General features: G+C 36.5%; 1 long non-coding RNA gene across 1 annotated transcript; it reads left to right on the top strand.

Annotated features, from left to right (window-relative positions):
• Positions 1–50,837: 50,837 nt before the first annotated feature.
• LOC143665404 (uncharacterized) lies at positions 50,838–114,629 on the top strand. The gene is made up of 3 exons (XR_013166938.1): positions 50,838–50,898; positions 112,269–112,398; positions 114,538–114,629. It is a non-coding gene; the product is annotated as an uncharacterized LOC143665404 (long non-coding RNA).
• The last annotated feature ends 29,550 nt before the right edge of the window (positions 114,630–144,179 follow it).

The following is a 144,179-nucleotide window of genomic DNA, read 5'->3' as shown; positions in this document are numbered from 1 at the left end:
TTGTCATGGGCTACCATACAATCCGCTCAGATTTTTCTTTCTGGGTGCCCCAGAATATAGGAGGCTAGAAGGAATAAATATTTTATCATTACAATCAACTTTTTTTTTCTTTATTGTGTAGAATAACATATATACAAAAAAAGAAACAATAAATTTCAAAGCACAGCACCACAATTAGTTGTAGAAGAGATTTCAGAGTTTGGCATGGGCTACAATTCCACAACTTTAGGTTTTTACTTCTAGCTACACTAAGATACTGGAGACTAAAAGAGATATAAACTTAATGATTCAGCCATCATATTCATTTGTTAAGTCCTATTTTCTCTGTATGACTCCACCATCACCTTTCATCTTCTTATCCTTCCCTTTAGGGATATTGGGCTGTGACTATTCTAACTTTTCATGTTGTAATGGCTGTCAATAATATGAGGTAGGGAGATGGAACTCTCTGGTGTTCCAGAGAAGTTAGGCCCTCTAGGTTTCAGGACTTATCTGGTCCAGGGACCCATCTGGATGTTGTAGTTTCTGGAAAGTTTCTCTGGTGCATGGAAACTTTGTAGAATCTTATATATTGCCCTGGGTGTTCTTTAGAATTGGCTGGAATGGTTTTGGTTGACATTTGGCAAGCTCTGATAGGTATCAATGTCTAACTGAGGCTTGCATAAGAGCAACCTCCAGAGTAGCCTCTCAAACTCCATTTGAACCCTCTCTGCCACTGATACTTTATTAGTTACACTTCTTTTCCCTCTTTTGGTCAGGGTAGAATTGTTGAGCCCATGGTGCTAGGGCCACATTCATCTTTGGGAGTCATCTCCCATGCTGCCAGGGAGACTTTCACCCCTGGATGTCATGTCCCATATACGGGGAAGGATAATTCTTTCACTACCAGAGTTGAGCTTAGAGAGAGTGAGACCACACCTGAGCAACAAAAGAGGTCCTCCAGAAGTAACTCTTAGGCATAACTATAGGTAGGCTAAGCTTCTCTGCTACCTACATAAGTTTCCAAAGAGTAAGCCTCAAGATCAAGGATGTGGCCTATTGATTTGGAAGTCCCTAAAATTTCACACAGTATCAGGGAATTCCCTGATGGTAAGCTTTAATAGTTCCATATTTTTTTTCTCCTGTCCCTCAAGGGACTTTGCCAGCACTTTTTGATTATCTGCTTAATATATTCTAGGATGTATCCAGACACTACATTAAACTATACAGGATTAAAGGCCTTCTTTCTTATTCTGGACTCCCTGTGTTTCAATTGTTCAAATGAGCTGTAGAGATAGGTTGAGTTAGATTATGTGCTACATAAAATTTAGGTTCCAGACAAAATAAACCTTTCTTCCTTTGGTCTCAAAAAGTGGGTGTGGTTTTAAAATATAGACAGCGTATTCCTTACCCCTGTGTTCTGAGTTACTTTAACCCCCACCCGATCAGCTTCGTTCTTGTCTCTAAATACCATTATATATATATGTATATATATAAAGCAGCCTCTCAAAATTCAGAATTAATTACCCCTTTGGACTAAATGTGTCCGCTATAAGAGCTTACAATATAGGCCCCTGTTTTCTTATAATCATTTTCTATAAGAAACCATACAATAATTTTTCTTTCATTTCTGGCTTATTTCGTCTCACCAAATGTTCCACATGTTAATTCACGTTGTTATATGCCTCACAACTTCCTTCCTTTTTGTAGCAGCACAATATTCCACCAGTGTTCATCAATCTACTTCTCAGTCAGTGCATCCATCAGCTGCCTGCATTCATTAGGCATCACATATAATCCCCAAAGTCCACAGTCCATCAACACTCTCAATTTTAGATAATTTCATTGCCACCAAGAGAAAGATACCTCATAAACACACCCTCACCAAATAGGAAATCTAAACCTCCTCTTAAATCTTTACCCCCCCCCCCATTATTTACCTCTGATGTTGCTGTGGCAGTGCTGATGTTTTCCTTTTAAACAGCCCATAGCATGCAACAGCAGTTTTCCCCCTGTACACTGGACATAAACACTCTTTGTACAGGAATCATACCTTTGAAGTAGTTCTTGCGAGAACTAACTTATATTTCTAGTATTAATCAGTGGGACATATAGGTCTACACAACCCCTTTCAATCGTATTCACCTCCAGTATGGTAATTTACTTATAGACCCATTAGAGAACCACCTTCACTCCTATCTATTCCCTTACATTGGAGTTCAACCTCATTAGCTAACTGTTCACCCATCTCTAGCTTCTATGTGTCACTAAGTCCCCTGTATTCTGTATTATAGGCCTCTGATTATAACTTTATGCTGGTCATAAAAGTGGAATCATACAGTATCTATCCTTTTGTGCCTGGCTTATTTCACTCAGCATTATGTCCTCAAGGCTCATCCATCTGGTCATGTGCTTCAGGATGTCATTTCATCTTAATGTCGCATAATATTCCATCATATATATGTACCACATTTTGTTAATCCACTTGTCTGTTGATGAGCATTTTGTTTGTTTCAATCCTTTGGTGATTGTGAATAATGCTGCTATGAATGTCAGTGTGCAAATGTCTGTTTGTGTCACTCCTTTCGGCTCTTCTGGGTATATACCAAGTAGTGCTATTGGTGGGTCATAGGACAATGCAATATTTAGTTTCCTAAGAAAACACCAAACTGTCTTCCATAGTGGCTGTACCATTATATATTCCCACCAGCAGTGCATAAGTGTCCCATTTTTTCCACATAGTCTCTAAAATTTATAGCTTCCTGTTTGCTTAATAGCAGCCATTCATATAGGTGTGAGGTGTTGTCTCGTTGTAGTCTTGATCTGCATTTCCCTTATAGCCAATGAAAATAAATATCTCTTCATGTGCTTTTAAGCCATCTTATTTGCTTTTCAGAAAAATGTCTATTCAGATCTTTAGCCCATTTTATAATTGGGCTGTTTGTTCTTTTGTTCTTGAGTTGTATGATTTCTTTATGTATACAGAATATCAAACCTTTATATAATATGTGATTTCCAAATATTTATCCCTTTGAGCTGGTTGCCTTTTCACCTTTTTTACACCTTTTGAGGTGCAGAAGCATTTGATTTTGAGGAGTCCCCATTTATCTATTTTTTTCTTTTGTTGCTTGTGCTTTGTGTGTAAAGTTTAGGAAGCTACCTCTTATTACTAGATCATGAAGATCTTTCCCTACACTTTCTTCTAGAAGCTTTATGGTTCTAGTTCTTATATTTAGGTGTTTAATCAACTTTGAGTTACTTTTTGTATAGTATAGGGTATAAAGAAGGGGTCCCCATTCATTCCTTTGACTACTGATATCCAGTTCTCCCATGCCCATTCATTGAAAAGACTATTTTGTCCCAGTTCAGTGGATTCGGGACACTTGTCAAAAATCAGTTGACCATAGATTTGTTGGTCTATTTCTGAACTCTTGACTCAGTTCCATTGGTCAATACTTCAATCTCTGTGCCAGTAGTATGCTATTTTGACCACTGTGGCTTTATACTAGGTTTTAAAGTCAGGGAGTATTGATCCTCTCACTTTGATCTTCATTTCTAGGATGCTTTTAGCTATTTGGGATCTATTTGCCATCCAGATGAATATGGTAACTAGCTTTTTCAAGTCTTCAAAGTACATTGTCAAAATTTTTATTCATACTGCATTGAATCTGTAGAGGAATTTGGGTAGAATTGACATCTGAACTATATTTAGCCTTCCTTTCCATGAGCAGGTATCTTTTTAGACCTTCTTTGATTTCTTAGCAATGTTATGTAGTTTTCTGTGTACAAGTCCTTTACATCCCTAGTTAAGTTAATTCCTAGAATTTGATTCTTTCAGTTGCTATTTTAGAATGGATTTTTTTCCCTTAACTGAGTCCTCAGTTAGGTCATTGCTTGTGTATTGAAACATTATTGATTTTTGCACATTCATTTTATATCCCTCCACCTTGCTGAATTTATTTATGAGCTCAAGTAACTTTGCAGTAAATTTCTCAGGATTTTCCAAGTGTAGTATCATGTCATCTCCAAATAATGAAAGTATTGCTTCTTATTTTTCAATTTGGAAGCCTTTTATTTATTTGTCCACCTGATTGCTCTATCTAGAACTTCTAGCCCAATGTTGAATAATAGTGGTGACAGTGGACATCCTTGCTTCATTCCTGATCTTAGGGGGAATGCTTTCAGTCTCTCTCCATTGAGTATGATGTTGGCTATTGGGTTTTCATATTGAGGAAGTTGCCTTTGATTCTAATCATCTGAAGTGTTTTATCAGAAAAGGATGATGAATTTTGTTGAATGCTTTTTCAGCATCAATCGAGATGATCATCTGATTTTTCCCTTTTGATTTGTAAATGTGCTGTATTACATTAATTGATTTTCTTGTGTTGAACCATCCTTGCATTCCTGGTATAAACTCCACTTCATCGTGGAGTGTGATTCTTTTAATGTATGGCTGGATTCAATTTGCTAATATTTTTTTGAGAATATTTGTTTCTATGTTCATTACGGAGTTTGGCCTGTAGTTTCCCTTTCTTATAGCATCATTACCCAGTTTTTGTATTAAAGTTATATTAGCTTTATAAAATGAATTAGGTAGTGTTCCTGTGAAGCCATCTTGCCCTGGGCTTTTCTTTGTAGGAAGATTTTTGATGACTGATTATTCGTTGAGATCATCTATTTTTTTCCTGAGTCAGTGTAGCTTGTTTGTGTGTTTTCAGGAATTTATCCATTTCATCTAAGTTGTCTAATTTGTTGGCATATAGCTGTTCATCGTATCCTCTTATGATTTCTTTTATTTGTTCAGGTCCTGTGGTAATACTGCTTCTCATTTCTGATTTTGTTTATTTGCATCCTCTCTTTTTCTCTGTCAGTCTTGCTAGTGACACATTAATGTTATTCATTTTCTCAAAGAAACAACTTTTGGTTTTATTGTTTCTTTCTATGGTTCTTTTGTTCTCCCACTCATTTAACTCTGCTTTAAGCTTTGTTATTTCTCTTCTATTTGCTTTGAGGTTAGTTTGCTGTTCTTTTTCAAGTTCCTTCAGATGATTTTTGCTTTATTTATTTTTTTTAAATATAAACATTTAGGGCAATAAATTTTCCACTAGCCACAGCCTTGCCACATTCCATGAGTTTTGGTATGTTGTATTATTATTTTTATTTGTCTCCAGATAGCTACTGATTTCTCTAGCAACTTCGTTTTTGACCCACTGTTGTTTAAGAGTGTGTTATTTAACCTCTCTATATATTTGTGAATGTGCTCAGTCTTTGGTGGTTATTGAGATCCAGCTTCATCGCATTGTGATAACAGAAAATGCTTTGAAGAATTTCACTGTTTTTAAATTTTTTTAAAAACTTTTTTTATTAGTTATAAAAAAATTAACAAGCAAAACATTTAGATATCATTCCATTCTACATATACAATCAGTAATTCTTAATATCATCACATAGTTGCATATTCATCATTTCTTAGTACATTTGCATCGATTTAGAAAAGGAAATAAAAGGACAACAGAAAAAGAAATAAAATGATAATAGAGAAAAAAAAGACTATACATACCATACCCCTTACCCCTCGCTTTCATTTACCACTATTTCAAACTGAATTTATTTCAACATTTGTTCCCCTTATTATTCATTTTTATTCCATATGTTCTACTCTTCTGTTGATATAGTAGCTAAAAGGAGCATCAGACATAAGGTTTTCACATTCACAGAGTCTCATTGTGAAAGCTCTATCATTGTTCAATCATCATCAAGAAACATGGCTCCTGGAACACAACACTACATTTTCAGGCAATTCCCTCCAGCCTCTCCAATACATCTTGAACAACAAGGTGATATCTACTTAGTGCATAAGAATAACCTCCAGGATAACCTCTCGACTCTGTTTGGAATCTCTCAGCCATTGACACTTTGTCTTATTTTACTCTTCCCCCTTTTGGTCGAGAAGGTTCTCTCAGTCTCTTGATGTTAATTCTCAGCTCATTCTAGGGTTTTTCTCAGTCCTTTGATGCTGAATCCCAGCTCATTCCAGTATCTCTGTCCCACGTTGCCAGGAAGGTCCACACCCCTGGGAGTTATGTCCCATGCAGAAAGGGGGAGGGTGGTGAGACTGCTCGTCACATTGGCGGGACAGAGAGGCCACATCTGAGCAACAAAAGAGGCTCTCTTGGGGGTGACTCTTAGGCCTAAATTTTAAGTAGACTTGACCTATCCTTTGTGGGGTTAAGTTTCATGTGAACAAACCCCAAAACTGGGGGCTCAGCCTATAGCTTTGGTTGTCCACACTGCTTGTGAGAATATCAAGAATTCAACTTGGGAAAGTTGAATTTCTCCCCACTCTCACCATTCCCCGAAGGGGGCTTGCAAATACTTTTCCAGTCACTGATCAAATCATTCTGGGATTCATCGGGGGATCACTCTGGACAAACCAACAAAATCTCATGTGCTACCTGAGATTCCAAGTACTTATGACATTCAATCAAACTACCTACATGAGTTATATTAGGAAATGCTCTAGTCAAAATCTAAATTTTGTAACAAATAAACATTTTTTGCTTTAGTGTGACACATAAGGTGACATTTTAAAGTATTAATTATTATCTATTTTCACCACCCTGCAATAATGACATTCCTTTGTTCTTCCTCATGCAAAAACATTTTTAAAATTTGTACATTGTACATTTCACTATTATTATGCACTCTAGGCATTCCTAGATTATACCATCTCGATCTTTAACATCTATCTTCCTTTCTGATTTCATTTATGTCCCCAGCCCTCCTCCCTCTGTCATTCTCACATGCAGCTTCATTCAGTGTTTTAACATAATTACATTACAGTTAGGTAGTATTGTGCTGTCTATTTCTGAGTTTTTGTATCCAGTCCTGTTGCGCAGTCTGTATCCCTTCAGCTCCAATTACCCACTATCTTACCCTATTTCTATCTCCTGATGGTCTCTGTTACCAATGACATATTCCAAGTTTATTCACTAATGTCGGTTCATATCAGTGAGACCATACAGTATTTGTCCTTTAGTTTTTGGCTAATCTCACTCAGCATAATGTTCTCAAGTTCCATCCATGTTGTTACATACTTCATAAGTTTATTCTGTCTTAGAGCTGCATAATATTCCATCGTATGCATATACCACAGTTTGTTTAGCCATTTGTCTGTTGATGGACATTTTGGCTGTTTCCAACTCCTTGCAATTGTAAATAATGCTGCTATAAACATTGGTGCGCAAGTGTCCGTTTATGTCTTTGCCCTTAAGTCCTCTGAATAGATACCTAGCAATGGTATTGCTGGGTCATATGGCAATTCTACATTCAGCTTTTTGAGGAACTGCCAAACTGCCTTCCACAGTGGTTGCACCATTTGACATTTCCACCAACAGTGAATAAGTGTGCCTCTTTCTCCACATCCTCTCCAGCACTTGTCATTTTCTGTTTTGTTGATAATGGCCATTCTGGTGGGTGTGAGATGATATCTCATTGTGGTTTTGATTTGCATTTCTCTAATGGCCAGGGACATTGAGCATCTCTTCATGTGCCTTTTGGCCATTTGCATTTCCTCTTCTGAGAAGTGTCTGCTCAAGTTTTTTTTCCCATTTTGTAATTGGATTGGCTGTCTTTTTGTTGTTGAGTTGAACAGTCTCTTTATAAATTCTGGATACTAGACCTTTATCTGATATGTCATTTCCAAACATTGTCTCCCATTGTGTAGGCTGTCTTTTTACTTTCTTGATGAAGTTCTTTGATGCACAAAAGTGTTTAATTTTGAGGAGCTCCCATTTATTTATTTCTTTCTTCAGTGCTCTTGCTTTAGGTGTAAGGTCCACAAAACTGCCTCCAATTATAAGATTCATAAGGAATCTCCCTACATTTTCCTCTAACTATTTTATGGTCTTAGACCTAATGTTTACATCTTTGATCCATTTTGAGTTAACTTTTGTATAGGGTGTGAGATACGGGTCCTCTTTCATTCTTTTGCATGTAGATATCCAGTACTCTAGGCATCATTTATTGAAGAGACTGTTCTGTCCCAAATGAGTTGGCTTGACTGCCTTATCAAAGATCAAATGTCCATAGATGAGAGGGTCTATATTCAATTCCATTAGTCAATATATCTATATTCAATTCCATTGGTCAATATATCTATCTTTATGCCAGTACCATGCTGTTTTGACCACTGTGGCTTCATAATATGCCTTAAAGTCTGGCAGTGTGAGACCTCCAGCTTCGTTTTCTTTTTTCCTCAAGATACTTTTAGCAATTCGGGGCACCCTGCCCTTCCAGATAAATTTGCTTATTGGTTTTTCTGTTTCTGAAAAGTAAGTTGTTGGGATTTTGATTGGTATTGCATTGAATCTGTAAATCAATTTAGGTAGAATTGACATCTTAACAATATTTAGTCTTCCAATCCATGAACATGGTGTGCCCTTCCATCTATTTAGGTCTTCTGTGATTTCTTTTAACAGTTTCTTGCAGTTTTCTTTGTATAGGTCTTTTGTCTCTTTAGTTAAATTTATTCCTAAGTATTTTATTCTTTTAGTTGCAATTGTAAATGGAATTTGTTTCTTGATTTCCCCCTCAGCTTGTTCATTACTAGTTATAGAAACACTACAGATTTTTGAATGTTGATCTTCTAACCTGCCACTTTGCTGTACTCGTTTATTAGCTCTAGTAGTTTTGCTGTGGGTTTTTCAGGGTTTTCGACATATAGTATCATATCATCTGCAAACAGTGATAGTTTTACTTCTTCCTTTCCAATTTTAATGCCTTGTATTTCTTTTACTTGCCCAATTGCTCTGGCTAGAACTTCCAACATGATGTTGAATAACAGTGGTGATAGTGGACATCCTTGTCTTGTTCCTGATCTTATGGGGAAAGTTTCCAATTTTTCCCCATTGAGGATGATATTAGCTGTGGGTTTTTCATATATTCCCTTTATCATTTTAAGAAAGTTCCCTTGTATTCCTATCCTTTGAAGTGTTTTCAACAGGAAAGGATGTTGAATCTTGTCAAACGCCTTCTCTGCATTAATTGAGATGATCATGTGATTTTTCTGCTTTGATTTGTTGATATGGTGTATTACATTAATTGTTTTTCTTATGTTGAACCATCGTTGCATACCTGGGATGAATCCTACTTGGTCATGGTATATAATTCTTTTAATGTGTCGCTGGATTCGATTTGCTAGAATTTTGTTGAGGATTTTTGCATCTATATTCATTAGAGAGATTGGTCTGTAGTTTTCTTTTTTTGTAATATCTTTGCCTGGTTTTGGTATGAGGGTGATGTTGGCTTCATAGAATGAATTAGGTAGCTTTCCCTCCACTTCAATTTTTTTGAAGATTTTGAGCAGGGTTGGTACTAATTCTTTCTGGAATGTTTGGTAGAATTCACATGTGAAATCATCTGGTCCTGGACTTTTCTTTTTGGGAAGCTTTTGAATGACTGATTCAATTTCTTTACTTGTGATTGGTTTGTTGAGGTCATCTATTTCTTCTTGAGTCAAAGTTGGTTGTTCATGCCTTTCTAGGAACTTGTCCATTTCATCTACATTGTTGTATTTATTAGCATAAAGTTGTTCATAGTATCCTGTTATTACCTCCTTTATTTCTGTGAGGTCAATGGTTATGTCTCCTCTTCCATTTCTGATCTTATTTATTTGCATCCTCTCTTTTCTTCTTTTTGTCAATCTTGCTAAGGGCCCATCAATCTTATTGATTTTCTCATAGAACCAACTTCTGGTCTTACTGATTTTCTCTATTGTTTTCATGTTCTCAATTTCATTTATTTCTGCTCTAATCTTTGTTATTTCTTTCCTTTTGCTTGCTTTGGATTAGCTTGCTGTTCTTTCTCCAGTTCCTTCAAGTGGACAGTTAATTCCCAAATTTTTGCCCTTTCTTCTTGTTTGATATAGGCATTTAGGGCAATAAATTTCCCTCTGAGCGCTGCCTTTGCTGCATCCCATAAGTTTTGATATGTTGTGTTTTCATTTTCATTCATCTCAAGATATTTACTGATTTCTCTTGTAATTTCTTCCTTGACCCACTGGTTGTTTAAGAGTATGTTGTTGAGCCTCCATGTATTTGTGAATTTTCTGGCACTCTGCCTATGATTGATTTCCAACTTCATTCCTTTATGATCTGAGAAAGTGTTGTGTATGATTTCAATCTTTTTTAATTTGTTGAAACTTGCTTTGTAACCCAGCATATGGTCTATCTTTGAGAATGATCCATGAGCATTTGAGAAAAAGGTGTATCCTGCTGTTGTGGGGTGTAATGTCCTATAAATGTCTGTTAAGTCTAGCTCATTTATTGTAATATTCAAATTCTCTGTTTCTGTATTGATCCTCTGTCTAGATGTTCTGTCCAATGATGAGAGTGGGCAATTGAAGTCTGCAATTATTATGGTAGATGTGTCTATTTCCCTTTTCAGTATTTGCAGTGTTTGCCTCATGTATTTTGGGGCATTCTGGTTCGGTGCATAAATATTTATGATTGTTATGTCTTCTTGTTTAATTGTCCCTTTTATTAGTAGACAGTATCCTTCTTTGTCTCTTTTAACTGTTTTACATTTGAAGTTTAATTTGTTGGATATTAGTATAGCTACGCCTGCTCTTTTCTGGTTGTTATTTGCATGAAATATCTTTTCCCAACCTTTCACTTTCAACCTATGTTTATCTTTGGGTCTAAGATGTGTTTCCTGTAGACAGCATATAGAAGGATCCTGTTTTTTAATCCATTCTGCCAGTCTATGTCTTTTGATTGGTGAGTTCAGTCCATTAGCATTTAGTGTTATTACTGTTTGGGTAATACTTTCCTCTACCATTTTGCCTTTTGTATTTTATATATCATATCTAACTTTCCTTCTTTCTACACTCTTCTCCACACCTCTCACTTCTGTCTTTTCATATCTATCTCTAGTGCTCCCTTTAGTATTTCTTACAGAGCTGGTCTCTTGGTCACAAATTCTCTCAGTGACTTTTTGTCTGAAAATGTTTTAATTTCTCCCTCATTTTTGAAGGACAATTTTGCTGGATATAGAATTCTTGGTTGGCAGTTTTTCTCTTTAATAATTTAAATATATCATCCCACTGTCTTCTTGCCTCCATTGTTTCTGCTGAGAAATCTACACATAGTCTTATTGGGTTTCCCTTGTATATGATGGATTGTTTTTCTCTTGCTGCTTTCAAGATCCTCTCTTTCTCTTTGACCTCTGACATTCTGACTAGTAAGTGTCCCAGAGAACGTCTATTTGGATCTATTCCCTTTGGAGTGCGCTGCACTTCTTGAATCTGTAATTTTAGGTCTTTCATAAGAGTTGGGAAATTTTCAGTGATAATTTCTTCCATTTGTTTTTCTCCTCCTTTTCCCTTCTCTTCTCCTTCCAGGACACCCACTACATGTGTATTTGTGCACTTCATATTATCATTCAATTCCCTGAGCCCCAGCTCATATTTTTCCATTCTTTTCCCTATAGTTTCTGTTTCTTTTTGGATTTCAGATGTTCCATCCTCCAATTCACTAATCCTAACCTCTGTCTCTTGAAATCTAGCATTGTAGGTTTCCATTGTTTTTTTCATCTCTTCTACTGTATCTTTCATTCCCATAAGTTCTGTGATTTGTTTTTTCAGACTTTCCATTTATTCTTTTTGTTCATTCCCTGCCTTCTTCATGTCCTCCCTCAATTCATTGATTTGGTTTTTGATGAGGTTTTCCATTTCTGTTTGTATGTTCAGAATTAGTTGTTTCAGCTCCTGTATCTCATTTGAACTATTGATTTGTTCCTTTGACTGGGTCATATCTTCAATTTTCCTGGTGTGATTTGTTATTTTTGCTGGTGTCCAGACATTTAATTACCTTAATTAGTTTATTCTGGAGATTGCTTTCACTTATCTTACATAGGGTTTTCTTGCTAGATGAGTTTGTTGTCTATCTGTTCTTTGACCTTCAGTTCAGCTTTTTCTGGGCCTCTAGCTTAAGTTTTGTTTAACAGAGGGTAATTTTTCAGTTCTTGTTTTCTTGTTTCTTGTCCTGCTTGTAAGATGCCTTTTCCCTCCCCACCCTTAGGAGGGTCTACATAGGTATTACAGACTCCAGCCGGGTTTTCCCGGACTAAACTGACTTCTTATCGGGGAGAAGGAGTCACCTGCATCAGTTTTCCCTGAGGGTGAGACCCAGCAGGTTGAAAGACTTTCCTGTGAAGTCTCTGTGCTCTGTTTTTCTTATCCTGCCCAGTATGTGGTGCTTGTCTGTCTGTGGGTCCCACCAGTAAAAGATGTTGTGGCTCCTTCAACTTTGGAATACTCTCCCTGCTGGGGGCTTGGTGGAGACAGAGGAGAGGTTGTAGGCTGGTTTTAATGGCTTATAATTGCCAAGCTCTGGGGTCTGAATTCCTTGAGAGAGGGATTCCATCTGAGTTGCGTTTCACCCCTCCCCTGGGGAAGGCTCAGGTGGGAGACAGCCCTGAAAGCAGTCCGTTTCTGCATATGCCTGGGGCAGTTGTAGCCCGAGTAGTCCTGCCACTGAATCCAGAGGCAGCCAAGCCTCCATAAAAACAGCCACAAAAGCCTCTGTTTCGTCCCCTTTCCTCTTGTTTGGTTTGCCCAATAAGCGACCTCCACCTTGACCAGTTTCACCTGAGCTGGGGGCCTATTTTTAGTAGTCAGAATTTGTTTATTAATGCCACAATTGGTGTTTGGTTGGACTCAGTCCCTGCTACTGTTAGAGTCTCTTTCCTTTCCCTCCAGGAAGCCACCTGTGGGGGAGGGGCGCCAGGTGCTGGCCACTGCAGCTTGGGGAACTCACGGTTCCGGAGACTTGCAGCTGGTCCGGCTGGTCCAGGTGGTCCAAACTGGGGTACGCTGTGTGTCCAGTCACTATCGTGGCTCCAGGAGCTGTTCTGTACTGTTTCTGGTTATTTAGTAGTTGTTCTGGAGGATGAAATAAAACATGCACATTGCTAAGTTGCCATCTTGGCTTTTCCTGTTTTTAAATTTTTAAAGACCTATTTCATGCTCAGCATATGATCTATTCCAGATAATGTTCCAGAACTAGAGAAGAATGTATATCCTGGTGTTTTGGGGTGCAATGACATATATATATCTGTTGGTCTAATTCATTTATCAAGTTGTTTAACTCATCTATTTCCTTGTTGATCTTTTGTCTAGTTGTTCTGTCTGTGGAGGAGAGTGGTATATTGAAGTCTCCTACTATTATTGTTAAAATATCTATCACTCTCTTCAGTTTGGCAATGTTGATCTCATGTACTTTGGAGCTCTTTGATTTGGAGCATAAACATATATGATCATTATTACTTCTTGGTGAATTGTCCCTTTAATTAATATATAATTTCCTTCTTTGTCTCTTATGATGTATTTACATTTAAAGTCTATTTTGTCTGATATTAGCATAGCTATTCCTGCTTTATTTTGGTTAGAACTTGCAAGGAAAATCTTTTTGTATCTTTGTGTCTAAGATCAGGCTCTTGTAAGCAGTATATAGCTAGATTGTGTTTATTAATCTATTCTGCCAATCTGTGTCTTTTAATTGATAAGTTTAGTCCATTAACATTCAGAGTTATTACTGAAAAGGTGTTTCTTTAATCTACCATCTTATCTTTTGGATTTTGTTTATCAGATCTATATATTCTTTTCCCTCTTTCTTTTTTTTATCCTTTAAGTTACCCTAACTGGTACTCATCAATTCTGTGCCCTCTTCCAGACCTCCCTCCCTTGTCCTTTTTTTTTTTTCAGGTGGCAGAACTCCTTTTGGTATTTTTGTAGGACTGGTCTCTTGTTGACAAATTCTTTCAGGATTTGTCTGTGAAAACTTTAATTTGTCCCTCAGTTTTGAAGGACAATTTAGCTGGGTACATATTTCTTGGCTGACTGGAAGACTCTGTCTTTCAGGATCTTAAATATACTATACCACTGCATTCTTGCATCTATGGTGCCAGTTGAGTAGTCTGAACTCAGTCTTATTTGGTTGCTCTTGTGTGTAGTCAATTGTTTTTCTCTTGCTGCTTTCAGAATTTTTGCTTCTCTTCGACATTTGACAAACTGATTAGCATGTGTCTTGGGGAAAACCTATTTGTATTTATTTTATTTGGAGGTCATTGAGCTTCTTTGACTTGTATATTTATTTATGTCCTTTGTAAGGGTTGGGAAGTTTTCCCCCATTATATCCTCAACTAATACTCCTAGCCCTTTACTTCTGTCTTCTCCTTCTGAGACACCAGTGATTCTTATATTTGTGTGCTTTGTTTAGTTCCTCATTTCCCTGATATCCAGTTCAAATTTCTTCATCCTTTTTGTTATCTGCTGTTTTGAATGTTCAAAATCAGTTGTCCTGTCCTCTAGTTCACTTATTCTTTCTTCTGTCTCTTCAAATCTGCTGTTGTGTGTCTCTAGTATGTTTCTCCATTGGTCTACAGAATCTTTAACCTCTGTGATATCTGCTATTTTTCTATTTATCCTTTCAAATTCCTTTTACAGTCTTCTAGTATCTCCTTGATCTCCTTTATGTCTTTACCCATCCCATTTATTTTATTTAGTAGAGTTATATGAACATCTTCGATTAGTAGTCCCAACATCTGTGTCTCCTCTGGTGTTTTAATTTGGTCATCAGTCTGGTCTGTATCTGTCTGCATTGTGATATGCTTGGTGATCTGTTATTTTTGCCACCTGTAAATATCTTGATTTATTTACTGTGAAAGTTGATTTCCTCCAGTAGTCTAAAGCCTTGTTTGCCAGATGGGTGTGTAGCAAGATGCAGGGCATGGGGCAGGGCACAACAGTGTTGTGATGCATCTCAGTGCAGGTATTATCACAGGTTGGGGATGCTAGGCTGGTGCCTGTGATCCTGGGCGCCCCACGGTGGTGAGAATGTGGCTGTGAGGGTGCATGGGTTTGGGGGGTGTGGCCCTGGTGTGCAATGGTCTAGGGCTTTAGGCCCTTTGTGTGCATGTGTAGTACTATGGCAGGGGGTTGGCACTACACCTGCATGGGCTGGGGGTGGATGTGACCCTGCTGTGCAGGTTACTGCTTTCCCAGACCTGGGGAGCATGACTGGGGGCCATGTGCATGCATGTGTCTAGGAGTGCTGTAAAGTGATGTACTTTTACGCAGAGCTCAGGGGGTTGGGTGGGGCAAGGCTGTGCGACTGTATGGGCTGGAGGCAGGTGTAGCCTGGGTATGGTGGTAAGAGCAGCCCTTATGCACTTGCGACACCTGCAGGGAGCCAGGAGGGGTTCGTAGTGCTCGGAAGAGTGGATTAGACTGCACTTGGGGTAAGAGTGTGGAACAAGTATGTGCATGAGGGATGAGTGGGGCAGGTGTGCTTGGAGCGTGGGGGTGAGGGCGGATGATGGGGTTCAGGTGCATGGGGTGTGGGGTGAGTTGCGGGTCATGGGATTGCACTGGTGAAGGTCCCAGTTTAAGGAACAGGGCTTGGCTTACTTCCTAGTCCCTGTCTCCCAGTCTGTGTACTCCTGAGTGCTCCAGGCTTCATGTTAGGCTCCAGTTCTCTGCTTCTCAATTCCTCAACCCCTGCAACCAGGGCCACCCTATGTAGTGCAGAAGACTCTCCCACATCAGTTACACTCTGGAGTCACTGTCACCCTATGTTCCTTCTTTAACTTTTCCTTGAAGCAGGGCTGAACTCAATCTATCTTATTCCACCATCTTCCTGGAAATTTCTGCTCATGCATTTTGTGTGTTTTTTTTTTTTTTTTTTTGTCATGAGCAGGCTCTGGAAATCGAAAGCCCATCTTCCAGCATGGCAGGTGAGAATTCTGCCACTGAACCACCATTGCCCGCCCCCTGCTTATGTATTTTTAAGTTAACAGTTAAAAGTTGTAATATGTTTAGTAGCTGCTACAAGTATAATTCAAAGAATATAATAGTAAAACATGTGTGAGTTTAAAAAATTTATTTTCAAATCTTAGAGTGGGAAATTCAGCTCCTTCAAGTTAAGGAAAATTCCTGTCATTTAACCTAATAGGTAATGTTGATCTTCGTTGTGCAATTCATATTTACGTCCCATCCCAAAAAGCCTGATCTCATTTTCATTGTAAATAAATATGTTAACACACGCACATGAACAATTAATTCAAATGGATAATGAATTTAAAGGTAAAATTCAAAGCTATAGAACTTTTGGATGAAAATGTAGATATGTATCTTTGGGACCTACTGCTAGGCAAAGAGTTTTTAGAGTGAAACAAATGCAGAATCCATAAAGAAAATAAATTGGACTTCACTAAAATTAAAAACTTTAGCACTGTGAATGACTCTGTCAAGAAGATAAAGAGACAAATTATAGGCCAGGAAAGAAATATCTGCAAACCATGTAGCTGGCATAGCTTTGTATATCTAGAAATTATAAACAACATTCAAAATTCAACAGTAAAAACACAATCTATAAAATTTGCAAAAATATGAACAGATATTTCTCCAAAGAAGTAATATGGATGTTCAAAATCACTATCCATTAGAAAAATGTAAATTAAAACAATGAAATAATGCCACTGTTCATCCCAGAGAAGTGAAAACTCACATTCACACAAAAATCTGCACATGAATGTTTCTAGTGGATTTATTCACAATAGTCCCAAACTGGAAACAATGCAGATGTCCCTCAATGAATGAATGGATAAACCAGTTTCATCTAGATCCTGAAATACTATAAAATATAACATGAAATGAATGAACCGTTGGTACATGCACCTGGATATACTTGAAGGGCATGTGCTTAGTGAAAACAGTCAATCTCAAAAGTTTACATATTGTTCGATTTCATTTACACCACCTTCTCAAAATGGCAAGACGATTGAGATGGAGAACAGATTACGGTTGCTAAGGGATGGGCACTGGGAGTGAGGTTGGAAGTGAGAGTAAAACAAAGAGACAGCACAAGGGAATTCTTTAAACCCCAAAAAAATCTTGAGTGTATCATTACATGAATCTGTACATAGATAAATTTGCATAGGACTAAATATACAAACTCATACAATATTTGCAGGTTTTAAGAAACCTGCAAATATTGTATGAATTTATATTTTCTAGATGGTCTGGTTAACAGCAATGTACTGATGCCAGTTTCCTAGTTTCATTCTATACCTATATAAGGGCCTTTGAAGGAAGCTGGGTGAAGGGTCCATAATACTCTTTGCACTATTTTTGCAACATCGAGGGAGCTATAATTACCATGAAATTAAAATTAGGTAAAAATACCAGTCTCTTCCCAAGAAACCAGACTCATTCCCTTTGGTGAAAGAAAAGTATAATAAAAGGTGGAACATGAAAAGCCCACAAAATAAATGGACCATGAGAGTGTAGCAGGCAAAAATACAACTAGGTGGGTGAATCTAATGCAAGAGGTAGTATTTGAGTTCAATATATGACACTTGAGAGAACATTTCCTTTCTGTCATTCGGTTCTACAAGAGTATTCTAGTGTTTCAGAGACTCCCTAATCTGTATCAAGCCCTTATGAAATATTTTGAGCCACTGATTTTTATTATACACAATAGCAAAGCAAATAATGGCTAAGTGTCTGAAGCCTTCGAGGGACTATCAACCCCCAAAACAAATCTGGAATGAAGTGAGAGTTTTTTTATTTTTATTTTTTCATAAAGTTGGAAAACTTAGCTGTGTAATGCAGTTTTGAATATTTGTAACAAATATCTTTGCACATTCCTGACTAAGCCAATCAACAACAGCAAAATGTGGGTCATAGGAGAAGCTCATAATTCTAATCTTCAGTTGATACCTAAAGTGATATCATTTCAGTCCTTGAATCAACACAAGAAACAAAATTGTTGTTGTTATTCACTTCTAAATTCCCCTAAACCCAATCCTTTCCTACATGAACTCACTAACCTGTGCCCTTTGTTCCTTCCTTAAATAGAATTTCACCTGAGCTTTGGCACACTATACATATTTCCTTTAATTTTCTTATCATCCTTTCATGTTTTTGTTTTGTTTTATTAATTTTTTTGTCATCCTTGGTGCTAAAAGAAATGTCTTGCAGTTATGCATCAAGGGAAATTAACATAAAACAAAACAGAAACAGAAAACAAAGCTGAAGGGTAAGAGAAAAGGTAGAGTTTGATTGAATTCATGGGATCTTTAGATACTTTATGGGTAGCATAATGCTCATGGCCCCATAGGACTTAAGTTGTGGATCTATTCCACTAAAATGTTTAAAATAAAAGCAAAAAAAAAAAAGCCAACAGTCTTAGTAACTTTACAAAGTTGCACAACCATCATCACAGCAGGTTGTAACAAGGATTTGCATGCATTTTCAAAAACACTTGACCATTACTAATACCAGTGAAATTAAATTGATATCTTGAGCCCATGGGTTTGATTTGGTCATCCCTATATCCATGATCAAGCAAGTGAATACCAAAATTACATGAATCATATTTATTAACTTGTGGAAAGACTCAGGCACAATAATCCATGCAAAAGTAAGTTCAAAATATTAACAAGTAACGCTATTCAATGTTTTCAAGCAAGGGCTCACTGCCTGATAGGCCAGAAGTCAATGCCACCATTGTCATTTTGAGAAAAAAAAAAGAGTTTTAATGCAAGGTTGACCACCGTAGAAATAGGAGCCACTGCTCAAATCTGTCTCCCTATGTCTAAAGAGTTTAAGGTTTTATGGGATTCAAATAAAAGGAGGTGGAGATAGTTATATTATTTAATGTTTCCTTAAAATTGATAGGGAGTATATGAGTGCTGTCTGGGAAGCCCTTGAAAACTGATAAATCTTCCTGGGGTAAGAACAAATAGGCTGTAAATTAGGGCTGTGAGGAAAGGTAAGCATTTGATTAAAGCACTTTGTAAATCAAAGGAATGTAAATAAGCTAAACAAATGGATATAAACTGTAAAGAAGTGCAAGCATTTGAATATTGCAATGTTATAAATCACTCAATTAATATAAGATAACCCCAGTAAGGAATAGGAATAAGCTAAAATAACAATTACAATTACAAGTAAAACAAATGTAGTCAGCTGTTACAAAGATATGAGCAAATATAAGATAACTGCATTCTAAACTTGGTTAATTATTAAGATTTGAGGGAAAAATATAAGATTTGTAAGAGATAGCCACTTTTCAAGCTGGAATCCAGAAGTGCACCTCTCCTTATTCAATGAGAACCATCTTAACACACATACCATTCATAATAGAAATAAAAATACATTCTGAGGTCAAGGTAGATATAAGATTTGTGAATGCAAGTAGATCAGGTTGAAGAAACATATATGGATCTACTAAGGTAAATGGAGTTAATGTTATTTTTTGCATATCCTACTTATTTAATAGATTTCATCTTAAGAAATTCTTAATAAAATTGTTACTGGCAGAGGCCATGGATTCTTTTACCTGACACTCTCAATAACCAAATCCTGAGCCACCAGGGTTTCAAAAAGAGAAAACGTTTATTACTAGGTGCATAATAGGAGAGGAAATGGCTTAGCAACCCAAAATCTGTCTCCCCTAACAGCAGTAATTCTGATAGTTTTATTAGAGAGAAAGATGGGCAAGGTTTAAGATAATGAGCAGAATGGCTCCAGATGATGTTATTAGAGATGATCTAGTTATTGAGCCTGCACAGATTGATTACAAGCTTAGTCACAGTATGTAAGAAAATGGCGGAATGAAGTATAAGTGACTTGTAGATTAAAGTCTAAGCTACTACTCATGTCAGATGAGACCATTTTGGTTAGACCCAAGATAAATTTGGTCTTGGGGTGGGTTAGCTCTGGGTTGACCCAAGACTCTCCATTAAAAACATTAAAGACTGTCTTCAGTGATTACTAGACTCTAAAGTTGAAAGCTAAATAACTGGGTACAAATGAAAGTTAGTTACAAGGTTTTTAGAATCACAGGGCAGAAGATAAGGGCTGTACAATCTTTTCAGAGATCAAAGCAGCTGGATTACAATTTAGAGGTTTCAGGTATTTCCTTCTATCTACTGCAATATATCAGAAAGCAAAAAGGAATATCTATATAATGATTCAGCAATCAAAATCATCCCTTAAATTCTGACTTCTTGGTTACAAAATGAGTGGGGTGACATTTATTTTTACTTCTAAATTTTTCTATTTCTCTTTATTTTCCTATCTCTTGTTAATCATTGTCTAGTTTATTAAAATTCTGATAGTCCCAGCTCAGTGCTTAGCATGGTGCTGCAAATAGCATATCACAATATATTCTTGTTAACTGACATAACTAGATTAAAACAGCAGCTCCATATGTAAAAGCAGCTTATACAAAGAACCATTAAGTGAAAAGTAGAAGTTGTGAAAGTGTTTTTGGAAAGAGTAAGAACATGAAAAATTATGTGAGTAAATTAGGGTGTGTGTTTAAGTTGATGAAGTCCTTGAAACTCAGGCTTAGGGGGTGGGCATTACTTCTTGAATCATTCAGATGAAAGCCCAATGATGTTTCAAGTGATCAAGTGAGAACATGTTTCTTTTTCATTGAGCGTCCTGCAACTCTTCATACAAATGTGTGTGATTCACATGGCACACCTACCACCTGATCTGCAGTCAAGGGAAAATTGTTTCACCTTTCTGTCCACTTTCACTTTTCCTGCTGAGAGGAAGCCAACTGATGAAGTACGGGAATGAGATCCTGGTATCAGAAATCCTCCAACTGGAAAGGCAAGTGCAGGGTCAAGCCTGAAGTGTCCATAAGGAGCTTGACACTGTGTCTCAGGCTCTTTAATCATGTGTAGGTTCAGAAATATTGGGAGGTCCTTGATTGGAGCCTGAATGGGAGTCCTACTCAGGAACCACAGAAAATACTGAAGAAACATAGCTTTGCAGGCCAGGTCTCCAGATCGTGTAGAATTGTAGGCTTCTTCTCTTGTTAAAAAGTCAGTTTCCCATTATCCAAAATACAGAGCGCCTCAGAAATATTAGAAGTGATCGCTCATGGGTTTGTGCTTTCCACTGCCCACAACTTTCCCTCAGTCTCCAGTCTCTTTCCCAGCCCTTCATTTCCCAGACTCCTTTTCTTGCAGGCTTGCTGTTCCACCACCAGTCTGGTCAGTGTCAATGCACATATTGGTAACACCTACCATAGCCCAGGCCCAAACTTCACTTATCTATTTAAGTTTAAGGGACCTTGTCTCTATTCCACAGCTGTCTCCCATTGCTACTTTCTGAATTTTGTCATCATCTAGAACTTCCCCACATTTGAAATTGTGATTTGGAAATAAGGTGGGCTTTTTATTTATGGAAAATAATACTTACTTGTTAAGAAAATTTTTTTAAAATCAGCCATAATATTGTATCTAAAATCACTTCAGAGTTAATTGGTGTGTCCATCTTCTTTATTAGAGAATCTAGTGATGAAAGTTGGTTTTCTTCTTGTTGGGTCCCACTTCTCCCTTGTGAGGATTTGCCTTTGTCCTGGCTCTACTAAGTCAGTTTCAACCCTCTATCCAGTTTTCACCTTCCAAAATATTTGACACCTCGTTTTCTGCTCTGACTCATTCTCTTTGAACATGCAGGACCATACCTTTTAATGCCTTTTAGTGGAAGTTCCGGAGGGAGGAGAGAGAAACAATAGCACTCAGTCTGCCAAATTTAATATGCTTAACTTCCTTCCTACAGCCAGCCCTTTTGCTCCACAGCCATTCCTATTCAGCTTTGCAGGCTACCCTACCTAAACACCCTCTCCTTCTCGTCTCATGAACTCTCTTCCCCCTATCCCACATGCTAATCTCCAGCTATTAATGCATTCTATGCATCTACATAGGAGATAAAGAACTTCAAGGTCATGTGAAGTCTGTCACTGCTTCTCATGGTCTCAGCCACATCACTAAAACCATTCAGCAAAGGCCTGGGTCACTTTCCTCTTGTAATCCTCACAGAAGCAAAGCTAAACCTTCCGTACACTCTAAAAGTCATTTAAGCGCAGGTCTGGAGGTATATTGCCTGGGTTTGTATCCTAGTTCTAGAACTTGCTAGCCAAGGGACCTTGAGCATGTTATTTAACCTTTCTGTGTTTAAAATTCCTCAACTATGAAATAGAGACGATAATAATAGTTATTAATAGTACGGTTATGGAAATCATTATACTAGTCATAGAGTTATTGTAAGAGTAAATGTATTAATGCATATAAAGATTTTTGAGGGAGTTCCTGGTACATAAATAGCATGTCACATTTCCTTCAATAATTGAACTAGGCGGGCCACGGTGGCTCAGCGGCAAGAACGCTTGCCTACCATGCCAGAGGACCCGGGTTCAATTCCGGGTGCCTGCCCATGTAAAAAAAAAAACTAAGGTCGCAAAAAAAAAAAAAAATTGAACTAGCTCTCTTTTACCCTTAGAAATTTAAAGTCACGGGCTACTAAGTATCTTATTTTATAACATACTCTTCACAAATGCTTAAATCTGCATACATATTTCTTTTCTTCTCTGTTTCAGAGGGAAAAGTATGTTTGGCCTCTGCAAAATAGAGTACATGCAAAGCAGAGTCTGTACAAGGAAACTGGAAGTATCTAAACCATCCTAGAATCCCAAGAAGGTTTTTAGGAAGGAGTGACACATGTAGGGATTTTAAGGATGAATAGAGCCAGATAAAGAGGTTGGAGTTGGTGCTTAAGGCAAGAAGAATTTCATGCACAAGCACGTAGGGATGTAGACAGCATGGCATTTTGGAAATGTAGTTGTTTTGAGTGGAGCAAAGAATTCATGTGTGAATATGGAGTATTTGGTGATGGTAGTGGGTTCTCTTCTAATATTGCACTTCTGAGGATTTTATGAGCTAAATTATTTTATTGTTTATTCACTTCTCAAGTTTATGTCTTTTTTGCCTCATTGTGTATCTCATATGGTTTGGCGCCCTTTCTTTTACTTCTTTTGATTCTGTACAGCATATAACACAGTTCCAAGTGTGTTGTAATTCCTCAGTAACCCATTATTATTTGAAATTATTCATTTGAAATTCAAAATGGTTTTTCATTGTTTACAGTCAGTCTAGTATTCCATAATAATGTCCCTAGTATTCAAGAAAGGTCTCATTTAAATAATATTCTTTTAAATTAACAATAGACATGTAAACATGAGAGACATTAACATGAACTGGAGCTTCATGCAGTATGAACACAGTTAATAGAAACAAGGCAAAGTAAGGATGTGGTGGACATGATTTTATTGCTCTAATGCTAAAGTGATAGGCCAAGCTAAAATGGTAACCAAAGTAATGCATTCTCTAAGCACAAAAATCCTTTATTACAATGCAATACAATAAAAATTCTTTATTACAAACCACTTGTGGTGGTTTGGAGCTGTATGGATCCCTGAAGAAACTGTTCTTAGGCTTACTCCATTCCTATGGGTGTGAACCATTGTAAGTAGGACATTTTGCTGAACTTACTTCAGTTAAGGTGTAAGGTGTAAGACCACCTCAGTCAGGTTAGGTCTTAATCCTAGTACTGGAGTCCTTTATAAGCAAAATAAAATTCAAACAAACAAAACAACAACACAAGCCACAGAGGTAGCAGCCAGAAGCTGAAATTCAACAGAACCCAGAAAGAAGGGAAAGACCACGAGACATGGTCATGTGTCTTGTCATGTGCTCTAGTTTCCTAGCTGCTGGATTGCAAACCAGAAACAGAAGGGCTTTTAAAAGGGGAAATTTAATAAGTTGCTTGTTTACAGTGCTAAGGCCAAGAAAATGTCCCAGTTAAAACAAGTCTATAGAAATATCCTGTTGCTTCCTGTTGAAACGGAGCTCGAAGGATATTAAGGAATGATGAGAAAGGAAGAAAGAGAGAAAGAAAGACACAGATGGGCTCAGGGGGTCTGAAGCTTGAGTTTACTTCAGACAGATTTCAGACAATTTTATTCTTAACCAGATCCTAGTTATATACCACAGGATGTCAATAGATATGAAGGCATTTCCTGAGGGAGCAAAGTTCTTATCTTACAGTGTTTTTCATGCTTAACATAACCATTTGGGGTGAACATTCTCTTCCTCCCAGACTGCTCTACATAACAATCTCCACAGTTTACTGCCACCATCCTGAGGCTAGCTGCTTGCAACAAATTCTGTAGGTCTTGCTTTAAACCTTTGGCTCCTACAATATCCCATCAAAGGCATCCAGGGAAAGATACCTTGATTCAAGAAGGCTTATGAAGTTCAGGGTTTCTCTCTCAAGTGGAAGGGCACATAGAGAACACAGAGTTTCTCTCTCATCTAGAAAGGCACATGGTGAACACAGTCAGGGTTTCTCTCTCATCTGGAAGGGCACATGGTGAACACGGTGTCATCTGCTAACTTTCTCTCCTGGCTTCCTGTTTCATGAAGCTCCCCAGGAGGCATTTACCTTCTTCATCTCCAAAGGTCACTGGCTGGTGGACTCTCTCTGCTTCTTGTGGCTGTGTTGTTCTGTTCTGCTCTCTCTGAATCTCCTCTTCTCCAGAATGTTTCCTCTTTTATAGGACTTCAGAAACTAATCAAGACCCATCCGAATGGGTGGAGACACATCTCTACCTAATCCAGTTTAATAACCACTCTTGATTAAATCACATCTCCAGGGAGATGATTTAATTACAGTTTCAAACATACAATACTGAGTAGGGATTAGAAGAAATGGCTGCCTTTACAAAATGGGATTAGAATTAAAACATGATTTTTCTAGGGTACATACGTCAGTTCAAACTAGCACATCGTGTGACAAGTTGAGGACCAAAGATTACTGGCTGCCAGCCCCTGAATGCCACAGTCTTTGGTTAGAAAGCATTCCCTTAATGATTTGGACTTTCTCTTAGCCTCAAAACTGAGTAAATAAATCCCTATTGCATAAACTAAACAATTGCATGGTATTTGATTGAGCAACCCAGGAAAGTAAAATACCACGCTTACAAAATGTTGATGCATTTTTTTCGGAGGAAGTGCGTGGACTGGGAATCAACCCCAGGTCTCCTGCATGGCAGGTGAGAATTCTACCACTTAACTGCCCTTGCACCCCTCTGACACATTTTTAAAAAGTAGTGTTAACCAATGGTAATGTTTGCATTAAACTGAGTGCATGCACAGTTGTAATTGCAAAAATAAAAAAATCCCTTAGAATTTCTTCCTCTTTGCAAGAGCTACTCTGTGTGCAATTGCAAAACAGGAACTTCCACCTTCGTGTCCCTCTTTTCCTCTCCATCTTGGTGGCATTGTTCTTTCTACTTTAAGCCTGTACTGCTTTTCTACCTCATGACTCTCATTCTGTTATTAAAAGGTTGAAATGATCTATCTTTCTTCAGTTATCCAGAGTCCTCTTTCTCAAAATCACCTTCCTCTTGAAACAGCTCATACTATGAGCCACGTACATGTGCATATTGTGAAAGGATATGAGTCACCATATTCCTTCAGGTAGGGTTTATATATTAATTTATTTTTCTCTAGTGATGAAATGGAAGATCTGTAGTTCTATTTAAGGAATGTAGATTTTCTGACAACATGCAAAGGGATTTGTGATTTGTGGCATTCATGGAAGTTCTGAAACCATTTTGAAGCATGTACATAACCCAGGCAGAAATGATCTCTGTTAAGATAGATTTCTGTAAGTAGACTCCTTGCCTGCTTTTTTCCCCTCTGAACACCTAAATCTTCAGCATAACTGACAGTGATAGTGTCCTTTCACTTCAGATACTTAAGAGAAGTTGTTTACCTTAGCCTTTACACAAATGGAAAAATAACTATTTCTCCAATATATTTGAATCCCTCTTAGAAATACCTTGAAAAAGATGCATGGAATTCTGACCAGTCTATGAAGTCCTCTTTGGTGTCACCTACTATATTTTACCTATGGCTGCAATTACTTTCTTCCTTGTGCCAAGTTTGTTTTTAAGCAAAGTCACGTATTATTCTCAGTATCTGCTAAAGTGTTTGCCAAGTTTTACTTTAAATATAATCTTTATCAATTGATATGTAGGTAAGTCCTTCTTTGACTCAACATTCATCTGAAAATATCCTACCTAACTTCACAATGGCAGCCATAGTGGCTCTAATATACAGTCTGACTACTCTGTGCTTGCAGCTTTATGAGCTCTTCAGGCCCACTTGTGTTCCATGCTGTGACAATGGAAGGAGTATCTATAACTCCTTTTAGTAGCAAAAATCTCTTCTTCTTGTTTGGGAACTGCATAGAAAACATGGGTTTCCCATTGGATGAAGCAAGGACATCTCTAATCTTGCTTATGCAAATTTTCTTTGCCTGTTTTTTTAATGTTACTCTCTTTCTCTCTTTCCTCTACTCAGAGATTATGTCTTGGTCCTAAAATTCATTCTTTCCCTCTATAGGTAACTTCTAAGCAAGATTTACCTATACTCTGTGTCTCCTATCATAAAAGAATAAAATAGAAAACTTCCCTATATTCATGTCTTCCTCCAGTTACCTGCACATTCCTTTCTGTTTACCCCTTTAAAAAAACTTCTTATAGTTCTTGTGCATAATTATTGTTTCTCCTTATGGTCCATTTCAGAACCTTACCACAGCCTGGCTTCCATCTCCACAACTCCATGGTTTTAGTTTCCTGGGATGATCAAGCAAATGCTATGCAAGAATTCAACTTAAACAATGGGAATTGATTTGCTCAGTTTTTTAAAAAAAATTTTTATTCTGAAAAATAACATGTATGTTAAAGCAAGCAATAAATTTCAAAGCACACCACAACAATTAGTTATAGAACAGATTTTCAGAGTTCACTATGGATTACAGTTCTTCAATTTTGGCTTTTCCTTCTGGCTGATCCAAGATGATGGAGACTAAAAGAAATAGCAACATAATGATTCAGTATTCCTACTTGTTTGTTAAATCCTATCTTCTCTGTTATAAACCCACCTACTTCTTTGTTCTTTCTTCCAATCTTTAGGGTTATTTGGCCTATGCCCATTCTAACTTTTTCATATTGTAAAGGGATGTCAGTAATATGGGGTAGGGGAATGGAACAAGATGATGTTCTGGAGAGGCTGGCCCCTCTGGGTTTCAGGACTTACCTGGTCTAGGAATCCATCAAGAGGTGGAGGTTTTGGGAAAGTAATCATAGTGCATGGAACCTTTGTAGAATTTCAGAAAAAGGCCTAGTTGCTTTGTAGGGTTAGTAGGAATGGTTTTGATTGGGGTTTGGCAAACTATGATAAATAGCACCCTCTAGCTGAAGCTTACATAACACTAGCCTCCACAGTAGCCTTTCAACTCTATTTGAACTCTCTTGGCCACTGATACCTTATTACAGTTCTTTTCCCACTTTTGGTAAGCAAGGAATTGTTGATCCCGGGGTGCCCGGGCCAGGCTCATCCCTGGGTTGCTCACAGTTTTGAGGTTAAGAAAAAGTCCAAATCACGGCATCCTCAAGTTAATGTTTTCTTGCTCTCTGGCATTCTGGAGCAGGCTGCCACTGATCTTTGGTCTTTAGCTTGTTACATGTCAAGACATGTGGTCGTGTCTTCTGGTCTTTCCTGTTTCTTCTGGGTTCTGTTGAATGTTGAATTTCAGCTTCTGGCTGCCCCCTCTGTGACTTCTTTTGCATGTGTGTGTCATTCTGTTTATAAAGTACTTCAATAATAGGGTTAAGACCTACTGATTGAAGTGGACCACACCTTAACTGATCATCCAAACACCCTACCTACAATGGGCTTACACAAACAGGAATGGAGAAGGTTTAAAAACATGTTTATCTGGGATAAATACAGCTACAAATCACATCAAAACTGCTTTTGCCATGATATTAAAGAAAAATTTGATATTAAATCCAAATGACACTTTTTAGTATTGACCTTTGTCACATTTGATCTTGTTAACTATGTCAACCTCTTGAAAGGATTTTTTCTCTTGCCTTTGTAGATACCACCCTCTGCTGGTTTCCAGCTACCACCCTGGCTTCTCCTTGTTGTGAAGTCTTCCAATTTCCATTAAATTTTAGTGCTTCTGAGGGTTTCATAAGTAGGTCCTCTTCTCTCCTCTCTCTACATTCTTGTATTTAGCAATATTACCCACTCCAATGACAAGTTCCACTGTATAGGATATAGGGGAAGTTGAATTTTCCCCCTTTCTCACCATTCCCCAAAGGGGACTTTGTAAATACTTTTTTATTCACTGTTCAAACCACTCTGGGATTTATCAGGGCATCACCCTGGGCAAACCCACAAAATCTCATGTCCTACTCAAGGTTCCATGTACTTATGGTGTTCAATTAAGCTGCTACATAAGTTATATTAGAAAATGCAGTAGTCAAAATATAAATTTTGTACCCAATAAGCATTTTTTGCTTTAGTCTCACACAGAAGTTGAAATTTTAAAATATCAATTACCATCTATTTTCAGCACCATGCAGTAATGACATTCCTTTGTTCTTCCTCATGCAAAAACGTTTTTCAAGTTTGTACATTTAGTCACTATCATTATACACTCTAGGCATTCCTAGATTATACCATCTCAGTCTTTATCGTCTATCTTTCTTTCTGATTTCATTTGTGCCCCCAGCTCTCCTCCCTCTATCATTCTCACATGCAGCTTCATTCAGTGTTTTAACATAATTGTATTACAGTTAGGTAGTATTGTGCTGTCCATTTCTGAGTTTTTATATTCAGTCCTGTTGCACAATCTGCATTCCTTCAGCTCTAATTACCCAATATCTTACCCTATTTCTACCTCCTGATAGTCTCTGTTACCAATGAAATTCTCCAAGTTTATTCACTAATGTCAGTTCATATCAGTGAGACCATACAGTATTTGTCCTTTAGTTTTTGACTAATCTCACTCATAATGTCCTTAAGGTCCATCCATGTTGTTCCATATTTCATATCTTTATTCTGTCTTACAGCTGCATAATGTGCCATTGTATGTATATACCACAGTTTGTTTAGCCACTTGTCTGTTGATGGACATTTGGGCTGTTTCCATCTCCTTGCAATTGTAAATAATGCTGCTATAAACATTGGTGTGCAAATGTCCATTTGTGTCTTTGCCCTTATGTCCTCTGAGTAGATACCTAGCAATGGTATTGCTGGGTCATAAGGCAATTCTATATTCAGCTTTTTGAGGAACCACCAAACTGCCTTTCACAGTGGTTGCACCATTTGACATTCCCACCAACAGTGAATAAGTGTGCCTCTTTTTCCACATCCTCTCCAGCACTTGTCATTTTCTGTTTTGTTGATAATGGCCATTCTGGTGGGTGTGAGATGATATCTCATTGTGGTTTTGATTTGCATTTCTCTAATAGCCAGGGAAGTTGAGCATCTCTTCATGTACCTTTTGACCATTTGTATTTCCTCTTCTGAGAAGTGTCTGTTCAAGTCTTTTTCCCATTTTGTAATTGGGTTGGCTGTCTTTTTGTTGTCGAGTTGAACAATCTCTTTATAAATTCTGGATACTAGACCTTTATCTGTTATGTCATTTCCAAATATTGTCTCCCATTGTGTAGGCCCATCTTACTTCTATTTTTATCTCTGATTAACTTTCAATTCTATGCTCCAAATATATAAAGTATCCTTCAGTTCTTTGAACATACCATATGTCACTTTGCTTTTGTGCATGCCTTTTCCAGGAATATTATTGCTTATCTCTTCCCTTTTTTGTCTGGATAAACTCTTATTCATGCTTCTTATCTTTTATTTTTTCCTCAGGGTTTTCTACATATAGGATTATGTCATCTGCAAATAGGGAAAATTTTACTTCTTTTTCAATTTGGATGACTTTTATTTTTTTCTTGCCTAATTGCTCCGGCTAGAACTTCGAATACAATGTTGAATAACAGTGGTGACAGTGGGCGTACTTGTCTTGCTCCCGATCTTAGAGGAAAAGCTTTCAGTCTTTCACCATTGAGTAGAATGTTGGTTGTGGGTTTTTCATAGATGCCCTTTATCATTTTGAGCTTGTTTCCTTCTAGTCCTAATTTTCTGAGTGTTTTATTAAAAAAGGGTGCTGGATTTTATCCAATGCCTTTTCTTTGTCAATTGAGATAATCATGTGGTTTTCTTCCTTCATTTTTATTATTGTGATATATCACATTAATTGATTTTCTTATGTTGAACTACCCTTACATACTTAGGGTAAACCCATTTGATCATATCTATAATTTTTTTTCATCACGTAGTTGTATATTCATCACCATGATCATTTCTTATCTTAATTAAGCATCACTACCTGCAGGAAGCCTTTTCTGAATCACAACTTTGTGTTAAATCCCTCTCCTTCATGTTACTTTTCATCCTATCATAGCACTTGTCACTTTATTTCTTGTTTATCTGTCCTTATTGCCTACCAAAATGTAAATCCTATGTAGGAAAGACCATGTCTTTCCTGTTCTCCATTATATTGGTTCAACATTATATCAAATACCTAGAAGAATGCTTGCCACATAGTACGTGTTCAAGAAATATTTGCTATATTAATGGATAATGAATGAAAATGCCTTCCTATCCTACTAAGATTTTTGAGAGTAGAGAGCATTCCCAGACTGTTTGAATTCCAAACAATATCTGTAGATGTTTACTAAATGTTTGTTTTTAATCAAGATATTTAATCCCCCCAGGTTCATTCATTTTGGTCACCCATTTTTTCCTCCCCTCTTCATTCAAATATGTAGTATCTTTATTCATTAAGCTATGCCTTCAAATGCAATAATTGTCCACAATTATAGTCATGAATTGAGTAGAGATCATTAGAGTAATTCATAGGAAGGAGTTCACAGAAGAAAAATGTCCTTATTTTAGCAAAAAGAACATTTCTAGGAAACTCTTTTCTTCAGTTTTTTAGCTGTGACAACCCCATTTTTTATTGTTAGATTTTTGTGGCTTTGTTTTTCAGTGCTATGATACATGTAAGTGAACAGTATGAGCTAGAAGCACAACGGAAAGGTGCACAAACCCACGAGCTCTCACTGCCCTGCAGAGACTTATGCTCAGGCCAGATTTGCCTGATCATGAAAGACAGATCATCACACCATGACCTCTTCCTCTTGAGCATTTTATCTTTACCTTCATGACAACGTAGTATAATGTACATTTATACATTTCTTGTGTCTACTGTAAGACTCAGAAATTCTTGAGAGAAGCTCCGTTTTATCCAGTTTTGTATCCTAGCGCCTGGCAAAACAGAAAACAAGTACTTCATATTCAGTTAATATTTCTCAAAAAGAGGAGTGAAAATAACATATGCATTTCTTATGTTGCAAAATATCACTTCCAAATTTTGCCTTAATCTAACATTTTTTTTCCTCTATGGAAGAAAAATATCCCAAATAGCATTACCTGTCATTCCTCTGGTTCAGTGGTTTCAACTTTTTTCTTTTTTTGCCTTAATTGTGTGTTTTAGTTTAGGACATTGCATATGTCTTTGATATTCTGATGCTATGCAGCCTCAACCTAAGAAAAGGTGTGTGTGCCATTTTGAAACTGTTGTGTACCCCAGAAAAGCCATGTTCTTGAATCCTCATTCAATATTTTTGAGTATGGTCTTTTGATTAAGCAGTTTCCATGAAGATGTGACCCACCCAATTATGGATGGGACCTTTTGCTTAGGTGGTTTACATGGAGACAAGCCTCTCTCTATTCAAGGTGGGGTTGTTTACTGGAGCACTTTAACAGGGAACCATTTTGGAAAAAGCTTCAGAGCTGACACAGCCAGAGACTCTTGGAGATGCAAGAAGGAAATACCCCTGCAGAAGCCATTTGAAGACGCCAGGAGAGAAAGCTAAGTCGCCATGTGTCTTCCTAGCTGGCGGAGAAACTCTGAACCCCATTGGCCTTTCTTAAGTCAAGGTGTCATTCCCTGGATGCCTTAGTGTGGACACTTTTTATAGCCTTGGAACTGTAAACTTTGCAACTTAATAAATTCCCCTTTTGAAAGCCATTCCTTTTCTGGTACGTTGGATTCCAGCAGCTTTAATAAACTGAAACAGCATGTAAAAATACATGTAATGTTTTCTTTTTTTTATTATCACATCCTAGATTTATTCAACTGATCTGCAAGCAAAAGGAAAGAACTATTACATAAACACTTTGATTCCATGTATGTATTTTAAATAGAGGAGGAATTCAAACAAGAATACAGGATAAAATACTCCAAAGTTCCAAAAAGCAGTTATGTTAATGAGCTCCATTTTTACAGACAAATAAGGCAACATCCCTGCACATTAGCTCTGCTGGTTTGAATTGATATATGTACCCTAGAAAAGCCATGTTTTAATCCTAATCCCATTTTGTAAAGGCAACCATTTCTTCTAACCCCTATTCAGTACTCTATGTTTGAAACTGTAACTAAATCATTTCCCTGGAGATGTGACTTAGGGAGTCACATCTTGATGTGATCTTAATGTGATCTTGAGTGATCAAGAATTGTTGTTAAAATGGATGAGATGGAGACATGTCTCCACCCATTCAGGCAGGTCTTGATTAGTTTACTGGAATCCTATAAAGGAGGAAACATTTTGGAGAAGCGGAGATTCAGAGAGAGCAGAGCAGACAACACAGCCACGAGAAGCAGAGTCCACCAGCCTCCCGGGGAGCTTCATGAAACAGGAAGCCAGGAGAGAAAGCTAGAAAATGATGCCATGTTCACCACATGCCCTTCCAGATGAGAAAGACACCCTGAATTTCATTGGCCTTCTTGAAGCAAGGTAACTTTCCCTGGATGCCTTTGATTGGACATTTCTGTAGACTTATTTTAATTGGGACATTTTCTCAGCCTTAGAACTGTAAACTAGCAATTTACTAAATTCCCCTTTTTAAAAGCCCTTCTGTTTCTGGTATATTGCATTCCAGCAGCTATCAAACTAGAACATGAGCTTTCTGATAATTTTTATACATTTTACTATGGTCCCTTCTTCCTCCTTCTTCAAGTACATCATTGACAGAGTGAAGTGTACAAATCTCAAGTACACAAAGCAATGAAATTTGACATGGTGGTAAATCCTTGTAAGTACCTTTTACCAGTACCTAGAAAGACTCCTTATTCCCCTTTCTGTCAATACCCCCACCAGAGGTAAACACTATTCTAACTTCTAACACCATTGATTAGTTTTGCCTATTCTTGAACTTCATATAAATAGAATCATACAATGTATATTCTTCTTTCCCTCATCTTTTTTTTTTTTTTCTGGCATGGGCAGGCTCTGGTAATCGAACCTGGGTCTCTGGCATGACAGGAGAGAATACTGCCACAGAGTCACCATTGTACTGCCCTTCCCTCATCTTTTATGTTTGTGATATTCATCCATGCTACACATGGATCACTAGTTTATTCAATTATATTGCTCTGTAGTATTTCATAGTATGAATATATCACAAGTTATTTATCCATTCACTTTTTATATGTACAATGAGATTTTATCAGATTTTGGCTATTATATGTAATGGTTTTATGAACATTCTTTGTTTTTTGGTTGAGATATGCACTCATTTTCCTACATATATATCTAGGAATGGAATTGCTGGGCCAGGGCTGATTTAATGAGTCTGAGACCTATGCCAAGTGGCACAGAGCACCCCCAGTACTCAAAAGAGCCTGAAGCTTGGATGTTAATGCTTTACAGTTGCCACCTTGAAATTCCAATTAATTTTATCTTTGAGTTTGTATTTATTAAGTCTGATAGGACAACAGAGCATGTGCTGGGGTCTTGGAGCCTTGGCTCACACCTGATGCTCTCTTCCACCTTTTCTGTCTCCCAGCATGGGTTCTTAGCTGCCTCCCCCAAACCCCCCACCAGAGCAGTGCTCCAGACCCAGCCTCCTCACGTCCTATCCTGCCCCTTCTAGCAACTGCTGCTGCTCTCCTCCTTCTCCTGAGAAGTCCTGGGCAGGAGACTAGGAAGGATGGGGCCAAGGCCGCATGAGTGTGCCATATGGAGTATCTGGGTAGGGCATGGTGGTGGATCACTGGACCACTGGGTCACTGGATCCAGGGCTGTTACATTTGAGAGGCAACTATGAGGATAAACCTCCTCATGCATGATTCAGGAACCTAATTGGTCCTGGAAGAAAGGTTAAAATACCTTTCAGGGCCAACCAACTAGCTAAGGGTTGGGGTGGCATCCCTTGAGAGGGGTAGACATCTGGCTCAGTTTCCCCACCTGACTGTGGCGCAGTGCTTTAGTCCTAGGCAGGTAAGAGGGGCAATCCAGCAGACAGGGGCTCTGTGCCTGCTGAGTCTTGGGTTGAGGCCCCAGGCACTGATTAGAGTTTGCCTCCTCCTAGAGAGGAAGCACAACATTAAATAGCAAGTAACACAAACCAAAACCTTGATAAGAAGGGGGACAGAAAGATAGAGCTGGAGACCATGGAAGGAATGAAACAGTTTTATGTTTTAGTACTTTTTATTGCAAATTTCCTTGCGTTTTTCAACTAGGACCTCTGAATTTTTATTTTACACTGTGCCGGGCAAATACATAGCCAAGCCTGTGTTGGATAGTAGAGTAGGTGTTTATGCTTTGTAGATACTACCAGTGTGTCATTTTTCTCTTTCATCAGTGTGCTAGTTAGAGATTGTTGTGTACTGCAAAAAGCCATACTCTTTCAATCCTAATCCACGCTTGTGGGAGCACACCTATTGTTCAGATGGGATATTTTTTATTAAACTGTTTGCATGGAGATGTGACCCACCCAATTTTGGGTGAGACCTTTTGATTAAGTGGTTTTCATGGAGATTAGGCTCATTCAAGATGGGTCTTAATCCATTTACTAGAGTCCTTTTAAGCAGGAACCATTTTGGAAAAAGCTCAGAGTTGATACAGAGACATTTGGAAATACAGAAAGAAAACATCCCTGGGGAAGCTATTTAAAAGCAGAAGTCAAAGGACCAGCAGATGCCATTTACTTGCCTTCCCAGATTGGTCTTTCTTGAGTAAAGGTATCTTTCTCTGGATGTCTTATTTTGGAAATTTTTATGACCTCAGTACTGTAAACATGAAACAATCAATTTCCTTTATAAAAGCCAACCTATTTCTGATGTACTGCATTTCTGGCAGCATTACAAACCGAAAACAATCAGTGATATACGAGTTCTGGTTGCTCCAAATTTTTGCCAATACTGGGTTTTTCAGTGTTTATAATTTTAGCCATTATAGTAGGTTTGTAGTGGCATTCCATTCTAGTTTTAATTAGCATTTCCCTGATGATTAATGATATTAAACATCTTTTCATGTATTTATTATATTTATTAGTCATTTGAACTTCATCTTTGGGAAGTGCCCATTGAAATCCTTTGCCCATTTAATTGGACTGTTTGTTTTTACCTATTGATTTTATAACATTCTTTATATATTCTGGATATGAGTAATTTGTCAGAAATATACATTGGGAGTATCTTCTACCATTTTGTCATTTTCATTTTCACTGTCTCAGTGGTGTCTTGACGAACAGAACTTGTTAATTTTAATGAGATCTGATTTATCTATTCTGTTTTCTTTATTCTTAGCGCATTTTGTATCTTGTTTAAAAAATCTTTGTGCTCTCAAGGTCTATTATTGGTCATAAATTAATTTTCATGTATTGTATGAAATAAAGACTAGGTTATTTTTTTTCTATATGCTATCCAGTTGGTCCAGCACCATAATTGAAAAGACTCTATTTTCCCCCACTGAAGTGCAGTGGCACCTTTGTCAAAATCATATAAGTACATATGTGTGGCTATGCTTTTGGAGCCTCTATTGCCTTTGAGTTATATATTTGTTCCTGCATCATCATGGCTTAATTGTTGTCAATTTATAGTAAAACTGGACATCTGTTACAGTAAGTTCATGAGTTTATTCTTATTCTTGAAGATAAATTTGGATTCTAGGACCTTTGTTCTTTCATATAAAATTTAGAATCAGTTTGTCAATTTCCACCAAAAATCCCACCAGGATTTTTATGGAGATTGCATTGCATTTGTAGATTATTTGGGGGGGGCAGAATCGACAACTTAAAAATATTAAATCATCTAATTCATGATCATGGTATAGTTCTCTATATATCTGGGTCTTCTTTAATTTTTCTCAGCAATGTTATGTAATTTTAATATCAGAATTCTCGGGCACCTTCAAATTTCTTCTTATTTAAAAAATTGGTATATAAATATAAATTTTAAATTTCTTCTTCCTAAATAAAATTTACTTGTGACTCATTGAGCTTGGAAGTATGTTACTATGCTAATAGTGATTGGAGAATTCAGTTTCTAAAAGCATTATAAGCTACATTTGCTGTTATAAATTGAGATTTGAGGCTGTAAGTATCTATATTTAAGGCCAATTAATCATGTTGAGTTATTATTACTATTATTATTATTTAATGCAATTTTATCGAGCTATGTTCACATACCATATAACAGAATCAATGGATCACTGTATCATGATACAATTATGCATTCATCACCATAATCAATTTTAGAGCATCTTAATTACTCCAAAAAATAAAAATAAAAGTAAAAAGGATTTTTTAAAGGCGTTCCCTTAAAAAGGCATTCCACACCCCTTCTCATGCTATTATTTATTTATTTATTTATTGTCATTATTTTCTTACTCTACTACCCATTCACTGGATAAAGGGAGTGTCAGTCACAAGGTTTTCACAATCACATGATGACACCATAGAAGCTATATAGTTGTATAATCATCTTCAAGAATCCAGGCCTCTGGATTAAAGATCAACAGTTTCAGGCATTTCCTTCTAGCTAGTCTAATACACTGGAAACTAAAACAGAATATCTATGTAATGCATAAGAATAACCTCCAGAATGACCTCTCAACTGTACTTGAAATCTCTAAGACACTGAAATCTTATTTTGTTTTATTTCTTTCTCCCATTTTGGTCAAGAAGACTTTCTCCATCCCATAATGCCAGGGCCAGGTTCATCCCTGGGAGACATGTCCCATGTTGCCAGGGAGATTTAAATCCTTGGGAGTCATGTCTTATGTCGGGAGAAGGGAAGAGAGTTTACTTGCAGACTTGGCTTAGAGAGAGAAGCCACATCTGAGCAACAAAAGAGGTTTCTGGGGGAGACTCTTAGGCATAATTATTAGTAGGCTTAGCTTTTCTATTGCAGGAATAAGTTTCATAAGGGCAAGCCCCAAGATCAAGGACTTGGCTTATTAAATTGGTATTTGCTAATGTTTATGAGAATATCAGGAATTCCTCAGATGGGGAAGTTTAATATTTCTACATTTTTCCCTAGTCCCTCAAGAGAACTTTGAAATACTTTTTTATTTTCTTCCCAAATTCCTCTGAGATGTATCAGGGTATTACATGAACCTGTACAAAATAGAAAGATCTCATTCCCTATTCAAGGTACCATGTAATTATGTTGTTTGGATAAACTGACCATAAAGGTTAAATTAATGGTATGCTCCAGAAAATATAAATTTTGTGTCAAATAAACATCTCTTCCTTTTGTTTCACACAGAAGTTGAAGTTTTAAAACATTCACTATCATTCTTGACTCTGTATTCTGGTTTACCTTAGTCCTAACCAGATCAGCTTTATTCATATCTCTAATTGAAGTTTGATCTCTTTCTCTGCTTCTTTAACAGTTGCTGTATGGGGTAATGCTAACTCCAAAACTGCAGAACTCTAACTCTAAGTCTCACTTGTTACACACATACCCAATGTTCTAGGCAATGATAAGCTTATACACAAAGAGCTTCACATCTCAGAATTTAGAAATAGGAGTTAAACCTCAGGAATAGCTATGACTGTTGTAAGAGTTTATAATCCAGGGATTTTTATAGTGAGACATATTGAACCTTCTGTACTCCTTAATTGTCAGTTGAATAATCTCTGCCTATGTTCTATCCCCTGAAAATCTATTTTCTTGAATTCAATTCTCAAAGTTTACACATTATAGTTAGTTCATATTAATGAGGACTTACAACATTTGCATTTTTGTTTCTGGCTTCTTTCAACTTAATGTCCTTAAGGTTCATTTACCTAGTTGCATGCCTCACAACTTCATTCCTTTTTACAGCCACTCAATATTCCATTGTATGCATACACCACAGTTTACCCCTCCATTCATCAGTTGATAATACACTTAGGCCACCTCCATCCATTGCAAGTCATATATTGCCACCATAAACACCAGTGTGCAAACGTCCATTTGTGTCCCTACTGTCAGTTATTCCAAAAATATATCTAATAATGGGGTTTCAGAATCATATGACAACCTTATATTTAGACTCCTGTGGAGCCATAATATTGCCCTCCAAAGGAGCTGCACCATTCTACTTCCTACCAATAGTGAATAGGTACATTTTTCACTCCATGTTTTCTCCACACTTTTGTATCTTTCTTTTTTTTAAAAAAACAGCTTTTATCCACACGCTGTACAATCCATCCTAAGTAAGCAATCAGTGGCTCCCAGTGTAATCACATGGTTATGCATTCACCACCATAATCTATATGAGGACATTTCCTTTTTTTTTTCACAAAGAGAAAAAGATGAAAAAAAGTATAAAAAAGTAAAAAAGGAGAAACAATCTTCACCAAAAATCCTATACCCTCCCTTATAGTCCCCTCTTATTGATATTTAGCTTTGGTATATTGCCTTTGTTAAAATTAATGGTAACATATAATTTTGCCATTAATTATTTACAACAGTTTGCATCAATTGTATTTTTTTCCAAATATCATCCCATTTCAACACCTTGTAATGCTGACATTCATTTATTTTCCCTCATGTAAAAACTTTATTATATTTGTACATTTAATCACCATCATTTCTTTCCCTATCTGCCTGTAGTGCTACCTTTATTATTTCTTGTAGAGCAGGCCTTTTCTTTACAAACACTCTCAGTGCCCATTTGTCTGAAAATATTTTAAACTCTCCTCCATTATTGAAGAACAATTTTGCTGGATATAGATTCTTGGTTGGTAGTTTTTCTCTTTCAGTATCTTAAATATGCCATACCACTGCCTTCTTGCCTCCATGGTTTCTGTTCAGAAATCCACACACAGTTTTTTCAAGCTACTCTTGTGTGTGATGGGTCACTTTTTTCCTGCTACTTTCAGAATTCTCTCTTTGTCTTTGACATTTAACAATCTGATTAGTAAGTATCTTGGAGTAGGTCTATTCCAATTTATTCTGTTTGGGGTACCCCATGCTTCTTGGATCTATAATTTTATATCTTTCATAAGAGTTATGAAATTTTCAGCTATGATTTCCTCCATTATTCTTTTTGCCCATTTTCTGTTCTCTTCTTCTTCTGGGACACCCATAACATGTATATTCATGTGCTTCATATTGTTATTCAATTACCTGAGACCCTGCTTACATTTTTCCATTCTTTTCCCTATCTGTTCTTTTGTGTGTAGGATTTCAGATGTCCTGTCCTCTAGTTAACCAATCCTTTTTTCTACCTCTTCAATTCTGCTATTGCAAGGTTCCATTATTTTTTCTTCATCTCTTCTGTTATGCCTTTCATTCCAATAAGTCCTGTCATTTTTTTAAGCTTTCAAGTTCTTCTTTAGGATTGCCCTATATCCTCTTTATATCCTTCATCTCTTTTGTCATATCTTCCCTCAGCTAATTAATTTGAAGTTTGATTTGATTAAGAAGATTTGTTTGAACATCTTTGATTGTTTTAACTCCTGTATCTCATTTGAAGTGTTATTTTGTTCCTTTGACTGGGCCATATGTTTGTTCTTCCTTTTTTGCTGATGTCATGGCATCTGATTTCCTTGATTAGTTTATTCTGGAGGTTGTTTTCTTTCTTTTATCTAGGGTTTCTTGTTGGTGGGCTTTGTTCTCCATCTATTCTTTAACATTCAGTTCAACTTATTCTAGACCTCTAGCATAACTTCTGTTTAACTTATAATTTTTCAGCTCTTGTTTTTCTGGTTCTTTCTCTGACTATATGTAACCTTTTTTTGAGGAGCATTTCTCCATATATGATTGATTCCAATCAGACTGTCCCAGACAAGACAAACCCAAATCTCAGGAAGAGAGTGTAATCTGTGTCAAATTTCCCTGAGGATGAGACTGAGCAGCTTGCTAGTCTTTCCTGAGAAGCTTCATGACTCTGTGCTTTTCCTATCCTGCCCAGCAGGTGGCACTTGTCAGCCTGCAGTTCCCCACCAGCACAAAGTGGTGCCTTTAATTCTCAGCACATCCTGCCCCTGCCAGGGAGTGGTTGAGACAGAGGCTGAGGTAGAATGTGGACTTAAGCTTTTTCTGTTTTCCATCCCCAGGGGTCGGAATTCTCTGAATGAGTACCACTTGTGCTGGGTCCTGCTTCACCTCATTTTCTGAGGAAGATACATCCTTTAGGAAATTATCTCCTTCATCTGACTAGTTACTTTGTCTCTCAGACATACCTTAACTCTGCCTTTGCCTGGGGTAGTGTTGACAATTGAAAATGTCTGAAACTTTTTTTAACAGGCTGCTTAAAAAGTTAATTAACAAAAATTTTTTTCAGAGCCAGTCTACAGCCCCTAAATTTTGTCAGTCAAGAACCAGAGTTCGTACCCAGCTCTATATGCCCCTCTTCTTGGGGCATAGCCCTTTTCCAGTACTCTGAGCTCAGCTGACTCCAAAAGCTTCTACTTTTTCTTTTCTCTTTTCTTTCACCCCACCTCCTCGGTACTGGGAGAGACCTCAGCATTCCTTTAATGCTTGCTCTGGGTTTATCTGCACTCTGAGCTTGTTTACAACAGTCTAAGTTTGTTAATTAAATCCGCAATTGGAGGTTGCTTGAGCTCTCCTTGCCTTGCTCCAAGGAAACACTGTCTCTTTCTCCCATGGGAAAGCATCTCCAAGCACCTGTCATGACAGTGGCAGAGGGGTGCTGGTCTCCACAGTTTGTGAGATTTCACTTAACAATTCTGCACTGCGATCTTTGCCCTTCCACCCATCCCAGATCGATGTGCAACATGTCTGTGAAGTCCAATGGTGAGGGATTTTTCTTTTGAGGCATGTTTTTGATAACTGATTCAATCTCTTTACTTGTGGTATATCTGCTGAAATCTTCAATTTCTCCTAGAGTCATTGTATATTCCTTGGAATTTGTCCATTTCATCTAAGTTGTGTAGTTTATTGGTATAGTATTGTTGACAGTATCCTCTTCTGATCCTTTTTATTTCTATGGGCTCTGTAGTAATATCCCCCATCTAATTTCTGATCTTATTTATTTGTATCTACTCTGTTTTTATCTTCACCAGTCTAGCTAAGGGTTGATCAATTATGTTGAAGTTCTCAAAGAATCAACTTACGGTTTTGTTAATTTTCCTTTTTTAATCTCAGATTCTTTGATTTCTGTTCTAATCTTTGTTATATCTTTTATTCTGCTTGCTTTGGGCTTAGTTTGCTATTCTTTTACTATTTCCTTCACCTGTACAGTTAGGTCTTTCATTTTGCCATTTTCTTCTTTATTAATGTAGGCATTTAGGGTTATAAATTTCCTTCTAGCACTGCCTTCACTGCATACCATAAATTTTGTTAAGTTGTGTTGTGTTTTCATTCATCTCAAGATATTTACTGATTTATCTTGAAATTTCTTCTTTGACCAACTGATTAAGGAATATGTTGTTAAGCTTCCATACATTTTTTTTTCCAGTTTTCTGCCTGGTGCTGGTTTCTGGCTTCATTCTGTTGTGGTCAGAGAAAATGTTTTGTATAATTTCAACCTATTTAAGTTTATTGAGACTTCTTTTGTGACCCAACATATAGTCTCTCCTGGAGAATGATCCAAAAGCACTTGAGAAGAATACATATATATCCTGATGTTTGGAAGGTGCAATATTTTTTATATGTCTGATAGTCCAGTTCATTTATCATATTATTCAAGTTCTATTTCCTTATTGATCTTGTCTATATGTTTCATTTATTGATAAGTGTGATGTATTGAAATATTTAACTGTTATTGTAGAGATGTCTATTTCTCCCTTCAGTTTTGCCAGTGTTTGCTTCATGTATTTTGGGGCCCCATGGTTAGTGTATTAATATTGATAATTGTTATTTCTCCTTGGCAGATTGCCCCCCTTTCATCAATGTATATATATATAGTGTCCTTCTTTGCTTTTTATAACAATTTTTTGCAAAGTCTATTTTATCTGATATTTTGTATAGCTAAATGAGCACTTTTGTGGTTACTCTTTGCATGGAATATCTTTTTCCATCCTTTCACTTTCAACCACTTTGTGTCTTTGGGCCTAAGATGACTCTCCACTAGATAACATATAGATAGATCATACTTTTTAATCCATTCTACCAAATGTCTTTTGATTGAGGAGTTTAATTTATTAACATTCAGTGTTATTTCTGTAAAGACATCACTTATTTCAATGATTTTATCCTTTGAATTTTATGTTATCTTATTTTGTCTCTTTTTTTTTTTTACCTTTTTAGTTATCTCTACTGGTAATCCTCATGTCTACACTCTATTTCAAAATTCTCTCTCCTGATGTTTCCTTTCATCCTGAGGAATTCCCTTTAGTATTTCTTGTAGGGTAGATCTGTTGATAAACTCTCTCAATTTCTGTTTATGAATATTTTAAGCTCTAGCTCATTTTTGAAGTACATTTTTGCAAGATAAAGAATTCTTGGCTGACAATTTTTCTGTTTTAGTTCCTTTAATATATCATACCACTAACTTCTTGCTTCATGGTTTGTGATGATAAATCAGCACTTATTCTTATTGCAGTCCCGTTGTATGTGATGAATCACTTTTGTAGATTTCAGGATTCTCTCTTTATCTTTGGCATTTGACATTGTGACTAGTATAAGTCTTGAAGTAGGTCTATTAGGATTTGTTCTGTAAGTTTAACTTTTTAGACATACATATTTATGTCTTTCATAAGAGTTGAGAAATTTGGGGCCCTTTTTTCCTTAAATATTCTTTCTGCCCCTTTCCCTTCTCTTCTCCTATTGAGACATCCATAATTCATAATTTTGTGCACTTCATGCTAGCATTTAAATCCCTGACATCTGCTCAATTTTTCCATTCTTTTCTCTGTCTGTAAGATTTCAATTGTCTTATCTTCTAGTTTGCTAATTCTTTCTTCTGCTTTTTCAAATCTGCTATTATATGCCTCTCATGTACTTTATTCTCTACTATTCTGCCTTTATCCCTCCTGTTATGTTTATTTCATACTTTTAAATTCTTCTTTATACTCATACGTTGTCATAATATACTTTATCTCTATGCATATTTTCCTTCATCTTCTTGAAATGATTTGGATTTATTCGAACATATTTGATGACTTGTTCTGAATTATGTGTATCCTCTGAAATTTTAATTTGTTATTTTGACTGGGACCTATCTTCGTATTTCTTAGTATGGGTTGTAGCTTTTTTACTGATGTCTAAGCATCTGATTTCTTGATGAGTTTACTCTGAAAGTCACTTTCTCTCTCTTGTCTAGGGTTTTACTGTTGATTGGCTGTATGTTTAGGGTCTTCTTTGCAGTTGGTTCAACTTACTCTAGACCTTTAGAATTACTTGTGTTTAATTTATCAGATTTTTTCAGCTCTTCATCTGAATTTTTCTTTTTTTTCTAAGTCCGTGGTCCGGAAATTGAACCTGGGTCTCCTGCATGGAAGGTGAGCATTCTATCACTGAACCACCCGTGCACCCTGAATTTTTATTGTACTATTTGGGTAATTGTTTCACCTCCAGGAGAATAATTTCTTACCTTTTTACCTCCTCCAGTTATCCATCCAAGAATCTTTACTTATTCTGCCTTTTCTTTCTTTATAGTTTAGGTGTTTTTTGTTTGTTTGTTTGTTTGTTTTTTATTCCTTTCATTGTCTCTAGGTGCTTTTTTCTTGAGGCAAATTCTGGATGGAGAATCACTACATTGAGAAGTTCATAATTCATTATTTCCCTGAATACTGAAACAAGGCCAGGGACCTAAAGAACACTGGGGAGAGGGTCAGGAAAGATGCCAAGAAATTTTTTAGACAGCTCTCTACAAATATACTTTCCTGGCCTGCTCAGTAGATGGTGCCCTTAAGAAAACTGTTCCCCATAGCTCTTTGGGGATACCATATCTTTAAACCTTCTCTGGCTTATCCACCTCTTGGAGGTAGAGTTGAAACAATGGCCACAGCTGTCCCTGTCTTGGGTAGGTTTAAACAGTAGTTCAGAGCTGTGGTTCTACAGTCAAAATCTGCTAATCAAAAAACATAAGTGCTTGGCTGTGCCCCAAGCCCATTCTTGGGGTAGAGGACTTCCATGTCCCCTCTCTTCATGGTTGCTAGTCAGAGTCTGGAACCTGTGGCAGCCTACCTTGAGAGTGGAGGATGGGTGCTGACAGCCACTGCAGAGTATGCTACTCACAGTTCCTTACTGCAGTTTCTCAGCCCCATTGCTCCACTCTTCCCTAGATGCTGTGCAGTGCTCCCCTGATCTCTGGAGCCTAGAAGAGTTGTTTCAGAGTTACTGTCTGTCCACTACTTGTTTTTGGAGGACAAGTGAGTTCTGGATCTCTCATAGGATTACCTTTCCAGCACAATTTGCTGATTTATTTTTCACATTGAATTTCTTTGGCCCTTCTGTTGGAAGTCAATTAACCCTATATTTCTGTATTCTGTGTTCTATTCCATCAATCTATCTGTCTATTCATATTCCAAAATCACACTGTTTGATGATTGATGCTTCATCATAAGCTTTGATATTAGGTACTATGAATCCTCAGAATTTGCTATTCTATCTCAAGACTGATTTGATTATTCTAGGTATTTTGCATTTCCATATAAATATTAGAAACAGCTCTTCAACTTCCACAAAAACCTGTCAGGATTTTAATTGGGGTTGTTTTCAGTTGATAGGTCGGTTTTCGAAGAATTAGCATTTTAACCAAGTTTGGTCTTTCCCATGAACATGATATATCTTTCCATTTATTTAGGACCTCTTTAACTTATCTCTTCATGTTTTGTAGTTTTCAATGTAGTAGAGTTGCATATTTTTGTTAAAATTATTCCTAAATATTTTAAGTTTCTATGTTTTTGTAAATGGTACTTTTAAAATCCTATTTTTCATTTAAAAATCTATATGAAAGGTTTCTTTTTCTCTAGTTTCTTTTAAAAATTTCCCTTCATCTTTAGTTTTACATAGTTTGACTGTGATGTTCATGTGTGTGGTTTTCTACAAATTTATTCTAGTTGGGATTTGCTGAACTTCTCAGATTTGTAAGTTGATATTTTTCACCATATTTGAGAACTTTAGGACTATTATTTCCACAATTATTATTAGCCTTATTCTCTATTTCCTCTTTTCATGTAGTTCGAATTTCACATCTATATAAAATTGCTTGATGTTGCCTTATAGGTCACTGTGACTCCATTTTTTTTTCAATTTTTCTCTTTATTCTTTGGTATAGTAATTGCTATTGACTTGTTTTGCATTCACTGATTCTACCATAATATCCAATCTGATTTGAAGCCCATCCAGTGACTTTTTCATTTTCAGATAGTGTGTCTTTCACTTTTAGAATTTCTATTTGATTTTTAAATTTCTATTTATCTACTGAGAGTCCACATTTGTTCATTCATTTTGTTCACATATTCCCATAAATTATTGAACATATTTATAATAGGTGCTGAAATTTCTGTATGCTAATTTGAATATCTCAACTGCACTTTCCTAGTGCTTTTAATCTTCACTATAGGACCCATTTTCCTGGTACTTTGTATATATATATAGTAATTTTTCATTGTATGATAGATGTATTAGTTAAGTTGCTGGAATGCAATATGCCAGAAATGGAACAGCTTTTAGAAAAGAGATTTAATAAGTTACAAGTTTACAGTTCTAATGCCAAGAAAATGTCCAAGCTAAGACATCAAGAGGTTACCTTCACTCAAGAAAGGCTGATGCCATCTGGAACACCTCTATCAGCTGGTAAGGCACATGGCTGGAATTTGCTGGTCCCTTACTCCCGGGCTCCATTGCTTTCAGCCTGTTTCCTGTAGAGGCCCCTCACTTGGCATTTGTGGGCCCTCACTTAAGCTCTTCTGGGACACAATTCTGGTCTGGCTTGCTTAGCATCTCCTGGGAAGGCACATGGCAATGTCTGCTCGGCCCTGCATTTCCAAACATCTGGGTCTCATGTTGGCTCTGTCAACTCTGAAGCAGCTGTCTCCAAGAATTGCAGCATCTGTATCATTTCTGAGGTTTATCTAAAATGTTTCCCCTTTTAAAGACTCTAGTAAACTAACCAAGGCCCACCTTGAAAGGGTGGGGTCACATCTCCATCTTATCAAAAGATCACACCCACAAATGGTGTGTCACATTTCCATGAACAATCTAATCAAAAGTTTCCATCCTACAATGTTGAATCAGGATTAAAAGAAATGCCTGTCCCCACAAGATTGGATCAAGATTAAAACACGGCTTTTCTGGGATACATAATCAATTCAAACTAACACAATAGATGTTATGAGTATACATGATAGGTAATTTGGATTATTTTCTTCTTCAAACTTTTGATTTTTGATCTGACAGGTGTTTAAATGATTTGCAAGTCATCTTATACCTATCAGGCTTGGTTTTTGTTATACAGTACTTTCTCATATAGCATAACTTTTCTGTGGTCTTAACAGAATGCTCAGCATACTCAGTGAGGGCTATCCACTTGGGTTGTATTGAAATATCCAACTTTTCCTAGCATTCTATGACCATTGATATTCCCATTCAGCCCTCTGCCATCATCAACCAATTTAGCTAGGCCTTATGGAGCCTTACGTAAATGCACAGTGAGGGAACACTCACAAATACTTCCAGGACTACCTCTTTGGACCTCCCTCTTTTGAGATACCCTGCTGTCTCAGCATGCCAGAATTTCAACTTTTGCTACCTCAGCTCAGTGATACCACCACTCTCCAATGGGCCTCAACCAAACTCTGGCCTGGAAAGTGCACTTTGGCAGAAAACAAGAGCAAATGTGGAGCTCTTCATGTGTGTTTCTCTTCAGTCAAAGGTCACAGCCTTGCACTATTTGAAACAGTAGCCTATACATTTTACCCAGATTTAGAATTATTTATCATGGGAGGGCTAGCTCCAAAACTAATTACTCTATTAAAGGTAGAAACAGTGACTTCATTGAGAACTTTCCCACTTAAAGATCACCTCATACCATAATAGATGATGTATGTTCTTGCTATACCTGACAGCTCACCATCACACCTGGGAAGTTGAGTAATGTGTCTGACTTACTTGGCAGCTCTCTCTCTCTCACACACACACAAAATTCCCAAACTTTATATATTAATTTATGTGATAACCACATGCAAAAAGAATGATTGCAAGTGATATAATACCATCCCCAACCTGTTTTCAGTTTTAAATAACTAAGCTAGTCCTTGAAATGGAAAATGGTGACAAAGGAACAATCATAACTAGATTTAGATCACCTTTAAAAATTCAACCATAACGATCCAACATTATTAGCATCTGTTCTAAATTTTAAATCAATTTTTCTTAATTCATTAATCATAAATATTTAATTTATGAAAGAGAAGAATAATGAAGGTTGTGTAAAACTTGGTGTAAAGCACATGAGTTCAAATTGTAACCCTTTATTATCTTGCTCTGTGACCATGGGAAAGTTACTTGACCCCAATGAGTCATACTTTCTTCATTTCTAAAATGGGCTAATAAATCTAAAAATTATGTTTTAAGGTTAATTAACATAAGTAAAGAAGTGCAAAGTAGGTACTCAACAAATAAACCTTAAATATTACAGAAAAAAGAGCTATAACCTTTGAATATTTTCAAGATTTTAAAACAAAATAAAACACTAATCATGATATCTGTTCATTTTGGTTCCCCAAAGAAGCAAATGAATTAACTAAGAAAAGTGAAATTGAAGACTCACATCTAAGAAGAGATGCCTCAGTTTTTCTTCTCACAGAGTGAGTTTAACAATGGTGAGTTAAGGAATACATAGAAATGTCTATAGACCTCTCAACAGGTTCATATTGCCTTGTTGAGATGTAATTGTTTCTTTTTTCAGGGTTCATCAGAATTCAAATGTTTCTAACATCTAACTTATGACATAGCATTGTGTCATGTGCCATGACCAGTTTGTTCTTTAGGAGTTACAGCTCCATTCCCTTAGAATCCCTCTCTTTTGAAGGTTTCCATAGAGAGGGATTCTAAGGGAAGACACACTTTAGGGTTTCACAAACAGTGTTACATATCACATGGGGAATACTTCATTCATCTATTTTATCTTGTTTGACTATCAGGGTTCCACATATGATTTTAGCTTGTCATAGATTGGCTTCTTTCTAAATTAAGCCCATTACAACACTAAGTAAATGTAGTAAGGATAGGGAGGATTGTTAACATTACCACTGTAAGGGAATGATTAAAATAAACTGTAGACCTACAGCAGGAAGATGACAATTGATTGTGCCATTTGCTCCCCATTAAGTTACTTCTAGCATCCTCCTTTTTTTTAAACACTGATGGAAGGTCTACAAATATCCTATCAATGCTCTTTTTTTTTCTATCAATGCTGTTTTAAAATTACAGACAGACAAGACTTTGACACTTAAGTTGACCATGAAATTTGCCTGGCTAATGAAACGATTTCTGAGGTTTTTGTAACCTACAACATCTGACATAGGTGAAAAACCAAACAAAATATATCCAAATAACTGAAATACAAATGTTTTAAAAATATCTCTAATTGAAACACCCTGCCAACCAATCCTTTATCTATTTCCAACCTCAGTAACTTTGTCTTCCACTTCCATAGTTTTGTTGTTTGTGAACAGTAGTACTCTCTTACTGATATTAATACCAGGTTCTTCTTCTACCCCTATCAATTATTTTGGTCTAATATTTCTCCCATTCCCATTTCTGCTTTCACTCATCCTGAAAGACACAGAAGTCATTTCAATGTTGCCTCTTCTCATATTCCACTGGAGCATGTGCAGATTGGTACAAACTCTCTGAAGAACAATCATGCCATAGCCATAAAAATCAAAATATGTATACATATGACCAAACATAAGGTATTTACCCTAGTATTACCTGCCTTAGAGAAAGCCCAACACATGGGGTCAACAAGATCTGCCCAAAAAGGTACACTTGTAGTTTTGCTTATAATAGCAAAAATTGGAATGCCTTGGGCTTGAGGGATACCAGTAGAGGTGGTGAGAAATGGATGAATTCAAAATTAATGAGATAATGGTGGAAGATACAGTGCAGAGTCCTGAATATCTCAAGCATTTTTGGCTTGAGAACCTTAGGTTAATGGAATTGCCATTTGCTGAGAAGGGGAAGTATATAGAAAAAGCTGATTTGGTGGGAGGAAGAAATTAAGAGGTAATTTTTAAACAGGTTGAATTGGGATGCCTATATAAGATGTCAAGTAGATAATTGGATATATGAATCTGGAGCTCAAAAGAGAAAACTAAGCTAAAGACATAAATTGTGATAAGTGACAAATGATATTTACAGACATGAGATTGATGAGTTCATCTAGGGAATAAACATAGAGAGGAATCCCAGAATTTAGAGGACAGGATGGACTAGTAAAATCAAGCTAAAAAGGAGAAGGAGCATCCAGATGAGTGGAAAACCCAAGAGAAGGTATTATCTGGGAAACCAGGTAAAGAATTGATGTACAAGGAAGGAGTGATCAACTGTGTTAAATCCTGAAAATGTTAAATGCTGTTAAGTGCTTTGCTAATTTTTGAAGACAGATTTTTTGTTTTAGGTCAAAAAGTTTTTTTTCTAATTCTAGAATATATAAAGAGTCTGCAGAATCTAAAGCATTAAAGCCAGAATAGATCTTAGCAACTTCTCTATATACAAAACCCAGTATCTTGTCAGAATTTTAACAGTGCATTTGAAAACTTCATCCCTTTTTATGAAGAAAGAATCAATGTTCTTTTCAGAGGTGTCATTGAATTGCAGACTCAGTATGGTAACTGTAGGCTTAAGTTTCTAGTTTGGTTGTTCAGAATGGTTATGCAAATGAAATTCATATAGCTTGAAGCTCATCTGATATGAATAAATATACTTCTTACTCATAGGTAGTCAGGCCTGGTTTCAGTATCAGTAGTTACAAAGGTATTTTTGAAAGCTTTCCAATTATTTTGAATTTCATATATATTTGCCCATGTCAATAAGCAGTTAGTTTGGAATGTGTGCTTTCTTTAATGATTTTGAGCCTATACCAACTACTTATTTTTTTATTGCTGCTGGACAAAATCACACAGTCATGTAACTTAATGACCCTATAAATTCATGGTCTCCAACTACAGCTGGATTCAGCATGCTGCCTCAGAATCCTTTATCTCCCAAAGTTATTGTTTCCATTTTCTGTGGTCTCCTTTTGATTCAGTTCTCTTCACACCTCCCCCTTCCACCAGATTTAAACACTTACTTCCATCCATATCATTCTTTCTTCCTTTTTTATGTTTCAGTGGAAACCCTATCACCCTTCCTTGTATGATGCATACTACACTACATTCTAGATGTCCCTTTATTTAGAAACCTCAGTCTACTGATTGTTGCCTTTCTCTCTTGCATCTTCAACCTCTTCTTCCTCACTGGTTTGTTCACATCAACATTTAAACATGTTAAAGTCTTTATCATTTTAAAGCAAAGCCTAAAAACAAACAAATTTCTCCCTTGACCCTACATTTTCCCTCGCTACATCCCCATCATTCTCTCTTCTTCACAAAGTTCTATCAACAATCATTTTGCAAACTACCTCTCCTTCAAGTCACTCTTCCCTTTACCAATTTACCTTCTGTTCCTGCCACTAGTGAAATTGAGCATGCCAAAGAGATTTACAACTTCTTTGTTACTAATTTTGATGAACATTTTTCAGATCTTATCTTATTGATCTTTTAGGAAATCTGGACCCATTAGTCTACTTTTGTTCTCCTTTTCAGACTTTTGGGAAGACAGCATTTCTCAGCTGGTTCTGGTGCTTTAGAAGTTCAGAGGAGGAGGTAAGGGTATTAGTCCGGGTTCTCTAGGGAGACAGAATTGACAAGGGAGATATCCATATTCATATACACACACAGACATACCTGTTTTTACATATGCATACATATATATAAAGTGAATATTATGAGGTTTGTTATAGAGATTGTCTCATGTGGCTGTGGAGATGAGTAAGTCTGAATTCCACAGGGCAGGTCACGAGCTAGGAACTCCAACAAAGTCTTTCAGTGAATTCCCCAGAAGAGAGCTGGTGGAAGTAGAGATGGAACTTCTCTCTTCTGAGTGCTGCAATTATCATGTCTCCTTTTAAGGCCTCTGTTCTAGTTTGCTAGCTGCTGAAATGCAATATACCAGAAATGGAATGGCTTTTTAAAAAGGGGAATTTAATAAGTTGCAAGTTAACAGTTTTTAGGCCGTGGAAATGTCCCAATTAAAGGAAGTCTATAGAAATGTCCAATCTAAGGCAACCAGGGGAAAATGCCTTGATTCAAGAAGGTTGATGAAGTTCAGAGTTTCTCTCTCAAGTGGAAAGGCACATGGTGAACATGGTAGCATCTGCTGGCTTTCTCTCTAGGCCTCTTGTTTCATGAAGCTCCCTGGGAGGCATTTTCCTTCTTCATCTCCAAAAGTCACTGGCTGGAGGACTGTCTGTTTCATGGTTCTGCAGTATTCTGTCATCCTTCTCTGCTCTTTCCAAGCCTTCAAGGGTAGCTGGCTGGTGGACTCTGTGTTTTTCCCAGCCTTGTGGCTCTGCTCAGCTCTGAGTGGCTTCCTCGTCATTCTCAAAAGGCATTCTGTCCAAAAAATGTTTCCTCTTTTATAGGATTCCAGGAACTAATCAAGATCCACTTAGAATGGGTGGAGGCACACCTCCACCTAATCAAGTTTAATACCTACACTTGATTGAGTCACATCTCTCTGGATATAATCTAATTAAAGTTTCCAACGTACAGTACTGAATAGAGATTAGAAGAAAGTTGCTCACATAAGGTTGGTTAGTATTAAAACATGGCTTTTCTAGGGTACACAAACCTTTTCCAACCAGCACAGCCTCCAACTGATTGGATGATACTTCTCTCATTGTTGAAGGCAATCTCCTCAGCTGATGTGACTGACCATAGATACAATTAACTTACTGATTATTTAAATCCACAATATATCCTCACAGTAACAATCAGGCCAGTGCTTACTTGACCAAACAACTTGACACCAGACCTGGCAAAGTTGACACATGAACTTAAATAACCATCATAGACCCTAATCTTTGAGGAGAGATTTCAACATAGCTAGCACTGAAGTCTGACCAACATGATAAAGCTGAATCTGTGAAAACTTGAACCAACAGCTAGAAAAATTGCCAACTAGAATCAACAGTTACTACTAAATAAACTTCTGCTGTCAAGGAGAAAAAGTGTTGCTGGAATGATGCTTACAGATTCAGTCTTCTAGTCTCCCTGCAGTGTTCCTACTGACAGAGCCTAATTAAAGAACTAGCCAACAAAAGAGAAATGTGACTTGCAGAATCCCCACTCCAGTATTGCAAACCAGAGTACAGATGGGTATATGTGAAGGCAAAAGATAACAGCTTAAAGACCTGGACATTTTAGAGCAACTGTTACTTAGCAACCCTCATCCATTTTATGCCAAAATAAGTGACTTTATTTGAGGTCATTAAAATTCACATTAGGGGCCTAGCTCTTTTTAGAGTGTGGATTTCTTATTTTCATCTTCAGTGTATTGCTGCATCAGTTTTTTCTCTGTATACACTAGGATGAGATTGATGGACCAGTGCAGAATGTTATGGTAAAGCACATATAGTAGTTGAAATAATAACCCCAGTTCCTATCACCATCCCACAACCCAATCCTATTCTTCACACCTGTGCATTGTTTGCAGTCTCCCTAGGGCAGTTTGGTTTTCATCTCTCCTCATATTAGGAACGCCCACCCCATTTGCTTTGTGTCTTCAAACACACTCTGCCATGTTGGTGCTCTACACTTACTGTTCTAAATTCTATTATGAATCTGTTTTACCCAGTGCATTTTCATGCTCATTTCAGCAGGGTTCAAGAGGAAGGGTCAATAAATACACATGCTCCATTTATCAGGGAGAATTGGAATCCAAGCCAATGTGTTTTCAAGGACACAATACACTAAACTGTTTCACAAAAGTATGTGCTGATGGATACTGATTTTATCTTTTGTTGTTTAAACTTGGTCTATTAGGAAAATTTTGAAGAAGTGCCATTTAAATCCTGAAAACCATTATCATATGATACTATACATTATGATAATATGGCAGGAAGGACTTGAAAATGCACAATAACAATCATTTTTGGGTTTTGCTGTTTAAAAAGATGCATGAGTGAATAGCTCTTTATGTATCAATTATCATTTTGCTGTATTTTTATTTGGAGGTTATATAAATGTTAATATCTACTAATCTTTTACTGGATTTCAGTGTAATTTTGGAAAATGGGTCAGAGAGAAAAGAACCTGTCAAGTGACTCACATTCAATAGCTCACATTTCTTTCAATTCCCTATAGGAATGTAAAATGGAGCCAAAACTGAGTTAGGTTGCTTAGCAGAATAGAGTATAAAATGTATTCTTATACTTGATTAGGGCAAAGAATTCATTTGGAATTTTTTTGTGAATACCAGCCAAATACAACTTATTAGGACTTATTGAAACTACTGGCTGATCTTTCTGTTATTTAGGCCTTTTCAAAGAGCTATTGGGGAGTCAAAATAAATCTGCAAGAGGAATATCGAAATGGAAGAAGCTTCAATAGATAACTTTTACTCTGGGCTAGGAAATGCAACCCACACATCTATAGTCTCAGAAGTTTCAACTCATTGTCCATGATAACAGGAAAGTTCTAGCAACCGTTTTTCCTTTCCCTCTGCCTTTATCAACTTAATTTAGAGCATTAAGTAAAACCTTACCCCACTCCCCCTCCCAAAACATAAAATCTTTAAGAAATTGGGCAATCCAATTTGCCATATGAGAAGATTTCTGTCTGGCTCCAACTTTTCCCCAGTTAGATAGAAGTAAAATTTAAATTAAGAGATAAAGACTATGATAAACAATACTTAACATAATAGAATTTGAAACCAAGAACTATTTCTGCTAAGCAAATAAGTATATTTATTATGAGTTCTACTAGAGTAATTAATGTTACTAAATTCATTTACTATTCTGCCATTACTGTGTGTCCTTAGGCACACATCTCTCTGCCTCAAAATTATTATCCTTAAAGAGGAGATGGTAATAATAAATCAAAAGACTGTTGTGATTAATTGCGTGAGTTAATAAAAGTGAACACTTAAACCATCTTACTTTGTCTAGAAGGAGAAAATGAACTGCAAAGAGAACATTGTAGAAAACTGAAGCCTCTGTTAAGATGAGTCTGTTGAATTATTTGAGAAGTCCAAAATTCAATATATAAATTTTGTACAAATAAATTGAGGATGTGAATTATACTAATTCCATTCTGAATATTAATAGTCTTTCAGGTTCTCTTTCTAAAAGTGCACAGAAATTGAAATCCAATCTTTACTGGAGTTGACAGTGCTTTACTTAAAGATTTTTAGAATATAAAACACTTGAGTTTGGGGACTGGGTCTTAATTATTTGTTAAGTATTAACTATTTTATTGTAATGACTTTCTAGATATAAGAAAATCCAAATGATACAAATCCAGAGGAGGTCAAATCAGTGTGACCTGGCAAGATCAGAGAGGATGAGGAATGAGGCTTGAGACATACACGAATGATGGATATGATAATTATCCCATTCTAAGAGTGTGAAAGAAGCTTAGTCTGACAAAATATGGAATTAAATGTATGCTTCCTTAGTGATACTTACAAGCCATTATGTTCTCATACAGAATGAAATCGTTTTGGTGATACAAATTATGCCCTCCATGTTATAGCAAAGCATTTTTAAAAAATTTTTAAATTATTTTATTTAATAAACAATTTATCATGGTTTTTTTCTCTTAACACTCTGCTAGGTGCTGAGAGGGTTAAGAAAACAATATCCTTTAACACATCCATATTTCAACAAGGACATGTAAACTAAAATTCATCAAATGCAATAGCAAACTTACTATTTAGATCAGAAACATCACAACTTATACCTCCATTTGAGGTTCTAAGATTCCACTTCAAAGTATGCAGGCTTTAAATACATAAAACAAAACTTGAATTAAATAGAAAAATAGCAAATTTGCTAACACAGAGAGCTTAACATGCTCAGTAATTGCCGGAACAAGAACAACAACGAATGATCTAAAAATGGAACATTGGAAGCAATTAATAAAATTGACAAACCCCTGACAAGTCTACTCAATGAGGAAAGGAAAAAAATACAAATTATTAACATAAAGAATGAAAAGTTATCACTACAGATGCCACAGATATTAGATGGGTTACAATATAATAATATGAATGCTTGAACTGATAAATCCAATCACTTAGGTGAAATGGGCAAATTCCTTGAACAACTCAATACAATAATATTGATATATGAAGAAATAGAACATAAATAACTTAAAAGTAGAAGAATGGAAAATGATATACTGTGCTAATGTTAATTTTTATAAAGGTATTATAAAAGTAAGCTAATGACCAATACTCATCATAAATAAACATTTAAATTTTATTTTAAAATTTTTTTGTAAATCCAATTCAACAATATGTTAAAAGGATAATATATCATGACCAAATGAGCATTAACCCAGGAATGTTTGGCTAGTTTAACATTTGAAATCAATGTAATCTGCAGTATTAACAAATCAAAATAGAAAAAAATCAATAATCAAGGAAAGGTATTTGCTAAAGTTCAACATCTTTTCATGACATAAATTCTCAGATAACAATAACTAGAAAGAAATTGTCTCAATCTGATCAAGAATATCTAGTAAAAAAAGCTAACATCATACTCATCAGTGAAAAATTCAATGCTTTTTATATAAGGTCAGGAATAAGACTGAGATTTCTTCTCACACCACTTCTATTCAAGATTTATTGGAGATTCTAGATAGTGCAACAAAGCAAAGAAAATTTTAAAAATGCATCCATATTGTAACAGAAGAATTAAATCTGTTTTATTTACAAAAAAAAATCACCTATATAGAAAATTCTACAGAATCTGCAAATAAGCTAATAAAGCAAATGAATTTAGGAATGATTATATATTATTATGTAAAGATAAATTGTACTTTTATAGACTAGTTACAAGCATAAAATTAAAACAAAACCATTTATAGCAGTATTGAAAATTTAACCACTTAGAGACATACTTGATAAAAAATGTGCAAGACTTCTACAAGGGAAACTACAATACATTGCTGAGATTCATTGTAAAAGACCTAACTGCTGTAAGAGCTATATTATTTTCATTGATTGCAAGATTCAGTATTGTTTAGATGTGAATTCCCCTTAAATAGGTCACATTTTGCAGACATTCTTAAATAAGTTCCCAGAAGGAATTTTTCAGACTTTGAATAGATTGTTCCAAAATATTTATGGACATACAGAGGACCTAGGGTAGACATACAACTGTGAAAAAAAATTAGAAGACTTACTTTATCTGATTTCCAGACTTATTATGAAGCTACAGTAATCATGACAGTGTGATATTGTTATAAAGATGTACAGAGAGATTAATTAAACACAAAAGGAAGTCCAAAAATAGTAGCACATATATGTGCTCAATTTAATTTTGACAAAGTGATTCAAAAGGGAAAGAATAATATTTTAAACAAAAGGAGGAAAGTTGAATATCCACATATTAAAAATTGAACCCTTACCTCACATATCTCCAAAAAATTATCTTGAAGAGGAACATATGCCTAAAATTAGGAATTAAACATAGACTGTGATAAATTTAGGTGGTAATTTTAATCTCTAGGCAACCACCAAATAAAGTAAACTAAAAATATACAGAGTAAAAGGAAATTAAAATGGTTCTGTAGAAAATATCTATTTAACCCAAAAGAAGGCAGTCATAGAGGAATCGAGGAATGAAAGGGTGTGGCATGTAGATAACAGCATTACTTAGCAGTAATTATATTAAATATAAATGGTGTGGGGCAGGCCATGGTGGCTCAGTGGCAGAGTTCTTGCCTGTCATGCCAGAGACCTGAGTTTGATTCCCGGTGCCTGCCCATGCCAATATATATATGTATATGTATGTGAGATTTTCCAATTAAACTGAAAATAGGCAGTTCAACAATAATACTTGGAGACTTCAACACCCTGCTTTCATTAATGGATAGAACAACAGGATGGAAAACCAGCAATGGAATAGAAGACTTGAATAATAACATACTGCTACTAAAAAAAAGTATAGTGGTGACTTGTGGTGGGTGGAAATTGGTAGTGGGCATCTAGGAACTTCCTAGAGTGACAGAAATATTCTGAATTCTGACTGGCATGATGGTGACAAGGGGTTAATATTTGTCAAAACTCATTGAACTGCACACGTTCAGTCTGTTTCATTGCATGTAAAATTCACCTTAATTAAAAAAATATTTTAAACCAGTATACGTGCATTATTTGCCAAACATGGTTAATTAAACTTATTTTATTCTTTATTAGCATTACTCAAAATCCTCAAAATTCGCAATATTCTCATTCAAAACAATGAAAATTTTTTTATATATTTGACTAAGTGACATTTTGAAGGACTTGCATCTTACTCCCTAATTATATACCAAAATATTCCAGGACAGTTTTCCTTTGAAAATTTCTAAAGCTATTTACATAAATGTATATGCATGTGGGGGGGGTAAATATATAATAAATACACATATATAGTACAAACTCTAAAATATCACTAACTCTAAGCCCTGGGAGTTATGTGAAATGGAGTTGAATCTGGCATTTTAAATCTTTGTCAAACACTTTGTTCATAAAGTAAATTAACCATGTAATTTTTCACCCTTAATATTTATATTTAGCTATGTGGGTAGCCTAATCACAATAGATAAAAACAGCATATAAAGATATAGATTTTTCTCACAAGGTTCTTACACTTCCATTTAGCACAAACTTATTTAAACAATACTAGAGAAATTCTTAAAAGATTTAAAAGAATAAGCTTGATCATGGCATGTAATTCTTCTAATGGGCTGCTGGATTTGATTCACAAGAATTTAGTTGAGGATTTTTGCATCTGTAGTCATTAGAGAGATTGGTCTGTAGTTTTCTCTTCTTGTAATACCTTTGTCTCGCTTTGGTATGAGGGTGATGTTGGCTTCATAGAATGAATTAGGTAGCTTTCCCTCCTCTTCAATTTTTTTAAGAGTTTGAGCAGCGTTGGTACTAATTATTTCTTGAATGTTTCGTAGAATTCACATGTGAAGCCATCTGGTCCTGGACTTTTCTTTTTGGGGAGCTTCTTAATGACTGATTCAATTTCTTTACTTGTGATTGGTTTGCTGAGGTCATCTATTTCTTCTAGAGTCAATGTTGGTTGTTCATGCCTTTCTAGGAAGTCCATTTCATCTACATTGTTGAGTTTATTAGCATAAAGTTGTCCATAGTATCCTCTCATTGCTACCTTTATTTCTGCGGGGTCAATGGTTATGTCTCCTCTTCCATTTCTGATTTTATTTATTTGCATCCTCTCTCTTCTTCTCTTTGTCAATCTCACTAAGGGTTCATCAATTTTATTGATTTTCTCATAGAACCAGCTTCTGGTTTTGTTGATTTTCTTGATTGTTTTCATGTTCTCAATTTCATTTATTTTTGTTCCAATCTTCATTATTTCTTTCCAAGTAGGATTCATCCCAGATATGCAAGGATGGTTCAACATAAGAAAATCAATTAATGTAATACACCATATCAACAAATCAAAGCAGAAAAACACATGATCATCTTGATTGATGCAGAAAAGGCAGTTGACAAAATTCAGCATCCTTTCCTTTGAAAACACTTCAAGGAATAGGAACAGAAGGGAACTTCCTCAACATGATATGGGAACATATGAAAAACACACCCTGACATCATCCTCAATGGGGAAAAACTGAAAACTTTTCCCCTAAGATCAGGAACAAGACAAGGATGTCCACTATCACCACTGTTATTCAACAATGTGTTGGAAGTTCTAGTCAGAGCAATTAGACAAGAAAAAGAAATACAAGGCATTAGAATTGGAAGGAAAGAAGTAAAACTCTCACTGTTTGCAGATGATATGATACTATATGTCAAACCCCCCCAAAAAATCCACAGCAAAACTATCAGAACTAATAAATGAGTACAGCAAAGTGGCAGGTTATAAGATCAACATTCAAAAATTTGTAGTGTTTCTATATACTAGTAATGAAAAATCTGAGGTGGAAATCAAGAAAAAAATTCCATTTACAATTGCAACCAAGAGTAAAATATTTAGGAGTAAAATTAACTAAAGATACAAAAGACCTATACAAAGAAAACTGTAAGAAATTGTTAAAAGAAATCACAGAAGACCTAAATAAATGAAAGGACATATCACGCTCATGGATTGGAAGACTAAATATAGTTAAGATATCAATTCTACCTAAATTTATTTACAGATTTAATGCAATGCCAATTAAAATCCCAAAAACTTACCTTTCAGAAATAGAAAAACAAAAGAATAAACCATTTTCCTTCCATAAGAGATACAGTAAGACAGAAAGGGAGAAAGATACAATTAGAAAGAAGCTTTCTCTCACGGAAACATTTTACATGACTAGCCATAACATCTATTAGCACATTCTGGATTTCAGAATTACATCTTCCATTATTGTACATAAATTCTACCTAGATTTTTATTTTAAACTAAGTCTAGATATGGAAATAGCTCTCTACATAATAAGATATTATTATTGACTGTGACCTATTTCAAAACATCAGTGATATCTTAGACTTCTTCCTTTAACATTTAAAATTCTTGAGTATTAGTTTTGGATTTGTGGCATATATTGATGATCAAAAACAAAACAAAACAGAAAGCCCAAACTAAAGTTAAAAAATAAACAATTAGCAACAACATAGAACAATTATATCCCTGCTGAATCTTGAGACCAAGAAATGGATTTCCAATTCCAAGATAGCAATTAGCATTGGGTTCAGCTCTATTTCTTCTTGTTCTAATGTTACAGGACAGGGTGAATATAGGGAGAGAAGCTCTCTTTATGCACAGTAAATCTATCACTTAAGCAATCATTAGACATCCATTACCAAAAAATGTTCAACTCTGATTTCTGTGCTCATGGATTGTTAGGTGATATTTAGAAATTAGGTGTTCAAAATGAAAACCAATATGATACCCAGAACAGGTCTAAATCTCTTAAAAATCAGACATTAAATGTCTACAGTAGCATTTTCTTCTTCACATGCAGCAACAGTTTTGGATTCCAGTTTGTTTTTTATGACACTTATTGGGTCATGGCCTGTGTCTCAAAATGAACTTCAAATGAGATAAAAGTTGGACTGTGATGAGTTTACAGCAATGTCAGACTGACAGGATATAACATTTATTTTTGTTCCCCAGCTGCTATACAAATACCATACAATGGGTTGGCTCAACAACAGGAATTTATTGGCTCATGGTTTAAGAGGCTAGAAGACTTGCTTCCTCTTGGAGTGAAGGGCCCCCAGGAATGCTGGCTCACAATCTGTGGAGTTCCTTGGCTTTTCCATTGCACGACAAACATCTCCTTTCTTTTCCAGGCTCAGTTGACTTCCAGCTTCTGGCTGCTCCCTGTGGATTCTCTCTGTGGCCTTCTCTAAGAGGCCTTCAGTAGTAGAATTAAGACCATTCCTGATTCAGTTGGGCTGTACCTTAACTGAAGTAAATGCATCAAAAGGTCCTATTTACAATAGGTCCACACCCACAGGAATGGATTAAAATTAAGAGCATGCTTTTCTGGAGTACATAACTTCAAGCCATCCCAGCATTTGAACTCTAAATTTTCTTCAGAACAAAGTTTCTTGTGGAAGTATCCTATCCTCTTGCCAATATAATTCCTATTCTTCTTATAGGACACAATTCCTCTGATCTTGTTTTAGGAACTTAGCTTGGTAGTGCCAAAGAATACATATTATCACCATACAAAAACACATGCCATAACCCAAACTGTGTTGCTCCAGAAATTCACTGTCAAGGAATTATGCTGGCATAAATCCTACTGTGATGCATGGGATAGCATAGCATATGAAGAAAAGCTTGGCAAATCTTTTCAATTGTTGACATTAGGGAATTGTACACTAATTCATGTGGAATTAAAGATTTAAGAATGAATTCATTAAACTACTGCTTTCAAAAATTATCTGATTGGGAAATTTAACCTGACATGTAAATTCTAAGAATATAGAAATTAGAGTAAAATTCAGATCCATGGACATTCAGATCAATGACCTGTGATCAATACTAACCTCAGGGCATAAATGTCACTTCTCATTCTTTTGAAGGTATGGTTCTGCCATTTGTTAATTTAGCAAAACATTTTCATCAATATGCATTTCCTGTCAGCAGCATTTCTTGGATAAATTTTTTTCCCTAAATTCATTATTTGAGACAAATAGTACTTCCATCCATCTAAATTTATCTCACTTAAGTTTCAAATAATGGGATTTTTTTTGAATGATCTAAAAAAGATTCAGATCAGTTTATCTGTCTTATTAATTAATGTGTCAAAGCTTCCAAAAATGATATGCTTCTCAAGCTATGATTACTGCATTTGTCTGTTTACCATAAAAATTTAACAGGAATTACGAATAAGCATCCTGGTGGATTATGTTGTCACCAGACATATTCTTCCTTGCCTCCAGTGTGTAAAGGCAGCCCTACTTCAGGATTAATTACTCCTGCCAGCACAGGGGCCCTTTTGATTGCCAGCATTCTTGGCTGGGAGCATAACGTGCCAAATAATATCAGATAAAAGTGTTTTTTGCACTATACTTTCAAGTAATGATTGCTTAAATTTATATACCTATATACATACATACATATATATATATACACGCACACACATTTTCAAAGCAGAATTGGAAGTTCTGCCACCTTCTCCGTTTTCTAATAGTTTGCAATAGGTTGATATTATTTATCCTTCAATTTTTATGTTGAAGTATTATTATTTCTCCCTTAAATTTGTGATAGAATTTGTCAGTACAACCACCTGGGCCTGGAGGTTACTTCTGGGTAAGATCATTTCTTTTGAATTTGACTTCTTAACAGTGATAGGACTAACTGTATTTCCTGTTTCATATTGTATCAGTTTTGGTAGTTGGGTTTCTCAAGGAATTTGATCATTTCATTTAGGTTTCAAATGTATTGGCAAAAAGTTGTTTATAATACTCCTCATTACCCTTGTAATGTTTGTAAAATCTGTAGTGAGATCCCTTCATTAAATCCTGATATTTCTAACTTATGTTTTTTTCTTTGCATTTGTAAAGGTTCAATCACAAAGAAAAAAAAATATGAAGATTATAGATTAAGTCATTTATTTCCTAACATGCTTGTAAGAGAGCTAGGGAATAAAAGTTCAAAAGGGGTGTTGGTGAGTCAGGAAAAAAACTCAATAAGCAACACTTCTGAAGCACTGTCATGACTGCACAATTTGTATTTGGCAAGGGAATTTTGGAAGCCAGGCACTTGGAGCTGAAAGATCTGAAGATCTGACACCTTCAGAGAGTTATAGCAGCTGCTTCACTTCTGCTTTCCAAATTTTGGCAAAATTATCTTTTTGCCTAATTATCTCAAAAAAGATTAAGGAAAATGTAGTTCCCACTTAGATTTAACACTATTAATGATGATATTGCCAATGGTATAGGAATACCAGTAGTCTATGGCATGTAGTGACATATATTTGCTTGTAATCAAATGACTGTAGATTGCAACTTTGGTGATCAAGTTGCTGTTACCATGGAATACTTTAGTGGACATAAGAATCATAATGGGGTATGTAGATTGATTTTAAATATACTTAAGAGCTTAGAGACAGAAAAGAATGGTCTCAGGACTTTATATTTCCCAGATCCTATTCCTGCTATGTCCTCTGTACATCCATTCATAGAACTTCATGGGGAGTTCTCTGTTATCTGAGAGAAGAACTTCAGATATATATATATATATGTACACACACAGATGGTTTTGCATGATGGGCTGGCATCTCCCCAAATTGGGTGGCTATGGCATATTGACTCTTTGACAGATGGCTCTGGTTGAAGGGAAATCATCCCAGTGGTCAATATATCTGATTGTTAATTTTATATGAAAAAAGAGATGACCAAAGTTATGCCTCTATACTGATTCATGAGCAATTTCTAATGGTTGGTCTGGAAGTTCAGAGATTTGGAAGGGACATGATTGGATAAATCATAAAGAGGAAACCTGAAGAAATGTTATGTGGAAAAACCTTTTCAAATGAGCACAGCATATGAAGATTTTTGTCCTCTGTTAATGCTCACCAAAGAGTAATCAAAGAAAAGGTGTACTTAATAATGAAGTGGAAAAAATAATTTATTCTGTGGATATCAAATCAACCCATTTCCTCAGCTACTCCTAACCTTTATTAATGGAATTATGACTAAATTGGCCATATAGCCAGGGTTAGGAGTCATATGAGTGGACTCATCAAGTGATTTTCTACTCACTGAGCTGATTTGGCTATAGTGACTGTTGAATGTCTAACCTGCCAACAGCAGAGACCAACAATGAATCTTCAATGAATCCTGGAAGGACCTGTCAGCCGTCAGTGGTAGGTTGATTACATTGTGTCATTTCCATCATAAGTGGGCAGCATTTTGTTTTCACTGGAAAAAATATTTACTCTGGACATGATTGGCCTTCCCTGATCACATTGCTTCTGCCAAAACCACTACCCATGATTTTGCAGAATGTCTTTTTCACTGTCATGCTATTCCACACAGAATTGCTTTTAACCATGGAACTCACATTTGAGGAAATGAAATATGGCAGTAGGCTCATGCTCACAGTATTTCCTTGTCACTCTAAAGCAGAAGACCTGAGAGAAGAGTGGAGTGATATTTTAAAAACTCAATTATGGTGCCAGTATGGAGGAATCACTCTGAGGGTCTATACTAGAGTGTTTCCACAATAAACACAATATTGGTTCCACTCCACTAGAGATGACTGTGTTCGCCATGTGCCTTCTCACTTGAGAGAGAAACCCTGAACTCCATCAGCCTTCTTGAACCAAGATATCTTTTCCTGGATGCCTTTGATTGGACATTTCTATAGACTTGTTTTAATTGGGACATTTTCTCAACCTTAGAACTGTAAACTAGCAACTCATTAAATTCCCCTATTTTAAAAGCCATTCCGTTTCTGGTATATTGAATTCCAGCAGCTAGCAAACTAGAACAGATTTTGGTACCAGAAAGTGGGATGCTGCTGCTGCTGCGGTTAGCAAATACTAACCATGTTGGAATGGCTTTTTAAATGGATAAAGGGAAGATTCTGGAGGAGTTGTGAGAAGCTTGATAGAGAAGGCCTAGAATGTTTTGAAAAGACTGTTGGTAGAAATATAGACTGTGATGAGGCCTTTGACAGAAATGAGGCATGTGTTATTGCAAACTGGAAGGAAGGCGATCCTTGTTTTAAAATGGCAGATAATCTGGCAAAATTGACTAGTGGCTTTGGCTGGAAAGCAGAATTTAAAAGCCATGAACTTGGATATTTAGCAGAGGAGATCTCCAAATTAAATGTCGAAAGTACAGCCTGGTTTCTCCGTGCAGCTTATAGTGAAATGCGACAGGAGAGAGATAAGCTGAAAACTGAACTCTTGAGTAAAAAGAAACCAGAAATTGAGGTCCTGGGAAATTCTGGGCCTACAGGAAAGGAGACCCCAGAGAATAGTACCCCACATGAGGTCTTGGCCAAATGTGGAACCAGTCAGCCATTTCAGAGAAAGCCAGGATCAGACATGGAGTTATCCAGGAAAGATTTGTGGAAACTCCTAATGTGTGATGGGCATGATCCAACACTACTGCATAGAAAGCCAATGAGAGTGCTGTGGGACCTGTATGAACAGAGCCAGCTGCCAGTCTGGACTGAGGGCACGTTTTCATGTTACATCATTTTAGTTTGTTTTATTCCCCTATTTTAAAAGCCATTCTGTTTATGGTATATTGCATTCCAGCAGCTAGCAAACTAGAACACAGGATATCATAAAGGAGTGTATGACTCATCTAGAAGACAGAAAACACTACCCAAAGGTAAATAAAGTGGCACACATGGGATTTTGAATATTCGGTTGGAAAGGGTTAAAATATTTTCAGCTATATGAGGAGTAGTGTTTGGTGGAAGCATTATTTTGATACTATCTTTATTTAGAAATTAAACAGGATTTAATATGTGTTTATAGGTGCCAAATTGACAAGAAATGGACTGAGATGGTTTTCTACTGTTTCAATGTGTCCATGCTGTGACTATATTTCTCAGAATCTCCTTCACTAATGTTTTAGTTTGCAAGCTTATGGAATTCTATATACCAGAAATGGAATAGCTTTTTAAAAGAGGAATTTATTAAGTTGCAAGTTTACAATGTTCTAAGTTTGTGAAAATGTCCAAACCAAAGCAAGGCTATAAAAATATCCAATCTAAGGCACCCAGGGAAAGATAACCTTGGTTCAAGAAGGCCAGTGATGTTCAGGGCTTCTCTCTCCACTGGAAAGACAAATGGTGAACACAGCAACTTCTGCTAACTTTCTTTCCAGGCTTCTTGCTTCGTGAAGCTCCCCAGGGGCATTTTACTTCTTCATCTCCGAAGGTTTCTGGCAGTAAGTGCTCTAAAGGTTTTTTTCCAAATTCTTCCCTCTTAGAGGGCTCCTGTAATCAGCCCCACCTTGAATGGCATCTCCACAGAAACCATCTTATCAAAAGTTACTATCCACAATTCTATGGGCCATATCTCCATGAGAACAATAGCTCGCACCCAGCAATATTGAATTGAGGATTAAAGGACATGGCTTTTCTAGGGTACACAAGAGACTCAAACTGGCACACCTGATTTGATAGAGAGAAGTGAAGCGGAAGCCATTGCCCTCTGGAGATCCTTATATCTAGCTAGAGTTGGTAAGAAACTGATGCAAAAAAATGGCTTATCTTTATCCACCTGCTCCTTATTGAGCTATCCTTATTGACATATAGCACTGTCGACCAAAGGTGAACCAGGTTCAACACCACCAGATACTAAGGCAGCGTATTTCCATGGTTGTCTCAGCTCTCCATCATGGTCCAGTCTGGTATAACTATGTGTTTGGCTTCCAAGATATACAGACAAGCTCTATTTTTTCCCTCATGCCAGTGCTGCAGACTAATCTCTGATCCTCTAGCATCCCCTTTTGGACCATTAATTTTCTAGCTTTTTCTACTGACATGTTAACATTTATTTCAATAACAAATTGCTTATATCATAATGCTTATAGTGATATAGCATCCCTCATTCAGCCCTGCCTGATTATCTACTTTGAGTATAATGATAAATTCACTGTAACTGTTTTGTGCTTACTGTTTTCATGTTACATCATTTTAGTTTGTTTTATTTTCACCATCTACATGTTTATGTTTACAGTGCATCACTTGTAAGCATCATGAAGTTGTATTCTACTTTTTACTCATAATCTCTGCCTTCTAAATGGAGGATGTAGACCATCTTATTTATATAATTATTGATAGAGTTTGATTTGTGTACTATTTAGCTATTGCTTTATTGTTTTATATTTGCTTTAAGTATTTCATTCCTTTACTTTCACGTTTCCTTTTAAATTAATCAAATATTTTATAGTATCTTAATTTTTTTATTCCTTTGCTTGAACAGTCCAAGGAGACCAGATGATATCATCTTCTAGTTTAGTAGAATCAATATCATGTTTATCAGTAGAAACATTATTTCCTTTAGAACTAAGACTCTAAGTTGATTATAAAGCTGTGGTGACAGGAAACTACTCTGAGGTATAGCTTTTTTCTTTAGAGGTTGTTAAAGGAATTATAATATGCATCTTTAATGTATCACAGTTTACTAAACTTAATATTGTACCACTCCATATAAAGTTGAGAGCCTTGCAGTATTATAGTTCCACATACCTAGCCTTTCTTTGTACCATATTATGATATATATTACATATACATACCTGTATATGGATGTATATACATTATATATACATTTCCTGACTGCTGAGACAAATACCATATAATGGAATTTATTGCTAATGGCATCAAAAGCTAGAAAGCTTCCTTCCTCCAGGGGTTGGTATTTTCTGTCTGGCCAGCAATCTTTGGGGTACCTTGACTTTCCTGACACATGACAATACACTTGGCAGTGTCTTCTCCTTTCTCTTCCCAGTTCCTTTGCCTTCCAGCTTCTGGTTACTCCCAATCTGATTTTCATTCTACTTGTAAAGGACCACAGGAATCTGAATTAAAGCCCAACCTGATTTAGTTGGGCTACAACTTAACTGAAGAAACATTTTGAAGATGCCTTATTTTCATGTATCCATACCCACCAGGGTGCAGACAAAGGCAAAGAACATGTCCAAACTAAGGTACACATTCAATTCACCAAAATATCTTCTTTACTATGTTATAATTTTTTTTAATTTATAAAATCATAATATCTTTTAAATAGTAAGAGAAGAAAATACAGTATTTTATATTCATTTACATATTAAATATTTTGGTGCTTTTCATATCTTTCAAGTTTCAAACGATTTCCCTAAGTCTTAAAAAGTACCTTTAGCCATCTGTATAATGCACATCTTGTTGGTAACAGATTTTCTCAGTGTTCGTTTATCTGAAAATGTCCTTTTCTCATTTTTGAAGGATATTTTCACTGGTTATAAAACTGATGGTTCACTTCTTTGCCTCGTAACATTTTAAAGATATCATTTCATTGTTTTCTGGCTTTTGTTAATTGTGGTAAGACGCTATCTGTCATTTATATCAGTCTTCCCCTATATATAATGTGCTGGTTTGAACCTGCTATGTACCCCAGAAAAGCCAAGTTCTTTAATCTTAATTCAATATTGCTGGTAAGATCTTTTTTATTGTTTACATGGAGATATGACCCACCCAACTGGGATGGTAAACTTTGATTAGATGGTTTCCCTGGAGAAATGTCTCCACCCATTCAAGATGGGGTTGTTTACTAGATCTCTTTAAGAAGGAACAATTTTGTAAAAAGCTTTAGAGACAGCAGAGCCAACAGAGAAGAGAATGCCCACACAGCTAGTGTTCTTTCAAGATGCAGAAGGAGAAGACCCTTGGGGAATCCTTATGAAATGGGAGGCCAGGAGAGAAACCTAGCAGAGGTTGACATGTGCCTCTCCAGCTGACAGAGGTGTTCTGGACCCATTGGACTTGCTTGAATCAAGGTATCTTTTCCTGGATGCCTTAGTTTGGGCATTTTCATGGCCTTAGAAATGTGAACTTGCAACTTAATAAATTCCCTTTTTAAAAACTGCTTTATTTCTGATATATTGCATTCCAGCAGCTTACAAAATAAATCTATAATGCATTGTTGCTTTCAAGATTTTCTCTTTATTGTTATTTTAAATAGTTCAATTATGATGTATGTAGGCAAGTGTATTATTTTGTTAAAGTTGCAAGAATGCAATATGCCAGTTTTGGAATGGCTTTTAAAATGGGAATTTATTAAGTTGTGAATTTAGAGTTCTGAGGAAGTGAGTGTCCAAATTAAGGCACCAACAAGAAAGGCTGAGGAGTCAGGAACACCTCCATCAGCTTGGTTGTTGCGTGGCTTGCATCTGCTGGTCCCTTGTTCCTGAGGTCCATTGTCTTCAGCCTCTGCTCCTGTGGGGGTTCTGCACTTTGCTTCTCTGGGTCTGGCTTTCATTTTTGGCTTTCCTTGGTTCTCCCCAGGTTCTGGCTTGCTAAGCATCTCATGGGAAGGCACATGGTGATATCTACTGGGCTCTGCATTTCCAAAAGTTTGGGTTTCATGTTGGCTTGTTGGCTGTCTAAGCATCTCCAAGCATCAGTGTCTCTGTCAGCTCTGAAGCAACTGTTCTCTAAGCATCTGCATCTGAGGTTTCTCCAAAATGTTTCACCTTTTAAAGGGCTCTAGTAAACTAATCAATAAGGGGTGGAGTCACATCTCCATCTAATCAAAAGATCACACCCACAATTGGTCTTCATGAAAGAGATCTAATCAAAAGGTCCACCAACAACTGGGTGAGTCACATCTCCATGGAAACAACCCAATCAAATATTCCTACCCTGAATAATAGGTTTGGCCCCACAATATTAGATCAGGATCAAAATATGGCTTTTCGGGTACATAAACGTTTCAAACTGGCACATTCTACTGTTTGGATCCAAAAAAGATAAGTTCTTTCCATATACAAAATACATTCACTCCATCACAATATCACAAAAGCCTTAAACCATTTCAGTAACAATGCAAAAACCACACAAATTCCAAAACAGTACAAAATCTCATTAAGGTCAGTTATGGCATGGTCTGTTCTAAGGCAAAATTCTCTTCCTGAGGCCCTGAACCTCAGAACAAATTATTTGCTGCCTACATACAAAAGAGGGACAGTCATAGGATAAATAATCCCATTGCCATAGGAAGAAATTTGAAGGAACACAGGGGTCACTGGAACCAAACAGTTCTGAAAACTTTCAGGGCAACCCCTAGATTTCAGTCTGACACTCATTTAATTTCAGAGCTTTAGAAAATGGCAGTCACACCTTTTCAAGGGCCCTGTTCTCTTCAAATACTGGGATAAGCAGTGCAACCTTGGGGGACATTGGGAAGCCCACCTTTATCTCGGCTTCACTCTCTCCAAGCACCAGGGCAGCACCAGGCTCTCTGCCATTTCTGGAGCACATGTTCAACCCCCTCAGCACAATGGAATGTCAGCAAGGCTCTCCCCAACCCTCAAGGAATGTGCTCCACCCTTTCCAAGGCCTGAGACACAAAGCTCTTCTTGTACATTGAGGTGGAAGCCCTGCCCTTTGCCTTCAGGACAGACTTACACTCTCAAGTGCATGGGTAGATTCATTCTCCTGGCTTGAAGCTTCTTGGCTTTGGACCTTAGCTTCCATGGTTCTGTTTTTGAAGTAATTTTTCCTTCATTCTCTCCTTTTTCTATCCCAATTAGTCCAGACTGGCAGTGGTTCCATTTTTAAAGATCCTACAACAATCTTGTTGGTTTCCTAAACAGAATACTGAAATCATAACCATCAGATAATAGGACTTTCAACAAATCCTTCCTGGATAATTCCATCTCCAATCCTGGCTTTTTCTTAAGTGGCTGATTGGTTCCATGTTTGGTTATATCCTCATGTGGGGCACCATTCTCTGTGGTGTCCCCTTCTGGAAGCCAGAATTGTTCAGACCATCAGTTTCTGGTTTCCTTGTACCCCAGAGTTCAGTTCTTAGCTTATCTCTTTCCTGTTACATTTCACTATAAGCTGCAAGGAGAAGCCAGGGCTGCATTTTCCATGTTTAGTTTGGAAATCTCTTCAGCTAAGTACCATGACTCACCACATTAAAATTCTAACTTCCATGCAAAATTAGGACACAATTTGTTAAATTCTCTGCCACTTTAGAACAAGGATTACCTTCCTCCAAGTTTGCAATAACATATGCATCATTTCTGTCTTAAATCTCATTAGAAGTATCCTTAGAGTCCACATTTCTGCCAACAGTCTCTTGAAAGCATTTTAGGCTTTCTCTATCAAATTTCTCACAACTTTTCAGAATCTTATTCCCATCTGTTTAAAGAGCTTTTCCAACATGTTTGGTATTTGCAAACCACAGTACCTCACTCTCAGTACCAAGCTGTATTAGGGATATCAGGGAAACAGAATCAATAGTAGATATCTGTAAAGAAGAGATTTATAAAAATGGCTCATGCAACCATGGGGTGGAAGAGCCCAAAATCTGTAGTGGAGGCCATGAGCTGGCAGCTTCAATGAAGGTCCTCAACAAATTCCTCAGGAGAGGCTGGCTGAAGTGGGGAGAGAAAGATTTTCTCCTCTGAACTCTCCTTAAAAGCCTTCAAATGTTAGATTAAGTATCACTCATTGCAGAAGACACTCCCCTTAGCTAACTGCAGATGTAATCAGCCATGGATACAACCAATGTGCTCACAATTTAAGTCCACAAAATGTCCTCACAGCAACAGATAGGCCAGTGCTTGATTCATTAGACATCTAGGCACCATCACTTGAACAAGTTGACAGAAGAAAGTAACCACTACAATATCAACACGTTTTCCTTTGTAACTGTCTTGCTTTTAGCTGAGTTTATTAGATATGTAAGTTCATATTTTCAAAAAATTTGGAAACCTTTCAGCCATTATTTGTTTACTAATTTTGTTGCTCTATTTTCTATTATTGTCTATTTTTTGGACTCCATTTATATACGTGTCATATTTTCCTTTAAGTCTCTGAGAGGCTTTATTTATTTTTGCAGAATATTTTTCCTCTCTGCTTTCCAGTTTGACTAGTGTTGATTGCTCTATCTTCAAGTTCAATGGGACTTTCTTGTGTTTTGAATATATTACTAAGCCCATTTGTAAAAACTACATTTCTGATATTTTCTTTTTGATACAGAATTTACATTTTTTGTGATCTTATGTTTTTAATTTAATTTTTATCCTGGTAACATAGGCATAATCCCAAAATTCACCCTTTTGACCACATTCACAAATATAATTCTATTTATAAGTGCTATTAATACATTCACAATGTTGTGCTGTCATGATCATCATCCATGACCAAAACTTTACAATCAGCCCAAATAGACATTGTGTACAATTTAAGCATTAAGGCTCCATTCCCTACCCCAAATCAAGCCCCTGGTAATCTACATACTAGAGTTTGACTCAATTAGATTGCTTATTTTAATTATTTCATATCAGTGAGATCATACAATATTTATCCTCATGTGTCTGGCTTATTTCACTCAACATGATGTCTTTCAGATTCTTCCATGTTGTTGCCTAAATAAGAATGTCAGTCCTTTTAATGCTGAAGAGAATTCCATTGTATGGACATAAAATATTTTATTTATCCATTCATTAGTTGATGGACACTTGGGTGGATTCCATCTTTTGGCAGTTATTGATAATGCCACTAAGAGCATTGAGCAAATATCTGCTTGAACTCTGCTTTTAATTCCTTTGCTATATACCAAATAGCAGGATAGCAGGGTCATATGGTGACTCTATACGTAGCTATCTGAGGAACCGGAAAACTGTCTTCCAAAGCAGCTGTACCATTCTATATTCCCACCAGCAATGAGTAAGTGTCCCTATTTCTCCATATCCTTTCCAACACTTGTAATTTTCTGGGGTTTTTTAATAGCAACCATTGTAGTATGTGTAATGATATTGCATTGTGGTTTTGATTTGAATTTCCCTAATATCTAATAATGAGCATCTTTTTAGGTGATTTTATTCATTTGTATATCCTCTTTGGAGAAATGCCTATTAAAATTTTTGCCCATTTTTAATTCGGTTGTTTGCTTTTTTATTGTTGAGTTGTAGGATTTCTTTATATATTTTGGACTTTAAACCCATATCACATATGTGGTTTCCAAATAGTTTCTCCCATTGATTAGATTGTTTTTTCACTTTCATGATAAAATCCATTAATGCATAAAAGTTTTTAATTTGATGAGGTTCCATTTACTACTTTTTTCTTTTGACATTCATGCTTGGGATATAAAGTCTGAGAAAACTTTGCCTAATGCAAGATCCTGAATATGCTTCACTACATTTAATCCTAGATCTGATCTTTAAGTCTTTGATCACTTTTGTGTTAATTTTTGTCTATGGTGTAAGAGAGGGGTCCTCTTTCATTATTTTGCACATGGATATCTAGTTCTCCTATCACTATTTATTGAAGGAACTATTTTTTTCCAATTGACTGGACATGGCAGCCTTGTCAAAAATCAATTGGGAGAAAAATAAGTTGGGAAATATGAGGCTCAAGATGGCAGCATAGTTAAGTGTGGAATTTAGTTCATCCCCCAGAGCAGCTAGTAAATAGCCAGGAACTGTATGGAAGAACTGTCAGGGGAACATCACTAACAGGACACACATTGTACACCAGTCTAGAATGGGTGGTATGTCTGAGATCCCATGCAGAACTGTAAGCCTCCCAAGCTGCAGAGGCCAGCACCTGTAACCCCTGGGCATGGCAGGCTGCTTCCAAGGGGGAAAAGAGTCTTTATTATTAGCAAACAAACCAATCTCAAGTAAAGAGATGGAATCAGTCATCAAAAAGCTCCCAAAGAGGAAAAGTACAGGACCAGATGGCTTCACATATGAATTCTACCAAGCATTCAAGGAAGACTTAGTAGCAATCCTATTCAAACTCTTCAAAATATTGAAGAGGAGGGAAAGCTAACTAACTCATTCTATGAAGCCAACATCACCCTAATACCAAAGTCAAAGATTCTATGAGAAAAAAAAAATACAGGCAAATTTCTTTAATGACTATAGATGTAAAAATCCTCAACAAAATTCTTGCAAATTGAATCTAGCAATATCTTAAAAGAATAATATACCATTACCAAGTGGGATTTATTCCAGATATGCAAGGCAGGTTCAATACAAGAAAATCAATTAATGTAATACATTGTGTCAATAGGTCAAAGCAGAAAAACTACATGATCAACTCAATTGATGCAGGAAAGGCATTTGACAAAATTCAACGTCCTTTCTTGATGAAAACACTTCAAAGGACAGGAATAGTATGGAACTTTCTCAACATGATAAAGGAAACATATGAAAAACCCACAGCTCACATCATTCTTGTGGGTAATGACTGAAATCTTTCCCTCTAAGATCAGTGACAAGAGAAGGATGCCCACTTTCACCATTGTTCTTTGACATTGTGCTGGAAGTTCTAGCCAGAGCAATTAGACAAGAAACAGAAGTAAAAGGCATCCAAATTAGAAAGGAAGAAGTAAAACTTTCATTGTTTGCAGATGACAAGATGCTATATGTTGAAAATGCCTAGAAAAATACAGCAAAGTTTAGGGAGCTAATAAATGAGTGCAGCAAAATGGCAACATACAAGATCAATACCTCAAAATTCAGTACTGTTTCTATACACTAGTGTGCCAATTTGAATCTGTTATGTATCCAAAAAAGCCAAGTTCTTTAATCCTCATTCAATATTGTTGGCTGGGAGCTTTTTAATTGTTTCCATGGAGATTTGGCCCACCCAATTGAGTGTGGTAACTTTTGATTAGATGGTTTCCATGGAGATGTGTTTCCACCCATTCACGGTGGGTTGCTTACTGGAATACTTTGAGAGGAAACAATTTTGAAAAAAGCTTTAGAGCCACCAGAACTGACAGAGACAACAGAGTGGACATAGCCCTGGAGGAGACATTGAAGAGTCCTGGAGAGAAAGCTAGTAGGCGTTGTCATCTCCTTTCCAGCTGAGAGAGAAACCCTGAGCTTCACTGGCCTTTCTTGAGTGAATGTAACTTCTTGTTGATGCATTAATTAAGACATTTTCACAACCTTAGAACTGTAAACTTGCAACTTAATAAATCCCCCTTTTTAAAAGCCATTCCATTTCAAGTATATTACATTCCAGAAGCTTGCAAATTAAAACACAAGCAATGAAAAATATGAAGATGAAATAAAGAAAAATTGCATTTACAATGTCAATCAAAAGAAAACAATATTTAGAAATAAATTTAACTAAAGATACAAAAGACCTATATGCATAAAATTATAAGAAATTGCTAAAATAAATCATGGAAGACCTAAATAAACCAAAGGACATAGTGGGTTCATGCATCAGAAGATTAAATGTAGTTAAGATGTCAATTCTACTCAAACTGATTTATAGATTAAATGCAATACCAATTAAAATTCCAAGAACTTACTCTGGGGAAATAGCCAACAAGCAGATTTATTTGAAAGGGCAGAGTGCCATGAATAACTAAAAATATTTTGAGAAAGACAGATGAAGTAGGAGGAACCACACTATATGACCTTAAAGCATATGACAAAGCTACAGTGGTCAAAACAGCATGGTACTGGCATAACAATAGAGATATTGACCAATGGAACTGAATTGAGTGTTCAGAAATAGATTGTTTCATGAATGGACAATTGATTTTTGGTAAGGTGGGCAAGCCAACCAAACTGGAACAGAGTAGTCTCTTCAATAAATGGTGTTTAGAGAACTGCATATCCATATGTGAAAGGATGAAAGAGGATTCATATCTCACACCCAATTCAAAAATAAACTCAAAATGGATCAAAGACCTAAACATTAGAGCTAAGACCATAAAACTTTTAGGAGAAAATGTAGGGAAATATCTTATAAATCTTGTGACAGGAGGTGATCTCCTAAACCTTACACCCAAAGCATAAACAATGAAAAAGGGAATAGATAAATGAGAAATCCTCAAAATTAAACACTTTTGTGTATCAAAGAACTTTGTCAGGAAGGTAAAAAGGCAGCCTACACAATGGGAGACAATATTTGGCAACCATATATCAAATAAGGGTTTAATATGCAGAATATACAAAGAGACCCTACAACTCAACAACAAAGAGATAAATAACCCAATTAAAAAATGGACAAAAGACATGAACAGGCACTTTTTGGAAGATAAAATACAAATGGCTAAAGGCATATGAAAAGATGCTCAATTTCTCTGCTATTAGGGAAATGCAAATCAAAACCACAAAGAGATATCATCTCACATGCACTAGAATGGACATTATAAAAAAATCACAAAATGTCAAGTGCTGGAGAGGATATGGAGGAAAAGGCATACTTATCCACTGTTGGTGGAAATGTAAAATGGTGCAACTGCTCTGGAAGGCAGTTTAGTGGTTCCTCAGTAGCTAAGTATAGAATTGCCATATGATCCAGCAATCCCATTACCAGGTATATTCAGAGAAACTGAAGTCAAGAACATAAATGGACATTTACACACTGATGTTTATATCAGCATTATTTGCAATTACCAAGAGATGGAAATAGCCAAAATGTCCACCAATGGATGAGTGGCTAAACAAGCTGTGGCATATTCATACAATGGAGTGTTATGTAACTGTAAAACAGAATACATTTTTGAAGCATATGACAACATGGATGAATCTCAAGGACATTATGCTGAGTGAAATTAGCTAGAAACAAAAGGACAAATACTTTATAGTCTCATTAATATGAACTAACATTAATGAGCAAACTTTGACAGTTAAAGTTAAAAACACAGGTTATCAGGAGATAGAAAGAGGGCAGAGATTGGACATTTGGTGCTGAAGGAGTACCGAATGAACAACAGAACTGATTGCAAAAACTCAGAAATTGATAGCACAATACTATCTGATGGTAGTACAATCATATAAGTACATTAAATGAAGCTGAATGTGAGTATGGTGGAGGGAGAAGGGCTGGGGGAATGTAGGATACCAGAAAGAAAGATAGAGGATAAAGACTGAGACCATATAACTTAGGAATGCCTAGAAAGGACAATGATGGTGATTCAATGTACAAATAGAAAATGTTTTGGTATGAGGGAGAACAAATGAATGTCAACATTACAAAATATTGAAAATGGAATGGTATAAGGAAAAGATACAATCAATGTAAGCTAGGGTCTATAGTCAACAGTAACTTGATATTAAGCTTCCACTGAATGTAACAAAAGCATTATGCCAAAAATAAATGTCAATGAGTGGGGGATATGGGGAAGGAGTATAGGATTCTTTGCAGAAAAAAATGAAATGTCATCGCATAGGTTGTGGTGGTGAAGGCATGGCTATCTGACATGGCTATAGCAGGAACCATTGATTCTTTACTTTCATTTGGATTGTTTGATGTGTGAATAAAACAGTTTAAAAAAATGAACAGAAAGAGACAAGTGCTAGAGAAATTGTGGAGAAAAAGATGTACCTATTCACTGTTAGTAGAGAAGCTGAGAGGTGCAGCACCTTTGGAGGGAAGTTTGGTGGGTCCACAGGAGGTTAGGAGTGGGGTTGCCATATGGCCCTGCAACCCCATTGCTAGATATGTTCTTGCTAGATATGTACTTGGAGGAACTGAGAGTGGGGACATGAATGGACATTTATACACGGGTGTTTATGGTGGCAGTTTTCACGATTTGCAATGGGTGGAGATGGCCTAAGGGTACCATGACTGAGGCATGGAAGGGGGAACTGTGGTGTATGCATACAATGGACTGAGTGGCTGCAAGAAGGAGAGAAGTTGTGAGGGCATGCAACTAGATGAATGAACATCGAGGACAGTATGTAGAATGACATGTCAGAAACAAGAAAACAAGTGTTATCCTGTCTCACTCATATGGACTAACTATAATGTATAAGCTTTGGAATTGAAGTTGGAAGTATGGGTTATCAGATTCTGGCCTATTGAAATGATTCCTAGATTGTAAGCTCTTACAGCAGTCACGTCTATTCAGGAATTGTAACTATTATTTCTAAATTCTGAGATACTGAGCTATTTGTGTATGTCCTGTTCATTCCTTGAAACTTCCAGTATTTATGTGAAACCTGAGACTGAGAGTTAGAGCTATGAAGCTATGAAAGTCAGCATTACCCCATACAGCATCTGTTTAAAAAGTTTAAATGATCAGACTTTGATTAGAGATATGAATGCAGCTGATCTGGATAGGACTAAGGTAGATCTAAATACAACGTAAAGGATAATATGGTCTATATTTAAAAACTTCAAATTCTGGATGAGATCAAAGGAAGAGATGTTTATTTGGTGCAAAATTTATATTTTGGGTAGTGCGTTACCTACTTTAACTTGTATGGTCAGTTTATTCTAACAGCATAAATACATGAAATCTTGAATAGGGCATGAGATCTTGTTGGTTTGTAGGGATTAGAATGATGCCCTGATATATCCAAGAGTAATTTGGGCAAAGAATAAAAAAGTATTTGCAAAGATCCTTTGGGTGAATGGCAGAAAGGAGGAAATATTCCATTTGCCATTTGGGGAATTCCTTATATCCTCTCAAGCAGTGGGGACAACCAACTCAATAGGCTGTGCCCTCAACCTTGGGGCTTGCCCCTGTGAAATGTATTCCTGAAAAGGAGAAGTGAAACCTACTTATAATTATGCCTAGGCATCAGCCCCAGAGAACTTCTTTTGTTGCTCAGATGTGGCCTCTCTTTCTAGGCCAACTCAGTAGGTGAACCCACTGTCCTCCTCCCTACATGGGAAATGACTCCTAGGGACATAAATCTTCCTGGCAAGGTGGAGGAAGACTCCTGTGGATAAACTGGGACCTGCCATCATAGGATTAAGAAAGTCTTCTTGACCAAAAGGGGGAAGGGAGAAATCAGACAAAATAAAATTTCAGTGGCTGAGAGATTTCAAACAGAATCGAAAGGTTATCCTGGAGATTATTCTTGTGCAATACATAGATATATCTTTTTAGTTTATGGTGTTTTGGAGTGGCTAGAAGGAAGTACCTGAAACTGTGGAACTATATTCCAGTAGCCTTGATTCTTGAAGATGATTAAATAATTATATAGCTTTTACAATGTAACCATGTAATTGTGAAAACTTTGTGGTCAATGCACCCCTTATCCAAGGTATGCATAGATGAGTAAAAAAATAAGGATAATAAATAAATAAAGTGTGCATAGGGGTAAAACATTCAATTGGCTATAGAAATGAAGATCTTTTCTGAATTCTCAATTTGATTCCATTTAGTCTATATAAGCATTCTTGTCCCATCACCATGCTATTTTGCCCACAGTAGCTTTTTAATAAGTTTTAAAGTCAAGAAGCATGTGTCCTCCAACTTCATTATTTTTCAAGATGTTTTTGGATATTTTGGAGTCCTTATCCTTACAAATCAATTTGATGATTACCTTTTTTCACTTCTGCAAAGTAAACTCTGGCAGTTTTGGCTGTGACTGCATTGAATCTGGAAATCACATTGCATAGAATTGACATCTTGACAATATTTACTCTTTCAATCCATGAGCATGGACTGTCCTTCAATTTAATTAGACCTTCTTTGCTTGTTAAAGCAATTTTTCCATGTGTAAGTTCTTTACATTCTTCAACAAATTTTATTCCTAGATATTTTATTTTAGTTGCAATTTATAAGGATATTTTTCTTTAATTTCCTTTCTCAATTGCTCGGTAGCAGTGTATGGAAACACTACTGCCTTTTGTGTATTATCTTGTAGCCTGCTCCTTGAAGAATTCATCTATTAGCTCTGGTAGTTTTGTAGATTTTTCAGGCCTTTCTATATATAGAATCACATCATCTGCAAATAGTGAATGTTTCACACATACCTTTCCAATTTGGATGGCTTTTATTTCTTTTTCTTATTTAATTCGTCTAGTTAGAATTTCCAGCACAGTTTGCTGAATGGCAGTGTGCTTCCTTGTCTTTTTCAAGATTTTAAAGAGAAAGCTTTCAGCCTTTCACCATTTACTATGATATTAACAGTCAATTTTTCATATATGCCCTTTATCTTGTTGAGGAAGTTTCCTTCTATTCCTAGCGTTCTAAATGTTTTCATCAAGAAAGAATGCTGTATTACATCAAATGTCTCCTTTCTGCATCAATTGAAATCATTCTGTCTTTTCCCCCTTCGTTTTAGTGATGTGGTGTGTTACACTAATTGATTTTCTTATATTGAAGCACCCTTGCTTACCTATGATAAATCCCAGTGATCATGGTGTATAATTCTTTTAAGGTACTATTGGATTTTATGTGTATTTTGTGGAGGATTTTTGCACATGTATTTATAAGAGAAATCGGTCTGTAATTTTCTTTTCTTGTAGTGTCTTTACCTGACATTGTTATTAGGGTGATGTGGGCCTCATAGAACGAGTTATGGAGTGTTTCCTCCTCTTAAAATTTTCTGGAAGTGTTTGAGCAGGACTCATGTTAATTCCCCTTGGAATGTTCGGTAGAATTCTTATGTGAACACATATGATTCTGGGCTTTTGTTTGCTGGGAGGCTTTTTGATAACTGATTCCACTTCTTTAGTCTGCTAAGATATCCTATTTTTTCTACAGTCAAGGTAGGTTGTTTGTGTATTTCTAGGAATTTGGCCATTTCATCTAAGTGGCCTAATTTGTTGGCATCCGGTATTTCACAGTATCATCTTATGATTGATTTTATTATTTGAACAGTCAATAGAAATATCCCTCTTCTCATTTCTGATTTTATAGATTCATGTCTTCTCTCTTTTTTACTTTGTCAGTCTAGCTAAGTTTTTGTCAATTCTATTGATCTTTTCAAAGAGCAAACCTTTGGTTTTAAAATACTCTATTGTTTTTTCACTATTTCATTTATTTATGCTCTAATCTTTGTTATATTTTTTCTTCTGTTTGCTTTGGGCTTATTTTGCTATTTTTTTCTAGTTCCTCCAAGTGTGCAGTTAAGACATTGATTTTAGCCTTTTTTTTTAATGTGAACATTTGGAGCTATAAATTTCCCCATCAGCACAGCTTTCTCTGATTTACATAAGTTTGGATATGTTGTGATCTCAAAATATTTACTGAGCTCCCTTGTAATTTCTTCTTTGACTTATTGATTGCTTAAGAGTGTGTTATTTAATTTCCATGTATTTGTAGATTTTATGTTTCTCTGTGTTATTGATTGTATCTTCATACCATAGTAGTCAGAGAATTTGTTTTACACAATTTTGATCTATTTATACTGGGACTTCTTTTGTGACTTAACAGGAGGTCTGTTGGGTAGAATGATCCATTTACACTTGAGAAGAATGTATATCCTGTTGTACTGGGGTGCAATGATCTGTGTATGTCTGTTAGGTCTAGTTCATTTATCATATTACACAAGTTCTCTGTTTCCCTATTGATCATCTGTCTATATGTTCTAACTATTGATGAGAGTGGTATATTGAAGTCTCCAACAAATACTGTAGAGGTGTCTATTTCTCCTTTCAGTTTTCCCAGTGTTTGTTTCATATATTTTGGGGCCATCATGATTAAGGTGTATAAATTCTTCTTAGTGGATTGCCCCTTTAATAGTATATAAAGGCCTTCATTGTCTCTTATTACAGCTTTTGTCTTAAAATCTATTTTGTCTTATATCAGTATAGCTACCCAGTTCTTTTTTACTATTTGCAGGGAATATCTTTTTCCTTCCTTTTACTTTCAACTTACTTGTGATTTTGGTCTAAGGTGAGTCTCTAGTAAGCAACATAGAGTTGTCTTTTTATTCATGAATATGCTTTCTATTCACTTGGAAATTTATGTATTTTGATGGGAGTTTAATCCATAATGTTCCATTTTTTACTGTAGAAGCAGTACTTATGTGAGTCATTTTTTCCTTTGTATTTTATGTCATATTTTTGTTCCCCATGCCTTTATTGTAGCCTTTTTTTTTGTAATGTATCTAACTGATCCTTTTCTTGTTTCTGTTTCTGTATATTTTAAAAATACATTTTTTTTTGGTTACCCAGAGTTTATTTTATACAGCCAACATCTATAACCCAGTTCAAAACATACCAACCGAACTTCAACAGCTGACTCTACTCCCACATCCCTTGGTTTCTCCTTTTTATATTGTTTTGTTCCACTTTATCATTTTTTATTTTGCACATCTGTTATCAAGAAACATGCCTTTTTCTTGCTCAACTGTATTCTGATTTTTCTATTGTGCTGGTTTGAAAGGAAGTATGCCCCCTAGAAAAGCCATGTTTTAATCAAAATCCCATTTCATAAAGGTAGAATAATCCCTATTCAATATTATATGTTTGAAACTGTAATCAGATCATCTCCCTGAATGATGTGATTTAGTCAAGAGTGGTTGTTAAGCTGGATTAGGTGAAGACATATCTCCACCTATTTGGGTGGATCTTGACTGGTTTACTGGAGTCCTATAAAAGAGGAAACATTTTGGAGAATGGGAGATTCAGAGAGAGCAGAGCAGAATGACATAGCCATGAAAAGAGGAGTCCACCAGCCAGTGACCTTTGGAGATGAAGAAGGAAAATGCCTCCCAGGGAGCTTCATGAAACCAGAAGCCAGGAGAGAAAGCTAGCAGATGACGCTGTGTTTGCCATGTGCCCTTCCAGCTGAGAGAGAAACTCTGACTGTGTTCACCATGTGCCCTTCTACTTGAGAGAGAAACCATGAACTTCATTGGCCTTCTTGAACCAAGGTATCTTTTCCTGGATACTTTAGATTGGACATTTCTATAGACTTGTTTTAATTGGGACATTTTCTGGCCTTAGAACTGCAAACTAGCAACTCATTAAATTCCCCCTTTTAAAAGTCATTCCATTTCTGGTATATTGTGTTCTGGAAGCTAGCAAACTAGAACATCTATGAATTAAAGAGTAGAGCTATAAATTGAGGATACAGTACTATTTGTTTTTTAATTTATCCCTTTAGTTACCCTTACTTATGATCTTCATTTTTTCCATACTACTCCAAGCCACTTTCTTCTATCTTTTCTTTTCAACCTATAGAACTCCCTTTAGTAATTCTTGCAGGGCAGGTCTCTTGTTGATGATTTCTCTGTTTCTGTTTGTATGTGAATATTTCAAATTCTCTCAATTTGAAGGACAGTTTTGCTGAATAAAAATTTTTTTGCTGGCCAATATTCTCTTTCAGTATCTTAAATATATTACAATACTGTCCTTTTGCCTCCATTGTTTCTGATTAGAAATCAGCACTTTAATTGAGGATCCTTTGTATGTGATGAATTGTTTTTCTCTTGTTGTTTTCAGAATTCTCTTTTTCTTCAGCATTTAGCATTTTGATTAGTATGTGTCTCCGAGTAGCTCTATCAGGATTTATTCTGTTTGGAGTAACATTGCTGTTTGTGGACATGTACATTTCTACTTTCCATGTATTTTTAGATTTTATGTTTCTCTGTGTTATTGATTGCATCTTCATTCCATAGTGGTCAGAGAATTTGTTTTACATATTGGGAGGTTTTCATCAATTATTTCCTCAAGTAATCTTTTTTTTTTACATTGTGAAATATAGCATATATACAAAAAAGCAATAAACTTCCAAGTACATTTTAACAAGTGATTGTAGAGCAGATTTTAAAGTTTGGTATGGTTCCACAATTATTCATTTTTCATTTTTTCTTCTAGTTGCTCCAAGACACTGGATACCAACAGAAATATCAATAGAATGATTCAGCAGTTGCACTCATTCACCACTCCAGACTAAATGTGTCTGCTATAAGAACTTGCAGTCTTGGCCCCTGTTTTCTTATAAGCATTAAAGGAAACCATACCTTAGTTGTTCTTTCATTTCTGGCTTACTTTGCCTCACCAAATGTCTCACACATTCATTCATGTCATTGCATGCCTCACAACTTCATTCCTTTTTGTAGCAGCCCAACATTTGATCATATTTATACACCATCATTCACCAATCTACTTCTCAGTCACTGCATCTTTCAACCACTAGCACTCATCAGGCATCATGTATAATGCCCAAAGTCCACATCCATCCAGACTCTCAATTTTAGTTAATTTAATTGTTCACAAGAGAAAGATAACCACTAAACACACCCTCAGCAAATAAGAAATCTAAACCTCCTCTTAATTCTTGTTCCTCCTCCCATTATTTACCTCTGCTGTGGTAGTGCTAATGTTTTCCTCTTAAATATAATCCATAGCATGCAATAGCATTTTCTTCCTGTAACCTGGACTTAAACACTCTTTGTACATGAATCATACCTTTGAAATCATTCTTGCAAGAACTAATTTATATTTCTAGTGTGAATCAGTGGAACACATAGGTCTATACAACCCCTTTCAATCTTGTTCATCTTCAACATGGTAATATACCTTATAGACCCACTAGAGAACTGCCTTCATTTCCATATATTCCCTTACATTTAAGTTCAACCTCATTAGCTAACTGTTCACCCATTCAGCTTCTCTGTATCTCTAAGCCCCCTATATTCTGTATTATGAGCCTCTGGTTATATCTTTATGCTAGTCAGAAAAGTGGAATCATATGGTATCTATACTTTTGTGCCTGGTTTATTTCACTCAGCATTATGTCCTCAAGGCTCACCTATCTGGTCATGTGCTTCAGGATGTCATTTCATCTTAATACTGCATAATATTCCATTGTATGTATATATCACATTTTGTTAATCCAATCATCTGCTGATGGGCATTTTGCTTGTTTCCATCTTTTGGCAATTGTGAATAATGTCTCTGTGAACATCAGTGTGCAAATGTCTGTTTGTGTCATTGCTTTCAGCTCTTGTGGTATATACCAAGTAGTGCTATTGCTGGGTCATAGGGCAACTCAATATTTAGTTTCCTAAGGAACTGCTAAACTGTCTTCTATAGTGGCTGCACCATTATACATTCCCACCAGCACTGCATAAGTGTCCCAAATTCTCCACATTCTCTCCAACATTTATAGTGTCCTGTTTGTTTAATAACAGCCATTCTTATAGGTGTGAGGTGGTATCTCATTATAGTCTTGATCTGCATTTCCTTTATAGTCAGTGAAAATGAGCATCTCTTCTTGTGCTTTTGAGCCATTTGTATTTGTGCTTAAGGAAAATGCCTATTCATATCTTTAGTCCATGTTATAATTGGACACTTGTTTCTTCTTTTGTTATTGAGTTGTATGATTTCTTTATGTATATAGGATATCAAACCTTTGTCGGATATGTGATTTCCAAATATTTTCTCCCATTATATTGCCTGCCTCTTTCTTCACTTTTCAACAAAGTCCTTTCAGTTGCAGAAGCATTTGATTTTAAGGAGTTCCCATTTATCTATTTTTCTATTGTAGCTCATGCTTTGGGTGTAAAGTTTAGGAAGCTACTTCCTATTACTAGTTCTTGAAGATGTTTACCTACATTTTCTTCTAGAAGCTTTATGGTGCTAGTTCTTATATTTAGGTGTTTGATCCACCTTGGGTTAATTTTTGTTTAGGGTAGGGATGTATAAGGTACATGTATAAGGTAGGGATGCTCTTTCATTATTTTGGCTATTGACATCCTTCAATTCCATTGGTCAATGCTTCTATCTTTATGCCAGTATCTTTCTGTTTTGACCACTGAGGTTTTATAATAGGTTTCATAGTCAGGGAGTATTAATCCTCCCACTTCATTCTTCTTCTTTAGAATGCTTTTAGTTATTCAACATCTCTTTCCCTTCCAGATGAATTTGATATCTAGATTTTCCAAGTCTTCAAAGTAGGTTGTTGGAATTTTGATTGGTACTGCATCGAATCTGAAAATCAATTTGGGTAGAATTGACATCTTAACTATATTTAGCTTTCCTATCCATGAGCAGGGAATGTCTTTCCACCTATTTAGATCTTCGATTTATTTTAGTAATGTTATCTGGTTTTCTGTGTCAAAGTCCTTTATGCCCCTAGTTAGGTTCATTTCTAAGTGCTTGAGTCTTTTAGTTGCTAATTTGAATGGATTTTTTTCCTTAACTTACTCCTCATTTAGGTCATTGCTTCTGTATAGTAATGTTACTAATTTTTGTACATTGATTTTATATCCTGCCACCTTGCAGAATTTGTTTATTAGTTCAAGTAACTTTGCTGTAGATTTCTCAGGATTCTCCAAGTATAGTATCATATCATCTGCAAATAATGAAAATCTTAATTCTTCCTTTCCAATTTGGATGACTTTTATTTCTTTGTCCTGCCTGATGGCTCTAGCTAGAACTTCTAGCACAATGTTGAGTAACAGTGGTGACAGTGGGCATCCTTGTCTGATTCCTGATCTTAGGGGGAAAGCTTTTAGTCTCTCTCCATTGAGTATTATACTAGCTATCAGTGTTTCATCTATTCCTTAATCACATTGAGGAAGTTACTTTTAATTGGTATCTTCTGAAGTGTTTTTGTAAGAAAAGGATGTTGAATTTTGTCAAATGCTTTTTCAGCATCAGTTGAGATGATCTTGTGATGTTTCCTTTATGATTTGTCAATGCGCTGTATTGCATTAATTGATTTTCTTGTATTGAACAATCTTTGCATTCCTGGCATAAACTTCACTTGGTCATACTTTATACTGTTTTTAATGTGTTGATGAATACGATTTGCTAATATTTGTTTGAGAATTTTTGTGTCTTACATTCATAAGGAAGATTCGCCTGTAGTTTTCCTTTCTTATAGTATCTTTACCCCGTTTTGGTATTAAAACAGTATTAGCTTCATCAAATGAGTTAGATAGAGTTCTTTTTCCTCATTTTTTTTGGGAAAAGTTTCAGTAGGATTAGTGTTAGTTCTTTCTGGAATATTTGATAAAATTTCCCTGTGAAGCCATCTGGCCCTGGGCTTTTCTTTGTAGGAAGATTTTTGATGACTGATTGAATCTCTTTACTTGTTGGTTGAGATCTTCTATTTCTTCCTGAGTCAGTGTAAGTTGTTTGTGTGTTTCCACAAATTTGTCCATTTCATCTAGGTTGTCTAGTTTGTTGGAATATAGTTGTTCATAGTATCCTCTTATGATTTCTTTTAATTTTTTTCAGGGTAATGCAGCCCATCTCTTTTCTGATTTTGTTTATTTGCATCCTCTCTCTTTTCTTTGTCAGCCTTGCTTGAGGCCCATCAATCTTATTGATTTTCTCAAAGAACCAATTTTTGGTTTTATTAATTCTCTCTATTGTTCTTTTGTTCTCCTATTCATTTATCTCTGCTTTAATCTTTGTTATTTCTCTTCTTTTGCTTTGGGGTTAGTTGCTCTTTCTCAAGTTCCTCCAGGTGAGCAGTTAAGTCCTCAATTTTCGCTCTTCTTGTTTTTTAATATAGGTATTTAGGGCAATAAATTTCCCTCTCAGCACAGCCTTGCCACATCCCATAAGTTCTGATATGTTGTATTCTCATTTTCATTTGTCTCCAGACAGCTACTGATTTCTCTGGAAATTTCTTCTTTTACACATTGTTTGTTTAAGAGTGTGTTATTTAATCTCCATAGATTTGTGAATGTTCTCATTCTTTGGTGGTTATTGATATCCTAGCTTCATCCCATTGTGATCAGATGAACTGTTTTGAATAATTTCAATGTTTTTAAATTTATAGATCCCTGTTTTGTGCCTCAGCATATGATCTACCCTGGAAAATGTTCCATGAGCATTAGAGAAGAATGCATAGGCTGGTGTTTTGGGATGCAATGATCTTATATGCCTGTAAGATCCAATTCATTTATCAAGTTGTTTAACTTCTCTATGTCCTTGTTGATCTTCTGTCTGGTTGTTCTATCTATAGAGGAGAGTGGTATATTAATGTCCCCTACTATTATTGTTGAAATATGTGTCATTCTGTTCAGTTTTTCCAATGCCTCTCTCATGTACTTTGGAGGTCCTTGATTGGGAGCATAAATATTTATAATTGTTATTTCTTCTTGGTGAACTGTCCCTTTAATTAATATATAGTGTCCTTCTTTGTCTCTTATGATGTCCTTTCTTCTAAAGTCAATTTTTAATTTTTAGTATTAAAAATGGTTTCTTTTGGTTACAACTTGTATGGAAAACAATTTTCCATTCTTTCACTTTCAATCTATTTGTATCCTTGTGTCTAAAATGAGGCTTTTGTCTAAAATATAGCTGGATTATATTTCTTACTCCATTCTGACAATCTGTAGCTTTTAATTGTAAATTTAATCCATTAACATTCAAAGTTATTTCTGAGTGATGTTTCTTGAATCCACCATCTTATCTTTTGAATTTTATTTGTCAGATCTATTTATTCTTTTCCCTCATTTTCCTTTTATCCTTTAAGTTACTCTTATTGGTACTCTTCAATTCTGCACCCTCCTCCAGAACTCCCTCTCCTGTCTTTTCTTTCTTTTTTTTTTCAACTGGCAGAACTCCCTTTAGTATTTCTTGTAGGGCCGATCTCTTGATGAATTCTTTCACGATTTGTTTGTCTGTGAAAATTTTAATCTCTCCCTTAGTTTCAAAGGACAGTTTGGCTGGGTACAGAATTGTTGGCTGGAAGTCTTAGTCTTTCAGGATCTTAAATATATCATACCACTGCCTTCTCTTCTCATGATGCCAGTTGAGTAGTCTGAACTCAGTCTTATGATTTCCCTTGTATGTAGTAAATTGTTTTTCTCTTTCTGCTTTTGGAATTTTCTGCTTCTCTTCAACATTTGATGGACTGATTAGTATGTGTCTTGGGGAAGTGCCTATTTGGATTTATTCTATTTGAAGTTCGTTGAGCTTCTTTGGCTTGTATATTTATGTCCTTTATAAGGGTTGGGAAGTTTTCCCTCATACCCTCAACTACTGTTCCTAGCCCTTTATTTCTCTCTTCTTCTTGGCCACCAAATGATTTTTAAATTTGGGTGATTTGTTTTGTACTTCATTTCTCTGTGATCCAATTCAAAATTTTCCATATTTTTTTTGCCAGTTGCTGTTTTGAGTGCTCAGAATCAGTTATCTTGTCCTCTAGTTTGCTTGTTCTTTCTTCTGCCTCTCCAAATCTACTGTTGTGTGTCTCTAGTATGTTTTTGAGTCTGTCTGCAGAATTTTTAATCTCTGTGATGTCTGCTATTTTTCTATTTATTCTTTCAAATTCTTATTTATGCTCTTCTAGCATCTTTTTGATCTCCTTTATATCATCAGCCACCCCACTTATTTTATTTAGTAGAGTTATATGAACATCTTTGATTAATTGCTCCAATGTCTGCGTCCCTTGTGGTGTTTTAATTTGATTGTTAGGCTGAGCTATATCTGTCTGCATTGTGATATGCTTAGTGATCTTCTGTTGTTTTCACCACATATAAATATCTTCATTGATTTACTTTGGGAGTTGATTTCCTTCAGTAGTCTAAAGCCTTGTATTTATAAGATAGATGTGTAGTAGGATGCAGGGCATGGGGTGGGACACAACAGTACAGTGATGTATTGCAGTGCAGATATAGGCACATGTTGGGGATGGTATACTGGTGCCTGTGAATGTGGGTGCCCAGTGGCCGGGAGGATGTGCCTGTGCAGGTGCATGGGTTTGGGAGGCGTGACCCTGATACATGCTGGTCTAAGGCATGGGGCCCTTTGTGCACATGTACAGAGATATTGCAGTGGGTCAGCATTATACCTGCATGGGCTGGGGGCAGATGTGACCCAGCTGTGCAAGTCAGCACTTTCCCAGAGCTGCGGAGAATGACTCGGGTTCATGCACATGCATAGATCTAATTGTGTCATAAACTGGTATACCTGTGCAGAGAGCTCAGCACAGGTAGCATACAGCTGTGGGACTGTATGGGCTGGGAGCAGGTGTAGGCTAAGTATGGAGGTAAGCACCTGCAGCATTTATGTGCTGTCAACAACCTGCATAGAGCAGAGAGATGGAAGTAGTGCTTGGGAGGGGTATGGGAGAGGTGGGTTGGGTTGCACTTGGGGTAGGGGTGTGGGTGGGTGTGCACAAGGGGTTGGTGGGGCAGGGGTGCTTGGAGAGCAGGGAGTGGGGGCAGGTGATGGGGTTCAGGTGCATGGGGTATGGCATGAGTCATGGGTCATGGAGCTGCACTGGTGAGGGTAAAATGTTCAAGGAATATGGCTTGGCTTACTTCCTTGTGTCTGTCTCTCCATTGGTGCCCTCCTGAGCACTCAGGGCTTCTGATTAGGCTCTGGTTCTCTGCTTCTCACTTCCTCAGCTTTTGCAACCAGGGCCACCCTATGTGGTGCAGAAGACTCTCCCAGGTCAGTTACACTCTGAAATTGCCATCTCAATCATCTTCCCATCTCTTCTCTAACTTTTCCTTGGAGCAGGGCTGAACTCATCTATCCTATTCTGCCATCTCCCTGGAACTAATTTCCTCAATTATTCTTTTTAGAAGGAATGTCCTTAGACATTCTTTAGAAGGCTTTTGTCCTTCTAAGACACCCATGATGCATGTGTTTGTGCACGTCATGCTGTCACTCAAATCCGTGAAGCTTTGCTCAAGTTTTTCTATTCTTTTCTGTTTGTTCTTCTGACTACATGATTTTGATTTTCCTGTCTCCTAGACCACTGACTCTTTTTTCTGCTGCCCATATCTGCTGTTGTATGCCTTTGGTGTGTTTTAAATCTCTACTATTGTGCCTTTCATAGCCTTATGTTTCTTTTTATACTTTCAAATTCTTCTTTATGCTCACACATCATCTTCTTAAGGTCATATACCTCTTTATGCATGTTTTCCTTCATCTCCTTGAATTGATTTAAGAAATTTATTAGGACTTCTTTGATTCATTGTTTCAAATTCTGTCTTTCCTATGAATTTTTAATTTCTTCCTTTGACTTAACCATATCTTCCTGTTTCTTAGTATGGCTTTTATATTTTGCTGATGTCTGAGCATCAGGTTATTTTGATGTGTAAAAACTTAAGGTCAATTCGTCCCTCTTGCTTAGCATTTTATTGTTGATTGCTTTTGTGTTAAGATTCCTCTTTGATCCTCGGTCCAACTTATCCAGGACATTTAGTATAGCCTGTATTTAACAGTTCAGATTTTCTTAGCTTTTTAGCCTGTGATTTTTGCCTTGGATATGAGTACAATTTTTTTTTTCACATGGGCAGGCACTAGGAACCGAACCTGGGTGTCCAGCATGGCAGATGAGAACTCTGCCACTGTGCCACCATCCTCTGCCCTGCAGTACAATTTTTAAGACCACAATTTTGCATGCATTTATTTCAGCTCCAGGAGAAAGCTTCCTTTCATTTGTTCCTTCTCCAGGAGTCTTCATCTACTTTGGCTATTTTTGTGCAGAGTATTTGCTCAAACTCCTATGATTTGTTTACATTCTCTCCCTCATTCACTATCCCCTTTTCATTGTACTTTTCAGTTCTGGGTCCACTCCCCCCCGCCCCCACAGACCTTTTTATTCTGTGAAGCTTCTCTGCCTATGCCTTCTTCTTCCCCATTAGTATACCTACCTTGAGGAAGTATGTGGGGTTGTGCCAATTTGAAGCTGTTATGTACCCCAGAAAATCCATGTCCTTTAATCCTCATTCAATACTGCTGGGTGAGAGCATCTTGATTGTTTTCATGGGGATACAGCCCACCCAATTGTGGATGGTAACTTTTGATTAGATGGTTTCCATGGAATTGTGTCTCTAGCCATTCAAGGTGGGGTTGCTTGCTGGGGTCCTTTAAGAGGAAACCATTTTGGAAAAAGCTTCAGTGCCACTAGAACCAATAGAGCCAACAGAATGGACAAAACCCCAGGGAAGCCATCAAAAAGTAAGATAGCAGATCTTGCCATGTGCCTTTCCAGCTGAGAGAGAAATGCTGAACATCATCGGCCTTCTTGAACAATAATTCTTGAGCCTGGATGCCTTAGGTCAGACATTTTCATAGCCTTGCTTTAATTTGGACATTTTCACAGTCTTAAAACTGTAAACTAGCAACTTAACAAATTCCTCTTTTTAAAAGCCATTCTGTTTCTGATATATCACACTCCAGCTACTTGCAAACTAGAACAGGAGTCAATCTGGAGAGGTCCATTTTGCATTTAGATGGTCTAGCAAACAGAGACTAGACTCATCATGTGCATATCTTACCAATAATTCCACCACAGTCTCATTTTACCTTGGGGCCCCTTTTGTATGTGGCACTCCTCAGCTTCTTGCGTTCCATCTTGGATCTGTGAATTTGGCTTCCTGTGCATGGATATATGTGGGGCTCTAACTTGCTGCTCTCAGTGAATCTATGGTCTGCATCTGCAATAGAAATGACCTGGGCATGTTGTTTCTTTGTGACTCTCATCTGTACTGGAGTGATAATCATTTACTTGGATTATGCTTCTGTTCTAAATGGGTTTGGGGGCTATTTCTGGAATATTTTTTTCTCTTTCTGTCAGACATTCAAGAACTAATGGAATGTAGTACCCATGACAACAAAAGTTACAATCAGGTATAAAAGCAAAGGGTATAAATACTCAGATAAATTCAGGTAGCAAAGCAAATGAAGAAATTAATGAAGAAGGCTTAAATTCATTTTTTAAAATGAATAAAATAATGCCTACCCCGCAACATATTTTATAAAATCAACAAGAAAAGAAATGATTTAAAATATTTTTTACCATGGTTTGCAATGAGTAGGGGCTCAATAGAGATTCACTTCTATCCCATTTTATCTCTTACATTTCAACAGTCAAAATCAGAGGTTATATGTTTTGGGGTCATACGTTGAAAATATATTGATATATTTTGGGTCAAAGTTAACAAATGAATGCATGCATCTACTTTTCTTTTGCCTACAGCTAATAATGACTATTTGGATGCAATTATAAAGAGATGGCTTGTTGAATCACAAGGTGATTCCAAATTCAATAATATTAAGTTCATGAGGACATTCTTATCTTCAATCATTTGTGAAGACATCCTTATCTATGATAAAAGGTTACCTTTTACCCAATTCCAGAATTTCTCACTTTATACTTAATTAATGTGGTGTTTTTTAGCTGCATGTACCCCAGAAAAACATGTTCTTAAAGATAATCCATTCTTGTGAATGTGAACTCATGGTAAGTAGAACCTTTGATGAGGTCTTAATCTTACTATTGGTGTCTTTTATAAGTGGAATGTAATTCAGACAGATAGAGAGAAACCCATGGGAAGCAAAAAACTGAAATTTGGTGGAACCCAGAAGGGAAGGGGGATGCCAGGAGAGGCTGCCATGCATTGATATGTGACAGAGGAGCCCAGGACCGAGAATCACCAGCCACCTGCCCCAGAACACCACAGCTGAAAGCATTGCCTTGATGATACCTTGATTTGGAGTTTTTCCTGGCTTCAAAATCATAAGTCAATAAAATACCATTGTTTAAGTCAACACATTGTTTAGTATTTGCTTGAGCAGTCAGAAAAACAAAAGCAAATTTTCATGCCAAGAGGGTGCTGCAAATCTAAAAAATGTGGAAATGGCTTTGGAATTGGGCAGCAGGTAGAGATTTGAAGAACTATGAGGTGCTTGGCAGAAAAAGCCTAGATTGCTTTGAAAAGCCTGTTGGTAGAAATATGGATGCTAAAGGTACTTCCAATGAAGCCTTTCCTTTAGAAGGGAAAGGCTGGAAGACAGAACTTGTAAGCTCTAAGCCCAGATATTTAGCTGAGGAGATTTCTAATCTAAGTGTGGAAAGTGCAGCTGAGTTTTCTTTGCAGCTTAGAGTGAAATGCAAGAGTAAAGGGCCAAGCTGAAAATCAAACTCTTGAGCACAAAGAAAACAGAAACTGATGATTTGTAAAAATCTGAGCTTATCCAGACAGTGTGCTCAGAGACTAGGGTCAGAAATGGCTCTATTAGGAACCCCTCTGAGCTCTCAAAAGGTGAGTGCTCCCAGAATAGGACTCTATGTTATGGTTTAACTGAATATGGGTCCTAAATCAGTCATTTCAGTGAGATATGATTGGAAATACAATTATGCTGGAAATATCAGAGGACCCTTCCTCAGGGTTCCAAACCATTGGACAAAAGATAGGAAGTAAGAAGCTGAAATGCAATTGATCCCAGAAGGAAAGGGAGAGGCCATGTGCATTGCCATATGACTGAGGATCCAAGGACCAATGACCATTGGCAGCCAGCCTCAGAATGCCACAAACTCCTGGGAGAAAGCATTGCTTTGATAATGCTTTGATTTGGAACTTCTCTTAATCTCACAACTGTGAGCTAATAAATTCCCATTGTTTAAACCAACACATTGCATGGTATTTCCTTGAGCAGCCAAGGAAACGAAAACACTTAATAACTACTAAATTATAAAAAGAGAAGCACGCCATTGTGCTGCTTTTTTCTACTTGAAATGTTAAGAAACAAGCATAGTATTCAATTTCTTTCTTTTGGGGGATTTGTTGCTGGATCATTTATGGTTAACATTCAAATGTATGGCTACATCCAAGGCAGATAGACTCTACAAAAGATTAGTCTGTGTTTGTGAACTGCACTGTGAACTGTCTGCCAAAGAAAGGCTGTGCCAAGCTTCCTCTGAAGTGAAAAGAGAAACCACTGTTCTCCACTGTATGTTCAATTAGGAGGGACTTCTAGCAAAATTGGAAGGTGGATGAAGTGAGACTTTGGGACTTCCCTCTCTCTCTCTGCACTTGTCTCCCCTTCCTGCTTAGTACGATCCCCTTAGCCATTACCTGGTATGAGTCTGGACAAAACCATAAAGTTATTTATACTCCTTTCATTCTTCTCTCTTAGCTGGTGGTCAGAGGAAAAAGTAATCTCAAAACGGAATTTTCATGAGCAAGTTTAGCTTGTAGAATTTGAAACAGACTGGGTTAAGCAAATAAGCAAAAATTATGTCCTCTGCCTATTAGTTCTCTCCCTTAAGTAAGCCATTTAACCACTCATTCCAAATGTGGGGAATATGAAAATTGGTTGGTAGAGGGATAGATGATAATGTAGATAAAGGGCTAAGCTCATAGCAGGTATTTATTAAGATGTAGTTATTACTAGTAACACAGCTAAATTTTTGGTATCTGTGTGTGAGGCCAGTACTTTTTCCCAAAAAACAAAAAATCAAGAAACAAAGACTGATAATTTTTTTAGTGATTTTTAAATTTTGTTTATATGACAAACCTTACAAAAGTCTAAAAAATACAATTGTAAATATCTTAGTTAAATGCATAGTTAAGCATTTCACAATCACATTTATTTATATTTGTGAGTGTAAAATAATTCATGATCCTCTGTTTATATTTATGAGTGTATCTTAACTATTCACCAGTATTTTCTTCTGGTACTGTTATGGCTTTCTCTTTACACTGAAATCATTATTTCAAGTTGGAGTTATCTTGGTTTAAATTGTGAAGTAGTGATTTAATACATTTTGAAAGGCTAGCCAGTTATCTTAATGTGATATACTGACTAAAAAGTTTTCCCTACTGATCATATGACATAGTATAATATATAATGGTGTATGTTTCTCAACATTCTATTTTATTATCCTAATGTCTGCTATTTATGGATTATATTGTAATGGTCTCATTTAGCCAATTGGTTTCCAACAAAGCCACCAATGTAAATCAATGGAGAAAAGATAGTCTTTTTAAAAATAGTGCTGGAATAACTGGATATCTAGATGGAAAAAATGATTTCAATTCTTACTTTCCATGATTCATAGAAGTGAACATAAACTCAATGTATAAAATTTAGCAAAAGATGGATCAAGTAACTAATTTATATTAAAACAATTAACTTCTATAAGAAAACAAAGGAAAAATATATGAAGCAATGGGTCAGATAAAAATTTCTTAAACAGGACACAAAATATACAAATGATAAACTGGACTTCATCAAAATTCAAAACTTTGCTCTTTGAATAAAAAGTCAAGACAGATGGGGAGAAACTTTTTACAAATAGGCTTGTATTCAGTATGTATGAAGAATTTTACAACTTAATAATAAGAACTGAAACAATAAAAATCAGGCTCAATATTTAAATAGATATTTCACAAAAGATACTCTAATGGCCAAGAAACACATGAAATGATACTTAACATCAATAGTCATAGAGAAATGTAAATTAAAGTTACAATGAGATATCACTACACACCCACTATAATGACTAAAGTTATAAAGCTGTCAATACCAAGTGTTGGCAATGATATGGAGCAACTGAAACCCCCATCAGCTGCTGCTGTGAATGCAAAATAATACAACCATTTTGGAAAATTATATAGCTGTGTCTTATAAAATTAAATACACATTTATGATATGACTCAGCAATTCCACTTCTAGAAATTTATCCAATAAAAATGAAAACATATCCACACGCAAAATTGTGTGCTCAAATATTCTTAACAAAATTATTCTTTTTATAGTGTTTTTATTGACAAATCTTCTCACACACAAAGTTCATATATGGTTTACAATCAGTGGTTCACAATATTATCACATAGTTGTGCATTCATCACTGTAGTCATTTTTAGAGCATTTGCATCACTCCTGAAAAAGAAATAAAAATAAAAAGCAAAAAAGCTCATACATCCTATACTCTTTACCCTTCCCTCTCATTGACCACTAGTATTTCCATCTGCCTAATTTATTTTACTCCTTATCCCCCTCTATTATTTATTTATTTTATCTATATTTTTTTACTCCTCTGTCCATACCCTGGATAAATGGAGCATCAGACACAAGGTTTTCACAATCACACAGTCACAATTTAAAAGCTATATCATTATAAAACTGTATTCAAGAATCAAGGCTACTGGAATGCAAAATTATTCTTCACAGCCACAAAACTGGAAGCAGCCCAAATGTCCATCAACTGGTGAATGGATACGCAAATTGCAGTAAATCTATACTATGGAATAATTTGCAGGAATAAAATGGCATGAAATATTTGTGCAACAATATGAATGAACCTTAAAAACATTGTGCTGAGTGAAAGAAGTCAGTCACTAAAAGTTATGCATTGTGTGATTCTATTTATAGGAAATTCTAGGAAAGGCAAATCTTTTTGGTGACAGAAAGCAGATCAGTGTTTGTGTTCAAGGGTAGGGAATGTGATGGACTTCAGAGGAGCTCAAGCAAGTTGTTTAGGGTGAGGAAACCTTAATATCTTGACTGTAGTTGTGCTCACACATTTTTATACAGTTACACAAATTCATCACACTCTACATTAAAATGGGTGCATTTCATTAAATGTAAGTAAAACCTTAATTTTTAAGAGTGCTTTATCTAAAATGTAAAAAGAAAGTATAGGAAGAATTAACTCCTTTTTGATACAAACACCTCTTTAAGAGCCTTTGCATTTGCTATCCCCTCTTTTGAGAGCATGCTTTCCCCACTTCCTTCTGGCATCAACTCAAATATAATTTTCATTAACCTTCCCTTGGCTATAAAATCTAAAATGGCACTTCTCCTCACTATTCTTATCCCTTTGTCTACATTAATTTTTTATAAGCTACTATTTTCATGAAATATACTAGATGTATTAGTTAGGGTTCTCTAGAGAAACAGAATCAACAGGGAACACTTGCAAATATAAAATTTATAGAAGTGTCTCACGTGACCGTAGGAACGCAGAGTCCAAAATTCACAGGGCAGGCTGCGAAGCTGATGACTGCAATGGATGGCCTGGATGAACTCCACAGGAGAGGCTCACCAGCCAAAGCAGGAATGCAACCTGTCTCCTCTGAGTCCTCCTTAAAAGGCTTCCCATGATTAGATTTAGCATCACTAATTGCAGAAGACACTCCCTTTGGCTGATTACAAATGGAATCAGCTGTGGATGTAGCTGACATGCTCATGACCTAATCCTATGAAATGTCCTCATTGCAACAGACAGGCCAGCGCTTGCCCAATCAGATAAACAGGTACCACAACTTGGCCAAGTTGACACCTGTCCCTAACCATGACACTAGACGTTTCATTATTTATCCTGTTTACTATCTAGAATGTAAGCTAAGGGGATAAAGTTTTAAAGTGCCTGCTTAGTCCACTGTTGTATCCCTAGAACCTAGAACGATGCCTGATATTCAAGGCATACTTCTTAAATATGTGAATGAGTTTGTATATTATTTTATCACTCTATTTAAATAATTCATTTATTTCTCCAACAAAACATAACTGTGTCCCTTTTAAACATTGTACTAGATTCTGGAGAATAGGTGCTTAAATGTGAACATGAGAATAACGTAAACCAGGAGTTAGCAATCTATGGCTTACTTGCCAAATCCAGCCTGCTGCTTGATTTTTGTAAATAAAGTTTTATTGGAACATAGACACACATTCATTTATGTGTAGTCTATGACTCTTTCACACTACAATATCAGATTTGAGTAGTTGTAACAGAGATTGAATTGTCCCTGATGATCCCTGTCTTGAAGAGGATAATGTTTTTTATCTCAAGATTTTCTGCTTGCAGATCAAATTTTTTAAAGCCCTAATGATTGGTAGAATTTTTAGCAAGTAATATCTGGGATTTACTATGAAACCAAGCTTTGACCACATAAAATCAGAAGTCATATATTTCCTTGAAAACTGCACTCTAATTGAGTACATAGTCAAATACATCCTATCTAAAACTGCCCAGAACTCAATTAAAAGTGGGGCTGATCTTATGTTTAGAGAATACTGAAAAAAAATGACAACAAAGCTACTTGAGCTAATAAATAAGTTCAGCAAAGTGGTAGGATACAAGCTCACATACAAAAATCAACGGTGGGTGGTGCAATGGTGGCTCAGTGGCAGAGTTCTCGCTTGCCATGCTGGAGACCCAGTTTCGATTCCTGGCGTCTGCCCACACACACACACACACACACACACACACACACACACACACAAAAATTCAACGGTGTTTCAATACATTAGTAATGAGCTGTCCAAAGAGGTAACTAGAAAAAAAAATCCATTTACAGTAGCAGCTAAAAGAACCAATTATCTAGGAATAATTAAACCAAGGATATAAAAGACTTGTACACAGAAAACTATAAAACACTGCTAGAAGACATCAAAGAAGATCAGAATAAGAAGAAAGATATCTGTGTTCATGAATTGGAAAGCTAAATTTCATTAAGATATCAATTCTACCCAAACTGATCTACAGATTCAATGCAATATCAACAAGAACTTCAATAGACTATTTTACAGAAAAGGAAAAGATGATTATACATTTTATTTGGAAGGGTAAGGGGCCTCAAATAGTTAAAAACACCTTGAAAAAGAAGAATGAAGTGGGAAGTATCACACTTCCTGACTTTAAAGTATATTATAAAGCCACAGTAGTCAAAACAGCATGGTATTGACATAAAGGTAGATTCGTTGATCAATGAAATTGAATTGAGATTCACAAATAGACCCTCAGATCTATGGCCAATTGATTTTTGATAAGATTACCAGGTCAACCGGGAGAGACCACTCAATAAATGGTGCTGAGAGAACTGGATATCCATATCCAAAAGAATGAAAGAGGACCCCTATCTCATACCCTTATACAAAAACTAACTAAAAATGGGTCAAAGACCTAAATGTAAGAACCAGTACTGTAAAATGCCTAGAAGGAAATGTAGGACAAGATCCCCAAGATCTAGTGATAGGTTGTACTTTTTTAGACTTGAAAATGAAAGCACAAGCAATAAAAAATATATATAAATAAATGGGATCTCCTCAAAATTGAATACTTCAGTGCTTCAATGAACTTTGTCAAAAAGGTGAAAAAGCAACCAACTTAATGGTAGAAAATATTAAGAAATCACTATCTTCTAAGAGTTTGATATCCAGAATATATGAAGAAATTTTACAACTCAGCAATAAAAAGACAAAGAACCCAATTAAAAAATAGGCAAAAGATGTGACTAGACATTTTTCCAGAGAGGAAATACAGATGGCTAAAAAGTACATGAAGAAATGCTCGGCTTCACCAGCTATTAGGGAAATGCAAATCAAAACCACAATGAAATATCATCTCACATCTACTAGAATGGCAGCTATTAAACAAACAGGCGATTACAAGTGTTGAAGAGGATGTGGAGAAATTGGAACACTTACTCACTCCTGGTGGGAATGTAAAATGGTATAGCCACTGTGGGGGATAGTATGGGTGTTCCTCTGGATGCTGAGACTAGAGTTGCCTTACTACCTGGCAATCCTGCTACTTGAGACCCACCCTGAAGAACTGAAAGCAGGGATTGAAGAGACATTTGCACACCGCTGTTCATAGCAGCATTATTTGCAATTCACATTATTCACAATTGCCAAATATAGAAACAACCCAGATGTCTACCAACGGATGACTAGATAAACAAAATGTAGTGTACACATACTATGGAATATTATTCAGCAATATGAAGGAATGAAGTCCTGAAGCATATGACAACAGGTATGAACTTGAGGACGTTATGTTAAGGATAGGGAGTGTGATGGACTTCAAAGGAACTTAAAAAGTTAAAGTCAGACACAAAAGGACAAAATGTTGTATGATCTCACTGATATGAACTGATTATATGTTAACTCATAGACATCAAATACAGAATATAGGCTACCGGGATATAGAATGAGGCCAAAAAAAAAAGTCGGGAGTGACTGCTTAACATGTCCAGAAGTTTAACTAGGCTGAATTTAAATATTTGGAAATGGACAAAAGTGGTGGTAGCACATTATTGTGAGATAATTAACGGTGCTAAATAGTGTGTAAATGTGGTGGAAAGAGGAAAATTTAGAGTCATGTATGTCACTAGAAGGAAATTGGAGTTTAAAAAATGGGAATGTAAACACAGTGAATCTTATGGTGGACCATGTTCATGATTAACTGCAAATACTAAAGAGTTTCTTCACAAACTACAGCAAATGTATGACTCTATTACAAGGAATTAATAGTAGGGGTATATGGGGAAAATGACCCTATTGCAAACTAGAGACTATATTTAAAAGTAATATTTTTAAAACTCTTTCAACAACAGTAACAAATATACTGCACTAATATTATAGGTCAATAGTGGGTGGGGGGTAAGAGATATGGGAGAATTTGGGCTTTCTTTTTCATTTTTATTTTTCCTGGAGTAATGAAAATTTTCTAAAATTGATCATGAGATTGAATGCACAACCATGTGATGATACTGTGAGCCAGTGATTGTATACTTCAGATGGTTTGTATGGTGTGTCAGTATATCTCAATAAAACTGCATTTTAAAAAGAAAGAAAGGAAAGAATATATTTTCAAATAAGTTTAATTTAAAAATAAAAAATAAGACAGATCTATATATATATATACAGAAATGTAAATATTTCAATGTATTTTTTGTTCTGAAAAATTAAAAATCATGCAGAATTACTTTTTAAAATCAGCAGAAGTTGATTTCAAAAATTTAAAAATTTATAACATTCTGGAAGATTAATCTGGGGAGTCAAAAGTAGTTTAATATATAGGATTAATAACATAAAAGTATAGGTAAAAAAAATTGTGCTTTTTTCCAGTTACTGGGCATATTTGTGGTTTACACTTTCTTCTTTTAAAAGGTATCTAAGATAAATTATTCACCAGAAATAAGTACAAGTCATTCAGTGAATTTTTTTAGAACTTTCAAAATAGTTTTTCATTTTCAAATAAAAATATGACCATTGCTAATTTTACACTTATCATGAGAAATATCCTGTTTTTCATATTCAAGCATTCAAACTGTCTGTTGCTAAGAAAATTTACATATAGGCATTTAAAGAGGAAATTGCTTTTGCAGGATGATAAATAAAGAAATCACCCCATCATATGTTGACGTCTGTTGTGCAATAGCTCTTATTTTGCTGCTATTGCTCAGATGTTTAAGAAAGAACACTCTCTCTCTCATTCTCTTTTATGTTTGTATATGTATTTCCTCATGAAAAACTTAAGAATGAATCAGTTATTAGGCAACATACTTGGATGAATGAACTTTGGCTTACATCCAGCCAGTTACCCTACCAATAGTGAGAAAAATTATCCTGATAATGGTGGCCTTGCTGTGTCAGCCAGTTAACTGGAGCTGTGACTAAACAGTGATCCGAAACTTGAACATTTGGTGTCTGCACGCACAAAACTTTTCCACCTTTGCATTTGAGAAAAAGTTTTGTGAGAGAAACATTTTTGGTCATTTCCCAAAAAGATGCTAAGAAACACCATGCTTACATCTGTAGATGGTAAATATTATTCACTTTTTCTTTTTGTTAGTTATCGTACAGAATAAAACAATGTCTGCCACTGAAGCTACCAAGATTCTTGTCTTTTTTCTACTTGTGAGCAACTCGCACTTCAAATCCTTTCAAAGACTCAATTTCAGAAGGGGGATCATAGCGAGAAGATGGACGGTAGAGAAAAGGAGGAATCTGTCAATTGTGTTGAGTCAAAATTGCTTAAACATTTTTTATTTTAGTAAAAAGCAAAGCAAACAACAACAAAAAATACTCTTGAAATGATCATTCACCACTAGGACTTTTCATGAAAAACAGCAAAAGGGGGATTGAGTGAATTAATGCTTAAATCTTTTATGATTTCTAAAATCCTAGGTTCTTATAGGAAAGCAAACAGATGCTGTCTCCTATCTGTAGGATTTTATTGCTTTAATCATTAGGCTGTAAATTCCAATGCAAAAATAATTTGTTAACTCAATTAAAAGCAGACCATCTCTTATTCAAAAATTCTTTAGACAAAGCAACAGCTACCTGAAATTTCACCATTAGAAATTCATTTTTTGCCATCTCATTCATTTTATAAACTTAATAATGTCATCCTTCCAAGTTCTTTCTCCTGCAGTATCACCTATTTTGGTTGGTGAAATCACCTAATGATCCAAACTAGAAATTTCTGTGCCATCTAAGTCTTTTTTCCTCTACAATGTACTACACTTCCAAAACTCCATTAATTATTTTCTCTTCTCCATCCCAATTTTCATGTATCAGTTCCAAACTTCTTAAAATTGCTCAAGTGGATTGCTACAATCACCAATTATTCTCATTCTCTAGGCCACCCTTTTCCAATTCATACTGCTGCCAAATCGTCTATCTGATATGGATCTGGAACAAGATATGCAATCTTAAAAGAAAAAAGGAAAAAGAAGCAGGTGGTTCCTGATGTAACCTATAGAATAAGAATCAAGAAGTCCTCATTAAGTGACATCATCAACATGGTGACATAAGACATCCCCTAAAAAAACTGGTGAAAACTGATGTAGCAAATAAACAGACAAACTCCACTTGCTTAGAATTCTGAAGGACAGTAGAGACTGGAAAAGGACTTCATAAACACTGAATTAAAGAACAGAAAAAATCATAGGTAGGAGAATTCTGTCCTGGCTGTGGGTTGATTCCATTCCCCTCCCCCGTGTTTGATCCCACCAGCTTGAGAGTCACACAGAAGCGAAATGGCTTGGCTCACTCCCACCATGGAATGACATGCTAGAGCCACTCACAGCAGCAAGTTGGAACTCTAAGCATATGTAGGAACAGAGACCTAAGTCCACAGAGACCCAGAGTGGAACACAAGCTGCTGAGAAGTGCTGCATAGAAAAGGGCCCCCAGGGGCAAATATAGAAAAAGAAAAGAAGAAGAAGAAAGAGACCATGATGGAAAGGTTGGTAAGAACTGTTGTGCCCAAACTCAATCCAATTTCAGTCAGCTGGACATCCAAAGGCAATTGGATTTTTTTAAATATCCTACTTCCTGGATTGATCCCATCTGGCTCCCTGGGGTGGAATACTTTAACCAGGAAGAAACCAGAGGCAGAAAAGCCTCACAGAAAAAAAATGGGTGGGGGGTGGGGGTGGAGTTAAGCTGAACTGCTATAAAATAGGATGGGTCCCCGAACTGAAAGTTCAAAGGAAAACATGTCACTGAGCAAGGGGTAGAATTTAAACAAATCATAGGAGCCAGGGAAAAAATTTTGCATGAAAATAAACACAATAGATCAAGATTCTCAGAGAATGAACAGAGGAGAAGGAAAGATAATTGCATACAAAATGAGCAATTGTAAAACCTGCATCATATATCCAGGACAAGAATCAGATAAAGAAAAGATGAGAAAAGGTAATTATAAAGTATTCTAAAGGTGTAGTATAAGTTTGACAAACATCAAAGAGGATCCTAAACACAAAAACTATCAAAAATAAGACTGTAGACCAAGGGGAGAAACAGAGATTCATAGTTAACTTATTAAGATAATAGGATGCCTAGACATCAACAAAAAATTACAAGCTATACTAAGAACAGGAAGATATGGCTCACCCAAAGGGACACATTAAACATCAGAGGAGACTCAGAAGTTGGAACTGGTTGAAGATGTTAAAACAAATCTACCAAATCAATTTAAGAAGATGAAGGAAAATATTCATAAAGAGATAAATCATATTGAAAAGACAATATGTGAGCATAAAGACGAATTTGAAAGTATAAAAAGAAGCATAACAGATATTGTGGAATGAATGGCACAATAGCAGATACTAAAAATACACTAGTGGCCTACAACAGCAGATTTGAAGAGGCAGATGAAAGAATCAACAAACTAGAAGAAGGAAAATTAAACTCATACAGTGATAAGAACAGAGAAAAGAATAGAAATGTATGAGCAGTGTCTCAGGGATTTGAGTGACAACAAGAAGTGGACAAGCATAGGCATCATGGGTGCCCCTGAAGGAGAAAAGAAGGGAAAAGGGCAAAAAGAGTGTTGAAGAAATAATGGATGAAAACTTTCCAGTTCTTATGGGAAGTTTAATTGTACATGTCAAAGAAATGCAACATATTCCAAACAGACTTAATCCTAACAGACCTACTCCAACACACATATTAATTCAGAATGTCAAATGCCAAAGATAAAGAGAATTTTGAAAGCAGTTAGAGAAGAGCAATTCGTCACCTACAAAGGAACTTCAATAAAACTGAGTGCTGATTTCTCATTAGAAGCCATGGCGTCAAGAAGGTAGTGGCATGATATATTTCAGGTACATCAATAGAATGAAGGAAAAAAATGCATGAACATCTCAATTGAGGCAGAAAAGACATTTGACAAAATCCAGCATCCTTTCTTGACAGAAATATTTAGAAAACTAAGAACAGAGGGAAACTTCCTCAACATCATAAAGGACATATATGAAAATACCGTAGCTAACATCATATGCAATGGTGAAAGACTGAAAACGTTCTCTCTGTCTGGAACAAGACAAAGATGCCTATTGTGGCCACTGTTATTCAACATTGTCCTGGAAGTTCTAGCCAGAGCAATTAGGCAAGAAAAAGAAATAAGGCATCCCAATTGGAAAGGAAGAAGTGAAGCTTTCACTATTTACAGATGATATGATCCTATATCTAGAAAGTCCCCTAAAATATAAATAAATCTCCTAGAGCTAAAATAAGTGAATTCAGCAAAGTGATAAGTTACCAGATCAAAATGCTAAAATCAGTAGCAGATTTTTTAAAACTTTTTTATTTTGATATAATTATAAATTCACAGGGAGGGCAGTGCGATGGTGGCTTGATGGCAGAATTCTCACCTGCCGTGCTGGAGCATCAGGTTTGATTCTCGGTGCCTGTCCATGCAAAAAAAATTTAATAAATAAATTCACAGGGAGGTGCAATCCACCTGTTTGGGTTTACTAAAGCTGCTGGAATGCAATATACCACAAATGGGTTGGCTTTTACAGTGGGGATTTATTAACTTACGATTTATATTTCTTAGGTTATGAAAATTTCTAACTCCAGGCATCAACAGGATGATACTTGGACTCTGATGACAGACTGGCAGCTTCCAGGACACACTGCCACATGGCCATGTCTGCTGGTCCTTTTCTCCCAGTCCTTCACTTTCAGCTTCTGGCTTCAGTGGCTTCCTCTCTGTTTCCTGTGAGTCCCCTCGTTGATTCTCCATTTTTGCTTGTTTGTGTGTTTTTTCTCTAAACGTCTCTGGGCTTTTTCTATTTCTTACCCTCTTAAAAAGGACTCCACTAAGAAGATTAAGGTCCACTCTGAGCCAGGCCTCAAATGAAATAAGCTATATTTTATTTCATATTTTATATTTACATCAATATTTTATTTCCTAAACTGTCAAATGAGTAATTTATTTATATATTATAGGTCTAACATTGAACAGCCTTAGGGAAATATAAACATATTTTTCTGTTCCTCTAGAATTTCTCATTAATATTTGTTATAATACAAGTAATAGGTTCACCTATTTTTTAAAATTCAACAAAAATTTTATGTACAGTTACATTAAACAAGAAAACATGCTTGGAGTTTCAGAAAAAAAAAACCTGAAGAAAATGGCTCTGCCTTGTGTCTTAGTCCTTATGTGTTTCAGTTTCTTGTTTGTAAGTGTAGGTAACAACAGTATCTATTTGTAGTAGTTAGGTCCAGGTGTCAACTTGGCCAGGTGAACATGCCTAGTTCGATTGCTGTGGACATGAGCCAATGGTATGTGAAGCTCACCTGTTGCTGATTATATCTGCAGTCAGCTAGGAGGCTTGCCTGCTGCAGTGAATGATGTTTGATTTAACTGGCTGGTGCTTAAATGAGAGAGCTCAATGTAGCACAGCCCAAGCAGCTCAGCATACCTCATCTCAGCACTCGCAGCTCAGTTCAGGCCTTGGAAATACAGAAGGAAATCACCCCAGGGAAAGTTGTTGGGACCCAGAGGCCTGGAGAGAAGGATTGCCCTGCGTCTTCCCATGTAAGAAAGAACCTCAGCTGAAAGTTAGCTACCTTTCCTCTGAAGAACTATATGTTAACTAGATAAATCCCTTTTCATTAAAAGCCAATCTATCTCTGGTGTGTTGCATTCTGGCAGCTTTGGCAGACTAAAACACTATCCTGTAAGGTCATTTTGAGGACTAAATTAATTCTAAAGTACAGGATGCAGAACAATGCCAAGCATTTAGTTATGCATAGTAACTATTCTTAAAATGTTGGTCATATCCTCTTTGGATATGTGAAACATTAACTGAAATATCAAACAAGTTATCTAGAAGGCAAACAATAAATTAGAATATTTTCAAATACAGTTATCCCTTCCACATGAAGATTTTCCCCATCGTGGTTTCAATATATCACGGGTCAGCATAAAAAATTAAATGGAAATATTAGGGGAGTTTGCTGGAGCTGCAAACAACAGGGGAAAGCTAGCAGATGACACAGAAAAAGTTTAGAAACTCAGAAATGCAAAAATATATGCATCTTGTGTGATATCAACGTATTTTATCTTTTAATACCATTAATATACCCACTTTCTTTTTTAATTTTCATTCTCATTTCATATTTTAAAAATTTCTTTGTCAAGGGCAGTTCAACGGTGGTTCAGTGCAGTATTACCACCTCCCATGCCGGAGACCTGGGTTCGATTCCCAGAGTCTGTCCATGCCAAAATAAATAAATAATAAAATAAAAGTTTTTTTTATCAAACAGTATTTTGACTTAACATTGATCTACGTATAGCCTATGACCAAATAGCCCAAATTTTACTACTAGATACTGTAAACACTCCATAAAAGAAAAAATTCAAACTCCTCTGGTATGAAGGGATGGTCAAAAAAATTTACTCTGACTTTTCAGATCATGGAGGGTGCCCACGCCCCCATGCCCCACAGTGTGGAAGGAAAGATTTTATTTAGAAATGGGTTCCAGGTATTGTGAGACCTGAAGCCTGTAAAATTTGGGAGCTCTTTATAAGAAAATAAATACAAAATTAACACAGCTTAGACAGACAAAAATATATTGGAAATGTGGCTCAGTAGGAGAATAATTAAATAAATTGTGGTCCATCCATACAACAGAATTCCATGCAGTCATGGAATGTACTGATATGGAATGGGCTGCAGGGTACATTATTAAGTGAGAAAGACAAAATTCAGAATGACAGGCAGGTTGCCTATACAATATCCATTGCTCCAATTTACTGTACTAAAAGATCCCTGAGGATCAGGGAGGCAGTGTGCTCAGCTTAAAAAAAGAAAAGACACAAATTATAAAAAAAAAAAAAACCTGTGTTTCCCAGCCTCATTTGCACATGCTATGGCCTTAGGGTAGCTTCCTAAACTTAGGCTGTGCAAAAGAGGCAGCATTCTTTGTCCTTTCCCCTCTTCCAGCCTGGGATGTGGCACCATTGCTGGCACATCCGGTCTTGAGGTAACAAGTTTGTGCGTACAAGTTACAAATAAGATTGGAATTGTAAGGACAGAGAATCTGGGTCCCTCATGGCATAGTGAAGCTTGTTGCAGTCTTGGACTTGTTATCATTTGAGAAAAATGAATGCTGATTTGCTTAAGTCACTTTCTACTCGTAGGTGAAATTAAATTCCAACTGATACATCCGTATAATTTAATCTATGTGCGATGTACATAGAATGAAGTAATATTGAAAACTATAGATATCTATGTAAGAGAGACTGAGAAGAACCAGCAAGCTTGTAAATGTGTTTACCCCCTGGGAAGAAAAGTAGGCGTGAGAGTGCAAATAAAGTTAGACCTTGTTTTGCTAAGTATACTTTTGTAGTTGATTCATTTATAGTGAAAATATTTATGTGATATTAAATAAAAATAAGCATTTTAAAGGCCTTTCCTTTTTTGACATTTTGTTTTCCAAATTACGGCAAGAAATGCAGGTGAACAAATTTGGAAATTCAGGCAATAACCTTTAGAGAATTTTAAAGTTAGCTGCTCACGCTAAAAATATTCCTCCGATCTTTCTTACCCATTCCATCAGTATTAAAAATCCACCGAGCAGGGGCCTTCTCACTGAGCCACCTAATGGGGCCTACACTGTGGGCTGTATTTAAGGACATCTGTAGAAGATTGCAGGATCTGGGAAAAGTCACACTCTGTAGTCTTCTCCAACATTTTTATTTAGAATAAATATTTGTAAAGCATCGTTAAGAACAGCATACAAAGGGAAAACCCGAGCTAAATGACACAGTGTAAATAAGGGATTTATATGGAAATGGATGCTGAATTACAGAGCCAAGCAGGCAGTCCCACATCTAAGGCAGAACACCAAAGGTTTTTGGAGAAACACGCCTCTGTGGATGGCTGTGCAGGTCCTGCAGCTGATTTTGTACAGTAACACAGGCTCTGTGCGGTCAGCTTTGACTTTTAAAATGCTTTCTTTCAAAATCTGTCTCATTTACTCAATAGTTCAACAAGCATAAGTTGAACACCTGTGGTGTCCGAGGCATTGGACTAAGGCTTTGGGTGAAGAGTATGGGACAAAGAAAGGGGGTACAAAGTCTAAGGACTCTTTTTTATTTGTAACTAAATTATAGACTTTATTCAGATTTTTTTATTGTGAAAAATAACATATAGACAAAAAGAGCAATAAATTTCAAAGCACACTATGATGATTTTGTTATAGAACAGATTTCAAAGTTTGGTATGGGTTACAGCTCCACAATTTTAGGTTTTTCCTTCTAGCTACTTCAAGATACAGAAGACTAAAAGAAATATCAATATGATGATTTAGTAGTCATACTCATTTGTTAAATCCTATCTTCTCTAACTCTACTTTCTCCTTTCAACTTTCTCCTAATCTTTAGAGGTATTTGGGCTATGCCCACTCTAACTTTTTCATGTTGGAAAGGCCTGTCCATAATCTGGGATAGGGGATGGTACTAGTAAATGTTCTGGAGAGGCTGGACCCTCTGCATTTCAGGAGTTATCTGGCCTAGGAACCCATCTGGGGGTATAGGTTTCTGGAAAGTGATCATAGTGCACAGAACTTTTGTAGAATCTCAGAGCCCCAAGTGTTCTTTATGGTTGGCAGGAATGGTCTTAGTTGGGGTTTAGCAAACCATGGTAAATAGCAATATCTAGCTGAAGCTTGCATAAGAGTAGCCTTCAAATAGCCTCTCAATTCTATTTGAACTCTGTCTACCACTGATACCTCATTTTGCCATAACTGTTTTCCCCTTTTTGGTCAGGAAGACACTGCTAATCCCATAGTGCCAAGAAGAGTCTCATTCCTGGATGTCATGTCCATATAGAGGGAAGGGCAATGATTTTACTTGCAGAGGTGGGTTTAAAAGAGAGAGAGGCCCCATCTGAGCAACAAAAGAGGTCTTGTGGAAATAATTCTCAGGCATGACTATAGGTAGGCTTTGCTTCTCTGTATCCTAAATAAACTGCACAAAAATAAGCCTCAAGATCAAGGGCTCGGCCTATTGACTTGGGAATCCCTAATGTTTGAGACAGTATCAGGGGTTTTCCCAGTAGTAAAGTTTAATATTTCCGTATTTTTTCTCTTATCCCTCCATGTACTTTGCCAATACTTTTCATTATCTGCTCAACATACTCCAGGATGTATCCAAGCATTACATTATGCTATACAGAATTATGAGCCCTCATTTCCATTCTGGGCTCCATGTGTTTTTGGTTGTATAAATGATCTATCAAGACATAGAGTTAGATTATGTGCTACAGAAAATTTTAGATTTAGGACAAAATACACCTCTCTTCTTCTGGTCTCACACATTAGGTGAAGTTCTAAAATACAAACAATGTCCTCCTTACCCCTGTGTTCTGATCTACCTTAGTCCCGACCCCACTGGCTTTGTTCTTATTTCTAATTGAAGCCTGATCTCTTTTTCAATTATTTTAATAGTTGTCGCATGTTGCAATGCTGCCTTTCAGACCTGCAGAACTCCTATTCCATGTCTTAAGTGTCACATGGGTACTCAAAGTTCCAGGGAAATGCCAGGTTATACATATATAGCACAAACTCTCAAAATCCAGAATAACAATTACAGCTCTGTACCAAATGTTCCCGCTATAAGACCTTCCAATCCAGGCCCCAATTTTCTTATAAGTATTTTCTAAACGCGGCCATGCAATATTTGTTCTTTTGTTTCTGGCTTATTTTGCATCACATAATGTCCCCTAGGTTCATTCCCATCATTGCATGCCTCACCACTTCGTTACTTTCTGTAGCAGCACAATATTCAATCACATGTATACACCGTAGTTTGCCATGCTACTTCTCAGTTGATGTATCCTTCAGTCACCTCCATCCATTGGGCATCATGTACGACGTCCAAAGTCAACAATCCATGTCTCACATTATCTTCATTTAGTTGTATAATCAACAACACTCTCAATTTTAGACAATTCCATTGCCCCCAAAAGAAAAATAACCAATAAACACACCCTTACCAAATAGAAAATCCATTTCCTTAATCTTGTCCTTCCCCACCCCCAGCGCCCCATTTATTTACTCCTGGTATTGCTATGGTACTGTTGCTGTCTTCTTGTTAAACATGGCCCATAGCATGCGATAGTAGTTTTCCCCTGTACCCCTATATTATAAACTCTTTGTACAAGATTCATACCTTTGAAGTAGTTCAAGCAAGAACTTATTTATAGTTGGAGTGTTAATCGATGGGATGCATGGCTCCATACAACCCCTTTCAGTTATGTTCACCTTCAATATGACAAATTTGAAGGTATTGACCCACTAATGAACTGCCTGCATTTCTATCCATTCCCTAACATTTAAGTTCAACCTCATTAGCTAACTGTTCACCTATCTCCAGCTTTGGTTATGTCTAGGTCCCCTATAGTCTACATTATAAGCCTCTGAGTTTACCTTACCAAGCATATCATGCAGTATGTATCCTTTTGTGTCTGGCTCTTGTCAATCGGCATTATGTTCTGAGAGTTCATCCATGTTGTCATGTGTTTCAAGGCCTCAGTTCATCTTACTGCTCCCAAAGTCTAATGACTCTTGAGTTACAGTTTTTCATGGGTCACTTTGGGTCATTTAGTTTTCAGACAGGCAAATTTGTCAAGAGCAGGAGTATCAGTCCAAGCCAAAGTCAACTCACTAATCCTCCTGTCCACAAATCTATTCAGTTAGCACAGCTGCTGCAGGAAATATAGAGACGTGAAAAATCAGAGGTCTGTCCTCAAGGAGTTTAGAGACTAATGGGGAGGATATGATAAGTATAATCAAATAATTGTGATGCAGATCAATCTGCATTAAATGCTGTAACAGAAATTCAAGCCAAAGACAAGAGCTCGGGGGTGAGAATGGGAAAACCCTTCTGGAGGGCAAATCAGAGAAGCAAACATGGAAAAAGTGGTATTTAGAAAAAGAAAAGGATTTTAAGAGGGCTGAACAGTGGTAGAAGCAGGTAACAGGCATTTTTGGTAGTGCCACTGGCAAAAACAAAGACATAAAAATAGTCAAGCAGAGGGGGCATGGTGGAGGGGTGTTTCTGTAGTCTACTGACCCAAGATGAGGAGTGGGGCACAAGAGGTTCTCTTAACCCCAATCCCTCCTACAGCATTGCCTCTATCTGCTCTGCAACTTGCCATGTTTATGTAAGATTTTATTTGCAGAAAATAACATTCAATTTACTAAAAATATATAAAAGTTTAAAAAGCACTGACCTCTAGTAGTGCTTTGTTAATGTAAGGAATGACAGACATTTGGGCCAGATTCTGGAAGACATTAAATGTCCAGGAGAACGTCTTTCATACCGAGAACAATGATAAGGTTTCTCTAGGAAAGTTTTAAGTAAGAAAATTAATGATCTGCAAAAGCAATGAATTCTGAAGACTGTTCAGGGCAGATTCAGGAGGAAGAAGAGCTGGCAGCAGTCCAAGGTAAATATTCAGGGCATGAGTGAAGGTAGAGAGAGGTGGAAGGAAAACAAGGAATGGTCATAGGCCATTGGAAGGAAAATTTACCAGTCCTACTAATTGTGTAGGTAAGTGAGAAACAGGCTAATCATTTGGATCTCTTTTAACATTTATTTAATGCTTATATTTGCAAGTGGTACACACGCACATATTTTTACTTTCCAGAGCACTTATAAATTTACAGAAAAATCTCAAAGATAGCACAGAGGGTTCTCAAATACCCCATGCCCATTTTCTGCTATTATTAACATCTCACGTTAGTATGGTACATTTATTAAAATTAATGAAATATTGATACATTATTATGAACAAAAGTCCATATTTTATTCAGATTTCCTTAGTTTTTACCTAGTGTCTTTTTCTTTTGCAGAATCCCATTCATCTAGGATTAAAGTGGCATTTAGTTGTCATGTCTCCTTAAGGCTCCTTTCGGCTATGGCAATTTATCAGACTTCCCTTGTCTTTTGATGACCCTGAAAGTTATGAGAACAATGAGGCAGGTATTTTGTAGAATGTCCCTCTATTGGGATTTTCCTGATGCTTTTCTCATGAGTAAACTAGGCATATGGGTTTTGGATCAAATGCCATTCTCATCAGGTCATATCAAGGGTATATACTGTGACTGTGACTCACTACTTTTGATGTTGGCCTTGACCACTTGGCTGAGGTGGTGTGTATCCGATTTCTCCACTGTAATGTCATGCTCCACCTCCACCCCACTCCATACTGTACTCTTTGAAAAGAAGTCACTATGTGCACACAAACATTTTTTTTTTTGAGAAAATAATCTTGTCTCAGTTCAACCCTGATCCACACTTGGTTACATCTTTCAACAACAGAAAAGCCTTTTTTAAGTCCACAAGATTTAGAATTCACATAGCAAACCTCTCTTATGATCTCAGCACACCATTGGGAATCCTGCTCCAAAAGAGCTTGTGAAATATCCCTTGCAACCATAGCAGTGTTTTTCCTCAGAGGACTTTGGATAAATATGAATTATCTTCTTTATTTCTTGCCTTTCTTGTTATGCTTTGGTTCCAGTGATGATTTAGCACCTTTTCCAGACTGACTCCTGAGGTGCTTGGCTGATTCACCTGCATTGACTCTTCCCAGTGGTTCACCCCAGCCTCACCCCTGCACACCACTCCTGTTCATATTTCACAGAACACCTGCCTGCCTAGCCTCACGTCTACCTATCAGCGTGCATGAGTGAGACCATGCCCCACTGCTGTCCCTGTCCAGTGGATCCTGGGACCTCTCCACCCATACCCACACCCACCTGCTGCTTTCAAGCTGCAACTGAATCCGTAAAAGCCTGAATTCCACTCTCCCCCCAGTTCCACTGGAAGTGTAGGGCTTTCTCCTCTTGGTTTTCTTGCAGTAAACTGAGCTCACATCCTTTCCTGCCTTAGTGACCATTCAAAACATAAGCCCTTATGTCACTTGCCTCCTCCACACACGCATTGCCACACTGCTTTGTTCTCTGCATGATACTACTGACACCCCATTTAATATCTGGTCAAGAAACTTGTGAGGAGCAATATAAAATTATTTCTTATTTCTTGGACTTTGCCCAATCTTTGTATGCACTGAACTCAGTCAAACTGTTTGAGATTAAATGCCCTCTCCTCATATCCACCCTTGATTATTCAATCCCTTGCAAATAAATCCTATTCAGGATCAGTGGGACTTGCCTCTGGATGCATCAATTAATAATTTCCAGTGGGATAAAATATGGTTGTATGCTGACCCACTTTTATTTTTTTTAATTGTTCATTAAAGATCTGATATCACCTGGGCTGAGCTGTGATATCCTCTATCTCTTCAGCTTCCAGATATTGAGAATAAAAAAAATATGTGCACCTGATGGTTATATTATCTTATTCTTAATGTGATCTTAGCCAATAGTTGACCCTACTATCTAAGGATAACCAGGTGGGAGACAAACAGCTAAATTAAATCAACATTTTTTTTTTATTTGTCTCCCCCTAACTTTTAAGTGGTGTGACAGGATGTGAGTAAAGAAATCTTCCTGCCTCACTTTCAATTAAGTTGTCAATAAATTATATATCATAAATCAAAGTCAGTGTGAGACAGATCCCCACAAGCATAATTTACAAAGGAAATGTGTCAGAATCATTGCATAATTCCTAGAAATGTGAACTAGACCAAGGATATCAAAAAGATCAGAGTGTGGGAAGATGGTGAAAAGAGTTTTTTATAGACAGCTGCAATACTGCTGTGACTTTCCATCCCTAAGTCAAAAGAGAGAACTGTGGAGTATTTACCTTCCTTACTTCAAGCCTTGTGACTGGGGCTTTTATGGGACCACATGGAAAATTTTGAAATATGTTTCTTTCATTGAGAAATGCTGCATACAAAGTGCCTGACTCTTGACCAAGAAAGTGAAAAAGAGCTCCAACAGCAAAAAGTAGTAGGCTTAGAGCTTGTCAGGAGCTGAAGTGGCAACGATGGCCATACACATTTTCTAATATTTCTTGCATAGAGAGGTGGGATTGTATTCCTTCTTCTGGGTTCTGAGTGAATTCTGTAACTGCTTTGACAATAAAATATGGTGGAAATTATGTAGTGCTAGCTTCTGCATCACTTCCTCTCTTTTGGATCACTTTCTCAGGGAGCCTTGAACTGCCATGTAAAAAGTCTGATTACCATGAGCCTGCCATGCTGGAGAGGCTGCAAGCATGCTGCACATGCACTCCCAACAAGAACCAACCTTTCAGCCAATCCCAGCCAAAGCTCCAAACGTGTAAGTGTTAGACTCTTCAGGCCAGCCCAACTTCTAGTTGAAAACCACTAAGTGCTTTCATTCATCCCAGTCTCTAAACATCATGAGGGTGAGATATAACCACATAGTAACTCTTTTAAGCCACTGAATTTTGGTGTCATTTGTTGCTCAGCCATAGAGAACTGAGTAGTTTCAGCACGGTGCTTGGAATAGGGTTACGGCTACACCTGGAGCTGGGTCCTGTTTCATAGGCCCTCTGAGACATACAGATGGATTCCAGCAACCAAAAGCTGAAGATGAACACTAGGGGCTCTGGAAGGAGCCATGGGGCCACGGAAGGAGTTGAAATGGACAACCCTAAATAGAGATTCTTCTGCCAGATCAAGAGAGCTGCAGTTGAAGGGGCTCATCAGTAACCTATGGAAAAGCCCATGAAAGCAGCCCATGGGAGAAAGCTTTATTGCAAAGCAGCTTGCAGCATACTGCAAGAAATGCAACAAAAAGCCAACCAGGGCAGGCCACGGTGGCTCAGTGGCAAGAACGCTTGCCTGCCTTACCAGAGGACCCAGGTTTGATTCCCAGTGCCTGCCCATATAAAAAAAAGCCAACCAGCCTGGAACAGTCTCAAATGGGCAATGGGAGATAATCTGCATTAAATCAAATTCAGATTTTTCATTATTGCATAAACCTGGAAACTTCATCTAGTGAATTGATGACTGTTAGTGGTTAAAAGGACTATTACCAAAAAAAAATTTCTTGAACTGTCAGAATGTTTAGGCTTACGGGAATATCCCTCATCTCAGCAAAGGTTAAGATAATGGAAGAAAATAAAATTGTGACTTTTTTTTTTTTTTTAACTGATGCACTGGTTGAACTTTCCAATTACTGAATTATGGATACTAATCTCATTTATGTCACTCAGTCACTTTGGCACAAACAGTACTATATAACTGGATTATTGCAGAACATAAATCAGTAAATGGTGATGTTTTTAAAGCCAAGTATCCTGTAGAAGTCTTATAGTGGAAATCTGACTTTATCAATTTAAATTTTTAGCTTGAGTTTTCAACCACGCTGTGTGGAATAGAATTTGGGACCCTAACTGTACAGATTTACCGTAAGCAACTTCTTGAAAGAAAAAAATACAGTGCTCACACAGGTACCATGAGTGATATTTCTGATCATATTTCCTTACTTGCAATGAAAATTTAGAGGCACGTTTGGTTCTAAGTCCCATTAACAAACATATTATATTTTAAGGTATTTATTTTGGATAATAGTTTAGTCTGGCATCATTTTATGAACATACACTTATTTTCCCTTCACCTTCTAATAAATGCTATCTTTCTACATTTTGTATTTTTTTGAAAGCTGCCTTATATGTAGTAGAGGTGAAGCTTGTGGATTCTTGTCCTAAACAGGCTGAGTTCAAATTCCAGTTTTGCCAGTCATTCTGAAGTTTTAGGCCTTAGTCTACTGTGTTTCAGTTTCTTAATATGTAAATATGGATAATAATAGTATCTATAAAGTCATTGTGGGGATTAAATCAATGTTAGGTACACAGGCACAAAGGCATGTAAGGTATGTAGAATAATGGCTAACACTTAGTTATAAGTATTAACTGCTATTAATAATTATGATTACATCCTCTTTGAATATTTACAACCAACTGTGAAATTTTAACAACTACAATATCAAATAAATAAACTCAGATATTTGGAGGCAGGCAAAAAAATAAAATATTGTCAAGTGTTTAGGAACAGTTTCCAGGTGTCATGAAATCTGAAGTATATACCATTTGGAGAACTTTTTATAAGAAAAAGCAAGCAAAATTACAGGTACAAAATTAGGAAAGAAGGTGGGCATAAGATTCTCTACCTTTTCTGAAAACTAATGATAAATACATTTTCACATATTCACTCTTGTTCAGAGACTATTAATGCTATTTGGCTGAAGTATTTATATTATAGTTTATTTCAAAATTTGAGAATAATATTGGTTTCAGGTTTTTGACAGTAAAATCAGGACTTCTGATTTGTTCATAAATTGTTAGCACTTTATTGATATGTATATTGGCTTTATTTTAGTCAGATCAGTTAGGAAAAGAAATTTAAATTACCTTCTTTTATTGCTTAAACCTTTATTTTGTAATGCAATTTTACTGAGATATCTTCACATACTATATAATCACCTAAAATACATAATCAATGGCTCACAGTTATCATCATATTGCTATGCATTCAACACTACAGTCAATTTTAGAACATTTTCAATACTTCAAAAATAAAAAAATGAAAATAAAAACGAAAGCCCAAACTGTCTGTCTCATACCCCTTATTCACCTCCCCCCGCCGCCCCATTATTTACTTTTTGTCTTTTCTTTTCTTACTCATCTGCCCATACTCTGGGTAAAAGGAGTGTCAGTCACAAGACTTTCATAATCACATGGCCACACCATAAAAGCCATACAGTTATGCAGTCATCGTCAAGAATCAAGCCTACTGGATTAAAGTTCAACATTTTTAGGGATCTCCTTCTAGTACTCTAATACCCTAGAAACTGAAAAGGGATATCTATATAATGCATAAGAATAACCTCCAGAATGACCTCTGAACTCGATTTGAAATCTCTCAGCCACTGAAACTTTATTTCATTTCTTTTCCACCTTTTAGTCAAGAAGACTTTCTCAGTCCCACAATGCCAGGGCCAGGCTCTTCCTTGGGAGTCATGTCCCACATAGGAGGAAGAGTTGTGAGTTTATTTGCAGAGTTGTTAGCCCCTTATTTTTTTCTTAAGTGGAGGATGAAGTCCTACGTGCCTCCAATTTAACGGATTGCTCAATCCCTGAAAGCTAGTAAGACTGCTGAACTTTTGAGTATGCACCCCTGCTGAGCAAAGCAGGCCTTGGAAGCTGAATCCAGGCACACCATGAAGTATTCCAGATTTGGTTGTTTTCTTTGTTTCACTTGTTTCCTTGAATGCCATGTTGTTTAAGACAAAGTCATTAACCTTAAGACTAGCCTTTGTCGTTGTGCCTTTCTCAAACTTAATAGCAGAGGTTAATTATATATGACCATATCCAACCCCAAAGCCTAGTACAGGAACTGGCACACAGAAGTTGCTCAAAAACTCTTAGTCAATAATACTTGCAGCATGTACATATATGTGTATATTGGATACTAACACCTAATTGTCCATTGTTGCATTGGCTCAGTTGTCTGACCTATACATAGAGCACAAAGTTTTCATCAGTTTTCAATTTTAAGCTCCTGAAAGGCAGGTATTGTCCTAAGTATTTCTCTTTTCTTGCTGCCCAGAATATTACAGTATGCAGATATTGGCTCACAATGGCAATGATCTTGAAATAATTAAATTCTTATCATTCATAGACGAAGGCTGTACCACGAATAAGAAATGCTGTTACAGAACAGGTTTTCATGCAATGAGAATGCATTTTTGTGACACATGGGAAAATTTTTTTGGCATATCTTTTGAAAGTGTGGGTGTTTTCCCACTCTGAAGTAAAGGATGAGGCAGGCACGAAATGCAAACAGAGAAATAGAGGGAAATCCCTTCTTCGCTGAAGTGATGGGGAACCACCACAGTTCACCTAAGTCTGCAAGAGGATTCTCTACTCAATATATGATTGGGAAATCCACAGAGCTAAAGTGAGCAAAACCTAGAAGAAGATGCACTAAGAGCTTCCTGCCTTCCGAGAACCTTAGTGGTTTTTGGAAGCACATTTTTTACCACCTTCCTGATGTTTCTTACCTCTCTGTATAGAAAGAGAAGGATCACAGAGTTATGTCCAGTACTTTCTTAGACAATTTTCTAAGTAGCATGTAAAATGGATAAAGAAATCGTAGTTTTTCACATTTGGCTGTTAAACTTCATCAGGTTTCGTGATGTATTTTGTTTTTCGGTGATATATTTTAATAGTAAACATTATTAAAGCTTTCACCCATCCATTCAGTCAAGAAAACTTTAGATATTTTTAGAAACATTTTGTTCATTCTGGAGCTAGTCAGATGACATAATTTTATAAAAAATATCCAAGAATAACACTTAATATTTTAATGTGTTCCTTGGCTTTGTAAGTATAACTTATGAATTTGTTTACTATCCAATGACATTACAATGATCATTGACCTTTCCATTTAAAAAATAATTAAAAGAATTTTAAAAATACTTGCTTTATTACAATTATTGGGTATTAATTACTTTTTCCTGTAGATATGGATATGTTTAAAACTATTTTCCCTGAAATTGTATTGTCAAAACCTCATAATAGGTTAACATTTAATTCAATACTGACAGAATTTCTAAATAAAAGCTCTTGATTTTTCAGTAACTCTGTGTTACACTTGCCTTTTCCATGGAGCTATTTCAAGCTCCTTGACAACTGGCATTTTACCATAAAAGTGAAAGTAGGTTAGGACCAGTCATTTTTAATAAACTTTATTTGAAATAATTTTAGATTTCCAGGAAACTTACAGTGATAGTCCTATAGTCCTGATATGCTCTTCAACCATGGTCCATTCATCAAAGCTAAGAAATTAGCATTAATATAACACTATTAACTAAACTACGAATTTTATTCTGATTTTACTTTCTCCCCCATGCATGACTTTTTTCTATAGCAGGATCCATTCCAGAACACCCTAATGCATTTATTCACCATGTCTCCTGGTCTCCTATGATCAGAATAGCATGAAAAATGGATAAAGAAATCACAGTCTTTTTTGTCTTTTCTTGTCTGTCATATCCTTGATAATTTTGAAGAGCACTGATGAGATACTTTGTAAACTTCCCATCACTTCGGGTTCATATGATGTTTTCTCATGATTAAACTGGGATTAAGCATTTGGGAGAAGAATACCATAGAGGTAAAGCACCTTTTAAATCATGGCATTTCATGGGGTACATGATATCACAACTTATTACAGGTAATGTTAACTTGGTTAAGATCGTGAGTAGTCATTCCGTGGAGAACCGTGGAGAACCGTGAAGAACCGTACATTCTCCACTGTACGGTTACTTTCTTTCCATTTTCTATTCAGTAGAAGCAAGTGACTAAATTCAGCCCACCCTCAAGGGGAGGAGATTTAACTCCACCTCCAATAGGGAGGAGCATCAAGGAATTTGTGGACATTATTAAAGCTACTCTAGTAATTAATAAATATTTTGGAGAAAAGAATTGAGATTAATGAAATATCCTGTTTCTCATTAAAGTTGTCACTAGTAATGTCAGCATTTCGCAGTGGATCTTGCCTGCAGCATTTATTATTATTGTCTTCTAAAGGTGATTTCTTATTTCCCTCATTTCTTCTACATTCATTAATTAGAATTCTTCTGTAAGGAAAATTTATTCTTCTTTAGTTATTTATTCAATCACTTATTTATATTAATATGAACACTGGGATATCTATTTTCTTCTCTAGGTTATAATAGAAAACTATCATTATTTATTATGTTGCTCAAATTATTCAGACTTTGGCCATTCTAGCTATTTCATATCAGGTCCCATGTCCTTTTGATATGACCCTAACTTCTTCTTTTTCTTTTTCCTTTTTAGCGCTGCCTTACTTTCTGGCATTACAAGATGTTCCAGGCTCATTTTGTGTTTTCTTTGCTTCTTAACCAGTTCTCCAAGGAGTCATGATTCCTATCATTGAAGGATGGAAACGGAAACCAAGATTTGGCCATTGGGTGTGTGTGCTGCTACTGGAGTGTGAGTCTTTATAAGCCCTCTTAGCAGAGAAGACAGGAAACATATCTGTGTATTTTAACCCATGTATACATGCATATCTATATTTATGTCCATATTTATATGTCTCTATATTTATGAAAATAAATGTTGAGTTCCTACTGATATTGCTAACTCTAATTCAGTACTGCAGAATTAATCTAGCCTTCCTCCTACCCTCTCTAGTTTATTTGTAACTGAACAACGAGAAACTTGACTCTCACTATCTACAATATATTTACTTATTTTTTCATCCCTAGTACACAGGTAATTTCAGATTTATGAACACACACACACTGCTATAGGAAATAAATGTATCAATTAGAGGACAGTGTTTGCATTCAGTTTTTTATGGTCGTTAGCCTTACAATATCCAGTCAGAACGCTGTCTTCCCAAGTGTCTTCATGAGTTGGCTCCTTTTTACCCGTACCCTCTTCAGTGAAGTTCCGTCATACATTTGTAAGTCAGGTAAACTAATTTGTTATAGTGTGAGTGTTTTTGACATCCTGGATACCACCAACATCCTGACTGCTTTTATAAAAACTTACATATAGTAAAGTTCACTCTTTGTGGTAAATAGATCCATGGGTTTTGACAAACAAAGAGTAAATGTATCCACTACCAAAGTTGCATGCAATCTGTTCCATCACCCTAAAAATTTCCTTCAATCTTTCTCTTGGACACAGATTTAATGGCAACTTTAAACTCACAGAAATCTAACGTAGTACACATGTTTCACCAAGAGTTAGGTAATTAAAAAAATGAAGAAAAAGAAAGTATTTTGAAGGAATAATGGTTGAGTTCACTTAAAAGGGAACTAAGATTCAATTAGAAGATTCTATTGGCATTTTTCTAGTTTGTGCAATGGAGAATGCCACTGATCTAAATCGTGCTTTGTTTGCATCATTACCCTCACCTTTGCAAATTAATGTATATCTGATGGAGATCTAGGAAGCTGACTCATAAAACCATATTATATAATCCTCCTTTGTTTCTCTATTTCTATTGCCCTGATTCAGTTCCTTATCACCTCTCATTTAAATTATTAGAATGATTTCCTAACTGGTTTCCTTGAGACAAGTTTCTCCTGACTGTAAACCCCAACCCACATACTCCACAGAATTTTCTTTCTAAAGTTTAAATATGATTATTTTCTCCTTGTATTAAAAGCTTATACTAATCTGAGTGCCAGAAGAACACAGTACAGCATTAGCATCGAGGGAAGAGTGGGAAGACGAGGCTGATAAAGTATGTTAAAGAACAGTAAATTTCTCTCTCCACATGGTGGCTATTAGCTTCCATCCCCCACTCTCACAGTCGGCTGCTATGGACTCCAACCCCTGGATAACTCACTGGTGACAGAAAGGGACATAAAAATCCTCTTGCCCAAGACCAAGGGTGGGCTCAGCTAATCACCAATCACGCCTTTGGCTAAGTGACTTTGGGTCCCAGGGTGGAAGAAGAGGAGTTCAGCTCTGAGGGCAGCCATCGTTTCAATCCACCCTGAACAAGGGCTGCAGCAGCTGTTGTTTGAAACTGCCACAGACAGGGGCACTCACAGTGGAGAACTTAAGAGTGCTTCACTTCCTCAGGGCAGCAAGGGACAATTAGTTGAAGGGCTGCATTTGCTGTGTTGGCCAGGAAACTCAGCTTTGGTGAGCCACACAAAAAGCTCTTGGCACCTGTGCCAGTTTGAATTAATTGCGTTCTTTAATTCTCACTCAATATTGCTGGGTGGGATCTTTTTTATTCATTCCATGGAGATGTGACCCATCCAATTGTGGATGGTAATTTTTGATTAGATGGTTTCCATGAAGATGTATCTCCACCCATTCCAGGTGGGATTGCTTACTGGAGCCCTTTAAGAGGGAACCACTTTGGAAAAAGCTTTGGAGTCACCAGAATCAACAGAGCCACCAGAACCAACAGAGCCCACACAGCCAGAGACTTTTGGAGATGAAGAAGGAAAATGCCTCCAGGAAGTTTCAAGAAACAAGAAGCCTAGAGAGAAAGCTAGCAGACATCACCAAGGGCCCTTCCAATTAAAAGAAAAACTCTGAACTTCATTGGCCTTTCTTGAGTGAAAAGACACTCTTGTTGGTGCCTTAATTTGGATGTTTTCACAGCCTTAGAAGTGCAAACTTGCAACTTAATAAATTCCTGTTTTTAAAAGCCATTCCGTTTTTGGTATATTTCAGTCCAGCAGTTTCAAACTAGAACAGCACCCTCCCTGATTCTTTCCTCAAGGCACTTTGGGACCAGTCTGCACCCCATAGTGGGTCCAATGGCCCTATTTTGGCTGGGAAAGGTTGATTTAAGAAAGTCCTCTCCAGTGTGCCATTCGTCACAGAATTTGCCCCCAAGCAAAAGCAGCTTGAGACAAGGAAAGGAGTATAAGAAACCATAGAGACAGAAGATCTGGGGCAAAGGACTGTGATATCAAGTACCTGGGAAGGAGAGGTCTGTGTCCTGGGAAGCAGACTAGACAACAAAACCACTGTGAATAGGAGAACTCCAAAACAATTAACAAACAAAAGCCCAGAACAAAACAGAGGCCCAGAAAGAAAGGGAAACCTCTGCACACTGCCTTTGCCTTGGGCAGACCTTCCTGATAAGAGGGCCAAAGCAAAAGAAAATCTCTGTTTTATTGCTTGCCGGCTACAAAATCAAGAAACAGACATTTTAAGGAATAAATCCCAGATTAACATGTCAAAATATTAAAATGTACAGTGTGCAAAAAAAGAGTGGAAGACAACAAATAAACAGATAATCATGGCCCATCCACAGCAACAGGATAAAAACCCAGAAAACACCACCAAAGAAGACCAGAATATGGGCACACTGACCAATGCCTTTAAAACCCGATCTTTAAAATGCTCAAGGAGATGAATGAAAATAGGAAGAACTAAAGTATATCAGAAACAATGAATGCCAGGAGATAGAGACAATTCAGCTCTCCATTGACCAAAGAATGGATACAGCGTAGTGTATACATACAATGGAATGCCGGTCAGCAGGAAAAAGGAATGAAGTTCTGAAGCTTCCAATAGCGTGGGTGACCCTTGAGGATATTGTGTGAAGTGAAATAAGCCAGACAAAAAAGGACAAATATTGTATCCGCTCACTGATTTGGAATTATTAGAATAAGCAAACTCATACAATCAGAAGCCAGAATAAGCATGACAAGGGGATGGGGTAGAGATAGGGAATGGAAGCTAAGCCTTAAAATGTACAAGGTTTCTGTTTGGAATGATGGAAATGTTTTGGTAATAGGTGGTGATGGTAGCACAAGGTTGTGAACATAATTAATAGCACTGAAGTATATGTCTGAATACAATTAAAAGGGAAAATGTTATAGACAGTATATACTGTATTGTATATGCAGTAATAGAATGCAAAATCTACAGAAGAACACTGCACAAACCATGAACCCTACGTTTAACCAGGGACTAAAGTTAATAGAACCATTATAAAAATATCTTATCTTCAATTGTAACAAGCGTTCCATACCAATGCGAGGTGTTAATAACATGATGGTATATGAGAATCTTATATTTTATGCAAAATTATTTTCTAAGTCACAACTTCTCTAAAAAGAAAATAAATAACTCATGCCATTTAATGTAAAATTAAATCTGAAAAATTCCCATTCTGTTTTGCTCTTAGGAAAATTCCCACACTATTTTATGTAGCATACATAAGCTTCCAACCTTCCTTCTTGCCAAACAGGTGCATCTCACAACATACCTCTTTGGTCACATAAAACTCTTCCCTATTCCCCAGAAAGGCTATCCCACTCTCCTCCACCCCCACCCCAGTGCATTTCTTACCGTTCTTCTCTCTGCAAATACTGACCCATTCTTCAAGACATAATTGAATTTCATCTCCTCTGGAATTTCCTATCTATTCTCAGCATACATCCATTTTTTTTTTCTGCCTTCTGTTCTCTTATTGCTCAGCCATAGTATATCATATCGTTTAATACTTGTTTATGTTTGTTTCTTTCACAAAGTTTGAGCTCCTTTAAGAAAGGACACTGTGTTTTCACCTTTGGTACCTTCTCTAAGACTTAGAAAATCCCTGATTTATTAGTGGTAGAAGGTACTAGGTAGACATTAGATATCAAATGATCTATAGGATAAAGTGTATATGTGTACAATCCCACCAGAAATAAAATGGCAGTGCTGACTGGAAAGCTCTTGCAGGTCTGTTAATTCATTTTTTTCCCCTACAATTGCTCATTGAATAAGAGAAGTGAGAACTGGATGATCACAGGACAAAATAACTAAGGCATAAAAGCCAGCTATATTTCAAAAATATATCTTACAAGAGGCCAGAAAAAATTGCATCAATCACTCAGAGAGACTCTTTTGCATAATACTAGGCTTATGTGGCATATTATTTAATAGTGTATTAGATTAAGACCATTATTTTTAAACCTTTGGCATTATACACCATTTTTGCTTCAGATTAAAGTTAAGAAATTCTTTAGTGTCATCGGCCTCATTTTCAAATTCTCTCTTAGAATGGGCTAATTTAGAAAATATTTTGGCAATAGCTACCCTCATATGTTTCATCTTCATTCAAGTTACTTTAAACTTTAAACAGAGGGTTATATTTTCTGACCTTATCTCTCAATTACATGAAAATTTAGATCTTCTGGTCATCGGCTATCCATGCCCTATCCTAATTGCCATGTGCATTTCTCTATTTGCAAATTAATGCAATTTGCATTAAAGATTTAAATTATTCCTAATAAATTTGATTTTGTTCACTTCCTTATAGTTTTCCAACCTATGAAGAACTTTTTGAATTCCAATGCCTTCAAGTAGGCATTGAAAATTAGGTCCTTTTCATGGCTTTGTATGGACACATTTGATTCCAAATATCTGAATTCTATTCCTTCTTCTAAACCACTGATAGAATTTTTAAGACGAGCAGAGAAAAGGATAAAGCCCTGTGTAATATATCTGAAGACAAGTCTCAAAATCCCTAATGAACACTCTTTAGAGTATATCTTCATAACCAGTGCTCATTTAACTCAGTAGTCCTTAAAGATTGGAGAGAAGGTTATGCTTCAGTTGTTTCCCATGGGACATGCGTGAATTTTAGGGAGAAGTGGGGGATGCATGGGTTTTAAGAACCCTGAAAATGATTCAAAAAAATGTAACCTCCATCTCCCAGCCCCCATTGTTTTAGTTTGCTAGGGTGCTATGACAAATTTCAACAGTGGGTTGGCTTAAATGACATTTATTGTCTCATGGTATCAGAAGTCAGAAACCCCAAATCAAGGCGTCGGCAAGGCCATACTTTTCCCCCTGAAGGCTGAAGTCTTCTTATGTCAGCTTGCTGTGATCCTTGGGGCTTTCTAGCTTGCATCTTTGCTCCTGCTAAATAGAGATCTCTTCTCCTTGTGTCTGCTCTTCCAGTTTTTACTGACTTTCACTTCTATCTCCTCTTGCTATATCTGAATTTCTTCTCTTAAGAAGGTCTCACTCATATGGTAAAAGGCCTGCTTTCATTCAGTTCAGCTATACCTAAATAGGATTTTAGGAGATCCTATTTATAAGTAAGGCCACATTTTAACTGATAATACATCTTCAAGGGGTTCTATTGACAAGTGAGTTCACACCCACAGGAACAAAGATTATGAATAAGAATTTGTCTTTGTCGGGGCACTGCATTCAATCCACCATCCCCACCAGTTTGGCTGGGCCATCAAGTCCATATTAATTGTTGAGAAAAAAAGTAGATGCTGACAAAATTTCAATAAAGCAGATAAACTATTTAAATGAACCATTTGTAATGTCAGAAAATTTCAATCTTATAATTTGTAAGCCACAAATACTGGCTGAGATACCTGACCCGTGGACATAACATTCCACAGTCTTTGCATTTAGAAGTATTTCATTTTACACATTTGTTCAGTCATGCACATTTTCAAATCTAATATGGCTATTAGGCTTCTGTGTTTCCCAGAGTACTGAACATAGTCTCTTCTGGGTGGCTAGATTTTGAGAAAAAGTTCAGGGCCTTCAGAGAGGTGCTTAAACTCTAAAGGAAAATCCTGTTTGGCTAAGACTCTGCAAAGGAAGTAGTCTGCTGTCAGAAAGAAAAAGGGCTGTCAAAGTCTGTTCAGTGACTTCATGAATTGGAGAGATAATGTGCCGGGCTTCTGATATAGTTTGGGACTAGTGGTAATATCACCACTGTTTCTGATGAAGACTACTCTACACAATTAAATGCCTTGTATGGAGAACTGACACTGATATCTGAATTAAAATGCAATTATGTGATACTTTTAAAAACTAATAATGATAGTCTTTATGTCATAACCTAGACTCTGTTTTTCAGAATTTGGAAACATGCAGTTTGATCATTAATAATTCACTCTAATGCATCTACCCTTTCTCCATCTTTCTTCTCATCCTCAACACACAGTAATGTGAGAACCGCATTCTTTCCTTGTCAAATTCAATCCCCTCAGCATCCTCTAGACTCCAAGACAGATGGCAAATCCTGCTATTTTCTGTATATATAAATGAAACTAAAAAGAAACTACTGCCAAATTTGTGAGTAACTCTTCCTGGTGGCCGTGGGAATAACTTTTAAACTTGGCAATGATATAATTTTGAGGACCTTTCACTTAGTCTTAGAAAAAAGCACCAAGTAACCCCAAAGTTTCCTGATTCCTGTGCTCATATTCCCTCCTAGGAGTTACTGTTGCCCTGGTATTACATTAGAAACACTGCTATGTTCAAAATTGTTGAAGCTCTTCTCTAGGACTTTCAAAAGTGGTCCACACACTCATAAACTCATCCACTGCTCTGGCAGTTGATGCTAAAAGGGGCAGCATTCTTGTTTATGACATCACTTACATTATCGCATGTGTAATATTTACATTAGCATGTATGTTAATACGGTCTGTAGACAAAATTGGGTCACAAACTTTTTGGATTAGAAACCATACATTGTACTTATCTTTTAGTCACAACAGCCACAATGGCACATGGCAGATTACTATAGTAATTATTTGATAGCATTATTTTAGGAATAAATTAATTCTATGATCTGGTAGCTTTTTAAAATATTGTCTGGCTGTCTCCCATGTCCTTCATATTCACTTTTCCCCTCTCTGCATGAACTGGGACAAATAAGAAGAAAAAGAGTTCATCTTTTGAAGTCTATTGACCTCATTAAATGTGACTCAACGATATTCATAGTGTCCTTCCTTCTTTTCTCATCCTCTTCCTTCTTAGTGGCCCCACAAAGTCATTGCAATCAGTTTGAGTTAAAAATAGAAATATTTATTTAGGGAAAGTATAAAAGGATCTCTGCCACATTTAATCCTGGTTCTGTAGGTGAGTTTACATATAAGATAAATATTTAATTTTTAAAACTTCGACTCTTTCCCTAGGAGCAACTGTTTTCAAACTACTTAGCAAGAAAGGAAATCTCTGACCTGATTTGTCCTTTATTTCTCTGTTTTCCTGACCACCCACCCCATTTACAGCCAACTGAACTTAACTATCTAACATGGAGATTATTAGTATACATGACTCTACTCAAGAAGAACTTTAAACTTTTTTGAATAGTTGTCTGTGAAATATCTAAAAATGACCTTTCCTTTGTAGAGATTAGTCATCTATTATTATTAAAAAATAAAATTAGCCCAAACAAGGGAAAAAACATTTTAAACTGTAATATCTAAAAAGGTTAGACCCAGTAAATGATACTTTGCCATAACTAGAAGCACATAGTTATGATATTTGGTCTATATATGGATTTGAACCAGGAATATTTAATATCTGAGCTGCCAACATAGAAAGTTCTTGTATCTACACTGAGTCCAGTTGATTGTTTACTTGAAAAGTGTTTCACGGTGATGAAATCTGCTTTAATGAAATGCAAATGCTTCTTAAAGTTGGCTTCCTTGTTCTTCACTGAACTTGGAGGGCAGCTCATCTGTTCTAAACAAATTAAGGCATAAGAGAACCCCTGACCCCCTAGGTAAATCTACCCTCCTCTAATTCTATGCCATGGATAGCTGCAGTGCCCTGGACTCTGTGGAATGACATCTGAAGAAAAATTTGGGCTTTTTCCAATTTTCTTAGTTAAGCAAAGCCAAAAGTGACAATGAAAATTCACCCTGAACCATGAATGAATTAAAGGGAAGAGAACCTTCTTAAAATGAGTTTGAGGGGACAGCTGGGCCTATCCTGCTTCCTGGACTGGCTTTTCTCTTGCAGCTCCTCATGCTGTTGAACAAATGCCTTGAAAGAATCATCTGTCACTATATTTGCTTTAAGAAACTGATGCCAAGGTTAAAACTTTAAGCTTCAGAGAAAGGGAAATGCTTTGTAAACTACTGAGAACATTGCAAACTCTGGAAAAGAATATGCATTCCCAGTCATAAGTGGAATAAAATAGCATTTAGCCTTAGCTTCACAGGGTGCTTGCATAAAGTTGAGCGTCTGTTACAAAAAGACCAAGGATCTTGGAAAAATACAAGTTTTCATAGGTAAAACCTCTTTGACATGCCTCTTGGTCACCTGCCAGCATGGTTCCGTAGAAGTTAGTGCACTCCCTCTATTCCCCAACTTTTCTGCATTTGAAATTTCCACAATGACCAATTGAACAACTACATGTACATTGTATAGGATCTAATTCAGAAGCCATGTTTAATAAGAGCTACCTTCCATTTGGTATCTGTCCACATATGCTTTAAAATGAAGTCTTATTATTTTCTCCACTAAAACGTGGTTCAAAGCGGTTAAATAATTTACCCGCAGGTACAACTCGTAAGGGGTTGAAATGGGATTTTGTGATGGTTAGGTTCATGTATCAACTTGGCCAGGTGGTGGTGCCCAGATGTCTGGTCAGGCAAGTACTGGTCTGTCTATTACGATAAGGACATTTCATTTCATGGACTTAAATCATGACCACATTGGCTACATCTACAGCTGATTGCAGGGGAGCGTCTTCTGTTATGAGTGACACTTAATCTAATCACTGGAAGACTTTCACAGAGGATTCAGGAGAGAAAATCACTCTTTCTGCTTCTGCCAACCAGCCTCTTCTGAGAGTTCATTGAGGACCATCATTTGTGCTGCTGGCTTGTGGCATACCCTACAGATCAAGGACTCTACATCCCCACAGTTACATGAGACACTTTTATAAATTTTGTATTTACAGACATCTCTTGCTGATTCTGTTTCTCTAGAGAACCCTAGCTAATGCAGATTTGAACCCAGGTTGCTCTGTATTTGTGCCTGTGTACATTGCAGTGTACTACACAGAAATCCATTTTTCAGAAATGAACAGCTAAGTATGCTTAATTCCAATAGTTACTAATATCTTTAGTAAACAGTTGTGTAGTAAAGGCACACTGACTTTCTGGGAATCTTTTGATATCAACCTTGAAGGTCAACTTTATTTGGAGAGGCAGTCTAATTGTTGAAGAAGTGTTATAAGGAGGGGGATGTTAAAATAGGATATAAGTCTTTAACAATCCTAGAAACTTTTCATTGCCTTATAAACCAGCAAAGGGCCAAAACCTAGAGCAGTTGTTTTTAAAGAGTGATAGAGACTTGTATTTGTAAGGCGCTTATTAAATACAGATTTCTGACCCCACTGAAGATCCACTGAATCAGATTGTTTGGGAGTAGATATTGAAAAGCCTCAAACTGACAAGTTCCTCTGGTGATTCCCATGTGTACCAAATATTGAGAACCACTGGCTCTTCAGGGGTGGATAACAACTTACAGAGAGTTGCTCCAAGATTCCTGTGGCTTGCTTTGAGCCCACATTTGAGAAAACTCCTCAAAAATTACTAGCCCCGGTATCAGCACTTGTATACAAATAGATTTCTTGTCCATGAAGTTAATGAACCTATTGGTATACTCATTGAGGTTTACTGGCTATTGATGCTCAAATTTTTAACAGTGAAGTTGCATGTTCCTGACCAACCAAAAATTATTGGCATATGGTTTTGATTGCTAGACTTTGTGTGGTCATGCATTTTCATGACATCAGCTGAATTTTCTTACACAATCTCCTGGTAATAAATACGTATTTGTAGGAGGGAGGGAGGAAGCTGTTTTTATACATCAGTGGTTGCTTGTGCCATGGGATTTAAAGTTGAAATGGTGGTCTCAACAAATAGCTTCCATAAGGTATGCAATCCTGTACTTGGAAGTGTATTTTTTTTCTAGAATAAGTATCATGCCCTTTGCTACAAGTTCTCTGTATGTAGGCAATACCCACTGAAGGGGTCATATACCTTAACATGGTAGGATGAATGAGCTTTTACCAGAGCATTTTCTTCTTAAAGGAGAGGGATGTTTGCACCACAAGAACATTAACATCTGAGGAGATGGAGGGAAGAAAAATAAATCTGGCAGTCATTATCTATTCCTATACAGCTTCCTAACCAGAATTAATAACCAAATAAGAAGGTGTTTGCATATGTGAACCTAAGTCAAGTCACAACTTCAATTTCTGTGTCTGGACTAAATATAGATATACCCAAGAATTTAGAATTTATGGAATGACTATGACTACTGAATCATTATATAGATACTACTTTTTACTTTCTGATATATTAGAGTAGACAGAGGGGGAAATATCTGAACTGTTATATAGCTGCCTTGATCTTTGATAATGATTGTATAGCCTTTACCTTGGGCCCTTGTGATTGTCAAAACCTTTTGACTAACTTTCACTTGTACCCAGGTATCCAACTTTTCAACTTTAGAGTCTTATGGACAGTAAAGACAGCCCTTAATGTTTATTAATGAAGGGCCTTGGGTCAGCCCAGAACTGATCCACCCCAAGTCTAAAGTTATCTTGATAACCAAAGCTGTGTCTAACCAAAATAGGCCCACCTGATATGCACAGTAGCTTAAACTTTAATCTATTAAGCCACCAATACCTCATTATAATGCTAAAAATCATGCCCATCATCATAGTAAGGCTGCCATTTACTTAAATATGTTCTGTGACTAAGCAAGTAGTCAATAAGCTTACATGCATGCTCAGTAATTAAATCATCTCTAATCACATCATCTGGGGCCACTGTGATCATTATCCTAAAATCTGCCAATCTTTTGATCATATAAAACTATCAGAATTACTGCAGTTCACTAAGAAAGATTTTTTGGCTGATGGGCCATCTGCTCTCCTATTTTAAACCTAGCAACAAGCTTTTTCTTGAGACACCCTGGTGTCTCAGGAATTGGTCATTGAGCACATCAGTCAAGAATCCACTGTCTTTGTTCAGTAACAGTTTGGCAACCCAGATGGAGCCACAAGATCCTACAAAGCAAGGAGGTCATCTGTTGAAGGTCTGGGGATCCTGGTAAAACAAATAAGTGTGGCAACCAAGCCTTTTGTGGATACTGGACATTCCTTAGTCTAGAGGCTTGGCAACCAGGTTTTTCTTTCTTCTTCCAGAACTGCAAACCCTTTTGGACCTACAGAAGTTTCAAAGACAGAAACCATTCCTAGTTCCAAGTCCACGCATCTGACTGAGTGAATGCATCATCAAAGTAGAACTGGGGATTGGGTAATCCTCTAGACCTATAGACCTGAAGTACTGGTCTCACTTTCAGAATGATCCCTCTTGCTCTGACCCCTACACCTTCTATTTTTGGGTACCATGCTCTATAGGGTTTAAGGCCCTGACCTGAGTTTTTCTGTTGAGTATACTCCTGGACAATAAATAATCCTACAATTAATTGCTGTTCAATGAAATTAAGTAAGCTTGTTTAACTGCTAGCCAATATGTTACCTAGGTATAGTAAGTTTCTAATGTTAATTTTTAAGTATCTAATTGTTAATTAGTGTGTTAAGTGTTTAATTGTTAGTTGATGTGTTTGGTCTAGTTATTAATTGGTGTGTTACATAAATATATAGTAAGTGTAAAGGGTCTTCAAACTTGTTAGTTGGTGTCTTACTGTATTTCTATTGGTTGAGTGTTCCTAACTGGTTACTGATTATAAAAATTCTTTAAAATAAGAAAATTTAGGCTGTACTGAAAAATTAAAAATATTTTAGTTTGAGCTATGAGAAAAAGGTTTATTTCTGTAACACAATCTGGCCTCAATATAATGTAAAATCTGGGGATAAATGGCCTGAGAATGGCTCTAAAATTGTTCTACAAAAGCGTAGAAATGGGATAAGATAATATATATTCAATTCTTTATTTGTCCCTCTTAAAAGTATTTCTGGCTTTTTTGTGTGACTAATTTTCTAATTTTGTCTATGTGTATTCTCATAGTGGCAGATGGTAATAACAAATCAGCAAAAAATTCTTAAGAGTTCAATTGTAGTTGTTTAAAAAATAAATAAATGCCTTTATATAAATATATAACTTAGTATTTCTAAAGTTAAAAAGAGAGAGAGAGAGAGGGGAAAGCCATCTGGGCAGTAAGCCTCAAACCAAGTTTTGTAATTACTGTAAACAAACCTGGACATTAGAAAAATAATGCACTCAGAATTTCCTTAGGGCAACAGAAGGCTGCCAGAGGGCTACCTCTAGAAAAGGCAAAAACTTTTTTAATTGTCCATGTCAGCCTTAATTGAAATATATCTAATAATTGAAAACAGTTAAAAGAAGGGCATAGGAACTCTGAAATTCCACAGCACTCACCTAAAACTTTTAAATCCAAGTTTAACAAACCAGATCTCACTCTTTCTATATCACCTATCCCTGCCCCTAGGGCCTAGCCAGCTAAGGCATACCTGAGGGAAAGTCTGGGTACAGAGGATGGAGGAGGTGTGGTTTAGAACTCATTTTGTTGGACCTGAAGATTAGAAATAGTAGACATTTAAAAAATGCTGCAAAATATGCCATGTTTGTTAAAATTATTTTTTTCCAGTAACACCTTTACAATGGTAACTTGTAGTAATTAGATCATTTAAAAATATGAACAGCCTTGGGATATGAGCAATTGAATAAGATCAAACTGCCAAATTTCAGTGAGTGAACGGAAAGGTCCTTGAGAGTAATGGGAAAGTTTTCTTGGATTTAGTCTTGGGAGAAATTAAACAATTACAACATATTTTCCAGAATTTGATAGTCAATGTACTTTCAAAGTTTCTCATAATTTTAGTATATAAAGAAAACAAAGAGATTTTTCTTAACTTCCAATAAAAGGAATTTTATGATAATTTTTTTGACTTGAACAAATGTGATTTTATTTGGCTTAGGTATGTTCTCCCTAAATTTGTACAAGCTTACCGATAAAATAAGCTAGTATGCTATGTTCCAACCCAAATTAGCCCAAGACCAAAGAATACTCCCGGCATGGAGTTACCCATGAGTTTAATCAGGGATTTATGAACAGGAGAAGACTCTTCCCAATGGCAGCCAGTTGGGAAATGGAACTCAGTGTTCAGCACAAAGGAGAGAAAGAGGAATGCCATGGAAATGGCCCATAAATGTTTAGGTCCACATGGTGTGACAACGGAGTTTCAGCAGAGTCTTAGGAGATTTGATTAAGGGAGGAGAGTTTTAAATGACTCTAGTAAGGGGATGAAGACCAATCTTGAATGGGTGGGGTCACATCACCATGGAAACAACCTAATCAAAAGGTCCTACCTAACGATAGGTCTGCCCTCACAAGATTGGATGAAGAGAACATGGATTTTCTGGGGTTTATAGCAATTTCAGACCAACACATTCTGCTCTTTTGTCCTCAAAAAAGACATGTTATTTCCATATACAAAGTAATGACACTCTTTCTTCTGAGGGGTCTGTTGAGCTGTAATGTCTGACCTGTTCATCTGGGTGGCAGTGATTTGTTCTCTAAAGGGGTAGGGGAAAGGGTCTGGGATCTGGATCCTCACAATAAATACGCTCTCAAAAGTCCTCTTAAAGCAGACTAACTGGTTAGGTCATTACAGAAGGTCAGTAATGTACCTGGTAATGCTGACACATATAAAATATAATAAAAATAAAGGTATGTTGATGCTTCAAATAGATCCTATTTAAGAAATTAGTTAAGTTTAGCAAGAAATATGAATGAAATTTGTGTAATTTTGATTACTGTATTTCAAAGAATCTGGCTTTTTAATTACTTTGCCATGTGTTACCCTAGTATGTATAAGAATTTGGATTTGTAGTGGCTTTGTAAATATCAGGTAGAATATTTTGTGAGTATATTACGTAATGAGATTAGGAAGTGCTGTTATGAACGGGAAAGACCTAACGCTTAACTTCAAAGAGTTTATATGCTAGTTAAAAACAGGGTATGTTATAAGACATTAGTATTTGAAGCACCTGTCAGTTATCTTAATAAAGGAATAAAATTCTGGAAAAATTTTAAGAGGCAGACATATAAAAGTAACTTAAGAAGACCTCATAAAAAAAAGATGATACTCATAAAACCTTTAAACATGGTTTGAACAGAGCTCTGAACTAGTTTTTTTTTTTTTTTTAGAAGCCACAACTTAATTTTGTGAACTAAAATGTTCCTGGCATTATTTAGCACTTGGAAATAATGTTGAGAAAAATGTAAGTTTTTTTTCTGGATATAAATCCCTTAAATATTGAAAAGCTGATTGCATTTCAAATTTGGGGTTTTTCTGACCTTTGAAGGTAATGTTGGATTGGACTGAGAGATTTTAGTCATACTGTGAAAAAAATTATGTATGTATTCTGAGTTTAAGTATATAAATGACTGGCTGTTCCAATCCATGCAAAAATTTCTTTCTTATGCCATTGTTTTGTATTATCTCTCTTTCTTCTTTCCCTTCATAAATACTGTTATTTGAAGGAAGATGCATGTTCAAAAACTTTGTGAATATGTTATTAAATTTATTTCTGGTTATATGAAGTCTGGATAAATAAAGACTATAGGTGGGATAGATGGTATTTATTATTTTCCATAGCAAGATGATCATATTCTCTGAGTAAAGTGGGGTTTGTTTGTATGCTGACAACAAGCCTTGAATGAATGTAGAAAGTTACAGAAAATTTATGGAAGCAAATTCTGTCTGTCATAATCAATGCTGACCAAAAATTTAATATGCCTCTTTATAATATTTTTTAAAAGGATTTTGTATCAAACCATGTATTCATACAAAATTAAGTATGGTTTTATCTCTGTCAAAATATCAAAATAATGTAGATTGTAAATCTACTCTTAATGAAAAGTTTTTCTTAATCATCTATGTATTCTGTCCAGAAGACAAAGATTTTACATCAAAATTATATCCCTGATAATGTTTACATTGGCTTCATCATCCTTTATTTCAAAAGATGTCTTTTTGCTTTTAAGGGAAAAGTTGTTACAAAGAATTCGCTCTTTGGTGTTGTAAAAATGAGGTGCTAAATAGTTTAACACTTTGCATAGAAGATGTTTGGGAAGTATTACAGTGGTTAAAGGGGAATTTCTATCTGTTGTTAGCTAAATTTGTCTAAGTGAAATGTTATATGTTAAGAGATCGTATACATTTTCCTAAATACTTGATAGCGCTCTCACTCTTCTTGTTATATCCTGATCCTAAACTGTATGATGTTAAACAATGGTATGGTGTTATTAGTTGTGGTTTTAAACATTCTTAGACAAAGGCCACAGACCATAAAAACAGCCAAATTTACTTGTCAGTCACACTGCTTTGCCCTCGAAAAGTATATATAGCTCAGAGCTTCATCTGTAAAAAGGAGAGACTTTAAAAGAGAGTCAGAACGAATATGTAAATTACATTTTAATCTGTCAATTAACATAACTGGTGAATGGGTTAAGGTGAAACAGGATAAAACCTCTACTATGGTTTGTCGATATAAGACGACTGTCAAATGTATTTATTTCTGAAAGTAGCTTCATTTAAAAATATTTATAAGAACATTAAGGCTTAGATTGCAAGCTCTTATAGCAGTCATATTTACTCTTGAGCTTTAACTGCTATTTCTAAATTCTGAAATGCTTTCTTGAATAACCTGTTAGTTTCCTAGAACTTTAAGTATCTGTGTGACACCTGAGACTAAAAGTTAGTTCTCCAGGTCTGAGAGTCAGCATTCCTCCATATAGTAATTGCTAAAAAACTGAAAAAGATCAGACTCTGATTAAAGATGTGACTGAAACCGATCTGGTTAGAACTAAGGTCAATCAAAACACAGGGTGTTTTGTGTGTGGGCACATCTTACACGACAAACACTAGTCGATGGTATGCAAAACAAAGCAGTGCACCTGTTTCCTAGAACTTAACACTTCCATGAGGGAGACAGATGCATTACTGAAATAGTCACCTTAATGACAGCATGATTACAAACAAATGCAGGAATCATGAAGGATTGGGCTGAAGGTTGGGAAAAGAGTTCCCATCATTAGCAATATGATTTTTTGAGTGGAGGATTAAGAAAGTTTACATTGAGAAAGTGACCCTTGAGCTGAGATATGAAGAATAAATGAGTGTTTATCAGGCAAAGGGAAGACAGGGAGGAGAGCATTCTAGGCAGAGAGAATCATAAATGCAAAAATCCCCTGGTGGCCATTTGCCTGGGCCATAGAAAGCAAAGGGGAAGAGTTGAGACAAGAGAAATTGGCAGAGACTAGATCATGTCCACTTTGTAGATCAGAAGGAAAAAGTATCACTTCATGCAAAGAGAAAGAAGAGGCTTCCAAAAGATTTTAAACAAAACATATATATATATATATATATATTGCATTTTAAAAAGCTCCCTCTCCTCAGATGTGGCCTCAGTCTCTCTAAGCCCAACTCTGCAAGTGAAATCATTGCCCTCCCCCCATTTGGGACATGACATCTGGGGTGAAGGTCTCCCTGGTGACATGGGAGAGGACTCCCAGAGATGAATCCAGACCTGGCACCATGGGGTCAACAATTACATAATGAATAAAAGGAGGAAAAGAAGTGTGTCATGGTCAGGTTCATGTGTCAGCTTGGCCAAGTGGTGGTTCCTGTTTGGCTGGGCAAGTGCTGGTTTATCTGTTGCTATGGGGACATTTCATAGAATTAAATCATGATCACGTCAGCTGCATCCACAGCTGATTCCGTTTGTAATCAGCCAAGGGGAGTGTCTTCTGCAATGAGTGATGCTTAATTTAATCACTGGAAGCCTTTTAAGGAGAATTCAGAAAAGACAGGCTCTCTTCCTGCTTCAGCCGATGAGCCTCTCCAGTGGAGTTCATCCAGACCCTCCATGCTAATTGTCAGCTTCACAACTTGCCCTACAGATTTGGACTCTACATTCCCATGGTTACATAAGACTTTTATAAATTTTATATTTATGAATATTTCTTGTTGATTTTGTTTCTCTACAGAACCCTAACTAATACAAAGTGTAATTAATAAAGTATCAGTGGCAGAGAGTTCAAAAATAGTTGAGAAGCTACTTTGGAGGTTGCTCTTATGCAAACTTCAGGTAGACCTTGTTATCTCTCATAACCTGCCAAACCTCAACAGGACCATTCCAGCCAATCCTAAAGAACACCTAGAGCTATATATATGATTCCACAGGGTTTCAGGCACTAGAGTAACTTTCCAGAAACTTATAACCTTCCAGTGGGTTCCTGATCCAGATAAGTCCTGAAACCTAGCTCAGCCTCTCCAGAACATCAGATAGTTCCATCTCCCTACCCCATATTAGTGAAAGACCCTTCTGATATCAAAAATTTAGAATTGCCATAGCCCAAACAACCCCAAAGGTGGTATGGAAAGATCAAAGGTGATGGTGAAATTATACATAGAAGATAGGACTTAACAAATGAATATGAATACTGAATCATTAAATTGATATCTCTTTAAGTCTCCAGTATTTTAGAGCAACTAGAAGTAAAAACCTGAAATTGTGTAATTGCAACCCATGTCAAAGTCTGAAATATGTTCTACAACTAATCGTATAAATTTGAAAAATTTATAGCTTTTTTGTATATATGTTATTGTTCACAGAAAAGAAGAAAGGAAAAAGTCAATTGTGATGATAAAAAAGTATTTAAGCCATCTAGCCTCCTACATTCTGGAGCAGCTAGAAGGAAAAATATGAGATGGTATGTTAGCCCATGACAAACTCTGGGATCTGTCCTGTAACCAAAATTTGAAGAGTGCTTTGAAAGCAATTGCTTTTTATTTCTTTGGTTTGTATATATGTTATACTATACAATAAAAAAAAAAGTTAAAAAAAAAGAAAAGAAAAGAAAAGAAAAGAGAGGTTGCTGGCAAACCAGCAGTCAAATGTTAAAGACTTCAGAGAAAGCATGGCCTGCCAATATCATTATTTTGGACTCCTAGCTTCCAAAATTATGACAATAAATTTCTATTGCTTAAGTCAACCAGTCTGTGGTATTTGTTATCACAGCCTTGGTAAGCTAAGACAGTTTTAGAACTAAAAGCTAAAATAACATGAAAAAATATTCACTGGAGAGTGTAAAGGAAGCGACAGAGAAAGAGTAGATGAAATTGAAGATAAAGCAATGGGAATTATCCTATCTGAGCCACAGGGGAAATGAAGTTATATAGTTTTTACTGGATGGTTGTGTTGTCACTGTTATTGTTTCTGTTCATCATTTGGCTTCAAATTCCCACATCAGATATGTGATGTAAATTTGAACTCTACCCATAATATGCCATGAACTTGTGGCTTTACATTCTACAGTAGAGTTGCTCTTCCCAGAAAGAGTTCTGAGGAGAGAGAAACTTTCTTACTGCTTCCCTGTTGCTGCATTTTCAAGATCTTCTCTTGCTACAAGCTCATTTATCTTTTTCCTTTGTGGACTTTAAAAGACCAGCTTCTTCAGGAATTATCTGGATTTAGTACTGCTTTATTAGATCCCAGCTGATCAGATTGCTGAAGATATCATGTTGGATCCGACTTAATTAAAAAAAAAAGCTCCCTCTCCTTAGAGTGGAGTGAAATGGTTTGGAAGAGGGCGGGAGCATTTGGGAATAAATCAGTTAATAGGTAGTTTCCCAGGCAATAGATGCTAGTAATTGAATTCAGATGATGACAGAGGAATGAAGAAAAGTAGGAAAGAGGAATAAAGAGCCCAAGTACAAAATGTCTTTGAAAGAGAGAATTGGGTCAATGGTCTCAGTGAAGGATTCCTGGAGGACAAACATTATTTCTTGTCCTATCGTAATAAAGAGACAAATGTTAGCAGAGAAATATAGTCTTGCCTATAGGCAGCTTGTTTTGCTCAGATGCCCAGATTCATGGTCTAGAATTGCGTTTTGCAGAAAACAAAACCAAAAAAAGAATCTCATCAACCATGAGATAATTTCAGAATAAAAATTCTAAGTTCTTAATGTTGTTTATGAATTTTCAGTGGGCAAAATTTCTAATTGGTGTGTTCCATTTTCCCGATTATACTTGTATCAGGTTATGTGAGATACCTTATGGAAACTTACATTTTCTGGGAATTAAAAATGCCAACTTCCCCTTTTTGCTTCCTTTCTGACTTTCCTGGGAACTCTAGAGGAGTTGTTATTAATTTGTCATGATAAAGACATGCCTTTATCATGTCTTTATGCTATAAAAGGCATGAAGCACACCGAATATCCCATTCAATAAATAATCCACCCTTGACCTATGACTGTTGTGATCCATACTTTTGAAAACAGGAAGCATGTGGCACAAAAGAAACTTTGCCAAGACAATAATATTCTCACAATCTCAATGCTTAGTGGTGGAAGAAGTAGCCAGCAGACATACCTGTGGGACTGTCCACCCACCCTTATTTCAATTTCAGAAACTGCTCCCCTTCTTCCTCATCCATATAGCTGCAGAAGGAGTGATCAAGTTAATGTTTGACCTTGAAATAACCAGTCCTTGGGTGTTGGTCTGGGTCTTAGCGTCCTACTTTGGCTGGACCAGTAAGTCCCCACCCTGCAATTTTGTAACTGGGGGCTCAGAATTTGATCATAACATGGAATCCGTGTATCAGTTTCCTTGCCAACCTATCATTATGTTTCCAGTGTTTGTAACAAAAGAAGGGTATTTCTGTTTCTGTATTTTCCATACAGCAATTACATTACACTCTCCACAAGGGCCCACCCCGATATTCCCAGTTCGTCCATAAGAAAATTTCAGTTACTGCTTAGGCCTTTTAACAGCATACTGCTTACTCTGTATTTGTACTAACAAAAGGGAAATCAAGCTGCATTTCCCGTTCTCTCTATTTTTTAATCCCACACAGCCTCACTACATGAGATTGAACAGCTGTATTGTACAGAAACGTTGGGATAACTAGAGGAAATTACAACATAAAAAGGAAAAAATAAACTAAGTGATATAACAACTATCATAGCGTTTTGTAATTTCATGTAGAGAGGATGTCCAAAAAATGAGCCATACAAAGGCAATTTCTAAAAGGCAGAATAGTCTGATTATGATAAAGATGACTTCTGTCTGGTTGACTATGTATTCTGTTAAGTTAAATGTGTTTAATAGAACTTGTTTACTTGAATATTGTAAGTACTAAGTTGCCTCTGACTCACACAAGAGGAATGTAGAAAATGGCAAAGGAAGGTGATGAGTGATTTCTGAGACTCCCACTCTGGGAAGGCCCTTCCACTATAGCTGCTGAAGTGTGAGCTTAGGGCTTGTGAATTTTTGTGATACCAAGGAATATATGGGGACCTGCCCTGTGCCAACGTTGGTGGCACATGCTACACTATCTCAATTCACCTCTATCAGATACTCTTGAAGCTAAATGATTTGTCGATGATGATATATTTTTTACAAGTTATGTGCTGCATACACAAACTAAAACAAGAGCAATCAAGTTTAAAAAGTAGGGTAGCCTCTCTTAAACGTCCCTAGTCAATAACTTCATGCTCCTTTCTTTGGTTTTGTGGGCCACACATCTTTTGGGAAACCAAGCCTCTATCCATAGGAAGTTGTTTTGCTTTATGAGGCTTCTGCCTGCGTTATATATTCCCAAACCTGAGTTATTCAGTATGAAATAATAACTGAAGCATTCTAAAATTCTCTGGGTGGTTGTCAGAGAGGTTCTAGTTTACGGTAGGTAGCAGTAGAAACATACACATGCACATGTGCAAACACACTCACACATATATCTCTAATGGATAAATATCAATTCTTACAAACAGTACAATCCCAACAAATAAGGAGCAAGAAAAATTTCCTTGGCAGCTGTACTGGTTTGAAAGGATTTGGCACCATAGAAAAGCCATACCTTAATCCTAATCCAATCCTTTGGGAGCAACCATCTCTCTTAAACTGTTTAGCATCTCATGCTGGATGCTTGATTGTATTATCTCCAGGGAGATGGGACCCACTAAAGAGGGAGATGTGACTACACCCATTCCATTTGGGTCTTGATTAGTTTGCTGGAACCCTTTAAAAGAGGAAGCATTTTGGAGAAAGCCTCAGAATGATAAGAGAACCACTGAGTCCACCAGCCAGCGCCCTTTGGAGATGAAGAAGGAGAATGCCCCTGGGGCAGCTTCATGAAGCAAGAGGCCTAGGGAAGAAGCTAGTAGATACCACCATGTTTGCCATGTGCCTTTCCAGTTGAGAGAGAAACCCTGAACTTTATTAGGCTTTCTTGTTCATTCCTTAATGTGAACATTTTTATAGACCTGTTTTAATTGGGACATTTTCTCGGCCTTTGAACTGTTAACTAGCAACTTAGTAAATTCCCCTTTTTAAAAGCCATTCCATTTCTGGTATATTGCATTCCAGCAGCTTCCAAACTAGAAAACAGCCAAAGTCTTTGCAAAGCCAGCAATTTGACAATGGATTAATTGATATTTATTTGTGCAGACCGACATTAATTCTTTTCCTTTCGTTGATTATATTTCCTTTTATCTCCTACTCCTACTTTGAATTTTACCCCATTGGGTTTCCTGGAACTGAAAAAAATAAAACAACACATCTCATCATCAAACATACATCTCTTAATGTTGCTCCTTTGGCTGCACAAAATCCCAATAGAAATTCTGAAATTTGATCTTGTAAGTTCCAAACTAAAATTTTGGCCAGGAGTTATCCTAATATATTGTCCTTTTTATCCTTCTTTTTCTTCTTTTTGTTTAGGAGGGAGGATAACACAGTTTCTTCCAATTACAAAGTTATAGTTAGGTGTCAGCAAGTGGCCATGTTTTCTGCCACATGAAGAAACCCAGTCTATAGACAGGGAAAAGAAATAATGAACAAAAGAAGAACCTCAAGGAAAAAATATGGAAATATTAAACTTTACTATCAGGAAATCTCCTTAGGGGCACCCAAATCAATAGGCCATGCCCAGGATCTTGAGGTTTACTCTTGTGAAGCTTTTGTAGGTAGCAGAGAAGCTTAGCTTACCTATAGGTTATGCCTAAGAGTTACTTCTGGAGAACCTTTATGGTTGCTCAGATGTGACCTCACTCTCTCTAAGCCCAATTCCGAAAGTGAAATCATTTCACCCCCCACTATGTGGGACATGACATCCAGGTGTGAAAGTCTCCCTGGCAATGTGGGAGATGATTCCTGGGATGAATCTGGCCCTGGCACCATGGGATCAACAATTCCGTCCTGACCAAAAGGGGGAAAAGAAGTGTAACTAATAAAGTATCAGTGGCAGAGAGAGTTCAAATAGAGTTGAGGGGCTACTCTGGAGGTTGCTCTAATGCAAGCTTTGGGTAGACCTTGCTACCTAACCTGCCAAACCCCAACCAGAACCATTCCATCCAAGAATACCTAGGGCAATATATAAGATTTCACAACAGTTCTATGTACTAGTGTAACTTTCCAGAAACCTACAGACTCCAGATGGGTCCCTGAACCAGATAAGTCCTGAAACCTAGAGGGCCCAGCCTCTACAGAACGTCAGATAGTTCCATCTCCTTACCCTGAATTAGTGACAGACCCTTCCAACATGAAAAAGTTAGAATGGCCAAACACCCATAAAGAGAGGGATAGAAAGATCAAAGGTGATGGCGGAGTTATATAGAGAAGATAGGATTTAACAAATAAATATCATTGCAAATCATTAAATTGATATCTGTTTTAGTCTCCAGTATCTTAGTTCAGCTAGAAGTAAAAACTTAAAATTGTGAAATTGTAACCCATGTCAACTCTGAAATATGTTCTACAACTAAGTGTGGTGCTATGCTTTGAAATTTATTGCTTTTTTTGTATATATGTTATTTTTCACAAAAAAAAAACAAAGTTGATTGTGGTGATAAAAAAATATTTAAGCCCTATAGCTTCCTATATTCTAGAGCAGCTAGGAAGAAAAATCTAAGAGGATCGTATGGTATCTCATGACAAACTCTGGGATCTGTCCTGTAATTACCTGTTGAAGAGTGCTTTGAAAATATTGCTTTTTTATCTCTTTGCTTTGTATATATGTTACACTATACAATAAAAAAAAGTTAAAAAAAAAAAAGGAAGAAGAAGAAGAACCTCAAGGTTCAGCTCACCTGAATTCCAGCCCTTCTTAGGATGGGTTTGTTCTCTTTCTTCTATTTCGCCAGATATTATGGTATCTCTCTATTCAATTTCTTTCTTTCCTAAAGCTAATTCAAATTGGATTTATGTCACTTACAATAAAGGAAACCAGACTAGTACACTAAGCTAACCAAATACTTTCTTGTCTCAGACCACTTTTGTCCTGTTTAAGAAAAGGCAATATTTTTTTCTAACCTTATTAATTTGCATAAGTGTGGTGTACTGCTAGCTCAAAATATTGAACTGGTTAGTTTCTGTGCATTTTCCTTCCCATGTCACTTACTGTTATTCAAAGGTTAGTTTCCTCAGCCAGCCCACCACAAACAGAAGCAAAATAAAATCTGAGAAGAGGATTCTGAGATGTAGGCT

Source organism: Tamandua tetradactyla, chromosome 21 (assembly GCF_023851605.1).
Source record: "Tamandua tetradactyla isolate mTamTet1 chromosome 21, mTamTet1.pri, whole genome shotgun sequence".
Classification (NCBI taxonomy): domain Eukaryota; kingdom Metazoa; phylum Chordata; class Mammalia; order Pilosa; family Myrmecophagidae; genus Tamandua; species Tamandua tetradactyla.
Note: the sequence above shows the minus strand (reverse complement) of the source record. Positions and strands in the feature narration are given on the sequence as shown.